The sequence below is a fragment of the Schistocerca gregaria genome, chromosome 1 (assembly GCF_023897955.1).
Source record: "Schistocerca gregaria isolate iqSchGreg1 chromosome 1, iqSchGreg1.2, whole genome shotgun sequence".
Taxonomy (NCBI): domain Eukaryota; kingdom Metazoa; phylum Arthropoda; class Insecta; order Orthoptera; family Acrididae; genus Schistocerca; species Schistocerca gregaria.
In genome coordinates, this window is record NC_064920.1 from 727911276 (window position 1) to 728055454 (window position 144179).

Genomic DNA, 144179 nt, shown 5'->3' on the forward strand with positions numbered 1-144179 from the left:
TTATACGCGATACCTCTTAATTTCATTAAACATATTCATTCATTTCCTAAAGGCTAGAGCTTTACAAATCAACCATTCTGGTTTCTCGTTTGCTGCTCTTTCGACTTCTCCGTAATCTCTGCAAATTGTCCTGGTCTCGATGACCTTAAAGCACTTGATTTCGAGTACCCATTTGGTTCTTTGTCTAATACTTTTTTAACAAAGTGTAGCGTCTAACGATGTGTCTAATCTTCATCTACCTTCTTCCTGTTTCTCTTATTACTCTTCTGTCCACAGATAATTTCCGTAATATTTCTATGTTTATTTTTATTTATGCCGAACTTGTTCTAGTATTTTTTTACAATATCAGTATTTTTTTGCGTAGTCGGGTCTTCTGTTGTTTCCCCAAAACTGAATACTATTCATTTATGAGTTGAGCACATCTTGAAAATCAGTTTCTTAAACGGTATATATGTGTAAAGCATTCATAGATGTCTTCATGTATGGATCGAGCAATACGTATGCGATATGGTACAGAGGTGAACGACATTGTTAAAAGTATCCTAGCAAATTAAAACTGGATCTAGGACCTTTGCCTTTCGCCGGCAGCTCTCAGGTTCGAGTTCCGGTCCCGCTCTCAGTTTTAATCTGCCAGGAGGTTTCAAATCAGCGCACACTCGAGTGCAGAGAGAAAACTCATTCTGAAAACACTTTGTTAGAACTTACGAATGATTCACCGGTGAGATGTTCAATACAGGTGAAAAATTTTGCGGAACCACAGCTAACATCCAGCGTCAATTCATACGCTGTACAACTGTTAAAATAGTCACAATCCCTGTGCTCATAATGTCTGTCTTCAAAACCTGCGAATGGATCTGTGGCTCGTTTCGTCCATTTCCCTTCATGACCACTATTAAATTATGGCTGACACAAGGTCTTGTACAGGTGACACATCTTCCATATATCTTCGGTTCTACTTCGCTGATGTATGTACTGCTGTATAAGCTACGATGGAAAACGCACCTCCATCCGAGTCCTATGTTGCTAGAATTTTCTCTCTAATATGATTGTTATTTATGCTCTAGTTACACCAGCCTCCTTCCGTTTTAGACAACAGCTCCGTACTGGGCACCATACAGCACGAGAGATAATGAATAGCGTTAAATTAAAGTGAACAACATCCAACTGAATACCGCTACTTAGTGTATAAGACCTTGTGTCGCGGGTTTCATAGCTACAAGGGGCAGCGTTTTCCAAATTGCACGTACCTAGCAACGTCAACTTCTTCAGGTTTCTAAAAACTCCCTTACGCAAAGCAGTGTTACATAATTTTCTGTTGTCATTATCTGTGCTAAACTGTAGTGTGTACCTTATTTATTTCAATTTTTCTCAGGGATTTAGACAGTAGTAGCAGCAATAGTAGTAGTTGGTAGCAGTGGTGGCGGAGATGGTAGTGGTGGTATAAAATAGTAGTTTCTTTTTACGAAGATCATATTTTATAATGATCTTAGAAACACCATGTTTGTACAGTTTTGAACAAAATGTGTAATTTGTTTACAAATTAATGAGTAGTTTTACACATATAAACACAAACAGTGAACATTAATGTAATACACAGTCTTACAGATACAAGAAAAATATAAAAAATAATCACAAAGCACATAAACAGTAATAGGAACATTTATATAGAATGGAAATACTATTAGCAATAATATACCGCATTGGAAACTCAGTTTCCCATTCAAATTATACATTCTTATCTCTATATTTTCAGCATTTCTTCTTGTCTTCTTTTCTATCTTCAAGACGTTGGTTTCTAAAGATACTTTAATAAATTAAAATGAAAACAGAAGTATTATGACATATAAATTAAACTATATAATGAATAGTTGATTATTTTGAACCAAATACATATTAATTTTATTTTTGGAAGTTTAATGCCTAGCTTCTATATAGTCTTGAATACTGTATGAAAAGAATAATCGTAAATAATACGTTAGTTGATTTCTGAATAGTGATGTCTTTTACGTTTTTATGCCGTTTCGGAGCTAGTTGTGCGCAAAAAGTGATCAACATCTATCGAAATCTTGTCAGTTAGATGAAGCTGCGTTTGTTGCTCGTGGTAATGATTACTGCATCTTTCATTATAATTATGTCTGTCCTTCTTCAACAAAGCAGCACAATTTATTTTTACTTGCGTGATTGTTCCAAATACGTATATATATATTGAGGGAATACTTAATACATTTAATTATTTCAATTAATTGATACATGGTTGTCATGTTGACAAATTAGCCTGTGCACCTAACTGCTTTTTCTGTAATTTCACCATTCTTTGAATATATGTATTTGCAACACAGTTCATTTCTGAATAGTGATATCTTCTCTTTTTATGCTATTTAGGATGCAATATGACAGATATAGGTATATCAAGCATCAAGCTATCAAGCATTGTTCATAGTGTCTCTACATTTAGAGTTATTAACGTTTTTCATTAGTAATATATTTCCACTTAATTTTAAGCATATTTCATTTGTGTCCTCCCATGGATTTGTAACAGTGGATCACTTTTAATACTGGGTTCTCAATCTTAAGGCAGATGTCTTTTGACCTAGCTGTTTAACTTGCACTGAATTTATTTTGACTTCATTATGTATTTACTAGAGGTTAGTTAAAGATGTTCGGAGTATTGGCGGATATCTGATACGGATCAGGGGTAAGGGCTATAGAAAGGTCGGGAACAGCTGTTGTAAAGACTGAAGGGTCAAACTGAACCTTTTTTTTTTGTTAGATGATTTCTGCAGGGACTGGAAGCTGAACGTGAACGTAAATAAGTACAACATACTATGTATAAATAGGGACTGGGAATCACTGGAAACAGTAACTACCGTAAAATACCTAGGAGTGACCATCTGGGGCAATCTTAAGTGTAATAACCATGTAAAACTAAACGCCAGGCTGAGATTCATTGGAAGAATTGTAAGGAAATGCGATTCACCGGTGAAACTAGTGGCTTACAAGACACATGTTCCACAGATTCGTGAAGAATTCTTCTCACTCCGGGATTATTACAAGGTTAGATGAATAGAGGAGAAAAAATTCAGCGATGTCAAGGGATCGTTCAGTCGGCGCGAGAGCACTACGAAGATGCTCAACAAATATCAATGGCAGACGTTAAAGTGACCGGTTAGGCATCACGGAGAGGTTTTACTGTGGAAATACCAAGAGCGTGCGTCCGAGGAAGATTCGGCCAACATATGACTTCCTCCGATGTGTTGTTGTTGTGATCTTCAGTCCGAAGACTGGTTTGATGCAGCTCTCCACGCTAGTCTTTTCATCTGTGCGTAACTACCGCAACTTACGAGGGACGTTCAGTAAATAATGGAACATTTTTTTCGGCCAATTTCGGTTGAAAAAATGTGGACTGTGTTGTGGAATATAGTGGAATATTCCCGCTTCAGCCCCTATAGTTTCATGAAGTTCCGATGTTGCCTTCGAAGTAGCGTGTATATCGGAAGTGCGTTCCAAGCACAGAGCTGTCACTGAGTTTATTTTGACGCGTAAAGCAGAAAGTCAACGGAGACTTGGCAGTGAAGAAAAGCACGGTGCGCCGTTGCGCGAGGGGTCTTTCATCATCGCAAGGTTACGCAAACCTGTCCGATCTCCCAAGTGTCGGCTGGCCACACATTACTATGACTCCAGCTATGTCGGAACGTGCGGAGACTCTCATTCGAGGTGATCAGTGGATCACAATCAGACACGTCGCTGCTCAACTGGACGTCTCTGCTGGTAGTGCTGACACACTTGTCTACCAGCTGGAGTACTCAAAGGTGTCTGCCCACAGAGTCCCTTGCAGCCTAACATAAGACCATAAAGAGCAACGAAGGACCACCTGAGCGGAATTGCTTACTCGTTACGAGGCTTATCATCACATTTTTTTATCTAACATCGTCATAGGCGTTGAAACATGGGTTCATTTGTAACCTAAAACAAAACGGCAATCCATGGAGTGGCGCCGCACCACCTCTACTTCGAAGATAAAGTTCATAGCCGCACCTTCAGCCGGTAAAGTAATGGCGACGGTCTTCTGGGGCTCTGAAGCGGTCAGGAAATCGAAGAAACGACTTCATCGTGTCCGTCGCAACAAAAACGCAAACGAACTTCTTCTTCTCCATGACGAGCGAGGCCTCACACAAGTCTGGACACCTGGAGGAACTCACAAAACTTCATTCGACTCTTCTTCCTCAGTTTTTACACCTCCCCCTCCCTCCCCCCCCCCACCCTCCATTATCAAACAGTCTACCCTCTGATGCCTCAGTATGCATCCTAACAGTCAATTTCTTGTTTTAGTCAAGCTATGCCATAAATTTCTTGTCTGCGTAATACGATTCACCACTTCCTGCTAATTCATTTATGCATCTAATCTTCAAGAAGGATTCTCTTGTGACATCACATTTCATAATTTTCTGTTCTCTTCTTACCTGAAATCTCTATCGTTCACGTTTCACTTCAGTACAAGGCTATAATCCACACAAATACCGTCACAAAATACTTCCTGACATTTAAATTTATACTCGATGTTAATAGATTTCTGATTTTCAGAAACACTTTTCCTTCTATTGTCAGTTTCCATTTTACACAGTCCCTACTTTATCCATCGTCACTTATTTTGCCGTCCAGACAACAAAACACTTGTACAACTTTTAGTGTATTATCTCTTAAAGTATTCCTTCAACAACTCCTGATTTTTGGCCTACATTCTTCCTACCCCTATTTTTCTCTTTTGATTCTCAGCTGATAACTTCTTTTCGAAGGATTGCCCAGTTTGTTCAACTGCTCTCTCAAGTCCTGTGCCGTTCATGACAAAATTAGAAATCATTGATACCCCTCAAAATCTTTATTTCTTCTCCCCAAACTATTCTTTTCCCACTTCAAATTTGTCGTTGGTTTCCTTTACTGCCTGTTTAATATTGAATCCCATCTATTTACCTCAGTCCTTCCTCGACTATTATGATACTTCCCTGTCACGTCCTTCGAATATTATAACTACAGTCTGTATAAGTTGTAGACACTCTTTCGCTCGCTGTATTTCAACGCTGCTACCTTCACGATTTCAATGAGTGCTTTCTAATCAAGAGTGTTAAAATCTTTCGCGAAATAAACGTAGGTAACTTTCTTCTACGTACTGAGCGAGATGTCGTAGTGGTTAGCACACTGGCCTCGCATTCGGGAGCACGATCGATCAACTACGCATCCGACCACTCAAATTTAGTTTTTCCATATTTCTCTAAATTGCTCGAGGCAAATGCCAACATAGTTCCTTTGAAAGGGGAAGGCCTATTTCCTTCTCCACAATTTCGTAATCCGAGCTTGTGCTGCGTCTGATGACACCGTTGTCGACAGTACTTTAAGCCCTAATCTTCCATCCTTTCTTCAATCTGTCTTCTATGGTAAGTCATAGGGTTAATATAGCCTGCCATATTCGTCTCGCCATGACACTGTAATTCTGTCAGAGACAGCAAAGAACCTGGAAGAGCAGCTGAACGGAATAGGCCGTATCTTGAAACGAGGATATAAGATTAACATCAACAAAAGCAAAACGATGGTAATGGAATGTAGTCGAATTAAATCGGGCTATGCTGAGGGAATTAGATTAGGAAATGACACGCCTAAAGTAGTAAATGGGTTTTGCTATTTGGGGAGCAAAATAACTCATGATAGGCCTACCGTGGTGACCGAGCGGTTCTAGGCGCTTCAGTCTGAAATCGCGCGACCGCTACTGTCGCATGTTCGAATCCTGCCTCGAGCATTGATGTATGTGATGTCCGTAGGTTAGTTAGGTTTAAGTAGTTCTAAGTTCTAGAGGACTGATGACCTCAGATGTTAAGTCCCATAGCGCTCAGAGCCATTTGAACCATTTTTTGAACTCATGATGGTCGAAGTAGAGAGGATATAAAATGTAGACTGGCAATGGGAAGGAAAGAGTGTCTGAAGAAGAGAAATGTGTTAACATCGAGTATAGATTTACGTGTCAGGAAGTCGTTTCTGAAAGTATTTCTATAGAGTATAGCCATGTATGGAAGTGAAACGTGGACGATATATAGTTTGGACAAGAAGAGAATAGAAGCTTTCAAAATGTGGTGCTACAGAAGAATGCTGGAGTTTAGATGGGTAGATGACATAACTAATGAGGTGTTGAATAGAATTAGGGAGAAGAGAAATTTGTGGCAAAACTTGACTAGAAGAAGGGATCGGTTGGTAGGACATGTTCTGAGGCATCAAGGGATCACCAATTTAGCGCTGGAGGGCAGCGTGGAGGGTAAAAACGGTAGAGGGAGACCAAGAGATGAATACAGTAAGCACATTAGACAGGTGTAGGTTGCAGTAGGTACTGGGAAATGAAGAATCTTGCACAGGATAGAGTAGCATGGAAAGCTGCATCAAACCAGCCTATGGACTGAAGACCACAACAACAATTGGTCTCGCGATGAGATCACAACGAGGCATCAAAGTAATTAGAGCTCGTAGGGGGTTTATCGGCAGTCATTCTTCTCACGCGCCAGAGAGGGGGATGGGGCTGTTTTTATCCTCCATACGTACCTTCCGTCAGTATAGAGTAGATGTTAAGACTGTTCGTCAAGAAACTACAATGTACGGTTAACTATGCTGATAACGGCAGTGATACGGGGGCGGCAATGGTGAGAAGTGTTACAAGGCGAGAGCGGGCAGTGGCGGCCTTGCACGCCGGCTCCGCGAGCAGACGACGGTGCTACGCCGCCTCGCCATCCCTCCTGGTGCGGCGGCTGTTTTTAGCCTCGCCAGGAGGCCGGCACGGCACAGGGCCGTACACACCCGCCGCTGCACAGTCTCAGGCAGCGCCCTTGGCCTCGCTTACGTGTCTCCGCCGCCGCTCCCACAATATTACTGCACGCCACCCGTCCGACGTAACAAACCGTGCTCTCTACGGCCCTTCAGTACACTGCGCTAGCTGCTGGCGGCGCGAGACACCCTGCCTTCCTGGCCCCCCTGGCCGATACAGACTCCGCCGACCAGTTACTCAGTAACACGGAGGGCGGCTCCGCATCGCGTAGAATATAGTTATGTTTTACATTATCCCGAGCAATTTTCACAACTGCTCTGTCATGAAGTCTTTCTTTCACGTTATGTATTCTCGACACGGACTTTTTTTTTTTTTTTGGCTGTTACACTACAATATTTGTAAATTAGTACGAAAAAGCCGCGAGTAGAGCTCCTTCTACATCTATAGGAGAGAAATGCCTGAACTGTACCAGCTCTGAGTTTTATTATAACCTAAATTAAGCTGCGGCGGGGACTGATGACCACAAATGTTAAGTCCCATAGTGCTCAGAGCCATTTGAGCCAAGGCCCGAATCCAGTAGTGGTGCGGTCACCTGTTCTCAGCCGTATTTGATAATAATATGCATCTAGCAACATATGCGTCTAACAGCCAGATCCAAAACGTCAACTAACTTGAAAAGTAAGTACACAGGGTAAAATTTTATAAGAAAATTTTATTTTGAACCAGAGATGGTCAACGTAGTATCGATTGTGTACTAGCGTCGCTGCTCAACAGTTATCGTTGGTTCACGGTGTCATGGGTAATGTGTTAGAGTAACTTCAGATGGAGAGATGTAAGGAGGAGTCTCAGGTGTAAAGACGGTTTTATCTGATTGATGCTCGATGTACTATACTTACTCGCTACGGGCAGTAATTATTTTTATTTGCGAGGTGCCATACTGGAAATAATTATGGTAAATAACGTTGTTTTGTTATCAATACAATGCGCATATTCATAAGTGATGATTGAGACAATGTGTAGCACTTACATCCAACGATTTTTTAAACCTGTTTGTTAATGTGCAATCAGTTTATAGTCTGTTAATTGTGAGCATTATCAATTTTCAGAGACTCAAAGTATAAGTTTTAAAGTTAGTGCCATTTTGTTACTTACCACAAATTAATCCTAGTTCCAAGATCCATGTTGTTTTTCATTAACTATTTTGCTCAAGAAATTATTGTCTGTCATATTCGATGTAATTAAAACGTATGCTAAGCAACAGCCTTGCACAATAGCTGTATGCTAACTATACAATTTGAAGTACTAACAGAGAGCAGTGCGAAGAAGGTTACCATTGCGCAGATAAAGGTAAGAAATTTTATTATTTCAGGGGCAGCATTCATTAAGCACAGTGATCTTTATTTTCAAATTGATCAAGTTTTGTTTTGTTACCAGCGCCTACTACAAATCAATAGTATTGCATCCGATTCAGTTATTTTTCACGTAAATTCGTGCAGTTTTGGTTTGGTGTAAAATTATTGACGGTTTACATTCTTGTAGTCAGGAAAGTTCAGCACTGGGCAAAGCGCATAAGCGACGAGATAAAATACACGTTCGCATGCCATTGTCATTCTAACAGATGTGCTGCAGGGTACTGTCAGTTACGTTACTGCAAACGTACATGTTTCAAGCTTTACGAGCTTCTTAGGAGTATAGTTTTCCTGATTACTAAAAAACAGTAATACAGAAATGGTAATATGCTTAATTTTCTTTAATGTTGGTGAATTTGGCCGTGATCTAAGTAATGTTAGTCGCTTACTTCCGGTGTTGAGGGGTCGGGAACGCGATAACTGCAGGGTTAGAGGATGTGAGAATGGGAATGTTTTATTGTTTGTCTTCCAGTACTGACAACTCACGGGCGTGCGTGACTCGTACCAATGAGTTGCTTGGTGTAAATTCTGACACGGAAGTAACAAAGATTCGTAAAAGCGCATAACACAGACGGTCATCTTCAAATGCGGTTCATATTTATAGTAACGAATATTAGATTAAATTAAGGTGTTGTAATACAACATAGCGAGTATAATAAAAAATATATGCAAAGCATTTCCGAAACATTTGTGATCGTGGCTCATAATCCATTTAAATGTAAGTACAATGACTGTTATTATTCAGTTAGTCATCTGCTCACATAGACAACGCAACAACATTACGTCTGGCAATTAGTGTCACAACTTTGGGCCCGCTGAGAATGGCGGCAATATGAAACAGAACAGTCGATACAAAATGTTCGGAATGGTGCCAACTTTTAACGATCAGTTGGCTGTCCGCCAACTTACGGCAGCTTTACTATACAGGGTGGAGAAAAATAGTATCACAAAATTTTAACCCTGGATATCTGATGCCATTAGGAACTAAAATTACTGATGTTGAGTAAATCGACAACGCACCATTTTTAAACTACGGAAACTTGGCGCCACGCTCTCCTATTGGCTGTGGATTGCTCTGTTGCCGTTCGTCGGTTGACGAGCAGCGCTATGGTTGTAGCGGCCAATCAGAGCGAGTGGTGCCAAGTTTCCGTAGTTTAAAAATTGTGCGTTGTCGGCCTACACAACATTAGTAAATTTGGTTCCTTCTGGCATCAGCTATCCAGGGTTAAAATTTCGTAAAACAATTATCTCCACCCTATAGAAAGTGTATATGAGGCTCATAACATTAATTTACCTAGTTACCATTTAATAACAGTATTGGTACATATGTGACTACCGCCCCAAAATCAGTATAGGCTCTTTTGCAAAAACGTTGAGGGCCACTAGCCTAAACGTTAAATTTCAAAATTATTTATGCAAAGCTATATTCAGCTGCAGGATGCGGTCTACATATGCGATTTAAAGAATGAAAACTCTTAGAAATATCAACACACTACACTTAATTTTCTAAACGTTAGCAAGTGGTACAAATTAGAAATCTGGTTTCTTAATTTGTACCAGTGGGTGCGTAAATTGTACCACATTTTAATGTATGTCCCTGATATCAAAGACATGTTTAACAAAATGTTCCATATTTTAGTACTTACGTCACTATTTGCGGTCATTTCAATATAAATTTTTGTCTCCTTTCCCCGCGTTTGCACATTTTGTATGAATCCACATTTTGCCGTTTCATGCGTTTGATCATTTCTTCCGTCCGAGTTTCCTCGCGGCGCCCGCAGTACCACTCTACTGTTTTACCAATGAGTTTCTGTGAGGGTTTCCCCAAAAAGTTTCCAAAACACTTCCTTCTCATCGGTGGAGCCATAGGTCTAGATTTCTTCTCCTTTACCTCAGAGCTTTTTTTATATGGGCTGTTACACAGGTCACAGTGTTCGTGGCTAGGCCCTGAGACGTTGTTTGGATCTTTCATGATTGCCGTCGGATTAGAGGTATTTCTTAGATTAACAATTTAAGATCATTCTGTTCTTTAATGCGCATTTGCTCTAGTAATATGTCACTTGTGGTCTCGTTAATGTACCTTGTTTTTTGTTGATATATGAAGAGAAGAATGAGAGGTGAAAAGAGTGCTTTCGCAATTCATTTAATTCCACTTTTACTGTATTTGTATGGACAGAAAATGAAGCTGAAACTCTAAAACCAATGCTTGTTTGCTTACTGATACTGCCTCGTGTTCATTACAGTTTCAACTTTCAACTCGTATGCTCAACATTTTTAATGTTCACTTTTGCAAAAAAATTTCTCTGTCGCTCCATGAACGTGTGCAATGTAGAAAGAAGTAAGGTATGTTGTTGTACCTTGTGCATACCAACAAAGTAAAAATTACTGAAACCTCAAAGAAACAGAACTGGATAGAGATATACCTCCATGCGGATGCAGAATAAAGTTCTTGTTTTATTATATTGTCAGTGCGTTAGTCTCACTTCAGTTTACACTTCTTCTCACTTTGAAAACTTACTTATGATGCGTCACTCAGTGTGTGGCCCATAATAGCAGTTTATAGAGTAAAAAAACGATATAATTTTTTAAAACAAGTTTCAGCCCAACCATAATTCAGAAACGCAAAAGAAAATATTGCTCCAACGGCTCCAATTACGAATGAAATGTGATTCCTTTAAACTTCAGATTACGACCGGATCGATTAGTACACCCCTAAATGAAGCAAACTGGCATTTTTGATGAAACAACTACGTCTCCACACAATCGAAGCACCAGATGTTCCGGATACGGCAAGGAAAGTCGGTAGATATCACCATCGGTCGAAACGGGGCACGGTCACGTGCGAGATGCGCGAGTGTATCTTGTTGGCCCCGAGCACGTCAGACGCCCAAGGGAAAAGACAGACCGTGGTGTGCACGTCACACCACATAACGGGTGCAAGCAGACGTCTCCGGCGGGAAGCGAGTTACTGTTCCAAAAAAAATGGCTCTGAGCACTATGGGACTCAACTGCTGTGGTCATTAGTCCCCTAGAACTTAGAACTACTTAAACCTAACTAACCTAAGGACATCACACACATCCATGCCCGAGGCAGGATTCGAACCTGCGACCGTAGCAGTCACACGGCGTTACTGTTCCAGACGAGTTTAATAATTCATGACTGCGTGTTCGAATGCTTTCAAGTTATCGATAGAACACGACAGAATTAAGACCGTTGGTGGGTACCTTTTCAAATGAACACTGATTTCCCGTGGGCTCTGCACGTAGACGAGTGTTCGCGAAGTTCGTTAAGCGCTCATGTATCTCGTTGGCCCCGGAGCACATCATGGTTAAGTATTACCGCGGTGAACGGTGAACTAAGGCGGTATAAATGCGGCTACTTAAGCTGGCGGACGTCTGCTTCAAGTTTATGAAGTAATGATAACTCCCTACATTTTTTATCTCCATGAATATACCACACGGTGTCACGTGGTCAGTATCTGATAATAATCATTCTTATATTCCTTTTCTTTTTTCGCGTAAATCGTCTCTATGTCGCATGTGCGTATCTTTTTGAGTGAGAGATGTAATGGCTTCTTATTTGTGCTACAGACCAGCCGGTTTAATTACATACATACTTTTCATTTCTCATTTTCTTTTTTTTAAATAGCTATAGTTTTGCATACAGAGAAGAAGCAGACATGCACTATTGCGCTCTCGGCCATCAGACTGGCAAACTTCAATACTAAATAACTCGGAAATGGCGCAACATATCGAATTTTTTATGATAATTATTTCGCATCACAATCTCCCCTGTAACGAAGCTTTTCAGACTGTTTCTGACCATCCTGTATATAATCTACAATACAGACATTAGACCTTTCAGATCCTCTGGTTACAATTGTGTACATTAACTTATACTCTGTCTTCGCTGCAACATAAGTATTTTTCCCTATGGAAACCTGAGGTACACATTTGTGAATGTTTAACCTTTTCATCATGCGCAAGCGATTCCAATTGTTGGGCATCACTATGAAAATATTAGGAACTCAAAGCTCAATGCTCCAGTGTGCAGCAGCTCGTGACCACCATAATACACTGGCATGGTTGGTTCGCTGTACAGTATTCTAATGTATAACTAAATATTGTCACTGTTATTGTTATATTGCATGATAATTATTGAATGATCATGTTAATATTCGTTACAGTAGAGGATTGTTCATAATTATTTTAATCCTTAAAATGAAGCCATGTGTGTTTTGGAAACGGGTACATATTTCTGCATAAATTTTGAATCACATAAAAAAAATTTATTTCCTCCAGAAAGAATTCAGATCTGAAAAGATTAAGTATGCATATAAAACATACAGATCATACTAAAAGAAGACTACGTAAAATATATAAAATCACAAAATATATCGAAACACAACTACAACCACAACCGTTTTTTTTTTGTTTTTTTTTTAAGCGTGCCGGAATTCGAAGTGGTCATCAGTGAAGGTTGTCAACGGGTACATAAAATATATTCGCAGTTGCGAATATGGACAACCATCATCTGTACAAAGGAATGACAATGAAAATTTGTGCCGAATCTGACGCGCACCTGAATTTCCCCGCTTTAAGATGAAATGGGAGATACGATATTGCGTGAAGAGTTGACAGAGCACTGAAAGACCTGAGTCGAAACAAGGCCCCCGTAGTAGACAACATTCCATTGGAACTACTGACGGCCTTGGGAGAGCCAGTCTTGACAAAACTCTACCATCTGGTGAGCAAGATGTATGAAACAGGCGAAATACCCTCAGACTTCAAGAAGAATATAATAATTCCAATCCCAAAGAAAGCAGGTGTTGGCAGATGTGAAAATTACGGAACTATCAGTTTTATAAGTCACAGCTGCAAAATACTAACACGAATTCTTTACAGACGAATGGAAAAACTAGTAGAAGCCGACCTCGGGGAAGATCAGTTTGGATTCCGTAGAAATTTCTAACACATGAGGCAGTACTTACCCTACGACTTATCTTAGAAGCTAGATTAAGGAAGGGCAAACCTGCGTTTCTAGCATTTGTAGACTTAGAGAAAGCTTTTGACAATGTTGACTGAAATACTCTCTTTCAAATTCTAAAGGTGGCAGGGGTAAAATACAGGGAGCGAAAGGCTATTTACAATTTGTACAGAAACCAGATGGCAGTTTTAAGAGTCGAGGGACATGAAAGGGAAGCAGTAGTTGGGAAGGGAGTGAGACAGGGTTGTAGTCTCTCCCCGATGTTATTTATCTGTATATTGAGCAAGCAGTGAAGGAAACAAAAGAAAAATTCGGAGTAGGTATTAAAATCCATGGAGAAGAAATAAAAACTTTGAGGTTCGCCGATGACATTGTAATTCTGTCAGAGACAGCAAAGGACTTGGAAGAGCAGTTGAACGGAATGGATAGTTCTTGAAAGGAGGATATAAGATGAACATCAACAAAAGCAAAACGAGGATAATGGAATGTAGTCGAATTAAGTCGAGTGATGCTGAGGGAATAAGATTAGGAAATGAGACACTTAAAGTAGTAAAGGAGTTTTGCTGTTTGGGGAGCAAAATAACTGATGATGGTCGAAGTAAAGAGGATATAAAATGTAGACTGGCAATGGCAAGGAAAGCGTTTCTGAAGAAGAGAAATTTGTTAACATCGAATATAGATTTAAGTGTCAGGAAGTCATTTCTGAAAGTATTTGTATGGAGTGTGGCCATGTATGAAAGTGAAACATGGACGATAAACAGTTTGGACAAGAAGAGAACAGAAGCTTTCGAAATGTAGTGCTACAGAAGAATGCTGCAGATTAGTTGGGTAGATCACATAACTAATGAGGAAGTATTGAATAGCACTGGGGAGAAGAGAAGTTTGTGACACAACTTGACCAGAAGAAGGGATCAGTTGGTAGGACATGTTCTGAGGCATCAAGGGATCACCAATTTAGTATTGGAGGGCAGCGTGGAGAGTAAAAATCGTAGAGGGAGACCAAGAGATGAATACACTAAGCAGATTCAGAAGGATGTAGGTTGTAGTAGGTACTGGGCGATGAAGAAAGTTGCACAGGATAGAGTAGCATGGAGAGCTGCATCAAACCAGTCTCAGGACTGAAGACCACAACAACAACAACTCGAATGGTCACCTTCAGCGCTTTGGCTATCCGTGCACGACTGACGGCCATGCCCCATGTTCCATATGTCGTCGTTCGTGCGTCGCAACCTGCACTCGTACATATTATGTAATTCATGCACAGAGGAGGACATTTGAATTGAAAGTCGCTGCCTAGTATCGGCGGGTAAATACGTTGTTGCAGTTCCTTTGTTAAGAAGTACGATGCAATGTTCCTACCGACATGCTGTTTGTTTTGCGATTTGCCTAACAACTTCACAATCGCACTTGGGAGAAGCTATCTTTTCCCATCTATACAACAAGTCTTCATATCTACCATAACTCGTTCATATTTTATTTCTTATGCAAATTTGTTGCACTCTTTAGGGATGGATGTTTAGCACACGGTTTGGTTCTCTCACTGTCGGCGATGTCTCGATGGATCTGCAGATCTTTTTAAGGCCTCTACGAGTGATTTCTCTCGTCGCAGATGGAGAGGAGGTACGTTGCTTACTGCTGGTAACAAGTAATCTGGGATCGCCTTTATTGTGTCTGTTATCAGGCGCATAGTTTGATTTAGTTGGACATCGATGCAACTATATATATAGTTAAAATATGGCTTCCCGGCCATTGACCTTCTGTGCGAACGCACACGCTATGCCCGAACTCGTACGGGACTTGGTAGATTAATCAGCCACGAGTAATGAGTATGATGGGCAAACATCTATTGGGCGCACTGCGAATGTAGTGGTGTGGACATGTTGGGAATGTGGGTCTCACGGGGAGCGTGCAAGGGATAACTCCCTGCAGGCGCACTATCCTCTGTGTCCTCGGTGGTTCGGATGGATGCCGGCACGGTAGCTCAGCGTGCTCGGTCAGAGAGGCGCTAGCCCTCTGTAATAAAAAACTGAGTAAAGGAAACAACGGTCAACTTGAACGGATGTCCTGCGACGTCCGCCCAGACCAAAGGCAACTAACGATACCGAACAAAATGAAAAAGGATAAAAAAGAGATCCCAGGTACTTCCTATTTGCCGGCACGGTAACTCAGCGTGTTCGGTCAGAGGATTAGCTGCCCTCTGCAATAAAAAAAAACTGAGTTAATGGATCAACGACGAACTGAAACGGGTGTTTTGGGACGTTCGTAGATAAAACGAACAAAAAAAAAGAAAAGAAAAAGATGGATAGAGTGTCTGCCATGTAAGCAGGAGATCCCGGGTTCGAGTCCCGGTCGGGACACACATTTTCAACACGTCCCCAATGAAGTACATCAACGCCTGTTTGCAGCTAGGGTGTCCATTTAATTATCATTTCATTTCTAGCAAAGCTGCATGGTCATCTACGGTAACTGTTCTTTCGGGAACAGATACTACCGTCACATATACTTTTTACCCATGTTACGAATATGAGTTCGAAGGTATGCTTTTAATGTGATATTTCTCTCGCAACGTTTACGCTGATTTTGCCATACGCTGATTTTGCCATTCATGACATGTGTACACCTACATTGCGATGTTCCTGTTTCATTCCTTAAGTAATTTGTTTGACAGCTGATGTGTATATTTTACAGCTGACATTTCCTGGCGTTGTTTGCAGCCAATTGACAATGCGTCCTCTTACCTTAGATACAGCTGTGAATATTTTGGTATGCCGTTCAATAATTGTTTTTTTTTTAAATACTGCTCCTGTGGAATGCAATTACTGTCTTATAACCATTCGTTTCAGTATCTTTCACTTGTGTAGATGACCGGTAACGGACGAAACTAGTAATCAAATTTCCCATGTGCTATTTTGGCCAATAAAGGTTTCACGAAAAATCTCAAAGTAAGTACCGAGTTATCTGCTAGCTAACTTGTTGTTATGGTGCAATGGAGGTAATAGCACTGAAGCTAGAACAGTAAAATAACGTGAAGTAGACTGTTCATTCATGAGAATAGTGTTCATGCTGCTAAGTAGAAACTATATCGCGAGCCCCGGGATATTTTATAAACGAAACTTGTGTTACTATAGTAGTTTGTATAATAAACCACGCATTTTAATCCATTTCAGTCCCATCCAGTAATCGTTATTATTTACATTCGCTTTAGTCTGTCTCTATCCTTATGTCATAATTCTGAACTACATCTAGATGTCTCCAAGCAAATAATACGTTCCGATTTTGCGCATTTCCATCTACATTTATTCCTGTTACAACTAACATTTAAACAGATAATCTTCCAACAGCAGGAATTAACAACATGGAATAAAATAAAATCGAAACAAACAAAGGGGGACCACAAATTGGTGCCGGTACTGAAGGCTACATAATTAAATAGTCAGCTGTTTAAGTGCAAAAACGTTAGTAAAATTAAATATATCTAGTGGAACTGCAATTGTATCGCGAAGTAGATATGTTCTCTACCAAATCGAACAGAGGTGTGTTCAAAAATTTTGCCCGCTATAGAGTTTGTTTCCAAAAATTTTGTCCGCTATAGAGTTTATTTCTTTTCAGAATATTCTTAGCGGAACAGGAGTGGCACGAAGGCGTCTGCAATTGAAAATATATATAAGAGGATTTCCTGTTTGAGTACTTGCCTTATGACAAAAAGAAACCTCCGAAAACCTTGGTTGGACAAGCGGAGCTGGCACTACTTTCTCTTTTAAGTAGTATGGCTCTTTTGTCCCAGTCACAGACATCTAAGATTAGAGTTTGAGCGTGTTTGTGTTATGTTTCTCAGTAAGGTGTGCCCATGGTTCGTTAGATATGTGCAAAAGTGGATGTGCGACTGACGGTTGTAAGACAATTAAAAACTGTTTGAGTTTCATTCATCACACAAATGGGCAGGGCAGGCTAGTCTAGAAATCGCCCCATTTTCCTGAACGCCGGCGTCACGAAAATAGTCCAACTAAATATCAGAGATATATTTTTTAATTATGTAAATAAATATTTTTCACGAAGATAAAGTCAAGCTAAGTATCAGAGATATATTTTTAATTATGTACGTAAATATTTTGTCTATTATCTTCTTCTAGCAGAGATTATGGTAGGAAGGAGACAGGTTGTGCGTTGTTATTAACAGCACCTTTCTGATGAAAATTGTATACACATATAATTTATAGTATAATATAAACAGTACAGTCGCAGTTTAATTCTCTCAGGGCATATCTATTAATAAAGTATAAAACAAAACGTTGCACTGTAACGTAATATAAAGTTACCTCAGAAATAATATAGTCATACAAAACGTCGTTATAAAATATGTGATAGATTATGAATAGCGCAGACAGCATAGAATAAACGATACAGTAATTAAATTCAGGTTTTAAGTATATCTTCTCTCTTTCATTCGTTTTGCTTTGCTGTTTGGACCCATGACAAAGTGTTTCTGCTGCCTTCTAAAAATAACGTTGGAACGCTGTGTTGAACGTCATCTTACAATTAGTTAGGGACACAGGTCCATAATCTCGTATCTTCTGTTCTGCTCATCCAATTTCATTAATTTCATGTGATCTTTTCTCATCAACATTGCCTTGCACGATGGATACGCTCAGATTTTTCTCATCCCTTATTAATATCTCATCAAGGAACATAAAATATATTTCCCGAAAGCGGAAGAATAACATTTTACAGTATTCAGTTACCACTGTAGGACACACTAGTTCGTCTCGTGGTCCTAGTACTACGTAGCATCCATGGGTTTTTGTCGTTTATCTTGACGGTCCAATTTAACAGTAATGCAATGATACAGTCGTAATCGATGATATCGTAGGTCAGCATCGGAACACGTGGGGTTCGTCTGTTGCAGATCCCCATGTTCAATAATCTACATCTACATGTCTACATGGATACTCTGCAAATCACATTCTAGTGCCAGGCAGAGGGTTCATCGAACCGCCTTCACAATTCTCTAGTATTCCAATCTAGTATGGCGCGCGGAAACAATGAACACATATCTTTCCGTACGAGCTCTGATTTTCCTTATTTTATGGTGGTGATCGTTCCTCCCTACGTAGGTCGCTGTCAACAAAATATTTTCGCATTCGGAGGAGAAAGTTGGTGATTGGAATTTTGTGAGAAGATTCCGTCCCAACGAAAAACGCCTTTCTTTTAATGATTTCCAGCCCAAATCCTGTATCATTCCTGTGACACTCTCTCTCATATTCGCGATAGTACAAAACGTGCTGCCTTTCTTTGAACTTTTTCGATGTACTCCGTCAGTTCTATCTGGTAAGGATTCCACACCGCGCAGCAGTATTCTAAAAAAGGACGGACAAGCGTAGTGTAAGGAGTCTCCTTAGTAGGTATGTTACATTTTCTAAGTGTCCTACCAATAAAACGCAGTTTCGTTAGCCTTCCCCACAACATTTTCTGTGTGTTCCTTCCAATTTAAATTGTTCATAATGTAATACCTAGGTATTTAGTTGAATTTTCGGCTTTTAGATTAGACTGATATATCGCGTAACCGAGTTCCTTTTAGCACTCATGTGGATGACCTCACACTTTTCGTTATTAGGGTCAACTGCCACTTTTCACACCATTCAGATATCGTTTCTAAATCGTTTTACAGTTTGTTTTGATTTCTGATGACTTTAATAATCGATAAACGACAGCGTCATCTGCAAACAACCGAAGACGGCTGCTCAGATTGCCCCCAAAATCATGTATATACACTCCTGGAAATTGAAATAAGAACACCGTGAATTCATTGTCCCAGGAAGGGGAAACTTTATTGACACATTCCTGGGGTCAGATACATCACATGATCACACTGACAGAACCACAGTCACATAGACACAGGCAACAGACCATGCACAATGTCGGCACTAGTACAGTGTATATCCACCTTTCGCAGCAATGCAGGCTGCTATTCTCCCATGGAGACGATCGTAGAGATGCTGGATGTAGTCCTGTGGAACGGCTTGCACATGCCATTTCCACCTGGCGCCTCAGTTGGACCAGCGTTCGTGCTGGACGTGCACACCGCGTGAGACGACGCTTCATCCAGTCCCAAACATGCTCAATGGGGGACAGATCCGGAGATCTTGCTGGCCAGGGTAGTTGACTTACACCTTCTAGAGCACGTTGGGTGGCACGGGATACATGCTGACGTGCATTGTCCTGTTGGAACAGCAAGTTCCCTTGCCGGTCTACGAATGGTAGAACGATGGGTTCGATGACGCTTTGGATGTACCGTGCACCATTCAGTGTCCACTCGACGATCACCAGAGGTGTACGGCCAGTGTAGGAGATCGCTCCCCACACCATGATCCCAGGTGTTGGCCCTGTGTGCCTCGGTCGTATGCAGTCCTGATTGTGGCGCTCACCTGCACGGCGCCAAACACGCATACAACCATCATTGGCACCAAGGCAGAAGCGACTCTCATCGCTGAAGACGACACGTCTCCATTCGTCCCTCCATTCACGCCTGTCGCGACACCACTGGAGGCGGGCTGCACGATGTTGGGGCGTGAGCGGAAGACGGCCTAACGGTGTGCGGGACCGTAGCCCAGCTTCATGGAGACGGTTGCGAATGGTCCTCGCCGATACCCCAGGAGCAACAGTGTCCCTAATTTGCTGGGAAGTGGCGGTGCGGTCCCCTACGGCACTGCGTAGGATCCTACGGTCTTGGCGTGCATCCGTGCGTCGCTGCGGTCCGGTCCCAGGTCGACGGGCACGTGCACCTTCCGCCGACCACTGGCGACAACATCGATGTACTGTGGAGACCTCACGCCCCACGTGTTGAGCAATTCGGCGGTACGTCCACCCGGCCTCCCGCATGCCCACTATACGCCCTCGCTCAAAGTCCGTCAACTGCACATACGGTTCACGTCCACGCTGTCGCAGCATGCTACCAGTGTTAAATACTGCGATGGAGCTCCGTATGTCACGGCAAACTGGCTGACACTGACGGCGGCGGTGCACAAATGCTGCGCAGCTAGCGCCATTCGACGGCCAACACCGCGGTTCCTGGTGTGTCCGCTGTGCCGTGCGTGTGATCATTGCTTGTACAGCCCTCTCGCAGTGTCCGGAGCAAGTATGGTGGGTCTGACACACCGGTGTCAATGTGTTCTTTTTTCCATTTCCAGGAGTGTAGATAAGGAACAGCAAAGGGCCCATAACACTACCTTGTGGAAGCCAGAAATCACTTTTGTTTTGCTCGATGACATTCCGTCAACTACTACGAACTGTGACCTCTCTGACAGGAAATCACAAACCCAGTCACATAACTGAGACGATATTCCATAAGCACCCAACTTCACTACGAGCCGCTTGTATGGTACAGTGTCAAAAGCCTTCCGGAAACCCAGAAATACGGAATCGATCTGAAGTCCCTTGTCAATAGCACTCAATACTCCATGTGAATAAAGAGCTAGTTGTGTTTCACAGGAACGATGTTTTCTAAGCCCATGTTAACTGTGTGTCAATAGACCGTTTCCTTCCAGGTAATGCATAATGTTCGAACACAATATATGTTTTGAAATCCTGATACATATCGACGTTAACGATATGGGCCTGTAATTTAGTGGATTACTCCTACTACCTTTCTTGAATATTGGTGTGCCCTGTGCAGCTATCCAGTATTTGAGTACGGATCTTTCGTCGAGCGAACGGTTGTATATGATTGTTAAGAATGGAGCTAATACGTCAGCATACTCCAAAAGGAAACTAATTGGTATACAGTCTGGACCAGAAGACTTGCTTTTATTAAGTGATTTATATTGCTTCACTACTCCGAGGAAATTTACTTCTACGTTACTCACGTTGGCAGCTGTTCTCGATTCGAATTCTGGAATATTTACGTAGTCTTCTTTTGTGAATTTCGGCATTTCGGAAGGCTGTGTTTAGTAACTCTGCTTTGGCAGCACTGTCTTCGATAGTATTTCCATTGCTATCGCGCAGAGAAGGCATTGATTGTTTCTTGCCGCTAACATATTTCACATACGACCAGAATCTCTTTGGATTTTCTGCCAGGTTTCGAGACAAAGTTTCATTGTAGAAACTGTTACAGGCATCTCGCACTGAAGTCCGCACTAAACATCGAGCTTCTGTAAGAGATCGCCAATTTTGGGGATTTCGCGTCTGACTAAATTTGGCATGTTTGTTTCGTTGTTTCTGCAACAGTGTTCTAACCCGTTTTGTGTACCAAGGAGGATCAACTCCGTCGTTTGTTAATTTATTTGGTATAAATCTCTCAATTGCTGATGATACAATTTCTCTGAATTTAAGCCACATCTGTCTTCACTTATATTATTAATTTGGAATGAGTGGAGATTGTCTCTTAGGAAGGCGTCAAGTGAATTTTTATCTGCTTTTCTGAATAGGTATATTTTTCGCTTATTTTTCGAGGATTTGAGGATTACAATGTTCAATCTCGCTACGACAACTCTGTGTTCACTAATCCCTGAATCGTTTTTGATGCTCGTTATTAATTCAGGATTATTTGTTGCTAAGTGGTCAAGAGTGTTTTCACAACCGTTTACTATTCGTGTGGGCTCATGAACTAGCTGCTCTAAATAATTTTCAGAGAATGCGTTTAGCACAATTTCGGATGATATTTTATGCGTACCTCCGTAATTAAACATGTATTTTCGCCAGAATATCGAGGATAAATTAGTCACCACCAACTATTATCGTATGAGTCGGGTACGTGTTTGAAATCAAACTCAAGTTTTCTTTGAACCTATCAGCAACTGTATCATCTGAATTGGGAAGTCGGTAAAAGGATCCAATTATTATTTTATTCCGGTTGCAAACAATGGCATCTGTCCATACTATCTCACAGGAAGTATCTACTTCAATTTCGCGACAAGATAAACTACTTCTGACAGCAACAAACACGCCACCGCCAACCGTGTTTAGCCTATCCTTTCGGAACACCGTTAGGTCCTTCGCAAAAATTTCGGCTAAGCTTATATCCGGCTTTAGCCAGCTTTCAGTGCCTATAACGATTTGAGCATCAGTGCTGTCTATTAGCGCTTAGAGCTCTGGTACTTTCCCAACACAGCTACGACAATTTACAACTGTTATACCAATGGTTTCTGTATCTACGTTCTTCCTGTGTTCAGCCTGGTTTAGAGTGGACTGGTTCCATGAAAGGATTATCGCTATATTTTTGTTTGGTCGATTGCTGCTTGCCATCTGGCTAGGATGAACCGACTGACCAGTAGAGAACATGCCAACATCTTAGTTTGAGTCTTGTAGGTAACATTAAAGACCTGATGATGTAAATGCATTAAGAAAATTGTTATTTGATGTAGCGTCTGATTCAAGTTGGATTGTGTATGGTATAACATCAACTATTCCAAGCTCCTTGGTGTATACCATTCGTAGGTGAATCTTATCTACTTTACATGACTGTATTTAGTTTTGTATTATTTGGCGCAATTTCCTATCTTATGGCGTGCATAGCAGATGTCATGGTGTTGCCACCACTAAACCACTGATAGTTCATGGAAACACCGTAAGATTAGTTAAGGATATCATCTGTAGAAACAATGTTAGGATTTATTTATTTTACTGGCAAGAACTACGCGCCAGAGATCATTCTTGCTACTCTGACAGATACATAAATATAATTTAAAGTAAAAATATTAGTTGTAAAGTAAATATTTAACAAATGATATTACATTATGTACAGTATTGCAATACAGCTATCACAAGTACTCTTTAAATATATTGGAACGAAAACAAAATTACGAGCAATCCAGAGGCATAGCGGCTCAGTTTCAAGTTCCAGCAATTTTGGGGAAAGCATTTGAGAGGGCAGCAACTATAGAGGCGGCAATTATGGATTTGCTCGTTCTGGAGTCTGGCCGTTCGGTAGCAATATCTTTAAAGATCACTTTTCTACCTGTAATGCAGTTCAGTCCGGTCCATCCAATGAAGGGTTGCCAGCAGGGACACCACCACAAACTACAAAAACAGTGATAGAAGCGGCGTTAGAAACCTCAATAAGACCAACAACAACAGCGAAGGATTATATGATAGCGGAACAAACACTGGTAGCAGTTACTTCTGTAAAATATCTGGGAGTATGCGTGCGGAACGATTTGAAGTGGAATGACCATATAAAATTAATTGTTGGTAAGACGAGTGCCAGGTTGAGATTCATTGGAAGAGTCCTTAGAAAATGTAGTCCATCAACAAAGGAGATGGCTTACAAAACACTCGTTCGACCTATACTTGAGTATTGCTCATCAGTGTGGGATCCGTTCCTGGTCGGGTTGACAGAGGAGATAGAGAAGATCCAAAGAAGAGCGGCGCGTTTCGTCACAGGGTTATTTGGTAAGCGTGATAGCGTTACGGAGGTTTAGCAAACTCAAGTGGCAGGCTCTGCAAGAGAGGCGGTCTGCATTGCGGTGTAGCTTGCTGTCCAGGTTTCGAGAGGGTGCGTTTCTGGATGAGGTATCGAATATATTGCTTCCCCCTACTTGTACCTCCACAGAAAATCACGAATGTAAAATTAGAGAGATTCGAGAGCGCACTGAGGCTTTCCGGCAGTCGTTCTTCCTGCGAACCATACGCTACTGGAACAGGAAAGGAAGGTAATGACAGTGGAACGTAAAGTGCTCTCCGCCACACACCATTGGGTGGCTTGCGGAGTATAAACGTAGATGTAGGTGTAGACACCGGAAAAAATACTGCTGGACCCTTTCCTTCAGTAGACATTTCACCTATGTCCGAAGCTGCCACGTCACTGAAGTCCATGTCGAGGAAGGGCACACAAAACGTTTTTATATTGACAAGCTGTTCATACAAGGATCAAATAGGATATAACGCTAAACCTCTCGTTAACCTAAAGAGAAAGCTGTCTATAGTGAGTAAAACGAAATAAGTGAGAAGTACCAACACCGTAGACTAGTTTTATGAACTATGTCAAAATCTATCAGTGTAAGACATGACTCAGTCCTTGGCATGTAGGAAACTGGCGCATATACTTTCGGTGGAACTGCAGATAGATTGTATCCCTGTCTTATGGAAAAGAGTTCGAACTGTGTCATAGTTTATCTGTAGTTATATGCTATGGCAATTATTTTCTAATGTAGCCTAAATATCACTTAATTTCATAACTACGTCAGTTTAGAATTGTACTGCATTTGAATGTTGGTCTAATTTAGTTCTTTTTTGTTCAGAATCAACATTTTTCATTCATAGTACGGAAATCATCCACCTTTTGTCCTTGATGGTGTTAAATGTATTACATTGAGTTTCACAATATTTAAACACTGGATTTTCATCATCTCAAGGTGGCACCTTTATCATACGTGCCTGATATCCAGAAGCTCACTATAACATGCCCAAAGAAATCAGAAAAAATTAAGCTCGAGAATTTTTATAGTAGTGTTAGTTATGAAGAAGCTCAAGCATTATAATGATAATAAGCTAAATGCCGGCGGGTAGTACAGAAGGCCCTACAATAATTCCTACATAGCAGTTACCATTCTGAATTTACCATTCAGATTGATATAAGACTACGAAAGCTAACTGGCACATTTGTGTTGATAGTCTTATTTCGCTAATCGAGGAGTCCCAAATTTAAACTTTCTTGCGTTTAGTGAATCCAGTTGATATCACGTCTCCGTGATCATTTTTGTAGCACTCGATTATTAATTTTCAGTCTTCTTTACATCGTGTCATTAATACACCACAAGATTACCGATTTCGGCGTAAGTCATCACCAGACCTGTTAAACAAAACGAAAATCTTATTAGATTATTTCATTTTGTTTAACAGAATCTGATGGCTTCGACCTAAACTGGTGATAATGTGAGTTATTTGTGTCAACGTGCGATATATTATTGAGTCCACCTTTGAGACATCATCACAAACAAAGCTAGTCCTGTATGGTGAGATAGTGAATGCCATGAAGAAACCATCTAACACAAATAAGAAAGGAAACATAAGTTAGAGATAACGCAGCAAAACTGCATGACCTTACGGAAAGTACAAGCGGATACTAAGACGATGTTGAAAAATAAGAAGGCGAGTTCGGACAATTTCAGTTCCGTAACCAAGGACACTGCAATATCAAATGTGTTGACCGAACTGAACAGCTTAAAGAAAACTTCGACATCTCACTATTGCTGCAGACTTCTACAACTTGGCTTACGGAATAGACGCTAGAGAAGCAGACACTTCCCGCAGCTGAACGTCTTTCACGTTCACAGGATAACGGTTCATTACAACAGTCTTCCGCAGCTATTGCCAATCGCAACGGACGAGTCAGAGTCTTCGACATCAGTAGAAATACCGCTCTGCGTTATTCAACATTCACTAAAGCATGCTTTCAAGTCCGCCAGAAGAACAAAACGAAATTTACTACGCATTTTTTTTCAAAATGTGGATTGAAAATAATGATTTTAAACCTCGAAAAGAGGCAGAACCTTTGTACAAACCCAAAGAGATTCGGTGGCATCATAAAATTCTGTAACACTACTACAGAGTCAGAAAAAAAATCCTACATTGTAGAAATGTATCTGGCCCTAAACAGTGCAGGCAGTTAAGTTGCCTTGCCAGTGATGCCCGAGAAAGTACATGGGCAAAAATAGAATACGCCTTTGCGAAACGCTAGTTATTTTTTCTCTCTGTTGACTACTTCTTGCCCTACCCGAAAGATATACAATAGGGCCAGGGTAAGGGATTGCCGCAAGATTTAATTTTGGCGCCCCTCTCGTTAAACATTTCCGCTGCCGATCTATATAGTATACTCTCGTAGAACGTAGAAATTCTGAAATGTCGAGACGATGTTAGTATTCAGGTGGAGACTAGATCTCCAGAAGGCTGCGGAACGCAATCGTCTCTCGCAATGCTCACGCTCAAATTGGCTTACAAAAAATGTGGTCGGCCAGCACTACTTCCCCGTCAAGACAGTTTTGAAATATCCAGGAATTAGCCTGGACGGAACACAGTTGTTTACAAATATGAGGCGGCTGTCTTCGTAGTCAGGGCCATGACGGGGTTTTGGTACACACTGAACGTCCGCACAGATTCAGCACTTAATGGGCTACGGCCATTGATGAATTATGGGTCTAGCAACAGTTACCTTGGAAAAATCAAAAAATATCGATACAAAGAGCTGAGAAAATGTTTGGGCGCAAAGTGTTCCTTCGAAAGAATGCTCTGTTGGAAGAAGCAAATGAGTTTCCAGCTGATCTATGCCTGCCGTACCTCAGTGCCAAATTTCTTTCTAACAGTTGTAGTAGTTGAGAAATATGTGGCGACAGTTTTAATTGATCTTACGTCCCTGAAATCATCTTAGGTGGAAACACTTATGGTTCGATGTTTTAGTGGCTTCTACAAATGAAATTTCCAATAAGATAATTAAAATTATATATATATATATATATATATATATATATATATATATATATCGCAGTAAAAACATAATGAAACAGTTATGGAAATTTTTTGTTGCTTCCTGAACAACCAGATTCGGTAGAAAACGCCTTTTTTCATTTAAATGTCTCATTTATAATTCTCTGGAGTTTTATTGAATTTCTGCATGTTCTTCTGATACCAATATCGTAGCTACAGAGGTCAACCCCTGAGCAGATTATTGCAAAAATAATTACAAAAATGGATCCTTCAGTATCGCCGTGAGGGACAGGAACTGGACTCCAGTTCCTTATTAATTGTATTTTGAACTATCTATCACCTATAAAAAGCAGTATCTCATGAACTTTATCATTGTTTTCGCTCTCCTACCTTCGAAGAAATGTCAGCTACGATATATAACGAGCCCATGTATCATATCCCTGCGTACGCCAGTTAGTCAAGTAATTTTAAGTGAATGACAGAAGAAATTAAAATCAACTATAGAATGCAGCTTTCACTACATTAGTTATGACTGAGGCCATGTGATTCAAAACCGACGACGCAGTCTAAAGGAAAAGTTTGTGTTTAACGTTCAGCCGATATCAGTATTATTTGTGTATATATGCCAATCTCTGTCTTCCTTTATAATTTTTGCCCGCTACAGCACCTGCTAACATGAAAGTTAGTCCCTGATGTCTTAACATATGTCTCATCACGCTGTTCCTCTTAACCCTTTATATATGTTACAAAATTTTTTCTTATATATGTTTCAGATTGCGTGAGCTAAACGATGTCTTATACGTCCAATTATACTATCGAAGAACGTGTTATTGTAAGCTGTCGGCTGCATGAGAACAATAATCAAACAAGAAAGGCAATGGTAGAAGTTCGTGCTGACTTTCGGCCACGGTTTCGATGAGGTCGTCCTCCGCAACAAACATTTTTTTCGATGGGAACATAACCTCTTCTACTCTTGATGTGTGAATAGTAAGGAAAGAGAGGGCTGACTTTCCACGTGAAAAGAAACATGTAGATTCATCGCTGAGTCCGCGGAGAGATCGTCAAAGAACTCGACGCGTGAAAGATCTGCGAAGTGGGTACACCCTGGGCAGTAATGTAAAAGCACCTGAAAGAAGAGTTAGGCCTGCGTCCATTTCGCCCTACATCGGTCCAAGAATTCTCGGATGCTGATAAGAGCCAGAGAATTGGAATATGTGGCACTTATTCAGACGTTCAACACAGAAGTTCTCCATCATGAAATGTGGTCTTTTGGCCCAAGGAAAAACCACACTTTTCTGAAAAGTTGGAAGGTAGTCCTCCGCATGTGATGATACGAGTAGCCTTGCACAGCAGACGCTTGTTTGGGCCGTTCTTTACGACGATGTTGTGAATCACCATTGGTATTTGAATATGTTGCAGAACTGGTGTGTTCCACTCTTGGCGCAGCACAGAATTAAGAGACATAGACGTGTTGGTTTCAACATGATGGAGCACCTGCCTGTTATGGCATCGCAGGACGCGAATACTTAACGAAGCTTCCCCTCGGCGTCGGTTTTGTCAAGGTTCTCCTGCGCTGCCGACACCATTTGCTTGGCCATCACAAAGCTCACACCTCAGCATATGTGGTAATTCGAGAGAGTTCATAAAGGGAATCGTTTTACAGAAACGACAGGTTACCATTGACGACCTGAAAGATATCGAGACAAGCAATGCTCCGAAAAAAGTCTTATAGAACTTGACGGCGTATTATTCTTTGCCCTGAGAATCACGGTGCACTGGCTGATCCTTTGGACGAGTAGTGGTTCACATCTCAAGGAAGCTCTTCTAAAGAATTGTTGTTCATGTTATTTATTTTTGTTGAAGGGTTCATGCTGGTGATTGTAGGGGTAACGGGATTTTGTGGCCTCCATGTAGTTACTATTTTCCGCATATTCCTTTCCTAATTGATTCAGCGGAGAAAATATTAATTTTTTATGCGTCCACTCGATTTTCACTTTTTAAAGGTTCGATTCTCTTCTCGCTCTGCTTGACATTAGCAGCCTTCTTTTGCCGAGTGTTGATCTCTTCGCTAGTCTGCCTCTCCTAGTACGTCCGTCATACGTCGTTTTGCTTTCAAGATTGCAGAATCTCTTCACATCGCTTCCTGTGTGTTCCCGAATTTTTATGTTAAAGTGGTGTTAAATAACATGTCTGTTGCTCTTCAATACTTTTGTCTCTTCTTGGTTTACTCACAATACATGCAAGAGACAGCTTTTTACATTCAGTAGGTCCTGTAATTTTTCTTCAGTTTCACAGAGGATAGTAATGTCATCAGCGAATCTCATCATTGACAGTCTTTCACCCTGAATTTTAATCCCACTTCTGAACTTTTATTTCCCTCGTTTCTTCTTCGATAGACACAGATTGAATAGTAGAGGAGAAAGACTACATCTCTACCTTATGCCCGTTCGATCCGAGAACTTCTGTTCATCTCTATGCTTATAGTTTCCTTGCGGATCTTGTACACATTGTTTATCACCCACCTTTCCCTATAAATATTTTTCTGTGGATTTCAAAAATCTTGCATCAGTTTTACTGTCGTACCCTTTTCCTAGGTCGATAAATTCTATTTGAGTGTCTGAAATTTCCTTTAGTCTTGCTTCCATCATCATCATTGCCTCTCGACTTGTAATAGCTCAGAGTGGAAGGAACCAGTAATGTCCCGTTCTGGAGCTGCCGTGTTATTCGCCTTAAGTGATTTAGAGAAGCTACGCAGAGCAGAAGCTACGCAGAGCCAATCTGGATGACTTGGTCGTACTTTAGTTCCTTTTTCTTCCGCGTCCGGGACCAGAGTTTCAAGCACTGCTGTCCGTCTTTGGATTTACCGAAGCACTGCAGTCACATTAGAAACATATTTTGAAGTTTCTACGAGAGAAATGATGTAGAAAAAGCCTAAATGGAGATTTTGTTATGTAACACCATCAACAATTGTTCCTCTATACAGAAATTACCGTTACCGGTTCGAATCATAACAATTCGTCGTCAAACGGCTTTCATGCTTTCATTAAAACATGTGGTGCATTTTTTTACTGATTAGTTGTACTAAAATATTAAATAATACATAATTATAAGCACGTCACACAGATGGTTGCGTTATAGATTTGCACTGGGATGTGACTCACGTTAAATGCCAATTTGGTGTACTTGTTTTAATGGTCATCTTGGGATTGAAGCCGTTTTTTCCCTGTTTGCTTTAACAATACATATGTTTTTGGATAGGGTCCGCCTAACATGGAAATTAAGCGTTTCCGGACACATGTCCACATAACATATTTTCTTTATTTGTGTGTGAGGAATGTTTCCTGAATGTTTGGTCGTACCTTTTTGTAACACCCTGTATAAGAGTGAATACTGCTACACTTATTATAAAGATGATCTGTGTCAAAGTTCTTATTTTAAATTATATTTGTATATATGGGTAAGACAGTACAGTATTTACATTTAGCATCATGAGAGTTGGAGTAATATATAAATTTGCTACTTGATTTGCAGATATGTGTAGGAATATTATTTGCTTTGGAGGATGGAAAATGATTTTTGGAAATTTTTCAGGAAATGGGTGTTAGCCAACTCAGTTTGTTCATCAGGGATATAGTCTGGGGTGCTGTTTCTCTCTCTGTGTGTGTGTGTGTGTGTGTGTGTGTGTGTGTGTGTGTGTGTGTGTGTGTTTTTCTATTTATTCCAATATATTCATAGTGGCTCCCTTTTCTGCTAGGTGTAAAATTTTTAAGTTCTCAATGTTTCTCACTGAAGGGTTTTCTTCAGCAGTATGGGCTGCAAATACAGATTTGTTCAAGTTGCCAAGCCTTAAAGCATCGATGGGTTCTTTGTATCTAATTTCAAAACTCCTGCCTGTTTGTCCAATGTAGAATTTTGGGCATGCGTCACATTTGGGTCTGTATATTCCTAACTTAGTGTAGGGGCTCTTGGAGCTGTTTACATCATGGATTACGTTTTGTTGTAATTTATTATTTGTAGAAAAGCTGATTGTGATATTTTTCTTTTTAAATACGTTTGCTGTTTGGTATGATATGTATGGGAGGGCAACATACTTAGGTTTGGCCTCTGTGGCACACTGATTTGGTTTGGAGTGGATTGCTGTTAAGTGGATCTGTGGTTTTTGTTTGCGTTTTGTTGTGGAGTTTTTCTGTTATTATGGGTTTATATCCATTATTTTGAGCAACTGTTTTAATTATATTGATTTCATTTTGTTGGTCTGTGTCATTCATTGGTACTTTTTAATTCGATGTACCATGGCTCTGAAATATGCCATCTGTGTGACGTGCTTGTAATTATGTATTATTTATATTTTAGGACAACTAATCAGTAAAAAAATGCACCACATGTTTTAATGAGAGCCTTCTGACGATGAATTGTAATGATTCGAAACCGGTAACGGTACCGTCTGAATAAAGGAACTTAAAATAAATTTATTGTTGGTTTGTCTCACCACCATCAACATTTGTCTTCAAATAACAGCAACGGTCTCCAACCATGTCATCATATGACAAAATTGCATATATACAATTTCCCTCGAAAATATTGATGCACAAATGTCACTTTAAAGAAAGAGAAAGATTCAAATGTGAATAAGGGCAGCAAGTCAATCGCAGAATATATATGTAATGCAGTTATAAGAATCCCTATAAGTGGCAACATAGCGATGACATGCCATTACTAGAAGAGTCATATAGGCCTGGCTATGTCAGAGCTAACGTAGCAATCGACACTCGCATTTACACTGGAGGAACAAAACTGAAGCCGCTTGTAACTAGTGCAGACAGCGAGAATATTCGTCATCGAAGACCTTTAGTGTCCTCTGTTTGAATATACATCTGAAAATATGATAATCTGAACCTATGCCTTCATTGTGTACATATATTTTGCGTTGTTATGGGCACTGTTATTCTTTATTCTATGGACTGTGTGATACAATAGTTCGTGTAACTGCATTTAACGTGTTAATGTATACAATAAATCCTGCATCTCCAATCAGATTCCGCCAGCAAATTACTCTACTGACAAGTTTAGACCCAGACTGCATAATACTACTCAACATTTAAAAAAAGGCAGATGATTGGCTAGCGGAAATTAGCAGCAGCGTGCGGCAATTTGGAACCTCGTAATAGCTAATACAATGGATACTGTAAATATAAATTCACTGTCTCCAATTGAGAAACTGATGGGAACGTCTCAGTTCTCTGTGCGAACGTATGCGGAACACGAACAATCGTGGGAATGCATCAGAGGCGAAATATCGGATGTAACTAAAGTTTGCACAGCTACAGCCAAAAATTATATTCATCCGTCGATATATGTTCATTTGTAAGATACGTCTACAGCTAAAGAAGCGAGGGAGAAGCTAAAGCAAGTTTACGAAGATTCTGGCCTCTTCCGACGAACAGGTTTAATGAAGACAATGCTGACAACCAGACTAGATCATTATTTGTCAGTCGGAGAATACGCGTCAAAGATAATTGCCGAGTCACAAAAAAAAAAAAAAAATGGCTTGAGATTTGAAGTTAAAGAAGAAAGGATTGGATGTATTCTACTTGCAAGTCTACCTGACGAATATAAATCTATGATTATGAGTTTAGAAAATTCAGACTTGCCAATCACAGGAAACGCCATAATAATAAATTATTGCAAGAAATATACGACGACGCCTGTATTAAACCATCGACAAGCGTTGCTGCTCTGAATAATCAAGACAAAGAGTGACGTTACGTTCTGAAAAGGTCCAAGGTGCTATAACTGCAACAAGTACGGGCATCTGGCAAAAAACGGTCGCAGCAAGAGCTTCGGCGAAGGCAGCGAGCTACCAGACGTTCTTTTCAAGCGCAGCTGCATGTAAAGATGCACGGGCACAATGGCAGTCAGCGCACATGTCTAAATATCCGCGTGACGAAAACAATTGTAAAACAGTGATGAGCTCGCAGGTTGTAATAGCAAATAACTTATCCGTAATAGGCATAGGATCTTCATTTGTAGATGTTCTCACCGGCAACAAGAAACGCAAAATTAAAGTAGAGGACACCTTGTATGTGCCTCAGCTAAGCATAAATCTACTGTCTGTTAGTAAAATAGAAAAAGTCATTCGATTATTTAAGAAACAAGGCTGTTGTATTTATGGTTGCTAGCGCGTCACTAGCAAATGATCTAATTTTTGAAGCAAAATAGGGTTACAGTCAAATAGCGCAGACTTGTGGCATAAACGACTAGGTCATATCCATTCTGAAGCTATGTATGCACTTCTCAAAGACTTGGCTAGTGGAATTTCATTTGAGGGAGCAGTTAGTAATCCTTGCATTTGCGTAGAGAGCAATATTTGCGTAGAAAGCAAACAAACGAGACTTCCTTTCTCACGATCTGGCTCAAGAGCCACGGAAATTCTCGAGCTAATTCACTCAGATTTGTTCGGGCCGAAGCAAAAGATATCAATTGGAGCAGCCAAACATTTCCTTACTTTAACTGACGACTATTCCAGAAAAGTATTATTAAATACTCCACAGCTGATTCGTGACTTTAAAAGTCCAGTTAAAAGGAAAACTGGGAAAAGAATGTGCACTCTACATACAGATAATGGCACAGAATATGTAAACGATAAAATTTTTCAGACAAGTATGGTTCCAGCATCAAACTACAGCGACATATACGCCAGAAGGGAATAGCTGAGCGTTATAACTACAATAATAGAAAAGGCGAGATGCCTACATTTGAGTATAGCCTAACTGCTCTTCTTCTTTACATTTGAGTATTCGGCTATCGCTGTGCTCCACTGTATCCAATACATTCCAATTTAGTTAAGAAAAAGACTGCACTAAAGAAGCTTCTGGAAAGCATTTTGATAACTATCTTTTTTTATGAACTTGCTCCTTGCAAAAAAAGAAAATTTAGAAAACTATCAGTACGTGGGTTGAAGCCTGATGAGTATGGCTGGTTGCGGAAGGATTTTATTGTGCAGACTATATTCTTCTAAATTGGCCACTTAATGTTCATTATTATTACAGTGTCTTAAAAACTTAATTTGCGGTCTGGATCGAATAAGTATAGTTATCTAGGCTCAAAAATTTATCTTCAGTCCATGTGAAGATTGCATCGCAAAACCTTCATTGGTTGCTGCGTTGTAGAAGAATATGTTGCTGTGCATGTGACATTGGACTACTCCACGTACACTTCACCCATTGGTTCCTAACTTTTAGCCATGTATTTCTAATACTTCTGTGTGCAGAACGGCACTGAAAATTTCTCATAATATTTAGATGATGTTCAGTCCTTCAATTGTTCGTCTTTAAGCCGTTCGTTCATTGAAGTGTGTTGTTATTGTGTAGACGACTTTCTGTAGCTGCTTTTGTGCGATTCCTGAATTAATTCTTTTTTATATGGAATAATGGAAACCGCAAAGCATCTTATGAAATGAAAAAGGCAAGCTTTCACGTAAACATAGTAATTTGCTGGGGAATGCTAATAATCGTAACCACAAACCAAGATCTTCAATGAGAAAAGTGAAAAGCAATTTCAGTTCTACGGAATCAACAGCAAATAGTGGAAATGTGATTGTAATATAGATATAAGTAATAAGACACCTTCACTGTATGTGTGACATACAAGTGCAGTTACACACTGTTTTATTAGGATTTGGATTTAAATTAATAATCACATGAGAAAAGTGTAGAAGAAAGAGAGCTCATCGAAACAGAGCAATGATTACAGAAAAGAAAATGGTGTACGAGATCAATAGATAAATCGTTTGCGCCATGTAGTGTTCAGGACAAGGTTTGAACATCAGGATATCTTGAGGACAGACGGATCTTACCTATCCATTAAGTGAAACCAGATACAGTTTGATTGTTAACAGACTTTTTGACTGTGCAGTGTCTAAATCAGAAGAATTGGTGTCACAAGCCGCTGCTGAAGAAAAAGCTCTGCTGAAGAGAAATTGCTTTTAGTTATGAAGATTCTGGCTAGCAGGACGGTCACACATCACAACAGGGTGTGTCAGTAGTCATTGAGTTAAAACTGGAAAAGTTCTTGACACAGAGATACTGTTTTTGACTTGTAAATCTGGACAGTGTTGGAAAAATATAAAGAAGAGCCTTAGAATATGCTTGATAGCTGAAGCAACATGAGCTACATGCAGCATTAATTATGCGGGCTCATGTGGCAGCGTGGAAGCATAAGGAATGAAACCCGTTTTATACTGTCTCAAAAAGCATGTTGTAAAATATGCCCAATTCATCGATGATAGTGATGCAAAAAATTTTAAATGTGTTATTGGTTTTTAAATGTGTTATTGTTTTTAAATGTGTTACGACTGAGATAAGTCTTTGATAAAATATGAGTGCGGACAATATTGGAAAGGTTTCAGACAGCCAAGAACGCAGAAGAACTATCAGATGGATAAGAGATTTGGACAAAGGTCATATGACAGAGTGTTAACAGCAATACTAAGCCATTCAATCAGGGCAAATAACACATCTGTTGAAGAGTTGAAAACATGAAACTAGTTATGTGGGCTTGGTTTCTTCACAAAAGTTTTTCAGAAGACAAGCCAATGTATATACTTCGTCCTAAAGAAGGTTGTAGTTGGTGCCCATGCCAAAAAGCACATGAGAAAACACAAAAGCCATCTCTCAGTGGCAGTTATGGAAACAATAACACCAATTTGTCATGCAAATTGTGATCCAAAATTTATAAAAAGATGTATTGGTTAATTCACTCAAAATGTTAATGAGTCATTTCATTCCAGAATTGGGAAGGTATGTTCAAAGACTGGTTTTCTTTTGGAAGAAGAATAATACAAATAGAGACTAACGTTGTTATGATTGCTTTTAGCGATGGAATGGATGGCAGATTAAAAGTTACTGAGACACGAAGAATACATGTGGACCAAATTATTATAAAATGTTTGAAGCACTATGACACCTATATGTGCGTGTGTGGTTCTGTCTTTTTTTTTTTTTCAGATAAGTCCAAAAGAACAGACACTAATTTGATCCAGTAACCGCTATGAATTAAGACACAAATTAACTACAGACATTGGTTGCCGGTAGGCATTGGTTTAGATCAATGGGGAAAGTTGAAAATTTGTGCTGGGCTGAGGTTCTAACCCAGGCTCCTGCTTGTGAAGCAGAAGCGCTGACCACTGCACCATTCAGACATGGCAGTCGTCGCAATTGCGCGGACTACCCCAGCACACTGCTCGTCAGACCCAGATTCTCAACTTACAGCGCACACAACCAATGTAGTGCCCCTGCTCGTTAGTCTCATTACTCACGGCGTCTCGCCGATTCTTGTAAGAGTTCGAAATTGCAGTGCAACTGTACTTAAGGGATCAATGGCTGTCACCGAGATGTTCAAAAGAACGAGGGTGTTGGGTTGTTTTGGGGAAGGAGACCAGGCAGCGAGGTCATCGGTGTCATCTGATAAGGGAAGGACGGGGAAGGAAGTCGGCCGTGCCCTTTCAAAGGAACCTACCCAGCATTTGCCTGGAGCGATTTAGGGAAATCACGGAAAACCTAAATCAGGATGGCCGGACGCGGGATTGAACCGTTGTCGTCCCGAATGCGAGTCCAGTGTGCTAACCACTGCGCCACCTCGCTCGGTAAAAGAACGAGGGCAAGGGGTACTACATCAGTAGTATATGGATAAGCTGAGAATTTGGGTCTGGAGGGAGGCGTGATAGGATAGTCCGTACAACTGGGCTCACCACTGGGTCCAAACAGCCCAGTTGTCGGCGCATCTGCCTAGTAAGCAGCTCAGCCGGGTTCGCATCCCGGTCTGGCACGAATTTGCAACTTCCCCATTCATTTAAATCAGTGCCTTCTGGCAGCCAGTGTCTATAATTCCTTTGCGCCTTAACTCATAATTTAGTTGTCCAGTATTTGAAAATAAGAGCACTCAAAGACTTGCAGCAAACTATAAATACAATTACAAAGCTTTACGAAACTTTCTCTCGTTGACGACTTGCTTCTTTGTCGTTCCGCCTAATCCGAGTTAGGCGAAATGGAAGAATCCAAAACTCCGCATAATAAGGTAGATAAATACTTCTGTACGTGTCAGAAAAAATGAGAAGAATCTCATTTAAGGGTTAATACTGTAAAAGGAAACAATTCTAAAGCGTATTGCACCCTTCGCAAGTGTGAAATCAGCGTAGCACATGTTGGTAATACAGACTGTTAGCAGCACGCCAACATCGAAGGACACATAACCAGAGTTAGGGGAACTAACACATCTAAGATATCCAGCTATTTTCAGTGGGTCAAAATTTGGTTCAAATGGCTCCGAGCACTATGGGACTTAACATCTGAGGTCATCAGTCCCTAGATCTTAGAACTACTTAAACGTAACTAACCCAAGGACTCATACACATCCATGCCCGAGGCAGGATTCAAACCTGCGACCGTAGCAGTCGCGCGGTTCCGGACTGAAGCGCTTAGAACCGCTCGGCCACCGCGGCCGGCTATTTTCAGTGCCTAAGTGATAGTCCCACTAGTGGTGAATCAGACAAAGTTGCAGTGGATGAATTAGCGTTTGTGTATCATACAGTGAAACACGACCTAAGTTATATTAGCATGGACTGTGTAAATAAACTTGCAAAGAACGTATTTATGGATTTGGATGTGGCCAAACAACTATGTTGTGGTAGAACGAAAGCAGAGTCTATTGCAAAAAACGTATTCGCGCCTAGAAGTGTGATTCGTATGTGTACTCAATGATCCAGAGAAGTATAGCACCTTTTTTCTGTGGCTTCAGACGCGTCGAATTTCAAGAACAGGGAAATGTTTCCTGTAGTAATCATGTACTCGGAACCTTGCGTTGGCTTTAGAAATAAACTATTAGATTCGTGGAACAAGTAGATGAGAGTACTAGTGGTATTCACTCTTTGATAGAAAACAGTTTCATACATTAAATATAAATAACATATCGTCTTATAGTGCCGATAATGTTAGTGTCAATTATGGCAAAAATAAATCTGTGATGAAATTGTTGAGTGAGAAAAATGACAGAATATTCAAAGCAAACTGCACAAACCACATTATCCATAATGGCACTAAATATGCTTCTGATGTCTTAGATGTAGATGTAAATGATAGTTGTTAAGATTTATGGACACTTTTCAGTGTTAGCAAAACGCAGCGAAGAATTAAGATGTTTTTTAATTTTGTTGGTACTGATTGGTTTGAAACATTGAGCCATGTGCCTACCAGAGTAGGTGCCTGTCCATCACACCAGCAGTTGATAGACGAATAAAGAACTGGGAGCCAATAATAAAGTATTTTCAAAGCACAAATGAAACACCTAAAGCTTTGAAATTGTATTTTAGTGATGACGATCCAAACGAAATGTTAATTCTCGAAGTGTGTCCTCAATTTTTTTCTTAAATTGGAAACATTATTTTGGAAACCTTAAAATATCGTGAGATTTCAGATTTAACTACAATGGAGTCCTGTAGTGCCACTGAAGTTTTGTCAAAGAAAATTTTGCAATAAAGAATGACTCGATTTTTGGAAGAAATACACACTACATTTTAAATAGATAATAGATCAGAAGATAAGTCAAAATAAGCTTGTTCAATTTTATGATACCTATCATACTTACATTGCAGAAATTGTAAACATTTCTGGCAATGCTACCGTTCAGTCCTTGCTTCCATTGTTCCTAAATAAATCGGTTAATTTTTATGATTCTCAGAACATGCTTACTCATATTCAGGATAACCTGTACAATGAATTTTGTTTTTTGAAAAATATAATAAATACACAAATTGTCACCGATGATAGCACCGTTGAAAAGTGGAATCCATGATGGTTAAGGCAGAGTCAAAGGAATTAAAGCCAAGGAAAAAAAATAAGATTCTTGACTTTTTTCTCAGTATACCGGCATCTAATGCTGACACTGAAAGAATTTTTTCTTTGGTGAACAGCAAATGTTCTGATGATAGGAACCGTTGCCATCTACTTTTAACGAAGGCTGAACTATGAATAAGTGTTAATTTTTGTTACACATGTGATGAATTTGTCCAATTTGTAAAGAATGATCGAAATCCTCAGACTACTACCAAAAGTGTAAACAAATATAGTTTTAAGTAAAAAGAGGTGAGAGGTGGAGATGAATGCAGAAAGAAAAGGAAGTAGATGAACAGGGAGAAGGTGAGGAGGACAAGGACTGAGAGAGGGGTGAGGAGGTGGGCAGAGAGAGGGGAGAAGGAGATGGAATTAGAGGGGGGGAGGAGGTGGACAGATGGGGTAGGAGCAGATGAACATTGGGGAAGAAGCAGATTAACAGAGAGTGGAAATGAAGGAGATGAATAAAGAGATGGAGGGGTGAGTGATGTACAGGGACATTGGGGATGGAGAGAGGGAAGAGGGACGAGAGGTGGATAAATAGAGAGGGAATGGATAGAGAGAGGAGAGACGAGGAGGTGACAGAAAGAGGGGGAAGGAGGAGCCAGAGAGAGGGGCAAGGAGAAGACAGAGAGAGAGGAAAGGGAGCAGATGAACTAATAGAAGATTGGAATAAATAAGTACCTAGGCAGTACTGAGTTTCTCAGTTACAAAGGATATTCGATTTCTTTCTTTTTTTGCCATAGGAGAATAAAATTTTTTGTGAACATACTTGGAACATTTAGCTATAAGAAGGTGTATAAAAGTATTTTCTTTTATTTACAGGTGAGCCAGAATGGACCGTAAAGTAGATGTTAGGTTGTGACAATGGTAGGTGATGGAGTTCCTCTTCAAGACCATGGATGACTCTGCCACATTGATTCACAGGAAGTTGCTCCCTGTTTATGGGGAGGACACAGAGAATCTCAGGTGCATCCAGCGGTTGATGCAGAGGTTTAAAGGCGGTCACTTCTCTCTACTGGACAATCCACGATGCAGTAGACAATGTGAATAAGGAGACCATTGATCAAATCATCCAAAATGACAGATGTGTGACGACACAATAGCTTGCTAAAATGACTTGTTTGTCATTGGGTAGTGTGGTATCACTAGGCTACAGGAAAATCTGTGCACGTTGGGTGCCTAGATTATTGACAAGAAAAATGAAAACAATGAGGAAGAATGTGCGCAAGGTTCTCATGAAGACCTTTACTGAAGAATGGAAACGGTGATTTGATGGCGTCATTGCCCAGGAATCTTAGATCAAAACCCAATCCATGGAGTGGCGTCATCTGGGTTCCCCTCGGAAGAAGAAACCAAGACTTTCACGAACAGCAGGTGGAAAGGTGATAGCCTCCTTTTCCTGGGATCAGTGTGGCGTTATTTCCATGACTGGTTGGAACTTGGGGCTCCACTATTGACCGGGACTGTTACTGTTTGTTACTGGGCAAGCTGCAACGTGCCATCAAGACCTACAGACCACAGCTTCAGGGCCAGCTCATCAGACTACACCATGACAATGCCAAACCCCGAACAGCCCTTATGACGCAGGAGAAAATCAGGGAAATGGTTTGGAAAATTGTTCTCATCCTCCCTACAGCATGGACTTAGCTCCATCGGATTTTTACCTCACTGATCGTCTGAAGGCTCACCTGCGCCGTAAAACATTTGATAGTTAGAAAGACCTTATTTCCTGTGTCAATCGATGGTGTGAAAGTCAATTCCCAGGATTTTACCAAGGTGGATTTACATCATAGAAAGAACGTTGGGCCAGATGCGTCACACCTGATGGAGGCTACACTCAGTAGGCTCAATGTATAGCTAAATGTTCCAAATATATTCACAAAAAATTTCATTCTCCTCCTGCAAAAAATAAAAAAAAATTGAGGCAATGATGCAAAACTTTTTGAATGCCCATTGTAGTTTTCCAAGAAAAGGGCAGAATGTTCCACCAAGGAGGCAAGCAAAGCAAGGAAGAGGCTGAAATTAAGAAATTAAAGCAAGGAAGGAGGAAGAGCAATAAGTATTCAACTGGGTAGCTTTAGTCTGCAGAAGTCATCCTAAGGTACAGTAAAGCATTTTTCAAATGTCAAAGTTGATTTTGCCAGTTTATTATTCACAAAATAGTATTCCTGGTAATTTTTCGCCTAATGCATGAATCATCTTACAATTTTCAGTTCATACTCCACTTACAAACGTATGACTGTCTACAACATACACTAGAATTTCTGGTGAAAATGGAAAACTTTCTAAGTTATGAATTTTTAGTGGATGTAAATATGGCACAAGAAGTGGTTAATGAACTCAGTTTATTATAAAACAATTTCTACAAGGTGTGACTTGATAATTGTAATGATTGTTCAAGCTGTGTATTATAGATATAAAACCCAATAAGTATACATGTAAAATTCTATTTCATATTGAGTTTTCATGGAAACCATGAAAATCAACATTGTTGCAGGGTTAAATTTTAATTATTAATTAAGGCATTTTCAAGCTAGTTATTATCCAAGTATTTGTCTTTCCCATTGTCTGTATGCATATTTCTTCACACAATAAAATGCATAGAATTGTTTTTTACACTTTTCGAGGAGCGAAATTAGAATTTACCCTAACTTAATTGTGTTTACCCTCTTAAATCATTTTATTGCCATCGTGGATTATTACGTCTATACCCGTGGCACCATGTTCTATCAACATATAGCGCATAAAACGGCAGTACACCACCATTCGCTACTAAGTTCTTGGAAGAACAAATGAATATCTTCATTAAAACCTTCAGGGTATGTGACCGTGACATCATTTCGTTATACAGACCAAAATTTCGACTACTTGTGGGTGTGGCCGAAACAACGCTCTACAAACAATGTAACACAGTTAAATGTTCATTAAAATTTTACAGGAGACAATACTTCCGCGAAAACGTATTCTTCAACATATGGAAGTTTCAGTACCATTTAGCCGCTACATAGAGCACCGAATACTACGAGTATCTTATGATAAACTGTTTTTCACCACAAACCACTAATGTGTGCAGATATTTGTGTCTTTCAGTTAATTCTCTGGTTCTCTGCTTATGGTGGCTTGTGGAGCATGTATGTAGATGTAGATTTGGTATCTTTATTTTTGCAGATTGCGTTATGCACAGTGAAACAGAACTCCACCGACAAACTTTCAGTGGTTGTTCAGGGCTGCCTATTGAGTTTTCTAGTAGAAGGCGCCAACGGTATCCTACGGCTCGTTACAGGGTAACTGCATTTCGTTTGGTATCTTGTATCTCTGTACTGCAGTGAAAACAGTTCACACATCTCCTCACCCCTCTCTCAGTCCTTGTCCTCACCTTCTCCCTGTTCATCTACTTCCTTTTCTTTCTGCATTCATCTCCTCCTCTCACCTCTTTTTACTTAAAATCATATTTATTTACACTTCTGGCAGTAGTCTGAAGTTTGCGATCGTTCTTTACAAATTGGACAAATTCGTCACATTTGTAACAAAAATTAACACTTATTCATAGTTCAATCTTCGTTAAATGTAGATGGGAACGGTTCCTATCATCAGAACATTTGCTGTTCACCAAAGAAAAAAATCTTTCAGTGACAGCATTAGATGCCGGTATCCCGAGAAAAAAGCCGAGAATCTTATTTATTTCCTTGGCTTTAATTCCTTTGGCCTCTGCCTAATCATCACGAATCCCACTTTTCAACGGTGCTATCGTCGGCGGCAATTTTTGTATTTATCATATTTTTCACAGAACAAAATTTATTGTACAGATTATCCTCATTTATGTCTACCTGAATATGAGAAAGCATGTTCAGAGAATCATTAAAATTAACCGAATTATTTACGGACAGTGGAACAAGAACTGAATTGTGGCATTGTTAGAAATTTTTACATTTTCTGCAATGTAAGTATGAAAGGTATCATAAAATTAAACAATCTTATTTTGACTTATCTTCTTATTGACAGGATCTAATCTGTTTATAATGTTGTGTGTATTTCTTCCAAAAAACGAGTCATTCTTTATTTGAAAAATTTTCTTTGACAAAACTTCAGTGGCACACAGGACTCCATCATAGTCAAATCTGAAATCTCTAGATATTTTGAGGTTTCCAAAATAATATTTCCAATTTAACTGAAGACACACTTAGAGTATTAACATTTCGTTTGGATCCTCATCACTAAAATACAATTTCAAAGCTTTAGGTGTTTCATTTGTGCTTTGACAATCCTTCTTCTCTATTGGCCTATCAACAGCTGGTGTGAGGGACAGGCACTCACTGTAGTAGGCACATGGCTCAATGTTTCAAACCAATCAGTACCAACAAAATTAAAAAATATCTTAATTCTTCGCTGCGTTTTGCTAACACTGAAAAGTGTCCATAAATCTTAACAACTATCATTTACATCTACATCTAAGACATCAGAAGCATATTTAGTGCCATTATGGATAATGTGGTTTGTGCAGTTTGCTTTGAATATTCTGTTATTTTTCTCCCTCAACAATTTCATCACAGATTTATTTTTGCCATAATTGACACTAACATTATCGGCACTATAAGACGATATGATATTTATATTTAATGTATGAAACTGTTTTCTATCAAAGAGTGAATACCACTAGTACTCTCATCTACTTGTTCCACGAATCTAATAGTTTATTTCTAAAGCCAACGCAAGGTTCCGAGTACATGATTACTACAGGAAACATTTCCCTGTTCTTGAAATTCGACACATCTGAAGCCACAAAAAAAGGTGCTTTACTTCTCTAGATCATTAAGTTCACCTAGGAACCACTTACACTTCTAGGCTCTAATACGTTTTTTGCAATAGACTCTGCTTTCGCTCTACAACAACGTACTTGTTTGGTCACATCAGAATCCATAAATACGTTCTTTGCAAGTTTATTTACATAGTCCATGCTAATATAACTTAGGTCGTGTTTCACTGTATGATACACAAACGCTAATTCATCCACTGCAACTTTGTCTGATTCACCACTAGTGGGACTATCACTTAGGCACTGAAAATAGCCGGCCGCGGTGGCCGAGCGGTTCTAAGCGCTTCAGTCCGGAACCGCGCGACTGCTACGGTCGCAGGTTCGAATCTTGCCTCGGGCATGGATGTGTATGAGTCCTTAGGTTAGTTACGTTTAAGTAGTTCTAAGATCTAGGGACTGATGACCTCAGATGTTAAGTCCCATAGTGCTCGGAGCCATTTGAACCAAATTTTGACCCACTGAAAATAGCTGGATATCTTAGATGTGTTAGTTCCCCTAACTCTGGTTATGTGTCCTTCGATGTTGGCGTGCTGCTAACAGTCTGTATTACCAACATGTGCTACGCTGATTTCACACTTGCGAAGGGTGCAATACGCTTTAGAATTGTTTCCTTTTACAGTATTAACCAGTAAATGAGATTCTTCTCATTTTTTCTGATGCGTACAGGAGTATTTATCTCCCTTATTATGCGGAGTTTTGGATTCTTCCATTTCGCCTAACTCGGATTAGGCGGAACGACAAAGAAACAATATAATCGCAACGTGACTCGCGACACCGTGTTCTACATCTACATCCATACTCCGCAAGCCACCTGACGGTGTGTGGCGGAGGGTACCCTGAGTACCTCTATCGGGAGAGACTGTGGGAGGGGGGTTACAACTTCGACATCTACATCCAGTGGGTCTCTGACAGCAGCATTACATTCCTGCCCACAACTCACCCACATGACGGCTTCACTATGGCTGAATAGCAGAACATAATAAGGGAATCTCAAAGACACTCACTTAATAGTACCAGGTAATGTGGAAAAAGATGGGTCACCAATAAAAAGTCTGACTATTCTTCATTACAAGAATGGAAGGAAGGTGATAGTGATGAATTTGAAACTGACAAAACACCAATGGAATATAAAGAGAAGTCCAGTAGGGGGTCGGGAGAGAGGAAAGCTCCACATTGGATCCAGGAAATGTTCAAACACCTAACTACCCAAATAACTGGCCAGATAGCATCTGAATATAATACATTAGAATCAGAACAAACTGCCTGAATAAAATCAAGGAATATTCAATTAAGAAATTACCTGAACAACATTACCCAAGAAATAGTAACTACTTGTCATGGAAACCATAAGGAGGAAATAACTGCAGATTTAGTAGAAATGCGTGAGAAAATGGATAATTTACTTATTAAGACTAAAACCTCAATGGCTGAGACTATTTGTGTGGTTAAGGAGGAAGTCACTGAGTTAAAGTGCTCTTGAGAGACTGCATACAAAAAAACATGTCTAGTAGATTAAGTCAAGTACAATCTAAACTAACGGAACAAACTTTGAATGCATCTACTTTAATTAAAGGAGATAGTCAGAAGCAGACAGACAGAAATCATACAATTTTTACCCCATATGATCCAGCTGGTGATTACAGTCAGTAATATTTTTGAAATTGTTTCAGTGTGTGCTTCGTAAAGGATGGTCAGACAAATGGAAAATCAGATATTTTATGGTCTACATCTACTACATCTACATCTACACCCATACTCCGCAAGCCACCTGACGGTGTGTGGCGGAGGGTACCCTGAGTACCTCTATCGGTTCTCCCTTCTATTACAGTCTCGTATTGTTCGTGGAAAGAAGGATTATCGGTATGTTTCCGTGTGGGCTCTAATCTCTCTGATTTTATCCTCATGGTCTCTTCGCGAGATATACGTAGGAGGGAGCAGTATACTGCTTGACTCTTCGGTGAAGGTATGTTCTCGAAACTTTAACAAAAGCCCGTACCGAGCTACTGAGCGTCTCTCCTGCAGAGTCTTCCACTGGAGTTTATCTATCATCTCCGTAAAGCTTTCGTGATTACTAAATGATCCTGTAACGAACCACGCTTCTCTCCGTTGGATCTTCTCTATCCCCTCCATCAAACCCACCTGGTACGGATCCCACACTGCTGAGCAGTATTCAAGCAGTGGGCGAACAAGCGTACTTTAACCTACTTCCTTTGTTTTCGGATTGCATTTCCTTATGATTATTCCAATGAATCTGTCTGGCACCCAATTTACCGACGATCAACTTTATATGACCTTTTCATTTTAAATCACTCCTAATGCGTACTCCCAGATAATTTATGGAAGCACCAAACAGCGACAGGTCATCGGTCCCTTAGGGAAGGAAGCCGGCTGTGCCCTTTCAAAGGAACCGTCACAAGATTTGCCTGAAACGACTTAGAGAAATCACAGTAAACCTAGATCAGGATCGCCGTATGCGGGTTTGAACCGTCGTCATGCCGAATGCGAGTCCAGTCTGGTAGTCACTGTGCCATCTCGCTCGGTGACATGTTAAGACAAAATGGTATTATTGATACAAGTCAGTTTGCAGATACATTCTTTGCGAAGTCGATGATGACATGTTGCCACGGAAGCATGTTTACTTTTGATATATGCATGAATTTTACATTAGTCCGTCTCGAATGTCATATGTGTGCGGTTTAGTGTGAGTTTAATTTTGTACTGGGATACGCTTTCCCTGAAGGCCACGGGTTTCGAGTTATTCAGGAAAAATGCATCGATTGCTACTTTTGTACGTTGTTCTTGAGCAGTTCGACAACTACTGCCTCCAGCGAAAACATATCCCAGTACAAAATTTAACTACATTAATTTTTCTACAAAAAAATCTTGTTCAGGGTTTCTCACCTGCAAGTCATCGACTATTATGGATTCTTTGATGCATAAATTATTCCATTGTTCGTATATTCAGTTTTGTGTAGAGGTAAGGCACCGATTGGAAGAGATTTTTACAGTCTACATTTGTGAATGGTTGAAAATACTCTGCGGTCAGCTCACTGTAGACACCAGGAACAGTTTAAGATGAACTAGAAATGATGATAACTGTGTAGAAAAGATCGTATATTTTCCCCGCACTTCTTATGGTTGCTTCCTACAAGGACTTTATTCAGAACGCTCCTCCAGTCTTATTTTGTGATTTATCCCTGTAAATAGGAATAATGATGTTGTTTGTGCAAAATCCACTAGAGCACTGCTTACTCACTTTGTTCGAGATGCACTGGATATTTTCTATAACATACGCAGCAGTTCCATGGCCTTCACGTCAACTCTAGCTCAATCACTAGGTTAGTTATCTGTGGAGCCACCAAACAAATTAGCTTATGCAGCCGACATTCTTTATACAGAGATGTCATCGATGTCTACGAAACCATTTGCAGCCATCCGGAGTGTTTGAAAGGTGCGATATTCCTTGAGTCGACGGGACCTTGCATATACAGATGCTAATGGAGCACGTTTTTTACAGTTTCAACAGGTTTATGACCTGAGAACTTGTAACCTATTCTTTAAACAATAACTTAACAACACAGCGCTTTCAAACTATTTTTATGATATTTTCCCATGTTCTGATGTGAAGACTCTTCCCCCAAAGTTTGTATTATTATTACTGATAAAACCAGTACTGTGCTAATTTTTTAATCCATGTAAACCTACTAAATTGAAGTCTTCCTTAATTTGTCTTGCTTATTCAAAAGTTTGTTTGTTTCACAAATGTTTGTCCTTTATTATTCTTCCTAAATACCTTGGTATATATTTCACTAACCTCCCGCGTTTCCTGTCCTTCAAATCAGAATTTCTGATAAACTACTTTCCAGAGACTTTTTATTTCATGGTTTCGCTCTCCACTTAAATTTTATCATTCTTCCCGTTTCTTCCTTCCTAGCGTTCCCACCGTTCAAGTTCAAATTCCATTCTGTACTTCATCACAATTGTGAAATTTTAAAAAATTCTTCCTGAGCTATACGTAAGTATGTGTTTTTAATAAAGTTTTCATACTGAGCAAACTAACAGCCTATGTTGAGGGTGCTTTGACTTCTATTAAACACTGCCAGTCTGCGCTCATGCTTTGTCCTCACAGCATTGTGCCTTATGTGTAACGCTGTCTCTTTACATTTTATAATTTTGATACAGCAAGTGCATAACGTTGGTTTCAAACCAAATGATCATTTTTTCGATGAATGACTAGTAATTAATATCAGTGTTGACACCTGAGGATTGTCTACGTTTGCCCGAAACTGATAATGTCTAAGTAGAAAAGTGACATACAGCTATTGCGACAAATCATGATTTTTGAAAACATCTTCATCAAACTGATTCTGCATATTAATTGTGAAAAGTAGCACTAAAATTTGATATTGACAATTTTCAGCTATGATTCATAATAAAGCACTATTAAGCTCCATCATAGCAACAGCGACCGAAGCAGTCTGTTTTGGTGAAGCGGGAATAGAATTTCGTAATTGGCACTTACCTCTTGGATAACTAATGCGATTAGTTATTATAGGACGTGCGCGGATAAGCGTGAATTTATTCAAAGTATCGTTAAAAAACAAAAGCAAACAGTTCACTCTATTTACGATGTCGTAATTTAGTCTGCGGTACTCGGTTCTGTATGTAACTATAGCATTAGAGAGTACGCTTACTGAACAGAGAATTTGCTGTATCAGCTCACGGAGGTTGTGTTCTCCTATTTTGTTTTTGCACGTCTTTCGTCTTTCTCCGTAATTTTTCATCTTCACGTAATTCCGGACATCTTACACTGTCTTATGCTCTCGAAGGCTCACTTTAGATGCAAATACCCCGTGAAAGTATCCTAGTCGTTCTTTATTCTTCCTTCCAGTACTAGATTCAAGATCAGAATTGCTTCTTTGGTGAAATATTTTCTGTTATTAGTCTTATACTCTTGCTAAGTGCTGCTGTTACCGCCTGTGTCAATTTCAACCTTTTCTACACTGCTGGCCACTGGAACACCTTCTGTATGAGAGGGCACGTCTTCCAGCGTTTGTTGGAACTCGACTGCAATTTTGTTTGTTTCGCGATGTTGCTACTTGCCTTGGTCCAGATCCAACAATGCTGACGCGAATTGGGAATCGTTGAGTTGAGGAGAGCCGTATTCAACGATGCCAGGTGACCAGCGCTCGAGTGCACTGACATGTCCGCTCAGCTGTGCGAGGCCGTACAGCCACGTCACATACCGTACTCTGAGTAAGAACTGTGCTCGTTTCCAGCAAGGCAAGTATACACACAGACAGTGCGATGACTTCCGGAGCGCCGTGGACTGTCCATTGACGCGGGACACAGGAGTGGCATCGTGTCACGTTTTTAGACCAGTGGAGCCTGACTCCCAGCTCTTCGTGCAGCAACACGATTCACGTACTCGCGTGTGGAGCCTCCGATGAGAACGAACGTTTTCAGATAGCATTTTCCGTCGTCATATGGACCTAGCACCTGGCATGAAGGTACGGGTTTCATTGTTTGCACAACACAATTACCTCCACGGTTGGCAAAGCCAGTAATTTGGACAACAGTCGTTAGAGGTCGTATTAACGACGGTGGCTGTTCCATATCTACGAGGTGTTCGTGACATTATGATTCGACAAGATAACGCAAGAACGCATTTTGCTCGTGCTATCCTGACCTACAGAGGATGTTCGAGTGCTCACCTGGACAGCGCCTTCTCTAGATATCTCACCCACTGAAACCGCCGGTCACAGGTTGCCGAGAGACAGGTATGCCACCACCCGCCAGTCGCTATGGTTGACGAATTCTGGCACAGAGCTGAACCTGCATGATATGGCACACCTTTATCTGACATCATATCTCACTCCGAGTTGTTGCCCAGCTGAATTAGAGCCATTTTAGCTGCCAGAGGTAGTAGCTTTGTGTGTTAATGCCCTCAGATCATAAGAACTGAAAGATATATTATTCCCCCTACAGTGTACGAGGGTGGTTTCATAAGTCTGTTAAATTTTCATGAACGAATGGAACATTTTTGTTGAGGCTTCATGGTTGGTAAGTTTTATTATTCTAAGGACCGCAGCCGGCCGCGGTGGCAGAACCATTATTGGACCCAATTATGCATCATCGTTCGATCAGCCGAAACTTGCGAGAGCTGAAAAAAGGCCGAGGATTGGCACGCAGAAAAGTGGGTAATGCACCAGCCCACACATGAGCGATAACAATGCACAAAGTGCATGAATTTGGCGTAGAACTGGTTGCCCACCCATTCTGTTCACCACATCTAGCCCCGAGTACCTTCTTTTGGTTCCTAACTTGAAAGTTTGGCTTGCTGGGAAGAAATTTTCACCAAACGAGGAAATGATATTGGACTCTACGAGCATTTTTCAGACTTTGGCAGAACAATATTTCTGATGGTATTAAAAAGTCGGATGTCCCTCAAAGGGGACTAAGTCGAGAAGTAAGGTGAGTTATTTAAAACAGACTTTTTTCCCTTGGTTTTTTTTACCAGACTTATCAAATCACCCATGGATATGCCTCGCAAGAACAATTTCGTTGGTTGCTACCTTTCCCGATGTTGCAGTTTCAATGGTGAAGAGTATATCTCATTCAAGCCCACAAGGTTTTTGTTTCGTGGCAAAGGACGCTTGCGTTCAGCCCAATCTTTGCTCGCACATGCGGGTACATATGGGCAACATGGGAAGGTATTTGGGAGACTCCAGCCACGGCAACGTGTCACCGGTCATTTACCGTGCAGTTATCCCGCAGTAACCGGAGCCGCCGATGCTGCCCTCAACACGAGGTGAAGTGTGGGGCTGTGAAAGCGCGGGCCGGGCGCCGCTGGCAGGGCAGGGCGGGCCCTGCGCCCTTTTTAGGCGTCGCTGCGGCTGAGGCGGCGGCGGCGTCGGCGTCGGCGCCGGTGCGCGTGGGCGGCCGGCCGCGTCGCTCTATTCCTGTGCGCGGGGGAGGCGGCGGGCGCCCTCGCACACCCCCTCCCGCGCTCTCCCTTCCTTCCCCCTCCCCTCCCCCGACCTCCCCACCCTCTGCTCCCTGTTCATCTTTGCCTTTCACGGACTTGTTGAGGACCTAGCAGCTATTGTCATTTCGCGCCCACGTTCAACGAGGAATAACTGAAATATCTACATGGAGGTGGCTTGAGCTCAACTGTGTAATCTAGTATTATCTTATATACTTTACATTATATTACACTACTGGCCATTAAAATTGCTAGACCACGAAGATGACGTGCTACAAACGCGAAATTTAACCGACAGGAAGAAGATGCTGGGTATGCAAATGATTAGCTTTGCAGACCATTCACACAAGGTGGCGACACCTACAACGTGCTGACATGAGAAAAGTTTCCAACCGATTTTACATACACAAACTTCACATACACAAACAGCAATTGACCGGCATTACCTGGTGAAACGTTGTTGTCATGCCTCGTGTAAGAAGGGGATATGCTTACCATCTCGTTTCCGGCTTTGATAAAGGTCGGATTGTAGCCTATCACGATTGCTGTTTATCGTATCGCGACACTGCTGCTCGCGTTTGGTCGCGATCCAATGACTGTTAGCAGAATATGGAATTGGTGTGTTCAGGAGGATAATACGGAACGCCGTGCTGGATCCCAACGACCTCGTATCACTAACGGTCGAGATGATAGGCATCTTATCCTCGTAGCTGTAAGGGATCGTGCAGCCACGTCTCGATCTCAGAGTCAACAGATGGGGACGTTTGCAAGACAATAACCATCTGCACAAACAGTTCGACGACGTTTGCAGCAGCATGGACTATCAGCTCGGAGACCATGGCTGGGGTTACCCTTGACGCTGCGATGGTGCACTTAACGACGAACCTGGATGCAAGAATGGCAAAACGTCTTTTTTTTTCGGATGAATCCATGTTCTGTTTACAGCATCATGATGGTCGCATCCGTGTTCGGCGACATCGCGCACATTGGAAGCGTGTATTCGTCATCGCAGTACTGGCGTATCACCCGGCCTGATGGTACGGGGTGCCATTGGTTAAACGTCTCGGTCACCTCTTGTTCGCATTGACAGCACTTTGAACAGTGGACGTTACATTTCAGATGTGTTACGACCCGTGGCTCTACCCTTAATTCGATTCCTTCGAAACCGTACATTTCAGCAGGATAATGCACGACCACATGTTGCAGGTCCTGTACGAGCCTTTCTGGATACAGAAAATGTTCGACTGCTGCCCTGGCCAGCACATTCTCCAGATCTCTCACCAATTGAAAACTTCTGCTCAATGGTGGCCGAGCCACTGGCTCCTCACAATACGCCAGTCACTACTCTTTTCTATCTGTGGTATCGTGTTGAAGCTGCATGGGCAGCTGTACCTGTACACGCCACCCAAGCTCTGTTTGACTCAATGCCCAGGCGTATAAAGGTCTTTATTACGGCCAGAGGTGGTTGTTCTGGTTACTGATTTGTCAGGATCTATTCACCCAAATTGCGTGAAAATGTAATCACATGTTAGTTCTAGTATAATATATTTGTCTAATGAATACCCGTTTATCATCTGCCTTTCTTCTTGGTGTAGCAATTTTAATGGCCAGTAGTGTATATATTTTTCCAGCTACGACGAAATTTTTTCCGCAACTGCATACCTTGTCGACATGCTTCAGTTTAGTAACTTATTCATTATTCCCAACTTACTGTCTGCACAATCGCCTTGTTCGAGAATATGAGGAGAGCAAGTTAGAAAAAATGAACAAGTTATTAATGGAGTGGCTAGGAGCCTGGGATAGCAGTAGTAGAGGTGTAAGTAGGCTGTTTAGGGTTTTACGTTGGTAGCTCTCTGTATGAAAATCACTGACTGTGCTGTGTGCAAGTCTGTGGCTGGTTGGCATTGTTGGAATATTCGCTGGTGTAGTGTTGGGCAGGTGGATGTGAATAGAGCGTAGCGTTGGGCAGTTGGAGGTGAGCCGCCAGCAATGGTGAATGTCGAGAGAGAGATGCCAGAGTTTTGAGAACGGACGATCTGGACGTGTGTCCGCCAGAAAAAGAAAATTTGTAACTATTAAGGTAAATACATTGTTTGTTCTCTATAAAAATCTTTCATTTTCCTAACTATGCCTTTCAGTAGTTAGTGCCTTCAGTAGTTAGAATATTTTATTTAGCTGGCAGCATTGGCGCTCGCAGTATTGCAGTAGTTCGAGTAACGAAGATTTTTGTGAGGTAAGTGATTCAAGAAAGGTGTAGGTTATTGTTAGTCAGGGGCATCTTTTGTGAGGATTATTGAAAATCAGACTGCGTTGCGCAAAAAATAGTGTGTCAGTTTAGTAATGATCAGAATAAGTAAAGAGAGAAATGTCTCAGTACGTTCAGTTTTGCTCAGCTGTTTGAAAAACAAATAACGTAAGAGCTTTATCAGCACAGTCATTTATAATTTTCCAAAGGGGGCGTTTCAAAGGGAAACAAGTGCATGAAATATTTCCTAATGTCAAGGAAAGAATGTTAAAGGGCGATATTTACCCGTCAACAAGTTTTGTTCACTTTACAAGTAGAAGTTGTCCATATTTCACGAACCCTAAAAGGGTAAATAGAAGGGAAAGTGACACCTGTGTAAGTACAATGATTTACCCGTTTTAATGGGTGTTGAGCTCCGTGGATGTGGATTATATTATTTTAAGAAATACAGCAACCAGTGACTTTATGTATTTTTATTTAACGTAATACGCGTTTCGGGCTTTCACCCATCTTTAGTTAGCGTAATAGGTTACGTGCCGGAGTCTTCAGTCAGTACATAATTGCAACATCGACAGCAAATTAAACGCTGCAGCTGCCTTTCTACTCTGTTAGTTGGATGTGACACAAGCACTTTTTTGCTTCTATTTTTCTCGAAAATAAAGTGTTTGTGCCACATCCGTAGGGATGAAAATCGGAATAACAACAACCAGAGTAGAAAGGCAGCTGCAGTGTTCATTTTGCTGTAGATGTTGTAACTATGTACTGACTGAGGTCTCAGATACGCATTACGCTAACTGAAGAGTGTCGAAAGCCCGAAACGTATATTAGCTTAAATAAAAATACACTCCTGGAAATTGAAATAAGAACACCGTGAATTCATTGACCCAGGAAGGGGAAACTTTATTGACACTTTCCTGGGGTCAGATACATCACATGATCACACTGACAGAACCACAGGCACATAGACACAGGCAACAGAGCATGCACAATGTCGGCACTAGTACAGTGTATATCTACCTTTCGCAGCAATGCAGGCTGCTATTCTCCCATGGAGACGATCGTAGAGATGCTGGATGTAGTCCTGTGGAACGGCTTGCTATGCCATTTCCATCTGGCGCCTCAGTTGGACCAGTGTTCGTGCTGGACGTTCAGACCGCGTGAGACGACGCTTCATCCAGTCCCAAACATGCTCAATGGTGGACAGATCCCGAGATGTTGCTGGCCAGGGTAGTTGACTTACACCTTCTAGAGCACGTCGGGTGGCATGGGATACATGCAGACGTGCATTGTCCTGTTGGAACAGCAAGTTCCCTTGCCGATCTAGGAATGGTAGAACGATGGGTTCGATGACGGTTTGGATGTACCGTGCACTATTCAGTGTCCCCTCGACGATCACCAGAGGTGTACGGCCAGTGTAGGAGATGGCTCCCCACACCATGATGCCGGGTGTTGGCCCTGTGTGCCTCGGTTATATGCAGTCCTGATTGTGGCGCTCACCTGCACGGCGCCAAACACGCATACAACCATCATTGGCACCAAGGCAGAAGCGACTCTCATCGCTGAAGACGACACGTCTCCATTCGTCCCTCCATTCACGCCTGTCGCGACACCACTGGAGGCGGGCTGCACGATGTTGGGGCGTGAGCGGAAGACGGCCTAACGGTGTGTGGGACCGTAGCCCAGCTTGATGGAGACGGTTGCGAATGGTCCTCGCCGATACCCCAGGAGCAACAGTGTCCCTAATTTGCTGGGAAGTGGCGGTGCGGTCCCCTACGGCACTGCGTAGGATCCTACGGTCTTGGTGTGCATCCGTGCGTCGCTGTGGTCCGGTCCCAGGTCGACGGGCACGTGCACCTTCCGCCGACCACTGGCGACAACATCGATGTACTGTGGAGACCTCACGCCCCACGTGTTGAGCAATTCGGCGGTACGTCCACCCGGCCTCCCGCATGCCCACTATACGCCCTCGCTCAAAGTCCGTCAACTGCACATACGGTTCACGTCCACGCTGTCGCGACATGCTACCAGTGTTAAAGACTGCGATGGAGCTCCGTATGCCACGGCAAACTGGCTGACACTGACGGCGGCGGTGCACAAATGCTGCGCAGCTAGCGCCATTCGACGGCCAACACCGCGGTTCCTGGTGTGTCCGCTGTGTCGTGCGTGTGATCATTGCTTGTACAGCCCTCTCGCAGTGTCCGGAGCAAGTATGGTGGGTCTGACACACCGGCGTCAATGTGTTCTTTTTTCCATTTCCACGAGTGTACATAGCAAAACGCCTGGTTGCTGTCGTAAGTAGTTGCGGGTACTCTTGAGCACGTTTTCAGCAAGTGTAATCCACTGACAAATATCACAGATGGCGAGAGAGAATTGTTGAGAAATAAGTGTTTATATTATTCTTAGTGACAGATGATTAAACTGAGTATCTGGAAAGGCGTCGCAACGTGAACTGTAATTGCAGTTGGCAAGACAAAATACAGTCCCAAGAAGATACTAGGCTCCACAGCCGGCACAACTGACACGGGATCAAGATGTCCTCGGCTAGGAAAAATCGCATCAACGGTACTTGGAAACAATCTAGACACCGTTCAAGAGGAGCAGCACGAATTAAATATCCAAAATTACAGACCTTGCTGCTATAGTTAAATACACCATTCGAGAGCAACAAAGAACGGCATTGTCTCTATGATTCCTCAGTTTTAATCCATTGCACTATATAAATTGTAGGCAATGAGGAGAACACGGCACTTAAAATATCTCTGTCGTTAATGCAAAGTATAATATAGGTTGTATGTAATAATGCGCAAGAAATGGCGTAATATTCGCAGCACGTATGGATGCGAATAAACGGAGAACCCACACGGGCGTCCAGATTGCTGCTCCACGCGCGTTTTGGAGATAAGTAGGAAACATGAGAATTATGTCAGTTCTGGAAGTAGCCTGTGAGAGTTGCTGGAACCATGTAACCGCGTGAGGGTTCAAAAATAGTTCAAATGGCTCTGAGCACTATAGGACTTAACATCTGAGGTCATCAGTTCCTTAGAACTTAGAATTACTTAAACCTAACCAACCTAAGGATTCATACACATCCATGCCCGAGGCAAGATTCGAACCAGCCACCGTAGCGGTCGCGCGGTTCCAGACTGTAGCGCCTAGAACCGCTCGGCCACAACGGCCGGCCGCGTGAGGGTGCCTCTTGGTGGACGCAACTTGGTGGACCTGACAGTCACTTTATGTATAAGGCAACCATTGTGATACATACACTACTGGCCATTAAAATTTCTACACCACGAAGATGACGTGCTACAGACGCGAAATTTAACCGACAGGAAGAAGATGCTCTGATATGCAAATGATTAGCTTTTCAGAGCATTCACACAAGGCTGGCGCCGGTGGTGACACCTAAAACGTGCTGACATGAGGAAAGCTTCCAACCGATTTCTCATACACAAACAGCAGTTGACCGGCGTTGCCTGGTGAAACGTAGTTGTCATGCCTCGTGTAAGAAGGAGAAAAGCGTACCATCACGTTTCCGATTTTGATAACGGTCGGATTGTAGCCTATCACGATTGCGTTTTAGCATATCGCGACATTGCTGCTCGCTTTGGTCGAGATAAAATGACTTAGCAGAATATGGAATCGGTGGGTTCAGGAGGGTAATACGGAACGACGTGCTGGATCCCAAGGGCCTCGTATCACTAGCAGTAGAGATGACATGCATGTTATCCGCCTGGCTGTAACGGATCGTGCAGCCACGTCTCGATCCCTGAGTCAACAGATGGGGACATTTGCAAGACAACAACCATCTGAACGAACAGTTCGGCGACGTTTGCAGCAGCATGGACTATCAGCTCGGAGATCATGGCTGCAGTTACCATTGACTCTGCATCACAGACAAGAGCGCCTGCGATGGTGTACTCAACGACGAACCTGGGTGCACGAATAGCAAAACGTCATTTTTTCGGGTGACTCCAGCTTCTGTTTACGGCATCATGATGGTCGCATCAGTGTTTGGCGACATCGCGGTGAAAACACATTAGAAGCGTGTATTCGTCATCGCCATACTGGCGTATCATCCGGCGTGATGGTGTGGGGTGCCATTGGTTACACGTCTCGGTCACCTCTTGTTCGCACTGACGGCACTTTGAACAGTGGACGTTACATTTCAGATGTGTTACGACGCGTGGTTCTACCATTCATTCAATCCATCGAAACCCTACATTTATGCAGGATAATGCACGATCGCATGTTGCAGGTCCTGTACGTCCTTTCTGGATACAGAAAATGTTCGACTGCTGCCCTGCCAGCACATGTTCCAGATCTCTCACCAACTGAAAACGTCTGGTCAATGTCGGCCGAGTAACTGTCTCATCACAATACGCCAGTCACTACTCTTGATGATCTGTGGTATTGTGTTGAAGCTGCATGGGCAGCTGTACCTGTACACGCCATCCAAGCTCTGTTTGACTCAATGCCCAGGTTTATCAAGTCCGTTATTACGGCCAGAGTTGGTTGTTTTGGGTACTGATTTCTCAGGATCTATGCACCCAAATTGCGTGAAAATGTAATCACATGTTAGTTCTAGTATAATATATTTGTCCAATGAATACCCGTTTATCATCTGCATTTCTTCTTGGTGTAGCAATTTTAATGGTCAGTAGTGTATCATGCCGATACAAGAAAATGCTGTACAGGGGAAAGTGAACATTATGCAGAAAAGCAGACATATGGCCCATAATGACAGGTAACGCTTCTGGGAACCAGCAGCTTGTGTCAGGGAGACTGACTACTGTCAGTGCAAAAAATTTGGAGCCTGGGTTGATAAAAAGAAAATATAGAAACGTTAAGATGGTGGTTTTAATGATTCAGGTAGGCTACAGTCTCCTCCCACTTCCGTACAACGCTAGAACGTTCATATAACTATGTGGAACTGTCAGAAAAGTACTTTGGGTTGTTGTTCGACACAAGTGACACATTGGCTTGATTGTTATGTTCTCAAAGCTCCAACAAGTGAATTTTTCCTCTTTGGCGTTTTGTAGTAGCTTTCTACTGATAACACTAAGTCGCGTCATACATAACGATTATTTCCAGAACATAATTTCAGCGTTCTGAATTTGAATCAAGTCGCGTTAGGCGTCCATGCGTCATTGTGTTTGTTCGGGAATCATGCTGGGCGGGACAGTCTTGCTCACACTTCTCTCTTCTTCAAAACATTCTGGATAATATCTCTAACGCTTGATTTAGAAATGATACTCCATTGCGATTTGTGACACAACACCGTTGACACACTACGTTGCACGTCTACTGCTTCACACTGCCTTCGCAGGGCTCGCAGCTCGGGGTGAATGTTTCAAACGCTACTATAAGTCTCGTGCCAAGCAACAAATGCATTAAAGAAAAATGCCCGCCTGTAGACAACAGTGTACGAGAATTAACTTCATAAATAAGAAAACTCAAGGCAAAAATAAACAGATAAATGATTTATGAAATGTCTCACTTCTCGTGCAGGAGGTAATTTTCCGACCCCAGCCTCGAATAACTGGATTGAAATGTACTGAACGGAAGTAAAAACGTATCTCTGTTTGAACTGCACGTTATTTCGTATGTCGGTTTTTCTTATTTATTTACTTATTTACATTACAATGTAGCTCATATCAGTGCAATAATAATTATTAAAAAGTCCCGATTGAAACCCATATTTCAGTTCTGCAGATTTGACCAGAACATAGAGCTGTACTTCTTTCAGCTCAAAGTACATATTAATCTAACTTTTTACCACCAGTGATAAAATACGATATTCATAAGAGACAGATGTTTTCAATGGAAACCGATGTTGACAGTCACCATCAGGTATTCTTGAGTTATTTGAAAACTTTATGCACATACTGCAATTTGGATATCCGTAACAAACATTATTTAAACGTGCAGCTTATGAGGAACATATAGATTCACCTGCCAAAGGCTTACATTTACATAGATGAACATACCGAATTAATAATCTATTTAGTTTCGATTTGAGGACGTAACTGTAATTTCGAATGAACGATTCCCCGTTGTAAATGTTTCAGTACACATTCAGTTCAACGCACGTTCGACCAGTTGTCCAGTCCGGAACCGCGCGACTACTACGGCCGCAGGTTCGAATCCTGCCTCGGGCATGGATGTGTGTGATGTCCTTGGGTTAGTTAGGTTTAATTAGTTCTAAGTTCTAGGGGACTGATGGCCACAGATGTTAAGTCCCATAGTGCTCAGAGCCATTTGAACCATTTGACTGTTAATATCAATCGTAAATTGGGAACAGCTGGTCTCACATATATCAGTATATCGACAGTAATAACAAGGCGACATAATTTGCTTGATATATGGACCGTAATAAATGATACGCTCTTTTCCATGACTTATCTGATGTAATCTATAACTGCCATTGTGACTGGAACATGACTAGTGGGTATCGTATCTGCTATCGTTTCTATACAGTTTGTAACTGGTGAAGCGATTGTCAGTTTAGTGCGATCAGCCTGATTTAACCCCCGAAGGCAGACGCTAATAGAAGCCAAACGAACATCAGCTGCCTTTCCTTGCATATTAACAACCTGAGGAGTAGGTGTGCAACACCTGCCTAGTGGTTTCTACAACTGCTAGTCATACGGCTAAACACACATCGCTCATTTCTTCAGAAAAATTGTTCTTCTGTGCGATTCATTGATAAACGCTTTTTTCTCTAAAATTTAAACTTACTTTTCATTATAGCAGTCTCAGTTACAGATATTCAAAATCGGCACATTTAAGGACCATCTTGAGATCTGATTAAACGCGAGTTATAAGACATCAAAAATCCTTAAAAAAAAAGAACATAATTCTCACAATCCATCATTAATCAGATCTGAAAATGATCACGTTTAGTTATCAAGTGTGACCAAGTGTGACCACTTGCAGCTGACATGTTATAAATATTTTAAGAATCTGAACACTTTCGGAATCTATCGCGACGATATGTAATTCCTTATTATTTTTTTCTCTGATGTTCTTATCACATAAGGTCACTACACAGAATACTGGATGCACCTTTCACCATCATTACAATTTCTCGTAGCGCATGGAAGAATCTCGGAGATGTCTCCGTAAAATTTACGTCTCGCTTAGTACAATTTGTCTTACTTTGGTCAACAACGAAATAATTTTGTGTAAAGCTTGTAGGCGGTGCCAGTGGACGGACGGACGCTCTCTCTCTCTCTCTCTCTCTCTCTCTCTCTCTCTCTCTCTGTGTGTGTGTGTGTGTGTGTGTGTGTGTGTGTGTGTGTGTGTGTGTGTTAGTTTATACACTACTGGCCATTAAAATTGCTACACCAAGAAGAAATGCAGATGATAAACGGGTATTCATTGGGCAAATTATTATACTAGAACTGACGTGTGATTACATTTCCACACAATTTGGGTCAATAGATCCTGACAAATCAGTACCCAGAACAACCACCTCTGGCGGTAATAACGGCCTTGATACGCCTGGGCATTGAGTCAAACAGAGCTTGGATGGCGTGTACAGGTACAGCTGCCCATGCAGCTTGAACACGATACCACAATTCATCAAGAGCAGTGACTGACATATTGTGACGAGCCAGTTGCTCGACCACCAATTAACCAGACGTTTTCAATTAGTGAGAGATCTGGAACATGTGCTCGCCAGGGCAGCAGTCGAACATTTTCTGTATCCAGAAAGGCCCGTACAGGACCTGCAACATGCGGTCGTGCATTATCTTGCTGAAATGTAGGGGGATTTTCAGGGATCGAATGAAGGGTAGAGCCACGGGTCGTAACACACGTCCACTGTTCAAAGTGCCGTCAATGCGAACAAGAGGTGACGGAGACGTGTAACCACTGGCACCCCATTCCATCACGCCTTGTTATACGCCAGTATGGCGATGACGAATACACGCTTCCAATGTGCATTCACCGCGATGTCGCCAAACACGGATGCGACCATCATGATGCTGTAAACAGAACCTTGATTCATCCGAAAAAATGACGTGCACCCACGTTCGTCGTTGAGTATACCATCGCAGGCGCTCCTGTCCGTGATGCAGAGTCGAAGGTAACCGCAGCCATGGTCTCCGAACTGATAGTCCATGCTGCTGCAAACGTCGTCGAACTGTTCGTGCAGATGGTTGTTGTCTTGCAAACGTCCCCATCTGTTGACTCAGTGATCGAGACGTGGCTTCACGATCCGTTACAGCCATGCGGATAACATGCCTGTCATCTCGACTGCTAGTGATACGACGCCGTTGGGATTGTGCACGGCTTTCCGTATTACCCTCCTGAACCCACCGATTCCATATTCTGCTAACAGTCATTGGATCTCGACCAACGCGAGCAGCAATGTCGCGATACGATAAACCGCAATCGCGATAGGCTACAATCTGACGTTTATCAAAGTCGGAAACATGATGTTACGTTTTCTCCTCCTTACACGAGGAATCTCAACAACGTTTCACCAGGCAACGCCAGTCAACCGCTGTTTCTGTATGAGAAATCGGTTGGAAAGTTTCCTCACGTTACGTGAAAATGTGGTTGCGATGTCATGGAAGTGTCTAATGTATGATTGTGGGTGCGACTGTTCAAAGAAGGCAGAACGTCATTTGACGACGAACAAAGATAATCTTGACCTCGAACCTGTCGGTCTGACGACATGATCGAGCGAGTGGATAACGTTTTATCGAGAGCCGCGAAATGAGTGCAGGATGTATCACCTCCAAAGTTTTCACTTCCGAAGAGTGTGTGGACACAATCCTGCACGAAGATCTGAAAATGCGAAAAGTGTCGTCCAAGTCCGTACCACGAACGCTGGCGAACGACCATAAGGCTGCGTGCGTGGCATGTTGCCAGACTATATTGATGCGTGATGACGGCACAAATGGGACTTTCTTTTCATCGATTGTGGCAATGCATGAGACGTGGATGCCGTTTTCAAGCGCCAGTCAGCTTAGTGGAAACACATTCTCATACCGACCAAAAGAATTTCGGGGAAGCGCTGAAAAAATGATGATGGCCATGGTCTGGTACAGCTAGGAAATTTGGGAAAGTGTAAGGTTTAATAATTCCGGATGCTTTGCATTGTTCTAGACCTGTCGAACAGAGATTTCTTTGTTCCAAAAGACCTTCTGATAACAACCAAGGCGTACCAAAAAAATAGCGCTCGTCCGTTCATGTCCACTTTCTCAGCACTAATCCAGTCTGAAAGAAAAAGAGCGTAAAGTGATCTTGGAGGGTGAAAGGAGACTGGAGAATGACTGCTTCTTAGTGATCTGCCAAAATACAGCACTCCTAAGTAAGGATGTACTTCCGCTTCGTGAAAACTCCGACATCGTTTTCGAATGAAATGGTTTATCTTTCTTTATGGAAATTTTAAGAATAAATGACATACATGAGTTCTTTTAAGGTCCTCGTTAACAAATGGGATCCCCCCATTTGACAAAATCCTGGCTATGTCCTTGATATGAGCCGTGGAATATGTTCGTATTATTCCTAATCGCTTGCATTGTTCGCTCGTGCCATCAATAGCAGACTTTTTTCCAGCGAGGTCATTGTCCATGCCAGCAGAGTTCTGCCTATTATTGAGCGTATTGATGGACACCGGTTGACGTTCTACCCTCTACACTGCTCAAATACCAAATCTATTACACACGACTGTGTTGCTGTCTGACGTCCGATAAGAGCTAACTAACAAATTTGTAAATACTGTCCGCCTGTTTAGCTGCGCGGTAACGTGCTCGCCTCCCATGCAAGTAGGCCCAGTTTCGATTCCGGAGGAACGGGTTGGAGATTGTCTCCGCTCGTGGACTGGGTGTTGTGTTGTCCTCATCATCATTTCATCCTCATCACCGGCGCACAAGTCGCCCAATGTGGCGTCGAATGAAAATAAGACCTGCACTTGGCAGCCGAACTTCCCCGAATGTGGGCCTCCCAGACAATGATGTCATCCGCTCCTTTCCACTTGTTTCTTCATAAATACTGCATGATATGTGCGTCGACATCTGATGCTATCTACCTCCAACCATATATCAATCCATATCTCGCCGACCTACAACTGTTTTTCGCGGAGCTGGTCAAACATGGTATCGGGCGGGTCATATTAATGTTCTGTCTGATCATTGCAGACTGACGACAGGTTGCAGCAGGCACCGACAGCGCTCTGCCATTATAGAGTCAATATTAAAACTCTGTAACGTCTAACTTTAATATTATTTTACGCATGCTGGCGATATTGTTTCTGTTACTCCCAAATACAAAATCTGAAAATCGGATTACGAACAGACCTCACAAAGCGAGAAGCGAAGTAGAAACTAATAGCTTTTTCCTAATCCACTGAGGACAACATAGTACCCATCTGGATGAATGAAGGAACATTGTACCCATCTGGATGAATGAAGGCGAACTGAACGAATGAGGTAACACCTACTCTGAACTCTGGCTACGGTAGTAACCCAGCGAGATGGCTGAGGCAGCAGTAAGGCACTGGGCTCGTATTCGATAGGGCGTCATCTCAGATTCCCATTCGGACATCCAGGTTTGGTTTTCACGGTTTCCCTGAATCGTTTAGGATGAGTTTCGTGATGATTTTTAGTGAAAACATTCATGTGTTATTTATTGTGTAGTGTAACGGTGGCTATCTCTCATTTCGCCATTACTTTCCAAAAAGTAATTAGTGATTCTTTTTATCATTGTTTAGCGATTTTTATTAAGGTTAAAAACCTCAAAATCCCAATGATGAGCTTATTTCATCAGTATCGGATGAAGAATATCGTGTCATTAAGGTTCAGTGCTTCAATCTGTAGAAACGGAATCCTTATAAGATCGTCTTGGGTATTAATAACCGCTTGGTCCTTTCTTACTATGTCACTATCGGTTTCGTGTCGCTAAAAGCCACATTATCGGGTGCACATCTATATAACAATAAATCCAGAAGGACTAACAACCCTGAGACATACACTGGTATGGTAACGAACCAAATACAGCTGAAGCGGTTATTAATAGCCAATAAGAATACTCATAGCTGTGGTTGCCCATCTACAACGTTGTCTGCTTTAGGATCGCTTTCATGTCCTTCTATCTATCTGTCTGTCTTTCCGATTGTTAAGACCCCCCTTTTCTCTGAAACAACTTGGCGTATCGAGTTCAGATTCATGTCGCATAGAAAGGTCTATGTTTCCGCCTGGCGGTGAAGAATTTTAAGCTTCTAAGTTAACGCAGTCGAAAGATATGGCTGTTTACGTCACATCTTTTTAATATTCGAACACACTCACATCAAAACCTATAGGGTATTTCCTGTTGACCTATAACCATGACATTTGGCAAGAAGCAAGGTTTCACAGTAAAAGTAAAGGGAAAAATCCGAATTTCTTATTTTGTAATTATATCACACGAGAAAAATATTTCCTTTTTCATTTGTTATCCGATTCCAGACTTGAAACTAAAATATTCCCGAAAGTACTGAAGTCATGGGGCCGATATCCTGTCAGTGTCAATGTTGATAACAGGCAAAAATTGTCGGTATCATCGATTGATGAACTGTCTATAAACGAGGGTTGCCCAGAAAGTAATGCACCGCATTTTTTTTCTTCAGCAATTATTTATTGAACATAATGAGAATTACGCACACGAAAGAGTGATGTTCTATCTTCATATCCTATTTTCCCACGTTATCTCCATCCCGTTGTATAGCCTTCCTCCAGTGCGAAACAAGGGCGTGTATGCCCTGTCGGTACCAATTCTTGTCCTGGTGGCGGAGCCAGTATTTCACTGTGTGAACTTCCTCTGGTGCTTGACACAATTTGTTCACTGCAACATGTCGGGTGTGACAGCCTTGTATGGTCTCCCCAACCGCTGTAAATCGCTGACTTCCCCACGAACCGCCTCCTGATGATCTCACCCTCCGTGCCGAGCGACTAACTGTACTACTGTCGACAGCAGATGCTCCATAGACTTTGCACAAGCGTTTGTGAATATCTGCCGCAGTTTCTTCCTCTGCAGTGAGCAATTCAATAATGGCACGCTGCTTGTAACGTACATCGCCTACAGGCGCCATTTTGAAACTGTCCTGCAGCTATGCTATCTGTCGGAAGTGACGGAAACTTGGCACGCTCACTCAAGAGACTTCAAATAATACATACGTTACGTTTCGTATTCATAGTACTGTTTTCGGCTGAGAAAAAAAATGCGGTGTATTACTTTATCATCAACCCTCGTACATAATTTTGAGCCGAAACCTCAGTGCGCGTGTCCTACTCCTGACCAATGTCGCCCCCCCCCCCCCTCCCCCTCAGTGTTCCATCCCTTGATCGGTAAAAAGTGTCTGTTTCACCCACTCTTAAAAACACTTTTTCTCGGGAACGGATACACATATCAAGTTGAAATTCATGCCACACACTAAAATCTATGGTCCCTAGGCGGTGTAAAACATTTAAGCTCATATGTCAATGTAGTCAAAAGATACTGCCACTTATTTCAAATATTTTGATACCTTAAGTATCGATACCGATAACACGCAAAACTCGTCGAAATTCTCGATTCCCGGGATGGAGGAAGTATCCATATAGCCTACATAATTAAGTTTGAAGAGGTGGAAAAGATCAGCCAACCAGTTGCAAAGCAAAGGTTTATTTAGCCCTTGACCTAGGTTTCGATATTTCTAAAAATGTCTTCTTCAGAAGAATTGGCTTTTGTTACATCACATGGTCCACTCCTTCTGAAGAAGATATTTTCATAAGTATCGAAACCTAGGTCAGGGGCTAAATAAACCTTTGCTTTGCAACTGGTTGGCTGATTTTTTCAACCTTTTCGAAAAATTTATATCGTTGCTGATTCGCAGCCATCTTTAAAAATTTTTATAATTAAGTTTGTACGAAGCTCTCGGTGCGTGAATCCTACTCGCAATTTTTTTGGTCGTAATAAATTACTGTCAGCAATTGTCAGTTCTACCATCATCTGTGCAACGTTTTTTCAATGTTTTACTTCATTACAAGACTTAACTTCAGCATAGATAACATTTAAGTGTTTGAGCAGATAGCTACTGCAAAAACAGATGAGAAGACGAAGTTCGCAGCAAAAGATAACAACTGTCATTGCTGAAGCCAAAAATACCCTAGGGTAAACAGTACAGAGGGGCGACGGCTGACGTCTCTTTTACATACTATATAAACGTTGTGTTCAAGGGCACAGTCCTCTCTTTTGATATGTAGCCAACAGACATGTGTAAATGAAAAGTTCCCAGGTACAGAATTTCTTTGAACAGAACACCAATACAAATGGAAATATCATACTTTCAACGAAAACGGTCACCTAGAAATTTGTTGGTTAGACCAACAAAAAAACCAAGAATTTTTTTTATCCAAATGAATCCGTCACTTGCTGCAGAGATTACGCAATTTTTTTGAGTTAGTGTATATTCAAAATGCGTGTTGGACAGCAGCTTGATCCTGGTCCTTTCTAGCATGGCCAGCGGAACACTTTTTCGAATGAGCAAGACTGTCAACACTCAGGTGCCGGTCCCACCACTTTGCTACTCCCCAAAACCTTGTAATCCCCTCCTCCCTCCCAGCATCACCTGCTGGAGTGGCACTGCAAGGAAAGAACGGTTTAACGGCCCGTCGATGACAGATCATTTAGGGACGTAGCACAGGCTCGGATTGGGGAATAGTGCGGAAGGAAATAGGCGGTCTTCAGAGGAACCTTAGCGACATTCACATTATTCGAGTTAGCAAAATCACGGAAATTAAGACTCAGAATGGGATTTGAATCTTACTTTTCTGAATATGTGCCAAAGTCTTACCACTGCATTACTTAGCTCAGCTGCGTTTTTCACATCATCATCATCATCATCATCATCATCATTTAAGACTGATTATGCCTTTCAGCGCTCAGTCTGGAGCATAGTCCCCCTTATAAAATTCTTCCATGATCCCCTATTCAATGATGCTAACATTGGTGCCTCTTCTGATGTTAAACCTATTACTTCAAAATCATTCTTAACCGAATCCAGGTACCTTCTCCTTGGTCTGCCCCGACTCCTCCTACCCTCTACTGCTGAACCCATGAGTCTCATGGGTAGCCTTGCTTCTCCCATGCGTGTAACACGACCCCACCATCTAAGCCTGTTCGCCCTGACTGCTACATCTATAGAGTTCATTCCCAGTGTTTCTTTGATTTCCTCATTGTGGACACCCTTCTGCCATTGTTCCCATCTACTAGTACCTGCAATCATCCTAGCCACTTTCATATCCGTAACCTCAACCTTGTTGATAAGCTAACCTGAATCCACCCAGCTTTCGCTCCCATACAACGAAGTTGGTCGAAAGATTGAACGGTGCACAGATAACTTAGCCTTGGTACTGACTTCCTTCTTGCAGAAGACAGTTGGTCGTAGCTGAGCGCTCAATGCATTAGCTTTGCTACACCTCGCTTCCAGTTCTTTCACTATGTTGCCATCCTGTGAGAATATGCATCCTAAGTACTTGAAACCGTCCACCTGTTCTAACTTTGTTCCTCCTATTTGGCACTCAATCCGTTTATATTTCTTTCCCACTGACATTACTTTCGTTTTGGAGATGCTAATCTTCATACCATAGTCCTTACATTTCTGATCTAGCTCTGAAATATTACTTTGCAAACTTTCAATCGAATCTGCCATCACAACTAAGTCATCCGCATATGCAAAACTGCTTATTTTGTGTTCACATATCTTAATCTCACCCAGCCAGTCTATTGTTTTCAACATATGATCCATAAATAATATGAACAACAGTGGAGACAGGTTGCAGCCTTGTCTTACCCCTGAAACTACTCTGAACCATGAACTCAATATACCATCAACTCTAACTGCTGCCTGACTATCCATGTAAAGACCTTTAATTGCTTGCAAAAGTTTGCCTCCTATTCCATAATCTCGTAGAACAGACAATAACTTCCTCCTAGGAACCCGGTCATATGCCTTTTCTAGATCTATAAAGCATAGATACAATTCCCTGTTCCACTCATAACACTTCTCCATTATTTGCCGTAAGCTAAAGATCTGGTCCTGACAGCCTCCAAGAGGCCTAAACCCACACTGATTTTCATCCAATTTGTCCTCAACTAATACTAGCACTTTCCTTTCAACAATACCTGAGAAGATTTTACCCACAACGCTGATTAAAGAGATACCTCTGTAGTTGTTACAATCTTTTCTGTTTCCATGTTTAAAGATTGGTGTGATTACTGCTTTTGTCCAGTCTGATGGAACCTGTCCCGACTCCCAGGCCATTTCAATTATCCTGTGTAGCCATTTAAGACCTGACATTCCACTGTATTTGATGAGTTCCGACTTAATTTCATCCACCCCAGCTGCTTTATTGCACTGCAATCTATTCAGCATTTTCTCCACTTCCTCAAATGTGATCCTATTTCCATCATCATTCCTATCCCCTTCTACCTCGAAATCTGAAACATTACCGATCGCATTTTCACCTACGTTGAGCAGCTCTTCAAAATATTCCCTCCATCTGCCCAAGGCATTCACAGGCTTCACCAGCAGTTTTCCTGACCTGTCCAAAATACTTGTCATTTCCTTCTTACCTCCCTTTCCAGCAGCTTGACCCAAAGTCTCCAACCTGTTTCCAAAGTCTTCCCAAGATTTCTTCTTGGATGCTGCAATTATCTGTTTAGCTTTGTTGCTTTCTTCAACATAACTTTCTCTGTCTACCTGAGTTCTAGTATGTAGCCATTTTTGATACGCCTCCTTTTTCCTTTTACAGGCTGCCTCGACTGTGTCATTCCACCAAGCTGTTTGCTTCATCCTACCTTTACACACTACTGTTCCAAGACATTCTTTAGCCACTTCTAGTACTGTGTCCCTGTACCTTTTCCATTCCTTGCGTTTTTCACCCCTGGGAAAATGGATAGAGCGGAGAGTGGTTTACTCTCCCTATATCGTTATTTCCAGTAAAACCGTCCTCTCACGGGACGTGAAAACGTGCGTGAATCAGGAGCTGGTGACGTCACAGCATGGAATTCCATGTTCCACTACATTCTGGAGCGTGAAATTAAGAATCTGACGTGTCCGATTTTTTGCCTCGTAGAGAGGAACGTGGCCAGTGAGATGTGACATCGTTTTCCGTACAAGTAGAAGGTAGGGGCCGCCGTATTGTAAGAAGTTAACCATCGTATTTCGTGGGTTTTCTTTCTCATAGAATACGTGGTATGCATACAAGTTTTTTCAAAGCGTCAGAAAATTGGCGACATCTCGAAAATGCGTCGTGTTAGCTACTATTTGTTGTAATAAAATGACAGGAAACTACATCGGTAGTTTGTAACTTGTGTGCCACAAAATATACCGTTTCAAAGCTATGCCACAGTAACTATAAGTCAAAAGCGTGGCTTTTTGGTACAGTTTTCATATTAAATACCAAATAATGACATTTGTAGGCACACGCTTTACACAGCGTATGTCGCACGCGAAAACCTGTTTGCAATGTCGAAGTTACAGCGCAGATGGTAGCGTCGGAAATGTGCTGGAGCGAGATGGTGCGTTTGGGTTTTTCTTCATCTTTTGTTTTCTAAAGGAGTCTTGGTCATTCCTATTCTTTGCAAAAACAGACATAATATCTGCATGTGACGCAGCATGTGAAGGTTGCTGAGTGTGGACGTGTTACTCCTGTAACCGAAATTTGCAGATCTGAAGATAGGTTCTAGAGGAACCGAAACCGGTCATGTGAATAAATATTTTGCAATCAAGACGGATTATAAGTAACATTTCATTCCTCTTCGTTTAATAACAGTATTACCTCAAAATTCGATGTTATTAATTATACATAATTTATGTGCTGTGGTTTTTGTTGCCAAGGCCAACGACTGGACCGGAATGTTTCCCCGGCGGCCAGAAAACTTAAAGTGACTGCCAGTCTATGTCTGAAAGTAAACACAAGTTACACACTCGACGTTTTTGCTTTTATGAAACTTATATCTATATCAGAGCTTACGGATTGTTCGTGTTTGCATCTTGCGGATAAATATATTTTTCAGTTATCGTGAGCAGCTTCGAAAAAATCTTCTCTTCCATTCGAATGAAATTACGAAACGAATCTCGATCTTGGAATCTATGTGATGAAGTGCCTTATCTCAGAGTGTTGGGTTGGCAGTAGCCTTGTGTAGTTCGCGAACGAACTAGTTCGGAAGAGCACTCCCACAGGCGAAATACGCGAACTAGTTCACGGATAACCTCGCTAGTTAGTTCGTCCGTTCTTTTCCGAAGACCGACGGACAATAGCGAGACGGAGCGAGAGCCCGCAGTAGGCTTTAAAAAAATCACGTGCCCCCCCCCCCCCCCCCCCACTGCACTGCAGTGTCTGACATATAACCATAGTGTCAAGAAGTAAAATCGTACACAGCGTTAGGTAAGTACAGTACCTAAAATGTGTAATGTAAAATGACTATCATCACATAACAATGGACTTCTACAATGGGATGATGTGAAGTACGGTAATGCGTATCGGTTGATTATAGGGTCACTATGTTTTGTTTTAGGCTGTTTGTTATGATGTCATCAAAAAGGAAACATAGTTCCTTGTGGACTCATTTTACTGAAGACGCAGATAAAAGAAAATGAAAATGTAACCACAGTTTGCTGTCAGACTTGGTGAGTGGCGATCAGTCTCATGTTTTGCCCACTCTCTAAATCTTGTTGTACAAGAAGCTACTAAAGAAATATCTGACGTTTTGGCGCAAGTTTAGTCCGCAGCTCGTGGTCGTGCGGTAGCGTTCTTGCTTTCCACGCCCGGGTTCCCGGGTTCGATTCCCGACGGGGTCAGGGATTTTCTATGCCTCGTGATGACTGGGTGTAGCGTGCTGTCCTTAGGTTAGTTAGGTTTAAGTAGTTCTAAGTTCTAGGGGACTGATGACCATAGCAGTTAAGTCCCATAGTGCTGAGAGCCATTTGGCGCAAGTTAAAAATATTGCCGAGTTTTTCAGTAGTAGTCAACACGGCCAAAAAAAAAAAACTGATTGCTACACAACAGCAAATGAATCTGCCTGTCCTCCAGCTCAAACAGGACGTCCAGACCCGCTGGAATTCTACTTTTGACATGCTTCAGCGAATAATGAAGGTAAAGGATGCAGTGACTGCTACGTTAGCACTTCTGCGCTCTGACCTAACCATAAAAGAAAGTGACTGGCAAATAATAGGAGTTTTGCCCTTACTTAGTCCATTCTATGAAATTACGTTAGAAATAAGTGCCGAAAGTAATGTGACTTTGTCAAAAGTTATTGTGTTTTATAACCTGCGCAACCGTTTTCATGCCGGCCGCAGTGGTCTCGCGGTTCTAGGCGCGCAGTCAGGAACCGCGCGACTGCTACGGTCGCAGGTTCGAATCCTGCCTCGGGCATGGATGTGTGTGATGTCCTCAGGTTAGTTAGGTTTAAGTAGTTCTAAGTTCTAGGGGCTAATGACCACAGCAGTTGAGTCCCATAGTGCTCAGAGCCATTTGAACCATTTTTTGAACAGTTTTCATCAGAATGCTTCTAACAATAAAAAAAATTGTCGCTGTGCAATCAGTGCTCAAGAAAGGTATGGAAGACCGCTTTAAAGATTTAGAGAATAACATTCTATACGCTGAGTGTACTCTTCTGGACCCCCGATTTAGACAGAGAGGATTTAGAAATCAAAAAGCTTGTGAAGTTGCAATACAACGCCTCAAAAATAAAGTTGGCAGAGTGCAGTTACTTCAGAGGGAGAGTCGAGACATTTTAGTGGCTGATCCTACTGCTAGCGACCCTTGGGCGTCTTGTTCTAGTAGCAGCAGTAATGAAAATAAAAAAGACTCTATATGGAACGAGTATGACCAAGAAATAAGAAAAATCACTAGACCAGATAACCAACTTGCTGCTGGTATTCGCGAAGTCGATGAATACCTCAATTCGATCGAAAAAAAGATCCGCTTGAGTGGTGGCACGAGCGTCGTCAGTTATATGCTCATGTATACGCATATGTGTTAGAGAGATTTTGCATAGTAGCGACATCAGCGCCCTGCGAACGCGTTTTTTCGGCGACGGGACAAATCCTTAACGTACGAAGAAAAATACTGTTATCAACGAACAAAGTTTCTAAATTAATGTTTTTACATAACAATATGTAAATTTTTGTAATATTTCACTTGAAAATTAGAAGATTGATTATTTAAAGAATGATAATACAAAGCATAAAAAGTATGCTTTAGAATACGATCTCACTCAGTGGTCATAGGTATTTTTTCTATGTCTAATTGTTTGGTAACAAATTATAAGTGTTAGTGTTTCTTCTGTTAATGATGAAGGTATTATTGTTTGTGCCATATAGTACTTAACCTGTACCTAAAGCAGAAATATTCTTTGTTAGTTATTTCCAAAACTTTAAAAAAGTCGATTATTTATGAAAGTGTATTTTTATTCACAAAAAAACGCATTTAGCATATTCTGTAAGTAATATTCCTACAATGAACTAATAAATAAATAAATTTTAAAATTAAAATACTACGAGTGCACTGTATGTAAAGTAAAGTAGTTGACTATCCCATTTTGCCCATTTGTGTAAATAACTGGTTTATTTGCCCTTTCGAAGTCTAATTAACTCGACATAAAACTGTAATAATACAGTCATTGGCAACATTGGTCATTATTTAAAAGACTAGCATAACGAATAAAAGAGCGTGTGCAGTGGCGGTAGCAAGGCGAGCGAACTGTCTTTCTGGAAATCGAGATAGGACTAACGAACTAAAAGAGCGACCGCGAACTAAACTGAACGTTCCCAGTCGCGAACTATTATGCGCAGTCAATGCAACAACGAGAATGTGGATATTATACATAGGCGGATTCACACTAGATGCACCTTCAGTATGTTCCATTTAAAACCGGAAATGGGATGGAAGTTCTACTGAGTTGACGAATAACTTCTACTTTTACGTATCTCATATCGTTCTACAGCATTGTGTTGTATTACTCTACCAACAACTCGCTGTTCAAATCATCGATGAGTCCAGAAACTTCTTTGTGATTTTCTCCGCTCTTCTTCGACAATCGCTACCAGAGTTAACGCAGCTGTTCTACGCGTGTCCATTTACGTAAAGAAAGAGTGTGGTTTACGAGCCAAATAAAGCCAACAACGGCCGCTAGAGAGAGCTGAGAGCGCAAACCACGTTAAGCATCTCGTCTCTCTGGTGAGCTCGGGTGACCCGTCCGCGTCCACGTCAACGGTACCTGCCTCGTGCCGTGTGACGACGGCTCAACATTCATGTTTTTCACGTATTTTGAGACCAACTGAGCTTTCGCTTGCACATTTATATCTCCGCTATCACCTCACTTTCATTTGTCATCGAAAGACGAAGAAGAACGGGTAGAAAATTGTACCACACTCTTGGATTAATGTTCACATTGACAAGAAGTCCGACGCCATTGTAAGAATAAGGCTTATGAGGTAGTCCTAACTCGACTAGGTTATTCCATGACAATCAGGCGCGATTCTAGAAGTCGGTCAAGAGGGGGGGCTAATGTGGTGGAGAGGGTTTGGTGGAATGGAATATCGCTTAACAAAAGGAGAGTTGGGATCCTCCACCGACAAATTGGTAAAATTTGGTTTTGCTCAAAGTAGTTTCTGGTAATTGTTTTGGAGTGTATTAATAAATAATAAGACGCCTATTTTTAGTTAAATAATATTTATTGGTTTAGATAGTAAGTTATTTGCTGCTCTTATTCCTTTGTTAACATATATTTGAAATACATTGCAACCTATATCGCTACATAATTGTAGAAAAATAAATGAATCTTTTGGAGTACCGTAATATATTCGCTGATTTCTGAAATCAGCGCCCTCCTCCCTTGCCACCGCCCCTGATGACAATATTTAATAGTCTCACTCCAGTTTTACTAGGTCCAGAGTCGCAATGCAGCAACACAGGGTTTGCCTATTACAATGAAGAAATCATAAGAAAAGCTAAAGAGCATTTTTAGTATTAAGAAAAAGGTGAAAAATAATTACAACAAAAAGAAGAGTTAAAAGTCCAGGTTCGATTCCTAGCCCGGCATGGAATTTGAATCTGCCAGGAAGACATCTTCACTAGAAACTCTACCTACTGAACTACATCCTCTGTTTGCCTGCAACTTCTAGTATCAGAGACAATGAGTTTTTTTAATCTTATAGGATAAGGATTTTTTTTTTCATTCTTCATTCCAGCGTTGCGCCAACGCATTGTAATTGCTGTTGTTTGTGTTTCAGACGGGATACGGCAGAATTTGATAGAGCACTGAAAGACCTAAGTCAAAACAAAGCCCCGGGAGTAAACGACATGCCACCACAACTACTGATAGCCTTGGGAGAGCCAACCATGAGAAAACTCTTCCATCTGGTCTGCAAGATGTATGACGCAGGCTAAATACCCTGACATTTCAAGAAGAATTTAATAATTCCAAAACCAAAGAAAGCAACTGCTGACAGGTGTGAAAATTACCCAACTATCAGTTTAATAAGTCATGGCTGCAAAATGGTAACACGAACTCTTTACAGAAAAATGGAAAAACTGGTAGAAGCCGATCTCAAGGAAGATCGGTCTGGATTTCGGGGAAATGAAGGAACGCACGAGGCAATACTGACCGTAGGACTTACCTCAGAAGACAGGTTAATGAACGGTAAATCTATGTTTATGGCATTTGACTTGGAGAAACCTTTTGACGATATTGACTGAAGTACTTTCTTTGAAATTCTCAATGTCGCAGGGATAGAATACAGGGAGCAAAAGGCTATTTACAACTTGCACAGAAACCAGATGGCAGTTTTAAGAATCGAGGGACATGAAATGGAAGCAGTGGCTGAGAAGGAAGCGAGAGAGAATTGTACCTTTTACCGATGTCCGCTTCAGACCATGACCTACAATTGGAAGAAAGTACTGGATACAATCAGAGGAGCCACAATACTCAATCAGACCAGACATCTGAACATTAAACAACGAATCAGAATAATTAATTGTTCCATTTTATCAAAAGCTATATATATAGGTCAAATATTGCCAGTTTCGAAACCCATTGCCAAACGTATAATGAGTATCATTTGCCGATTTATATGGACAGGGAATATTTTTAGAGTAGCAGTCGATACAGTTACGTTACCTTCCGCTGAAGGTGGCCTAGGTTTAACAGATATATGGCGGAAGACTACGGCGTTATATATAAAGAGGACCCTACAAATTATAGAAAAACATCCACATAGTATTACAGCCAGGCTGTATCGACTCCTACAGCCAGAAAATTTACGTCCACCCATAAATATATGCGGAATTAATTATAAATTGAAATATATTCGCCAGTTCTTTTTAGAGATTAGCTACATGGACAGTATTGTCACGAATCCACAATCAAGGAATTGCAGGAAATTAATGGAACTCTTAACAACGAAAGAACATGTCAACAAAATGGAGTGCAGATATCCCGACAAAGACTGGAAAAGAATTTGGAAAAATATTAGTAATCGTGAACTGTCTTCCGACATTCAGGCAACCTGGTACCGAGTTGTTAATAACGTAGTTTCCACTAACGAAAAGTTGCACTCCATTGGTCTTAGTGACACGATTGTGTGCACCCGATGTGACGCAGTTGACACATTGATCCACCGCTTTCTCTGTGGCGGATACGCCGAAATATGGAGGGGACTCCAACGGCGGGTAGCCTTTATAACCAGAACTGTTAGTACTGAGATCAATGTTGAAAAATTACTCTTCCCCGATGGTGTTTTCTTCCCTGTCCAGAAAACCAATGCTGTGTTGTGGTTGTTTGGCAATTATGTACATTACGTTATATCTGAACACGGCAATGACCGTGTTTTAGAATACGAATTATACGAACGAGCAAAATATTATCAGATATGTACGCACAGGGACCACAAAAAACTTTTGGTAACATGTTACACATTCTGTTTCAGAGACAAGGGATTGGATAAACATCTTAATAGCCCTCGTCTACGAAAAATGTAGTCACAGGCCAAAGTAGGGGATCGCTGTTGAGGGTGAAGTACGGTGGGGACTTCGTGTGCCCCAGGGCCGCTACGGTAGCCGTGAAGGCCTCGGACAGAACCCCGAAACGGCACTGCGGCTTCACACTTACTGCTGGATGAACCCCATATCTCCAGCAACTACTTTCATCTATGATGATTTTCCAGGATCTCGGTAATATCGGAAGGTGGTTTCGTTGCACACAATGCAGTGGAAGCTTCTTGCACGTGTTCCTCAGTTACAATCTTTCTATTTTTGTTTAATTTTTTCAGTATGAAGCAAGAGTGACAATTTATTAATTCCCAAGAAGCCTTAATTTTTCAATTTTCAGTTCTACGGAGGAGAAGCCTCACATGGCGAAGAAGCCAAACATCATTTCATTTCCCTAACTGTCACAGTAAATTTGAAAAAAAATCAGTCGATATAGCATAGAAGCTCGCCGAAGAAGGCATAAAAGGAGAGCGAATGGATGGGCTGTGTGGGGAGAAGGGAGGCCCAAAAAAAAAAAGAAAAAGAAAAAAAAAGTTGCTAGAGCACTTGCCCGCGAAAGGCAAAGGTCCCGAGTTCGAGTCTCGGTCCGGCAAACAGTTTTAATCTGCCAGGAAGTTTCAAAAACTTCGAGGTTTGCCGATGACATTGTAATTCTGTCGGAAATAGCAGAGGACTTGGAAGAGCAATTGAACGGAATGGGCAGTGTCTTGAAAGGAGGATATAATATGAACAACAGCTAAAGCAAAACGAGGATAATAGAATATAGCAGAATTGAATCAGGTAATGTTAAGAAAATTAGATTAGGAAACGAGACACTTAAAGTAGTACATGAGTTTCGCTATTTGGGGAGCAACATAACTGATGACGGCCGAAGTGGACAGGATATAATATGTAGACTGGCTATGGCAAGAAAAGCGTTTCTGAAGAAAAGAAATTTGTTAACATCTAATATAGAATTGAGTATTAGGAAGTCTTTTCTGAAGGTTTCTGGAGTGTAGCCATGTATGGAAGTGAAACGTGGACGATAAACAGTTCATACACGAAGAGAATAGAAGCTTTTGAAATGTGGTGCTACAGAAGAATGCAGAAGACTAGTCGGGTAGATCACGTCACGTAACTAATGGACAGATAATGAACAGAACTGTTGAGACAAGAAATTTGTGGCACAACTTGTCTAAAAGAAGGGATCGGTTGATAGGAAACATTCTGAGGCGTCACAGGATCACCAATTTACTACTGGAGGGGAAGGGGAGGGTTAAAATCGTAGAAGGAGACCAAGAGATGAAGACAATAAGCAGATTCAGAAGGATGTAGGTTGCAGTATTTATTCGGAGATGAAAAGGCTTGCATAGGGTAGAGTAGCATGGAGAGTTGCACGAAACCCGTCTTCAGACCGACGACCAAAACAACAACGGTACTTTTATTCTTACAAAGGAAAAGTCATTCAATTCTAAGTGGTTTAGTGCAGGTGGTTCGAAAGGCGCCGAAGAGGATCCAATTGGAGGTATAAAATGGCCTCGCCGTAGGAAGTGGTTTGTATTCTTAGAGTTCTACGAACATTCTTTCATTCGTGACTGCCAAATATTAGTGGAAGAGAAGATACCCTCTGTTTCAACTTGATCTCGACAGACGAGTCTTGGCTGACATTTCACAAGATCTCACCCACTCGAAGACATTATCGATAACGCTACTGGGATATCGTGGCGAAATTAACTTGACTGAAACTAGCTTGGTATCTTTTTCGTACAATTAGCTCCGTATTTACGAGGAGAATGCGAAGCATGGACGACAACGTCGTAATAAACGGAGGATATGGTCAGATTAGCCAAGGATGGAAGAGAAAATAGGTTCAGTCCTTTTTGATAGATTCAGCTCGATGTTTTCCGTAACTGGTTTTGGGGCAGTTGCGAGTCAGCCGCCGAGCGGGACGGACGTGTGGCGGAGCTGGACGTCTGGCTGTAGTAAACATAGGCTGAGTCGCTGCGTTTGAGGTTAGTGGTGCTGCTAAGCCGCTATTCGTGTTGCACTTGTATTCATGAAGTTCTAGAATGAATAGGTCGAATTATTTGAGGAAAGACACAATCAAGTTTACTTTCGATCGAAATTTCGTTCGACCTAAAGCATTTGAAATTAAAGCATGGTTTATCGAAAAAGTATTGATTAACGGTGATGATGTTGTCGGAGTTTATCTCTCGTTTGTGACAAATGCTGTGTATCTGAAGATGAAAAGTCCAGAATTATGTAGTTCCATTGTGGATCGTTGCGGAGGTAGCGTGAAGTTTAATCATTCTGATGGGAATGTGAGTGACGTTGCTGTTAGTCATGCTGGGTACGGGATTCGTACGATCAGAGTGTTTGAGCTCCCTTTTGAAATTCCGCCCGAAGAACTTAATGTTGCCCTTCGGCCTTATGGCAGAATTATTTCCAATGTGGCAGAAAGGTGGTCTGAAGCTCATATGTTTCCTGTCTTGAACGGCGTAAGGCAAATTAAGATTGAATTACAGAAGCATGTCCCCTCTTATCTTAATATTTGTGGGTATCGTGCTTTGATTATCTATGATGGGCAACCGCGGACTTGCGCTTTATGCAATTCCACGGAACACATTCGTGCAGAATGTTCACGGAGGCGTGTCCCGCAGTTACCGCGTGACGAGATGCCGAGCTCCGGCCCTGTTGTTGGTATGAAGTTGTCATACGCTGCCGCTGCTGACTTCCGCAGCCGAGGCGAGTCGGTGCCGCCTGTGCGCGGGGAGCCTGCTGCCTCGCGGGCGGTTGTCGATGATACTCCGGCTTCAAGCTCTAGATTTGCGGATGGTCTGCCGATCAGCTCCGCGCCCCTCGAATCTATGCCGACGCCAACTTTTTCCAACTCTCCCACTGTGGTTGCTCGTTCTTCCGCGGACTCGGCCGAAGATCCCCAAATACCCGCAACGGAGGTTTCCTTGCGTCGTCAGGATTCCCACCAACGTGAGGATATTGCCACTAGCTTCCGAGGAGTGGACGCTCCAGGCATCCACTCTGCGGGAACTATGAACGAAGATAGCAATCTGGACATTGGTTTCACGTTGGCGCCCACAGAAGACACTTGCGTCAAGGAAACCACAACGAGCGATAGTGTAGAATTGGAGACTGGGTTGCTACCAGTGGGAGCCATGGAAAAAGATGCGCCTCCTTCTGCCGTTGTGGAATGCGATACGCGGACTTTTGTCCGAAAAAAGGAACAGGCGACGTCAGACGTATCATCCGGTACTTCTCCTGACAGGTCGCAAACTTCATCTCCTGCTAGATCGCCGAAGAGATCTTCGAAGAAAGGCAAGAAGAGGAGATTGGCACACAAAGCAGCAGAGAGTTTAGCTCCTGCATTGCGGGAAAAGTTAAAACATTTAAGGGATAATGAACGACTACGAGAACAATGCCCAGTAGCACGAGTTAACGAGTGTACTGAAGCGGAGATGAGTCGTGCCGATGCAGATGATCTTCAACAACAACCTCGCGCACCGCTTGGCGTCGCAGGTTTGCAGACCGGCACTACTATGGATTTAGACCGAACTGTCTCAGGAAAAGGACTTGATTGGGCCGATGCCCAAGAAGATCGCACCGACCACGGAATGGAGATGGACCTGACACATGCTAGTGGCATTTAATTTTTTTTTTTAATGTCTATTTTTCTTTCTGACAGACAGAATGGAATGGTACAGACGTGACTCTGCATGGGGTATACTTCATTAGCCAATTTCTTTTACCTGCACCTATGCCAACGGAACTGACATATAATGTGACCACGATCAATATAAATCGGATTCGCAGTGAAACGAAAGTCGCTTCTTTAAAAGATTTCCTTTACCAGTCGGATACTGATATATCCCTCCTACAGGAATTTAATGTCCACAACTTTTATGTCCCAGGTTTTCAAGAGATTTTAAATATTGCACCGGAAGCCACATGTGGGACTGCGAACCTTGTCAAAGATGGTATTGATGTGAAGGATATCTGTCTGTTAGAAAATGGGAGGGGCATCAGTTGTAAAATTTTTACTACTACTGTTTTAAATGTATATGTCCCCTCTGGTAACAACGCTAGAGATGATAGGGCTAATTTTTTTAAGAACGATATGGTCTATTTACTTAAGGGGAATCCGGCGGAAGCTTTAATCGGTGGTGACTTTAATTGTGTACTTCACAAAAAGGATCAGCGACCAAATTTTAACTTCTCCAGGGAACTGGCGGCTTTGGTGACAAACATGAAGTGGACAGACGTGTGGGAAAGCAAATACCCCACGTTAGTCAAATTTACGTACATCAGTAGTCGCTCGCAAAGCAGAATAGACAGAATATACGTCACAGCAAACCTGGAAAATAAAATCAGTAGTATCGAAGTAATTCCCACTACCTTTTCGGACCATCTCGCAGTGAAATGCAGCATTCGGTTTCAGAAGCAAGGAACGTATTGGGGTCGCTCCTTATGGAAGCTGAATACCCATATGTTGTTCGAGGGTGCCCTATCAAGAACAGTAGCGGAGGTATGGCAGGCTGCTCTACGTATGCGCCATAAATACAGCTCTCGCCTTGCGTGGTGGACATCATGTGCTAAAAAGAAATTGAGATCATCCCTAATAGCTTACGGGAGGGAGCGAGCGATGTGGTCTCGCAATACCGTTGAATTTTACTATACATGCTTAAGGGAACTATCAGCTCAGCAGATGACTAATGAGGTTTTCATTGAAATAAAGAAGATCAAGGCTCACCTCATAAGTCTCAAGCGACAACAGCTGGAGGGTTTAAAAATTAAATCTCGTGTCCCGACAACGGTGGAGGACGAAAACGCATCGCTGTACCACTTACTCGAACATGAAAGAAATAGAAGACGAGCGTTTATTGCTTGTCTTAGAGTGGGCGATAACCGGGTGCTGACGGAACACTCTGACATTTTAAATGCAGTTTATGGATTTTATCGTACGTTATATACTGATACCCGGTATAATCTAGACTGTGCGAACGATTTGCTACGAACTACAGGTATCGACAACGTTATCAATGACGAGGACAATGTGTCCCTTACCACTGCGATCACATGTGAGGAGGTGTTTGATATACTTAAATATTCGCCTACCCGTAAGTCCCCAGGGCCTGATGGCTTGCCTGTAGAGTTTTATTGTAAATTTTGGCCTCTCATCGGTAATCAATTCACAGAAGTGATAAATGAAGTGTTGCAAGGTGTTACTGTTCCACGCGAGTTCAAAGAAAGCGTAACTGTGCTAATACCAAAGGGAAGGAACGCGACAGTTAAAGATCTCAATCAATTGAGACCAATATGTTTGATGAACTCGGATTATAAAATAATTGCACGTGTACTGAAGGAAAGACTGAGACCTCTAATGGAGAAGATCATAGGTGACCACCAAACCTGTCTCTCGGGGCGGAATATTTTTAAAACTGTTTGTGAATATAGGGATGTCTCTGCAATTTTTGCAACGTCATCCTCACCAGGAGGCCTTGCCTTTATCGACTTCTCAAAGGCTTTTGACAGGGTCAACCACTTATTTTTGTTCAGAACGTTGACCTATGTGGGTTTTAGTCAACATTTTGTGCAAGTTTTAATTAACATTGTTGAAGGCATCCAAACACAAGTGTCTGTAAATGGGCATTTCACTCCACCCATTGAAATTCGCAACGGCGTCCCGCAGGGAAGTCCTTTGTCAATGCTCCTGTATGTTGTTGCACTGGAGCCTTTACTAAGGAGACTCGATGTCGATCTTGAGGGCATCACGATATCTGGCGTTAACAACGTCACCAATGCATATGCTGATGACGTTGGAGTGGTTATTCGTAGTAACGAAGATTTAGAGAAATTAACTACGAATATTCAGATCTTTTGTGAAGCTACAGGCGCTAGGGTTAACGAGGTGAAGAGTTCGTTTTTAAATCTTAAAGGTCTTCAAGATGTCCGTTTGGAATGGGCACGCTCCGTCGATCGTCACACCGCTCTGGGTGTCACCTTTTACCGATGTCCGCTTCAGACCATGACCTACAATTGGAAGAAAGTACTGGATACAATCAGAGGAGCCACAATACTCAATCAGACCAGACATCTGAACATTAAACAACGAATCAGAATAATTAATTGTTCCATTTTATCAAAAGCTATATATATAGGTCAAATATTGCCAGTTTCGAAACCCATTGCCAAACGTATAATGAGTATCATTTGCCGATTTATATGGACAGGGAATATTTTTAGAGTAGCAGTCGATACAGTTACGTTACCTTCCGCTGAAGGTGGCCTAGGTTTAACAGATATATGGCGGAAGACTACGGCGTTATATATAAAGAGGACCCTACAAATTATAGAAAAACATCCACATAGTATTACAGCCAGGCTGTATCGACTCCTACAGCCAGAAAATTTACGTCCACCCATAAATATATGCGGAATTAATTATAAATTGAAATATATTCGCCAGTTCTTTTTAGAGATTAGCTACATGGACAGTATTGTCACGAATCCACAATCAAGGAATTGCAGGAAATTAATGGAACTCTTAACAACGAAAGAACATGTCAACAAAATGGAGTGCAGATATCCCGACAAAGACTGGAAAAGAATTTGGAAAAATATTAGTAATCGTGAACTGTCTTCCGACATTCAGGCAACCTGGTACCGAGTTGTTAATAACGTAGTTTCCACTAACGAAAAGTTGCACTCCATTGGTCTTAGTGACACGATTGTGTGCACCCGATGTGACGCAGTTGACACATTGATCCACCGCTTTCTCTGTGGCGGATACGCCGAAATATGGAGGGGACTCCAACGGCGGGTAGCCTTTATAACCAGAACTGTTAGTACTGAGATCAATGTTGAAAAATTACTCTTCCCCGATGGTGTTTTCTTCCCTGTCCAGAAAACCAATGCTGTGTTGTGGTTGTTTGGCAATTATGTACATTACGTTATATCTGAACACGGCAATGACCGTGTTTTAGAATACGAATTATACGAACGAGCAAAATATTATCAGATATGTACGCACAGGGACCACAAAAAAACTTTTGGTAACATGTTACACATTCTGTTTCAGAGACAAGGGATTGGATAAACATCTTAATAGCCCTCGTCTACGAAAAATGTAGTCACAGGCCAAAGTAGGGGATCGCTGTTGAGGGTGAAGTACGGTGGGGACTTCGTGTGCCCCAGGGCCGCTACGGTAGCCGTGAAGGCCTCGGACAGAACCCCGAAACGGCACTGCGGCTTCACACTTACTGCTGGATGAACCCCATATCTCCAGCAACTACTTTCATCTATGATGATTTTCCAGGATCTCGGTAATATCGGAAGGTGGTTTCGTTGCACACAATGCAGTGGAAGCTTCTTGCACGTGTTCCTCAGTTACAATCTTTCTATTTTTGTTTAATTTTTTCAGTATGAAGCAAGAGTGACAATTTATTAATTCCCAAGAAGCCTTAATTTTTCAATTTTCAGTTCTACGGAGGAGAAGCCTCACATGGCGAAGAAGCCAAACATCATTTCATTTCCCTAACTGTCACAGTAAATTTGAAAAAAAATCAGTCGATATAGCATAGAAGCTCGCCGAAGAAGGCATAAAAGGAGAGCGAATGGATGGGCTGTGTGGGGAGAAGGGAGGCCCAAAAAAAAAAAAAGAAAAAAAAAAGTTGCTAGAGCACTTGCCCGCGAAAGGCAAAGGTCCCGAGTTCGAGTCTCGGTCCGGCAAACAGTTTTAATCTGCCAGGAAGTTTCAAAAACTTCGAGGTTTGCCGATGACATTGTAATTCTGTCGGAAATAGCAGAGGACTTGGAAGAGCAATTGAACGGAATGGGCAGTGTCTTGAAAGGAGGATATAATATGAACAACAGCTAAAGCAAAACGAGGATAATAGAATATAGCAGAATTGAATCAGGTAATGTTAAGAAAATTAGATTAGGAAACGAGACACTTAAAGTAGTACATGAGTTTCGCTATTTGGGGAGCAACATAACTGATGACGGCCGAAGTGGACAGGATATAATATGTAGACTGGCTATGGCAAGAAAAGCGTTTCTGAAGAAAAGAAATTTGTTAACATCTAATATAGAATTGAGTATTAGGAAGTCTTTTCTGAAGGTTTCTGGAGTGTAGCCATGTATGGAAGTGAAACGTGGACGATAAACAGTTCATACACGAAGAGAATAGAAGCTTTTGAAATGTGGTGCTACAGAAGAATGCAGAAGACTAGTCGGGTAGATCACGTCACGTAACTAATGGACAGATAATGAACAGAACTGTTGAGACAAGAAATTTGTGGCACAACTTGTCTAAAAGAAGGGATCGGTTGACAGGAAACATTCTGAGGCGTCACAGGATCACCAATTTACTACTGGAGGGGAAGGGGAGGGTTAAAATCGTAGAAGGAGACCAAGAGATGAAGACAATAAGCAGATTCAGAAGGATGTAGGTTGCAGTATTTATTCGGAGATGAAAAGGCTTGCATAGGGTAGAGTAGCACGGAGAGTTGCACGAAACCCGTCTTCAGACCGACGACCAAAACAACAACGGTACTTTTATTCTTACAAAGGAAAAGTCATTCAATTCTAAGTGGTTTAGTGCAGGTGGTTCGAAAGGGGAATGTGTGGACTTTCATGGCTGGCGCCGAAGAGGATCCAATTGGAGGTATAAAATGGCCTCGCCGTAGGAAGTGGTTTGTATTCTTAGAGTTCTACGAACATTCTTTCATTCGTGACTGCCAAATATTAGTGGAAGAGAAGATACCCTCTGTTTCAACTTGATCTCGACAGACGAGTCTTGGCTGACATTTCACAAGATCTCACCCACTCGAAGACATTATCGATAACGCTACTGGGATATCGTGGCGAAATTAACTTGACTGAAACTAGCTTGGTATCTTTTTCGTACAATTAGCTCCGTATTTACGAGGAGAATGCGAAGCATGGACGACAACGTCGTAATAAACGGAGGATATGGTCAGATTAGCCAAGGATGGAAGAGAAAATAGGTTCAGTCCTTTTTGATAGATTCAGCTCGATGTTTTCCGTAACTGGTTTTGGGAAACCGCGGATGACCTAAATCTGAGTGGCATGCGGTTATTTGAATCTTACTCCTTCCAAAAGCCCGTTCAGTGTCTTAACCGCTGCGCTATCTCACTCGCTCTGCGCCTCTGCTAATGTTGTATAAGAACCAACTCATACAGAACTACTGAAAGTAATGTTCGTTCCATCACATGCTTTCAATTTCATTTATTTACCCAGTTAAACATCTGTTAGTTAAGAAACCCACTGCAACCTATCGTTACAACATGCAAACTAACCCCACGAGACTTCATCGCCGGCCGCTGTGACCGAGCAGTTCTAGGCGCTTCAGTCCGGAACCGCGCTGCTGCTACGGTCGCAGGTTCGAATCCTGCCTCTGGCATGGACGTGTGTGATTTCCTTAGGTTTGGTAGGTTTAAGTACTTATAAGTCTAGGGGGCTGTTGACCTCAGATGTTAAGTCCCATAGTGCTCAGAGCCATATGAACAATTTGAGACTTGATCACAGACTTTCATTTGTGAACAAGCACCATTTCTGAGTAACAGCTGCTTACATATTTTACGGTAGAAATCTGTAAGTGAGACAAATAGTGTCATACCAGCATTCTTACACACGTCACCTCTATAATAATGGAATATACCTCAATATTACACGGGACCACATGCGCGCAGCGATTGGTTGTTTTATTGTGATGTAGAAATCTTGCTGGCACCCATTATTACTTGACAACCTGCGACAGCGTCGCGAATAAACCAGTGACCCGTATATGCAATAGGTTTCCTTAAAAAAGGAAACTCATTGTTATTTGTTTATTGAACCTTACAATGTGTGATGGAAACTTATTCCTCTCCAGGTACATCAATCTAGCCACAACATATTGAGCAATAAAGGTTTGTGAACTTTTTCGTTTCACTTAACACTGACGCCAGTCTTTAGAGAGGAACACATTTCTCTCCAATCTGAATCTCTAGTTACTAATATAATGCAAATGTAGATGGACTCCCTACTAGACAACCGCTGTTATGTAATTGTATCTACTAATACTGAGGTCAGCTTTGACCCGTGGCGTAACGATATGGTGCGTGATGCCACACGTACACGAACAGGACAGAACATTGGCGTTATTTATTTTGCTTCTACCCTGATTTTGAAATGTAGGCAATTGTGACAGGCTGACCTGCATTGTAGCCCGAGGTCTAGTTTAGATTCGAAGGCGACAGTTTTATAATAATTACTAAATCTTGTTATGGTGCGTATTTTATGCCTGTGTGTTGTTGTTGTCTTCAGTCCTGAGACTGGTTTGATGCAGCTCTCCATGCTACTCTATCCTGTGCAAGCTTCTTCATCTCCCATTACCTACAGCAACTTACATCCTTCTGAATCTGCTTAGTGTATTCATCTCTTCGTCTCCCTCTACGATTTTTACCCTCCACGCTGACCTCCAATACTAAATTGGAGATCCCTTGATGCCTCAGAACATGTCCTACAAACCGAGCCCTTCTTCTGGTCAAGTTGTGCCACAAACCTCTCTTCTCCCCAATCCTATTCAATACTTCCTCATTAGTTATGTGCTCTACCCATCTAATATTCAGCATTCTTCTGTAGCACCACATTTCGAAAGCTTCTATTCTCTTCTTGTCCAAACTGTTTATCGTCCATGTTTCACTTCCATACATGGCTACACTCCATACAAATACTTTCAGAAATGACTTCCTGACACTTAAATCTATACTCGATGTTAACAAATTTTTCTTCTTCAGAAACGCTTTCCTTGTCATTGCCAGTCTACATTTTATATCCTCTCTACTTCGACCATCATCAGTTATTTTGCTCCCCAAATAGCAAACCTCCTTTACTACTTGAAGGGTCTCACTTCCTAATCTAATTCCCTCAGCATCACCCGACTTAATTCGACTACATTCTATTATTCTCGTTTTGCTTTTGTTGATGTTCATCTTATATCCTCCTTTCAAGACACTGTCCATTCCATTCAACTGCTCTTCCAAGTCCTTTGCTGTCTCTGACAGAATTACAATGTCATCGGCGAACCTCAAAGTTTTTATTTCTTCTCTATGGAATTTAATATCTACTCCGAATTTTCCTTTTGTTTCCTTTACTGCTTGCTCAATATACAGATTGAATAACATCGGGGAGAGGCTGCAACCCTGTCTTACTCCCTTCCCAACCACTGCTTCCCTTTCATGTCCCTTGACTCTTGTAACTGCCATCTGGTTTCTGTACAAATTGTAAATAGCCTTTCGCTCCCTGTATTTTACCCCTGCCACCTTTAGAATTTGAAAGAGAGTATTCCAGTCAACATTGTCAAAAGCTTTCTCTAAGTCTACAAATGCTAGAAACGTAGGTTTGCCTTTCCTTAATCTTTCTTCTAAGATAAGTCGTAAGATCAGTATTGCCTCACGTGTTCCAGTATTTCTACGGAATCCAAACTGATCTTCCCCGAGGTCGGCTTCTACTAGTTTTTCCATTCGTCTGTAAAGAATTCGAGTTAGTATTTTGCAGCTGTGGCTTATTAAACTGATACTTCGGTAATTTTCACATCTGCCAACACCTGCTTCCTTTGGGATTGGAATTATTATATTATTCTTGAAGTCTGAGGGTATTTCGCCTGTTTTCATACATCGTGCTCACCAGATGGTACAGTTTTGTCAGGACTGGCTCTCCCAAGGCCGTCAGTAGTTCCAATGGTTTGTTGTCTACTCCGGGGCCTTGTTTCGACTCAGGTCTTTCAGTGCTCTGTCAAACTCTTGACGTAGTATCGTATCTCCCATTTCATCTTCATCTACATCCTCTTCCATTTCCATAATATTGTCCTGACGTACATCGCCCTTGTATAGACCCTCTATATACTCCTTCCACCTTTCTGCTTTCCCTTCTTTGCTTAGAACTGGGTTTTCATCTGAGCTCTTGATATTCATACGTGTGGTTCTCTTTTCTCCAAAGGTCTCTTTAATTTTCCTGTAGGCAGTATCTATCTTACCCCTAGTGAGATAAGCCTCTACATCCTTATATTTGTCCTCTAGCCATCCCTGTTTAGCCATTTTGCACTTCCTGTCGATCTCATTTTTGAGACGTCTGTATTCCTTTTTGCCTGTTCCATTTCCTGCATTTTTATATTTTCTCCTTTCATCAATTAAATTCAATATTTGTTCTGTTACCCAAGGATTTCTACTAGCCCTCGTCTTTTTACCTAGTTGATCCTCTGCTGCCTTCACTACTTCATCCCTCAAAGATACCCATTCTTCTACTACTGTATTTCTTTCCCCTGTTTCTGTCAATTGTTCCCTTATGCTCTCCCTGAAACTCTGTACAACCTCTGGTTCTTTCAGTTTATCCGGGTCCCAGCCCCTTAAATTCCCACCTTTTGCAGTTTCTTCAGTTTTAATCTACAGTTCATAACCAATAGTTTGTGGTCAGAGTCCACATCTGCCCCTGGAAATGTCATACAATTTAAAACCTGGTTCCTAAATCTCTGTCTTACCATTATATAATCTATCTGATACCTTTTAGTATCTCCAGGGTTCTTCCATGTATACAACCTCATTTCATGACTCTTAAACCAAGTGTTAGCTGTGATTAAGTGGTGCTCTGTGCAAAATTCTACCAGGCGGCTTCCTCTTTCATTTCTTAGCCCCAGTCCATATTCACCTACTACGTTTCCTTTTCTCCCTTTCCCTACTACCGAATTCCAGTCACCCATGACTATTAAATTTTCGTCTCCCTTCACTATCTGAATAATTTCTTTTATTTGATCATACATTTCTTCAATTTCTTTGTCATCTGCAGAGCTAGATGGCATATAAACTTGTACTGCTGTAGTAGGTGTAGGCTTCGTATCTATCTTGGCCACAATAATGTGTTCACTATGCTGTTTGTAGTAGCTTACCCGCATTCCTATTTTCCTATTCATTATTAAACCTACTCCTGCATTACCCCTATTTGATTTTGTGTTTATAACCCTGTAGTAACCTGACCAGAAGTCTTGTTCCTCCTCCCACCGAACTTCACTAATTCCCACTATATCTAACTTTAACCTATTCATTTCCCTTTTTAAATTTTCTAACCTACCTGCCCGATTAAGGGATCTGACATTCCACGCTCCGACCCGTAGAACGCCAGTTTTCTTTCTCCTGATAACGACATCCTCTTGAGTAGTCCCCGCCTGGAGATCCGAATGGGGGACTATTTTACCTCCGGAATATTTTACCCATGAGGACGCCATCATCATTTAATCATACAGTAAAACTGCATGCCCTCGGGAAGAATTACTGCCGTAGTTTCCCCTTGCTATCAGCCGTTCGCAGTACCAGCACAGCAAGGCCGTTTTGGTTATTGTTACAAGGCCGGATCAGTGAATCATCCAGACTGTTGCTCTTGCAACTACTGAAAAGGCTGCTGCCCCTCTTCAGGAACCACACGTTTGTCTGGCCTCTCAACAGATACCCCTCCGTTGTGGTTGTACCTACGGTACGGCTATCTGTATCGCTGAGGCACGCAAGCCTCCCGACCAACGACAAGGTCCATGGTTCATGGGGGGCGGGGGGGGGGGGGGGGGGGGGTTATGCGTATAGGATACCGATGAGCGGTCATGTGTCAAAAAAGGCAGTCGGTAAAGGTAGGTTCAACATTTCCAGTTTACCTTTAAGACCGAGTCGAAGGACTGGTTTTCGGCATTTTCCCTCATTATGACGAATTACAGTTATGTCGATTCCGTTCTCCTCTTGCTCAAATTCACTTTGGGAGATTTAGAATAGCAATAAGAAACGTCGATATCGTGAAAATAGGACTCGCGGGGAGGTTGAATTCGAGCACATGCAGGTGCGGATTGTGATCTTTTACAGCCAAGGGCGACATTCTAGTTAATGAAGTTAGTGTTTGTCAACTTTGAGAACCACGTGGCTTACGTTATGATGCACTGCGGCTTTCGTCTGCAAATGATTAAGAGGAGAAGCGCGGCTGACGCGTGTTTCTGCAGCTGCGACACAGGGCGATGCTCGCAGTGGGGGGCAGCCACGTGGGTGGAGCCGAGCTGAGTGGCGTGTGTCACGCTTGGCGACTTGCCTGTTGTTGCAGAAGCTGAGGTCGTCCCCCCCCCCCCCTCCCATCGCACACGGGGCGCTCTATTACAAAGATGGGTAGCTCCGACATACCTTCTCAAGGAGTCAGCTTTCAATGCAGACGACCACGGCGATGAATCACAGACACTTTCGGATTTAACCCCCCACGCACAGTTAATTGCAGTGAGTAACGAATTTGGGCATAACTGAAAGCAGTCCCGAATCTGTGCAGTACGTACTGTTTCTGCACTTCATAAGAGAGGAGTTTGAAACTAACTGAATGGTACAAGTAGAGATGACATATAGGCTACAGGGGCGCGACGAGAATCTGGGCTTCACCACCAGGTGAGGACGGGAAAAACCGACCAGTTAAAACCGACACCGGTATTTTAGTTCTGAATAACTCGAATTTTTCGGTACTTGTTTGGTTTCGGTTATAGTAAGGAAAGGAAATATCAATTAGACAGACAGCAATGCTAAAATTTTTCGTTTCTAAATAAATCCTATTTAAAAAAGAAGTAATTTTTATATGTAAAATTTATATTGGTTCCAAATAGTGTCTTATCACAGAAAATGGGAAAGGCGATCAGTCCTATCTTGATAACAATGCCGACAGAAACGAGCAATAAAGGCGTTGCTTAAGAATTGGTGCAGCATTGCCGAGACAATAATGTGCCAGTTTCCGCCTGTCGTGGCTAAGGTACGCGAATGCGTGCAGTGTGCACCACCGACCCCGCCTGGTAGTGTCATCGCTGGACATCTGTCGTATTGTAGAATGGCATCGACCCTTGTCTGGAGGTACTTTTACGAAGTGACGTAGCAATGAATGCTTCGTTTGCTTTAAAAGATTAAAGGTAGTAAAAGAAGAAGGAAATTATGGCAATAGCAATAAATTAAAAACATAACAACAGTTCATTCTTAGAATAAAATAAAAATAGAAAGTAGCCCGTCTGCTGCCTGTGTCTACATGATATGACTTTATCTGCTCGTAGCCCTTGAAAATGGACAAATTAACAAGAAAAACAAAAGTTTTTCAACCTCACTTTTCACTATTTAGCACTGACAATTCGTAATGTCGAAATAGTGATATTCCCGATTACATCATGATTTTTGGGCTGAGTTCAAAGAATTAGAATAAACTGAAGAATACTGGTGATTTTTTATAATATTCAACCATGTATCAGTTGTCGAGAAAAGCAACGGACGAAGGACAAACTAAGTTTTCTTTTATTTGCCTATTAAATTTGATATTTTTATTCCGTGTGCCCTGAAACCGAGAGAGTCAACATTTTTCAGTCTTTGTTCAGTTTCTACGTTTATTACAACAAATATTAGGAAAAAAAACCGATACCGGTTATTTCAGAAACTGGCTACTATGTACATTTTTTCAGTGCGGTTAAACCGTCGTGAAAAACAGATATAACCGAAAACCGACTGTTACAGTGATAACCGCCTTAACTACGTCATGAGGATCTCTTCAGAAACATATATTAAACCTTTTATGATAGAGTGACTGTAATAAAGCCAAATTCAATTTAGACAAATTTAAATTTACAGCGACAATACAATTCCTTTTGGAACTTATGAGAAAAGGCAAAAGCGGAAACACAGTTATGTATCGAGCTCGGGTTTTTCTTCGTTTGGATTCATTACAGCGCACGCTGCTGTTGCGCTGAATAAGGAAGGCGGAAATCAAACCGTTCGTTGCACCGTTTCGACTTCATTGTTGCCTTTTTCGAGATATTGTTCTTACGCTGGTTAGAAGGCATCTGGTCACTGTCGGGCAATCGAATTCCCAGTCGCAGTCTTCCTGCGTGATAAACAATCTATAAATAGCTCGTTAATTAAACTTTAATGATATGTGGCATTAGTCAGGAATTACTTTTTAACTAATACAACTCAGTACGTTGTCCTGCTCGGCGAGTATTAATCAGAAACCAAAGTGTCGTCAGGAATGCCCCAGGAAGTGTGATAAAACCGCTTTTGTTACCTATATACGTAAATGATCTGACGGATAGGGTGTGCAACAGTCTGAGATAGTTTGCTGATGACGGTGCACAGTGCGCGAAAGAATCGTCGTTCTATGACAAGAGGATAGGGAAGACTTACAGAATTTGTATTTGGTGTGATGAATTGCAACTTTTTCAAATTGTAGAAATATGTATAGTAATGCAAGTGAAGGATAAAACAACCCCTTAATATTCGAATACTATTGTCGATGCGCTGCTTAACACAGTCGGGTCGTCTAAGAAATCTTTGTAGGTTTCGCAGGTTTTACTCTTCTGCAGATTTCAATCAACTTCTCAGTTATGCACTACTTCGAAATCGAATCAAAATCTGAATATTTGTGCAACTTTTTTCAGACAGTACTTAATTATAGGCATCAACTAGAATTTCGAAATTATTGTTAATATTGTGTGCCAGTGGACGGAAAGTAAACAAGGATGACTACCTCTGCTCTAGAGTCACGGAAAAATCCGGAAGAGGTGTAGTGTATTAAAAAAAAAAAAGGAACAGCAAGGCTCCAAACACACTTCCTGGTACACGCCTGAAGTTATTTTTACATCTGTCAATGACTCTCTCTCCAGGTATACATTCTATGTTGACAGTACTTTCATTAAGACGCGTTGCTGTGACACTAATTTGAAGGCTTGTCAGAAGTCAACAAAGATATGTTACAGAGCAAGCCCATCTTTTGCCACGTTTTTACCAGGCTCCTCATCTGCTGTCATATCTTTAGCAGGCCCCTCACTTGCCGCAGACCTATCTTCACTAACCCCCTCGTCTGCCCACCATTACCTGAGTCTGCATTAACAGAGTCCTCTAATCATGACCCAGCAACTGACTCCCCTAAGGCATCTCAGCCTCAACAAATTTTAGAGGCAATTTCCCCTGTCTCCTGTCATTCTTCTAGTAGATTTGTGTCAGGGCAGAATCGTGGAGAGACGAGTGAAATTTTGACCTCAAATCCATGCAAAAAACAATTCTTCTAGTAGATTTGTGTCAGGGCAGAATCGTGGAGAGACGAGTGAAATTTTGACCTCAAATCCATGCAAAAAAACAACTGGAAGTAAAGGAAGAAGAGCAGGAAGAGAGAAAAAAGCTGCTGAAGCTCTGAAGCTAAGTGGAAACTCAGGGAAGAACAACGTAAATTGGAAGATGAAAAGAGAAAAGAATAAACCTCAAAAAAACCTGTAGGTCTAGCTAGAACCAAATTTTGACCAATAGAAAAATTGGATAGTCTAAAAGAAAGGATAGTCCTACAACAGAAATGGAAAAATCCTGCGAAAATGCCAAGAAAAAACTAAAATTTGACTATGAAAATACTAGAAGCGATGGCATGAGTCACTGCATTATTTGTGACGAAACTTTTGAAGAGGACTGGATCCAGTGTCGACTGTGTAACGGATGGGTCCAAAAAAATTCCGCAGACCCTGAAAGTAGCACTCTGTACTATGAATGCGATGGCTGTTTCTTGAATAAAAAAGTCGTGTTCAAGATGAAGTAAAATTAATTGTTAACTGTGTACCACGGCAGATTTATTATGTTTTTGTCATTTAGTGACTCTTTGTGAACCCAAAAGTTTTAAAATCACTCAGTTCAATAAACAATTACCTTTTGCCATATATTAATACCAATAAATAAGTTTTTGTGAGAAATATTTGCCTATTTTCTGAATTCTCCTCCCTAACAGTAATGGTTGTTTTCTGACTTATGACAGTACATTATGGTGGTTATTGTTTTCATATCAAGCCATTAATGTATTCGAAACTTGAAGAAAAGCTTGTAGTTGTTGTTGTTGTTGTTGTTGTTGTGGTCTTCAGTCCTGAGACTGGTTTGATGCAGCTCTCCATGCTACTCTATCCTGTGCAAGCTCCTTTATCTCCCAGTACCTACTGCAACCTACATCCTTCTGAATCTGCTTAGAGTATTCATCTCTTCGTCTCCCTCTACGATTTTTACCCTCCACGCTGACCTCCAATACTAAATTAGTGACCCCTTGATGCCTCAGAACATGTCCTAGAAACCGATCCCTTCTTCTGGTCAAGTTGTGCCACAAACTTCTCTTCTCCCCAATCCTATTCAGTACTTCCTCATTAGTTATGTGATATACCCATCTAATATTCAGCATTCTTCTGTAGCACCACATTTCGAAAGCTTCTATTCTCTTCTTGTCCAAACTATTTATCGTCCATGTTTCACTTTCATACATGGCTACACTCCATACAAATACTTTCAGAAATGACTTCCTGACACTTAAATCTATATTCGATGTTAACAAATTTTTCTTCTTCAGAAACGCTTTCCTTGCCATTGCCAGTCTACATTTTATATCCTCTCTACTTCAACCATCATCAGTTATTTTGCTCCCCAAATAGCAAAACTCCTTTACTACTTTAAGTGTCTCACTTCCTAATCTAATTCCCTCAGCATCACCCGACTTAATTCGACTACATTCTATTATTCTCGTTTTGCTTTTGTTGATGTTCATCTTATATTCTCCTTTCAAGATGCTATCCATTCCATTCAACTGCTCTTCCAAACCTTTGCTGTCTCTGACAGAATTACAATGTCATCGGCGAACCTCAAAGTTTTTATTTCTTCTCCATGGATTTTAATAACTACTCCGAATTTTTCTTTTGTTTTCTTTACAGCTTGCTCAACATACAGGCTGAATAACATCGGGGAGGGGCTACAACCCTGTCTTACTCCCTTCCCAACCACTGCTTCCCTTTCATGTCCCTTGACTCTTGTAACTGCCATCTGGTTTCTGTGCAAATTGTAAATAGCCTTTCGCTCCCTGTATTTTACCTCTGACACCTTCAGAATTTGGAAGAGAGTATTCCAGTCAACATTGTCAAAAGCTTTCTCTAAGTCTACATATGCTAGAAACGTACGTTTGCCTTTACTTAATCTTTCTTCTAAGATACGTCGTAAGGTCAGTATTGCACACGTGTTCCAGTATTTCTACGGAATCCCAACTGATCTTCCCCGAGATCGGCTTCTACTAGTTTTTCCATTCGTCTGTAAAGAATTCGAGTTAGTATTTTGCAGCTGTGGCTTATTGAACTGATAGTTCGATAATTTTCACATCTGTCAACACTTGCTTTCTTTGGAGTTGGAATTATTATATTCTTCTTGAAGTCTGAGGGTATTTCGCCTGTTTCATACATCGTGCTCACCAGATGGTAGAGTTTTGTCATGACTGGCTCTCCCAAGACCGTCAGTAGTTCCAATGGCATGTTGTCTACTCCGGGGGCCTTGTTTCGACTCAGGTCTTTCAGTGCTCTGTCAAACTCTTCACGCAGTGTCGTATCTCCCATTTCATCTTCATCTGCATCCTCTTCCATTTCCATAATGTTGTCCTCAAGTACATCGCCCTTGTATAGACCCTCTATATACTCCTTCCACCTTTCTGCTTTCCCTTCTTTGCTTAGAATTGGGTTTCCATCTGAGCTCTTGATATTCATACGTGTGGTTCTCTTTTCTCCAAAGGTCTCTTCAATTTTCCTGTAGGCAGTATCTATCCTAGTGAGATAAGCCTCTACATCCTTACATTTGTCCTCGAGCCATGCCTGCTTAGCCATTTTGCACTTCCTGTCGATCTCATTTTTGAGACGTCTGTATTCCTTTTTGCCTGCTCCATTTCCTGCATTTTTATATTTTCTCCTTTCATCAATTAAATTCAATATTTGTTCTGTTACCCAAGGATTTCTACTAGCCCTCTTCTTTTTACCTAGTTGATCCTCTGCTACCTTCACTACTTCATCCCTCAAAGCTACCCATTCTTCTACTACTGTATTTCTTTCCCCTGTTTCTGTCAATTGTTCCCTTATGCTCTCCCTGAAACTCTGTACAACCTCTGGTTCTTTCAGTTTATCCAGGTCCCATCTCCTTAAATTCCCACCTTTTTGCAGTTTCTTCAATTTTAATCTACAGTTCATAACCAATAGACTGTGGTCAGAGTTCACATCTGCCTCTGCAAATGCCTTACAGTTTAAAACCTGGTTCCTAAATCTCTGTCTTACCATTATATAATCTATCTGATACCTTTTAGTATCTCCTTCTTTCATGATTCTTAAACCAAGTGTTAGCTATAATTAAGTTGTGCTCTGTTCCAAATTCTACCAGGCGGCTTCCTCTTTCATTTCTTAGCCCCAGTCCATATTCACCTACTACGTTTCCTTTTCTCCCTTTTCCTAGTACCGAATTCCAGTCACCCATGACTATTAAATTTTCGTCTCCCTTCACTATCTGAATAATTTCTTTTATTTCATCATACATTTCTTCAATTTCTTTGTCATCTGCAGAGCTAGTTGGAATATAAACTTGTACTACTGTAGTAGGTGTGGCCTTCGTATCTATATTGGCCACAACAATGCGTTCACTATGCTGTTTGTAGTAGCTTACCCGCATTCCTATTGTCCTATTCATTATTAAACCTACTCCTGCATTACCCCTATTTGATTTTGTGTTTATAACCCTCTAGTCACCTGACCAGAAGTCTTGTTCTTCCTGCCACCGAACTTCACTAATTCCCACTATATCTAACTTTTACCTATCCATTTCCCTTTTTAAGTTTTCTAACCTACCTGCCCGATTAAGTGATCTGACATTCCATGTTCCGATCCGTAGAACGCCAGTTTTCTTTCTCCTGATAACGACATCCTCTTGAGTAGTCCCCGCCCGGAGATCCGAATGGGGGACTATTTTACCTCCGGAATATTTTACCCAAGAGGACGCCATCATCACTTAATCATACAGTAAAGCTGCATGCCCTCGGGAAAAATTACTGCCGTAGTTTCCCCTTGCTTTCAGCCGTTCGCAGTACCAGCACAGCAAGGCCGTTTTGATTATTGTTACAAGGCCAGATCAGTCAATCATCCAGATTGTTGCTCTTGCAACTAATGGAAAGGCTGCTGCCCCTCTTCAGGAACCACACGTTTGTCTGGCCTCTCAACAGATACCCCTCCGTTGTGGTTGCACCTACGGTACGGCTATCTGTATCGCTGAGGCACGCAAGCCTCCCCACCAACGGCAAGGTCCACGGTTCATGGGGGGGAAGAAAAGCTTAACCGTCCGATACTACCCGACCTTCCTCTAAATGTTTTCACTGTCTGCGACGCTGATTCACAAATTTCCCAAAGTAATGCTATTTCCATAGTTTATAAATAACCATTACTGAGGAACCGGTTGGCGGTTAGAAAACTCTTCTACTAAGAGAGATAAAAGAAGTGGACGGTAAGTAAAAAAGGTTGACTACCTCTGATTTTGATTCACTGGAAGAATTGGAAGGAGTTGTAATTTATTCACAAGGAAAGTATCTTCCAAAACATTCGCTCGAAAGATATTTCATTGTTCGCCAATCTGGGATCTTTACCAAGGTTAGGTTTACAGAAGAAACAGAGAAAGCTATGCGACTTTGATATATTCGTGTAACAGTGTTAGTGGAATGTCCAGCAAAATCCAATAAAGAAGCTGGAATCGGTAAGGTTATGTCTCAAAAATTCTGTACGCCTGTAATAGTAAATGTCTTTAGACTTGTGAAGGAGTATATTATTGCCTTCTGCATACACTTCGTTAGCGATTATGACAGAAAAAATACTCTGCTACTCTTTTTACCATTATTAACTGGCAGTGCTCGCCTATCGCAACAACTAAATTTTGTGTTGGTTTATACCCAGAATGTGAAAATGAGTAGCATTACTAGATCTGCTTATCGCGAGCAGCCACTTTAAACGGTTGGGCCCTCTAGCACATCACCAGGACTGAGGCAAACGTTAAAAGCATTTATATTTTTTCCGCGCAAACATCCGAAAGCACGACCAAGAAAACGAATATGACGTAGGATGTGGGCTACTGTCCCGTAGGAACGTAGTTCAAATCAACTAAATTACCCAAAATCATATTAATAGAGTCATTTGAGTGAAATACAATGACAGTAAATACCTGGTTCCATACATCTCGTTCCAGTGAACTTAATGCAATTGTTCACGCTGTTAACTTCTCTATAAATTCTTCAAATGACGTCGTTTTCTGCGTTTGGCTGTAACAGTTTCTATAGCGCTATTGCGATTTCGGCTTATGTGCCATTGTTGAGCATCTGCAAAGATATAATACAAGTATTAAAATAAGCATAATAGGAGAACAGCAGTTCATATAACAAATCTGCAAGCTGTCAACTTTCACATTCCTACAAGATTCGTTGTCATATTAAGGCATGAAATCGCTTACAGCCAAAAGCGGAAAATGGCGTCCTTCAAAGTGTTTAACATTGTGCATTTCCGGTAATTGCCTATCGTCTGTAGTCACAGGTCTATACTATACGCTACATTTAGTATCGACTTGTGAGTGGAAAAGATAAGTAGTCACAGGAAAACAAAATATAACTGAAGAAGAAATAAATAAAGCCCACTGAAGATACCACAAGAGTGGTGTTCAACTTTAACCAACACAAAATGTTCTTCCACAAAGTTACATAATGTTAAACATTGTTTTCTGGAAGCAGGGAGCAAAACTTAAAAACCGAACGTGGTCGTTTACCCTAGATTCGCAGACTACGTAGTCAGACGTAGACATGATGCCATTTACTCAAAGACGCGTGTGAACTTGAGGATGGTTCAAGAAGTAACCACAACAGTGTGAAACCGTTCAAAATGGTTCAAATGGCTCTGAGCACTATGGGACTTAACATCTATGGTCATCAGTCCCCTAGAACTTATAACTACTTAAACCTAACTACCCTAAGGACATCACACACATCCATGCCCGAGGCAGGATTCGAACCTGTGAAACCGTGCGTGTAGTCAATGGTTAAGAGCGTTTAATCAAAATGGCGGTTCTGACGCAAAAAACTTTTTAATACTGGATAAGTGAAGGTTCTCTTCATGTGTCAGAACTGTGTGTATTCGACAGAAATCTAGGGTTTTCTTAATGCTGATAATAATTTGAATCTTAATTCATATATAGCTCCAAGCTGAAATTGGACTAAGAAAGTTATAACCGATCGTATTCTGTTCATTTTTTTTTTTTCAGTATTACAACAAGCCCCGACTAACAGGCTTAATGCGGAACCGAGACTCCGCGGATAACCAAACAACACAGATAATCCAAAATACACTCGTTTTTACCGAAAACTGCTGTTTACTGCATTTACAAAACATGCTACATTTCACATTTGAAAACATGCTACATTACTTACAAAATAACACTTAAGACATACTGTATGTTGTACCATTTGCTTTCAGTTCACTTTCGGAAAAACCATCGTCCTCTTCATTCTGTTTCAGTTTGTCACTCACTTTTTCCTGACTACAGTTCAAATATTTCGGAGAATCAAAACATCGGTAGGTCCTGTGCAACAGTCGAAAGAATTTTGTCATGAATACTCTGATAACAGACGAATGCTTTCCAGTACCTCGGCGAGCTTGATAACATTCGTTCGTCTTGTCTTCGCTCTTTTCCTATCCGAACATCCTTTGCTCATTATATCCGCGTCACGTAGCTCCTCAAATCCCAGGACATAGGCATAGCTTTTTAATCACTCACGAATGTTATGATCATCTATGTTTACACAGCCAGAAATGTGTATTATAAACGAAGATATTCGTTTTAATTATAACGTTATATTACTGCTTCTTTTTTTTATCTTTGAAAAATCGCCGACCTATAAACACATAATCCTCATACGTATAACTGGGAGCTTGCTGGATTTGCTTTTCTTATTTATTTACCGAATGAATGAAGACTTCCTGGAATGAATAAATTTTATCTGCTTGTGGCTTTAGTACTGAACGTAGGGAATAATACAAAATCCCCTGATATTTTCATCACCTAAATTAACAGGCAAACGTAACGCGAAGGCTGCTAAAATCTGGTATTTAAGAAGATCATAATATTTGATTTCTATTGAAATACATTTTAGAATTCATACAAAGAAATGAAGGAATGCTGCACCTCGGATTCGACAAGTATGGGTGAGGAAATCGGTCATCTAAAGAACCATTCCCTTAATCCGCCTTAGGTTATTTAGAGAAACCACGGAAAAGATATGAAAGGCCAAAAAGACGCAGTTTTGAAAACTTCTCCTTCCGAAAGCGATTATTGTCTTGCTCTTAACCAATACAACACCTGACATAAAAAAGGACGAATATTGAGACGGAAGCTCTTACGGAAGTAATCATTAGCAACATTTCAGACGCCGTTATGTTCCGTTATTGTGATTATCGAATTAAGAATTCCCCTCTGAAGCCTAGACGGAGGCAGAGAGATTTGTGTGCGCCACTTTCATGTTTATTAGACTTGCAAGACCCTACCAACAAAATTTTCTTTCCTTTACGGTATATCTGAAATATTAAATGTATGGCCCAGAGAATCCACATGTGTCAGTAAGAACTCGTAAGATTTTATGTAAAAGGAAGGCGCAGACTTCACTTTTTTCTGCGGCTAGAAAGGAGATGCCTTGCTGTTTCGCATCGTCTTCTATACTTCAGCTTTCGCCATGTACCGGTAAGCATCTATCCTGTTACGGTAGGTCTTAAGAACTATGAGTATATTTACTTGTATTTAAATTGATACTTTTCAGATTTATTTACTTAACCACCCAGACACATCGTATTGTACTAATTTGTTGTAATTATCAGCTTTGGCCGTGCGGTTCTAGGCGCTTCAGTCTGGAACCGCGTGACCGCTCTGGTCGCGGTTATGTTTAATTAGTTCTAAGTTCTAGATGACTGATGACCTCAGAAGTTAAGTCACATAGTGCTCAGAGCCATTTGAACCATTATCAGCTTTGTTTGCAGCCGTTCGAGAAAGAAATGTTTAAGTGCTGACATAAAGCCCGTCCGTCATTGGGGTGATCCAAATACTGATTAGCAATTTATCAGATCTTTTATCGTGCACCATTCAGTCTAAATAAAGTCCCTCAGAAACCAAGTCCGATACTCAAACTGTGCAGCATAACGTGATTGAGCGATTGTTGGTAGTAGTTTATCTTGTAGATAAGTTGAAATTGATAGTTCCTGCGAATTACTATGGGTAGAGGCTATACTCAACAGCCGTAGCAAAATAATAATTGGCTCCTACACCGACCTCCCGACTCATATAATAGCTGAACGGCTGAAACAAAACTTGAATATCATTACAGATAAGTAGCCAACTCATATAATTATAACTGGTGGAGAATTCAATCTAATCTCGATTTGTTAGCGAAAATACATGTTCAAAGCCGGTGGTAGACAGACAACATCTTCCGAAATTATACTAAATGTTTTCTCTGATAATTACTTTCAACATTTAGTTCATGAGTCCACACGAATTGTAAATGGTTTCGAAAACAAACTTGACCTCTTAAGCCACAAATAATCCTGATCTAATAGAGAGCGTCATGATGGATACAGGGATTAGTTAACACAAGGTCGTTGCTGCGAGGCTCAAAACCATATCAACCAAAACCACTAAAAATAAATGCAAAATATCTCTATTTAAAACAGCAGATAAAAATTCGCTTGATGTCTTCCTAAGAGTGAGTCTCCATTCCTTCCAAGCTAAGTGTAAGTGTAGACCAGATATGCCTCAAATTCAAAGATACAGTATATACAGCAATAGGTAGATTCATACCGCATAAGTTTATAAGAGACCGGACTGATCCACCATGATACACAAAACACGTCAGCACACCGTTTTAGTAACAACGAAACAAGCATACCAAATTCTGAAGAATGCAAAGTCCCCAAGACTGGCTAAGTTTCACGGAAGCTCGAAATTTAGTGCGGACGTCAATGGGAGATGCTTTTAATAGATTCCACAATGAAACATTGTCTCAAAATATGGTAGTAAACCCAAAGAGATTCTGGTCGCATGTAAAGTGCACCAGTGGAAAAAAAAAAAACAGTCAAAACCGCCAGTGCGCGATAGCGATGGAAATGTTACCGATGATGGTGCCACTAAAGCGTAGTTACTAAATACAATTTTCCGTAATTCCTTCACGAAAGAAGAAGAAGTAAATATTCCAGAATTCGAAACCAGAACAGCTGTTAGCATGAGTGACATAAAAGTAGATCTCTTAGGTGTTGCGAAACAATTCAAATCACTAAAGGCCAGTCTTCTGGTCCAGATGGTATACAAATCAGGTTCCTTTCAGAATATGCAGGCACAATAGCGCCTTTCTTAGCAATCATATACAACCGCTCACTTGACGAAAGGTTTGTTCCTAAAGACTAGAAAGTAGCACAGGTCACACCAATCTTCAAGAAAGGAAATAGGAGTAACCCATTGAATTACAGATCCATATCACTTACCTCAATTTGCAGTAGGATTTTGGAGCTTGTATTGTACTCGAACATTATGAATCACCTTGAAGAAAATGACTTATTGATACATAACCAATACGGATTCAGAAAATATAGTTCTTGTGCAACACAGCTAGCTCTTTATTCCCATGAAGTAATGAGTGCTGTCGACAAGGGATCTCAGATCGATTCCATATTCCTAGATTTCCAGAAGGCTTTTGATACCGTTCCTCACAAGCGACTATTAATCAAATTGCGTGTATATGGAGTATCGTCTCAGTTGTGTAACTGGATTCATGATTTCCTCTCATAGAGGTCACAGTTCGTAGTGATAGACGGTAAATCATCTAGCAGAACAGAAGGGATATCTGGCGTTCCGCAAGGTAGTGTCATAGGCCATCTGCTGTTCCTGATTTACGTAAATGATCTAGGTGATGATTTGAGCAGCCCCCTTAGATTGTTCGCAGATGACGCTGTAATTTACCGCCTAGTAAAATCATCAGATGGTCAATTCCAATTACAAAATGATCTAGAGAGAATTTCTGTATGGTGCGAAAAGTGGCAATTGGCACTAAACAAAGAAAAGTGCAAGGTCATCCACATGGGTTGTAAAAGAAATCTGACAAATTTTGGGTATACGCACAAGTCTAAGGGCTGTCAGTTCGACTGAATACCTAGGAATTAGAATTACGAGCAACTTAAATTGGAAAGTCCACACATAATATTGTGGGGAAGGCGAAAAAAGACTGCGCCTTGTTGGCAGAACACTTATAAGACGCGACAAACCCACTAAAGAGACAGCCTACATTACACTTGTCCGTCCTCTGCTGGAATATTGCTGCGCGGTGTGGGATCCTCATCGGGTGGGATTGACGGAGGATATCGAAAAAGTGCAAAGAAGGGCAGCTCGTTTCATGTTATCGCGCAATGGGGGTGAGAGTGTCACTGATATGATACGCGAGTTGGGGTGGCAGTCACTGAAACAAAGGCGGTTTTCTTTGCGGCGAGATCTATTTACGAAATTTCAATCACCAACTTTCTCTTCCGAATGCGAAAATATTTTGTTGACTCCCACCTATGTGGGAGAAATGATCATCAAACTAAAATAAGAGAAATCAGAGCTCGAACGGAAAGATTTAGGTGTTCCTTTCTCCCACGCGCCATTCGCGAGTGGAATCGTAGAGAAGCAGTATGAAAATGGTAGAGAAGCAGTATGCCAGGCACTTAAGTGTGAACTGCAAAGTAACCATGTAGATGTAGATGTTATGCACTCGACTTTCCAAAATTACGACGGGCCATGTCTGAAGTCAAGGCTCGGACATGGGGGAGGGGCAAACCGAAGTATCTGGCCCAGACGATAATTACAGGGGGCGCCAGATTTATATTCTTGAAGAAAAAAACCTTGTTTCACAGAAGGCCTAGCATCCGGCGCACGTTGGCCTATCGATTGTTCATATGATTTTGAAACGAATTCTTGTTGGTTTTTGAACATTTTTAACACATTCTTAAGTTGATATCTGAACGAATCATAAGTTGATTTTTGAATGAGTGCATAATGTAAGTGATGTCTCTGCCAGGGAATCCTCGTCGCATCTAGAAATGTAAAACTTCCCCGCAGACTAATGGGGACGGTGCTATAACAGCTGCGCTGAATAAACCCGGACCGGTGAATGACAATCGCTGTTTGCTTATGTGATTGATTGGATCTGCGAATGATAAGCATTGTTATAATTATTAGCGAAATCCATAGATTCAGACTACCAGAGTGGAAATACATGAAATAAAAGGTATAAAAGATTATATATTATCTTCTCGGTGTATCCAATAAAATGAAGTTTTGACAGAAAATTTTGCCAGATCGCTGCACTACTAGGAGCCAATTATACACTCGCCAGTTAACAGCCGCTCAAGTTCCATTCTCGGAATACCGCGGGAAACGCATTTACGAACACATAGTAACACCTAACCGGAGAATAAAAGCGTGGAAACTAAACCGTTTTGACAGCGGCAGTAATAGTTACAGAATTAGCGATGACAAGAATGTCTGTTAGAACGAGGAAGGGGAAGAAACGGGGATATCACACAAATGAGATGGAAGAGTGTGACAATTCCAAACTTATATAAAAATTTCGTACTGCTACTATGCTTCAATCTCATGCTTGAGAATGTGAAGCGTATGAATGAAATATGAAACTTTTTCCTAACACAAAACTTTTTATTTGTAGTAGACCTAATAGGCATTTGATACTGGTACTTCGTGAATTATTTTCTGTCGTCTTGTGTAAATGAGGTAGATAAAAATGACCCAACTGCTGCAATATTGGACTGAAGAAATGCGTTCTCTCTTGCTTGTCTCTTGCTTTTACTACTTTTGTGGTGCCTGTATTTAATTTTATGTCGCACAAAAGAGAAAGTTATTAGCTAATAGCAATAAAGAGTGCAGATTTTTTGAAGAGTTCTTATTCTCCCGGTCACAAATAATCCCATCCAGTATTAATTGTGAGTAGGACTAGGACATCATAGGACATTTTAATTTCCACTGTCCTGAACGTAGCGTTGATGGCTTTCATTACAAAATTTACACTTTTGAATTCCACAGAGCGAAACACGGTGACGTGCGACAGAAAAATGCTTTGTGAAAAGACGTGGCACTGCACTTTGGCACACTTAAGGCTAAATAACATGTCTGACACTTCCTCGAACATATGTGTTTTATACCAAACTCTTCAGAAAGACGTGCGCTACAAAATGAAAGCATTTTTGAAAAATATTTTTTGACGTCCTATCTCGAACGCTCGAGGGAGAGGGGAGGGCGCCATATCAAGTTTTTCCCCTGATTCGAAAATATCGTAGATCCGGGGCTGCTGTAGCCCTGCGTTTTTCTTCAACGCCAGTCTGGAGTAATAGAAAATAACAACAGAAACACTGCTCGGCTAATTCCAGTCAACTTCCTGTTGGAAAGTGGTAGATAATTGCGACTATGTACAGGCAAGATAGCTGTTACAGCTCACACTAGCGAGCTCACCTGCATTTTTGTTGAAAAACAATAATATGTGTTGCATAAAAAGTGTAATTGTTTCCTGTACTAATTGCGTGTATTTCTTTTCATGATCGACGAACTGTTGAAGTGGTGCACTAAGTCGTTCTGGATAAGGGTGACGCAGTGAGTTAGTACTCCCGGAAAAATAATAAAAATAAAGGAGGCGTGGAACAACAGCCCTTGTGGATCGCTCCAGGCAAATGCCGGGATGGTTCCTTTAAAAGGGTACGGTCGATTTCCTTCCCCATCGATGACACAAACCGAGCTTATGCTCCGTCGTTAACGACCTCGATGTAGATGGGACGGTAAACCCAGTCTTTCGTCCTTTTCTTTTTACACTCGCATGTGAAACTTTTTGTGTGACATATGAACTTTTAGTGTCTATACAATAGGCAAAAACAGAAAATATATGAATAAAAATGCCAGTATAGCCCCTGTAAGTTATTTCTGGCAGCTACTAGCCTCTTAACTTGCCCACGTTCTTGTCGTGTGTCTACGAACGACTAGGTGTGAAGAAATAAATGGTGGACAGATTGTAGCGTTGACATTCCTGCAACCTGCAGTTATAGCTTTGTTTTCTAAGAACAGAATGCGGCCACGTCCGCATAGCTGTGTGATTCACGGCGCTTCCAAACCTGTCAGCTCACATGACGAACCATCTGCAAATAGCTAGCACCCGACTCACAGGGGTGCAGGCAGCTACCTCCTTGTGCTCCCAGCGGAGGTCTTATACTGTACTTCTTTCGAAAAGGTGGCGAAACCTCTTTCATTACCTTTATTACAGAGATGTTCACAATTCATCTTACTAACTACTAGGACGTGCAGAGGATGATAGGCAGATGATGTAGATGATCTAAATGCAACTCCGTGGTTGGAGACCTACTATTCGTGTGTTGGGAGAACAAATATATCGAACAGAGTGCAATCTCCTTCGTTACCGGGTGAAAAAGCGATAAAGAATCTTTGTAAGTATGGCAGATATTACAGTTGTCTTCTTTTTCCTTCTCCTCCTTCCGCGTAAACTGTCTGCCTGTTCCGTTTCAAAGCGTTCTTTCCATAGAATTCATGCAGGCTCAATGGCATTACGTTCTTAAAAAAGTCTTTGTTGAAAAACTTCTTTCGTCTGCCTGAAAGATCCATTCGTTCGAAGTGTTCTGCCCAATTACGTTTACTGGCTTCTGTTTATCTTCCCAGTTAATGATACCTTTTGCCGTTTGTGATGTAGCGGATATCTCTAGAGATACGTCCTATGAAATCTCATCCGTGCCGCTTCAATTTTTTCATCTTCAGCGTTCTCTTCCATATATGAGAAGCCTGACTTTTTTCTGAGGTATTCTGCAGACCTACACTAATCAGCTATAACATTATGACCACCGACCTCCTATCGATATAAACCCATCCAGGCGTTGGTAGCGTCACCTGGCGAGGAATGAATGCTAGTCAGACACAAGTACTGTGCATGTAGTATCAGTGAGCTACTGTCAATGTGTGAACAGGAAAGGCGCACGACCTATCTGAGTTTGACAGAGGGTAGATTGTGATGCCTCGGAGGCTAGGCTCGAGCATTTCGGAAACTGCACAACTTGTCGGGTGTTCGAGGAGTGCTGTGGTGGCTTTAGGCTGAGCGGACTGGTAAAACGGGACAGGCAGCGAAACGTGGCGGAACTAACATGAAACTTTAATGCTGGGCAGCGTAAAAGTGTGTCTGAACACTTGGCCTGAACGACGGGTCTCTGCAACTGATGACCCGTGCATGTGCCAATGTTAACACTACAACATTGGCAGTTACGACTGAAAAGGGCAAGTGACCATCGGCAGTGGACACTGGTGCAGTGGCGGAGCATTGCATGGTCTGATGAATCCCGCTACCTTCTTCATGCCGATAGCACGGCGCGAATCTGTCGTTTACCAGGGGAACGGCTCCTTGACACATGTACTGCTGGATGAAGACAAGGTGGCTGCGGCTCCAGTATGCTCTGGGTATCATTCACATGGACAGCCATGGGTCCAGTGGAGCTTGTACAAGGCACCATGGTGGCCAAGAAGTATCATACACTGATTGTGGACTACGTACACCTCTTCATGATCATGAAGTGTCCCGAAAGTAGTGGCATTTTTCAATAAGATAATGCGCCATGTCGCAGCGCTGGGAGTGTGATAGTGGTTCAAGGACCACAATGGCGAGTTCTAATTGATGTGCTGACCCCACAACTTAGGTGACTTGTGTGGGCAGATGTGATGCCAACTCCCTCCAGGGACCTACCAAGTTCTCATTGCTTCCATGCCATGACGCGTCGCCACTTTTATCTCTGCCAAAGTTGGACATACTAGCTACTATGTAGGGGGTCATTATCATTATGTTCTGGCTAACCAGTTTATATTGACATCTACACTCTGAAAACCACTGTGAAGTGTACAGCAGAGGCCCACTCCGTTCAGGTAAGGAGTGTGGAAATAGTGATTGTAAATATCTCTGTGCTGCTATAAATAGTCTTGTCTTTGTGATACCTATGGAATTGGGGTCATAATATATGCCTAGATCCATTACTTAAGGTTGGTTCTAAATATTCCTAAGTAGGGTTTCATGAGGTATAATGGACAAACAAAAAGTTTCCATTCGAAGGCCGTACAGTCCAGAATCAGGATGGCAGTCAGGCAAAATTGCCATAAGCGCTGAGGCAATCAACTCTTCGATGCACCAAGTTGAAGATATTAGGGCTTTATCCTATCTCATTCCTGCAAGGAATGTGGGAATAGTGATTTTAAATGTCTCTGTGTCCTGCTGCATGAAGATGTTTGTAACTACCTGCTGCACATCCTCTTCCAACAGAAACTCTCGATCCTGCATGGGCTTTTTTGGGTCCAAACTCATGATAATCACATGGGGAGAGATCAGGATTATAGGGCATGTACTTGAGTGTTGCTGTATGGGGACATACATTATCATGAGGCAGCAGCACCATTTGTAGCAGTTTTCTCCTATGTTTCACTTTAATTGCATGTCGTAATTTCTCCAGTGTTGCACAAAACCATTCGTCAATGATTGAGACACCCAGTTGATGTTGTCCACAATGAAAGAGGCTGGCCTTTCAGGCTGACTGGCATCTTGTGTAGAGCCAGCAAGGAATTTTGTGCACCATTCCACAACTGTGGTTTTTGACACACATGTTACCCTATACACATTCTTCATTCTCTGAAGGATATCTACTGGTGTTCATCCTTCGGCAGCCAAGAAAAAAATAACAACATGTTGGTCCTTTTTGGATGCTTTTGGTAATAACATCGCCATATTTCACATTCCCAAATTTGCTGCACACATGTCAGAAAGAGACAAATACCACACTGATCCCTTGCCTACACATCAATGCTTACGTACCCACATCAGACTCACACTACGTTGAATATATGCTGCAGCAATACTCTCAAATGGAAATGTATTGATTGACCCTTACAGTTTGAGTTAATCTTCAACTTTGTCAGTTTGGTGTAATTTGGGTTTTGCATAAGTGATGTTATCGGAATCTATACAGGTTGAGATGAAGAAGATCATTCTGTTTGAGATAACTCATTACATTTGTGCTCAAAATATGGTCCGATACATCAGGTAAAACTTGTCTAATTTATAATCAAGACCTTCTTCTTCATCATAAGAAATAAACAGAGAACAGAATACCCCACAGCCCTGGAGGTGACGTACGACTGACTTTTCTCTCAATGTGTTGGTGTTCTGTCCAGGGCAGTTTCAATTATTCATTAATCTCAAGGGTAAAATATACTGCCTGACAAAGAAGAGAAGCATCCTTAAGATATGGTCAGATGTCAATGCTACATCATACCATTGGTGGGTATGTAAATGATGACAGTAGTGGTTTTCTGTGACAAATAGAGTAGCCACCAGAGTGCATTAGAGTTGTTCATGCTTAGTGTTGTTACATGGTCTAGTAGCATATACTGTATATAAGGGGTGTGAACAGCATCAGACATTTATTTATCACGTTGAAGGGAACAAAGTTTCTGCAACTTATGTGAAACAGCGTTATCAGCACCTGACAGAGTTTGGAAGGGGTCTCATTGTGGTTCTCCATTTGGCTGGTTTGTCTAATTGTATAATACTCAAATTTGTGGGACATTTGGATGAGATGCTGGACTGCATGGGAACATGAGGACAGGCATCCAGAAGGCAAGTATACTCGTCATCAATGTTTTGATCGACCAAGTTTGACCACTGCAATGGAGGATCACTATACTGTACTCCAAGCAAGTTTTAACCTCTTCCTGTCTGCCTGCTATCAGAGAACAAGTAATGGACTCCCTGCAACATTCTGTGTAATCCCACTCCATCGGTCAGAGATAAGCAATGAACTGACTAGGGCATTACCATCGCATACATAAGCTACAAATAGCGGCATTTGGAGTGATGCCCTGATTGGGAAACATGGCCCTGATGGACAGGGTCACACTGTGTTCAACAATTAATTGTGGCTCCCCACTACCCTGGATAACTATTGTCAAGTACGATGATAACTTGGGAGAGATCTATTTCTTTCAGTGTCTTGGAGAGGCAAAGCCATGTTATTCCTGGTGTCAAGGTGTGAGGAGCCATCAGGTACAACTCTAGGTCATGGATGGTAGTGATTGTGGGAACACTGGTGGTATAATGGTATGTCACAAGTATTCTTCATCCTCACATACTCATAGACCTATGCCACATGTCTCTATGAACTGTCTGGGTGTTGCTGAGGCACTCTCATAGCCAGCAAGATCTACAGGTCCGTCCCCAATATAAAGTGTGTGGGACCAGATCAGACATGAACTCTGTTCCACTGCCAGTATCCAGGATATCAAGGAGCAGTTACAGCAGTTATAAGCCAGCCTGCTTTATGAGAGGATACAATGGCTTTATGGTGCTCTTTCCAGCCATATCAGTACATGCATACAGGGGGTGCAATGTCATGCTGATATGTGGCATCATACTGACAAAGTTTTTTGTAAATTTGACTCAAGACTGTAATGACTGAAATAACATTACAAACCCCTTCAACCTGTGAAGTTCTGCTTCGTTTTCTCATGCTCTTCTGGGCAGTTCACTTTTTTTGGTCAAGACGTGTAGTAAGTCTGGGCTGTCCGTGGAGGTATTACAGTTGCAACTAGCTAACTAACATGGTAACAATACCCATTTATAATGCCTTTGGAACATAATTTGGATGTGAAAGGAGGGATACAAAGTATGTAATATGAGTCATGACTGCAGCATGTTTCATTTGTATGTTGTCACTACACTAAGTAGTTGGCTATGCAGCCAGCAGATGCAGGGGACTGCAACATTGTTTAGCATGTTCACTTCTGCAGCAATGAAATGTAGGTGGGTCATTCTGAAATCAATGTCTCCCATATTTTGTGTTGACCTCGAGTGCCCAAACCAGATTATGTTAGTAAAGTACTAATTGTCCATGTGTTCCAAATTGACATTGACAATGATGTGCATATATAAAAGAAACGTATAATGGAAATCCTTACTGCTGAATGAATTGTACCAGTTGAACCCCACTGATGTAAGCCAAAGGCATATGGAGACAATACAGCAAACATGGGTAATGTAAAGCATTCCGGCAATGGTGAAACAGATGTGAACAGCACGTTGCACCTAGCCTGACCCTGCTCAGCTGCCATCTCTCATAATGAAAAGTGTTATGATGAAATCATCCATAATTACTGGCAGATTATACTGAAAGAATTGTGTGCACAGCTAAATGTCAGCTATAATGCCATACAGAGCATGTTATGCGAAGTGTGTGCGAAGTTGTCCCACATACTTACACCAGACCAACAAAATCATTGAATGCAAATTTTTTGGTGTCAGCTGGATCAATACAAGGCTGAAGGTGGTAATTATCTGAACACCATCACCACCAGATATGAAACATTGTGTCACCATACAAGCAGGAATTCAAAAGACAATCAATGCAATGATGGCATGTGTATTCTCAAAAAAAGAAGTTCAAGAGACAGCAATCTGCAAAATAATGTGCACAATCTTGTGGGATAGGTGAGGTTTGGTTCTTGTCACTATTTTGGAGCCTGAAACAACTGTCAGTACAGGACATTATAAGATGACACTTACTAGGCTGAAAGTTTGTTTCCAGGCAGATCAGAGATGAAGACAAATTTCCACTTGAAAAAGGATAATACCAGGCTGCACAACAGTTCTTTCCATTCTGGAACTCACTGCTAAATTATATTTCTGATTTAGCACTTTCAGGATTTCCTTTCTTTTGATCTGTAGAAGATGAACTACATATCGAATATTTTGGGGACTTGTGTCAGATGCTGTCATCAAAGTTGTAAGACAGTGGCTATGTTTAGCTACTTTCATTTTCCACTGGTGCGGCATTTTGGATATTGTTCATGTGCTAAACTGTGTAACTGATGGTGATGAATATGTGAAAAAATGACAGCATGTTGCTGAAATATTGCTCTGTTTACCCATGTTGTTGTACTTTCTGAATCTGTTGTCATTACCAGGAAAGAAAATGGCAGGCAGTAGTTTTAGGGTTACTCTGCTGTTATTTTCAGACATTTAAACCTTTATCTGCACAACGGCCTCTTGTACAAACATGTGTGTTTTATTCCTTAGGTCACAAGGAGTATTTTCAGAATGCAATATTATATTGTACATAAATGATATAAAGCTTCAATGTGATGGTCTATAGCCGTTTGACTTACAGGGCTAGTAATTCTAACTATATTGAAAATATTAATTTTATGTATGTAAATTGAATTTTTTAAATATATTTAAATTTTATAGTTAATTGTTTAACATTGCAGGAGCAGGCCAATCAGTGTGGTTAACCACTAGGCTATTGTGTTACCACATGAACAGCTGCTTATACATCCCTCATAGTCTATGCGTAAATCTTTAGAGCACGTTTTATCTTTTCCTATGGCCCACTCAGCCAAAATATTCTAGGGATGTGAAAGGGGCACCAACCTAATTCTACTCAAATAGTTTTATTTTATCTACTTTCTGTTAATGGAATCAATGGCCTTTTGGGCATCAACAGACATCTTTCGAATTTAGTAATCTGTGGCAAATGATTGACTTCAAATAAAATATTTGTCAGAACATGATGTGCCTTTCATAAAACCACTTTGATATTCACCTAAATTACTTTTTAATGTTGTTTCTACTCTGTTTAGTACAATCTTGGAGAATATGTTATGTGCAACCATCTGCAAAGAAATTTATCTATAGTTGTTAACATTTTGTTCATTGCCTTTCTTATGTAGTGGATGTATCAAGGCCACCTTCCACTCTCCTGGAAATTTTTCTGTTTTCCAGGTTTTCTTAAAAATTAATTTTAGCTCATTTTTTGTATTGGTAGAGACCATTTCAAAATATCAAATGTTCTGCTGTAATAGAGTCTTCTGGACTAGATTTTGATAACTTCTTCAACTTTTTTGGTAGATAAGGATTAATCTTCTTCTAGGTTTTCATTAGGGCCTCAGTATTCAAGCTTATAGACTGGTTCTGGACTACTGACAATGTGATCAAAATATTTTGGAAGTTTTTTGAAATTTTCACTGTTTTGTAAGTCATATCAGTAAGGTTTGTCCCATGCCTTTCTGTTGCTATATTCGAAGTAGATCTGCCTAAAACATTAAATCTCACTTTCTACTGGAAAGGAATTTCTTTAGCAGATCATCTACAGAAAACATTTTCATATAAAATTTCCTCTTATACTCGTGTTTTTTATGACCCTTTATCCCATAGCTTTTTGACTTGCAAGGGTAGTCATCATAACTAAATTGTGTATTTTAGTTATATGTATCTAAATTGAACTTTTGAAATACATTATATTTCATAATTCATAGCTTAACATTTCAAGGAACAAAATAAAATGAAAAAAAGTCTACTAACAGTGGAAATCAAAACCAAGTCAATGAACTGCCAGTCAATGAGCCAGATCACTCGGCCAGGGCACTGTAACGACAATGGTTTCTGATAAATCCCTCACACTGTATGCTTGCACAATAAGATATATTCAGTTTCAAATAGAATACTGATCTGGTGCAGTGAGTAATGTAGCACTTGTAATGCCGGAAGGGATGATATCACACCAGAACGTGCTCAGTCAAAGACAGATAGCTGTGTGCCGTCTCTGAGTTTATCATAGCATGGCTGATGATCATTTCAGCACCTGAAACTGGTTTCTAGTTATCATAAAGAGAGTGCGACAAAGCATGTTTTCATCCATTTCATTTGCATACCGGCATGCATTCAGAAAGAAATGTCATATTTTAAGTATAATTTCCAGCTCGCATTCAAAGAGAAATAGCATAATTTTAGTGTGATATTTACAGTGCACTGTAGCACATTAGCATCTGATAACTGGCCACCACTGTGACTCCTTCGAGAGTGATGTACTGCCACAGCAGTCAACGTGTGTGTGCTATGCTTTGAGTGTGAATGATTGCTACAGCAATTCAGCACACCCATGATACATTTGACTACTGTAGTAGCTTTGAGGCATATGCTTATTTATCATTTATCAGTGGGGGAAAATAATTATATTTGATTGCGGCACTTCTGATGGACTTACACCGTGCTTTGTTGTTTGCTTTAAACTCAACAGGTGGTGTTTCAAAGTACAATTCAGAATGTCATTGTCAGTTTGATGTCAGTGCTTTCAGTGGGCCAATGCCACACTTTGTAGTTTGTTATAAACCTAACAATTATGTTTCATTGTACACCCTATTTTTGTCAAATTTAATTTTTCACACTTTGCTTTGAGAGTGTGTTGTTATTATAGACAGCAGTAAATACAGAAAATAACTATTTCTACCATTTCCAATACTTCCCCCAAGCCAAGGTTGGCAAAAAAAGCTGAAAAATCACTGGTGCATCAGAAGTATACAGCACGCAGTGCAGGCTGAGCAGTGACACTGCAGTGCCCTCAGCACAGTTACCAAGTCTCACACACACAGCAGTCAAAGGGTTAATTATGAGCAGCCTTAGTGCTAATGCTAACTGTTTCACAAAAGTCACACAGTGTTGCTTTTTTTCTATTGATGCTTAAATGGATGTGAATGCCAATCTTACTATAGGCACAGAAGAGAATCACCACTTTCACTCTAGAATTTCTGCCTTTAATTTCTCGAAAGATATAATATATGGAACAGATTATTATTGTCAGCCACAAACATCATTAAAGAACTGATGCACAGTATTGATGTATAAGTTGTTAAAATATCAGCTGGTACAGTACCTAATACACTCAAGATCAGTTATAACACAGAGAGTAAACAGTTGCCACAGTGGCTTGTCGCAGAACTGCAATGTCATCATACCTTGTTGTTGCTTTTCACGTTTCAACATACCAATGGTGGACTGTAAGTACCTCAATATGCACAAAACTGCCACTGCCAAGATCAGTTCCTGAGACCTCAAAAAATGGCTCTTAGCACTATGGGACTTAACATCTGAGGTCATCAGTCCCCTAGACTTAGAACTGCTTAAACCTAGATAACCTAAGGACATCACACACATCCATGTCCGAGGCAGGATTCGAACCTGTGACTATTGTAGCAGTGCGGTTGCAGACTGAAGCACCTAGAACCACTTGGCCGCAGCGACTGGCAGGGTTTTTTTGATGACCGGTATGTCTGTAACACTGGATAAAACACCCCACAGTGGAACAAATCACTCATCATTTCAGTGCTGATGAACAGCCACACGATCCAGAACCACCTATTCACAATGGGGTGTAGGCATCTCTGCCTCCACCCATGTGCCCATGGGGACAGGACACAGATTTTAGGATTGTGTAGAATTGGTTCCATATGGTTATGTGACCTTAAACCATGGCAGTGAAGTGGTGTATATGAGCCAGCTGGTTGTATGAAATCAGTGGAGTCAGATGGCTCGATGTGGAGACATGAGTACACCATGAATGAAGTTGCTCATTTTTTGGTTATCAATGTCGACTGTTCGGCATGTCTACAAGGAATGGTGTATGACTTGCAGCCTTGTAACACAACATAAAGACAGTTGCTGTAAAAGTGATTGTAACAGACAGAAACTAGAAAGTGTAATTTTGAAACCAGGGGCTCCTTCATTGGACACCCCATATTTATTTATCAGGTTCTGTGGGATCATGTGAACGACAGCTATGTGGACATGGAATGAGTCAGTATATTACAGAGGAAAGTTCCAAACTGTTTCGAGGAACTCCTGTACTGAATAGAAGGAGTGTGTCACAAGGAAACCTTTCAACTTGGATTTAAATACTTTGGGTCTCTCTCTCTCTCTGTCTCTCTCTCTCTCTCTCTCTTTTCTTTTTAGATCTGCTGGAAGTTGAGTGAAAATGAAACCTGCTGAGTTGTGCACACCTTTATCTACCATGCTAATGGAAGTGTCATTCAACTATATATGGTTGGTAAAATTGAACTTTCACTACTTGAGTCAGCGTAGACAGAAAACTGTTTACCATATGGGTAACCAACTTTATAGTAATGATGTTCAGACTTTGCACTGGAGGATTTGCGTTATTAGTGGTGTTAGTGCCGTGACTTGCAGGTAGAGCAATGTAGGGTTGAAACACAAGCATCAGTATGCATAACAATTTGCAGACAGTCAACATGGGTCTGGATCAAGGTTTTTATATGTGTGGTATCTCTCCTTTCAGATCTATATGGCTGTGGGATCAAGAATATTGTCTGTTTTTTGTTTATATGACTGAAAAAAAAACAGGCATTATCCTTAATCCCACAGCTGAGCAAATAGCTGATGAAATGAAATTAGTTCTGATATCAACCGCAATGTGATGACAAATGAAAATTTGTGTTGGAATGGGTCTCAAAGCCAGATTTCCCACTTTGCATGCATCTACATCTACATGGTTACTCTGCAATTCACACTTAAGTGCCTGGCAGAGGGTTCATCGAACCATTTTCATACAACTTCTCTACCATTCCATTCTCAAATGGCGTGTGGAAAAAAGGAACACCTAAATCTTTCTGTTCAAGCTCTGATTTATCTTATTTTATTGTGATGATCATTTCTCCCTACGTAAGTGGGAGTCAACAAAATATTTTTGCATTCGGAAGAGAAAGTTGTTGATTGAAATTTCGTAAATAGATGTCACCACAAAGAAAACCGCCTTTGTTTCAGTGACTGCCAATCCATCACAAGTATCATATCAGTGACACTCTCACCCCTATAGCGCGATAACAAGAAACAAGCTGTTCTTCTTTGGACTTTTTCGATGTCCTCCATTAATCCTACCTAGTAAGGACCCCTCACTGTGCAGCAATATTCCAGCAGGGGACGGACAAGTGTAATGAAGGTTGTCTCTTTAGTGAGTTTATCGCATCTTATAAGTGTTCTTCCAACAAAGTGCAGTCTTTGTTTCACCTTCCCCAGAATACTATCTATGTCGTCTTTCCAGTATAAGTTGCTCATAATTGTAATTCCTAGGTACTTAGTCGAATTGACAGCCCTTAGATTTGTGCGATTTGTCGTATATCCAAAATTTATCGTATTTCTTTTAGTTACCATGTGGATGACCTCGCACTTTTCTTTGTTTAGTGCAAATTGCCACATTTTGCACCATACAGAAATTCTCTCTAGATCATTTTGCACGTGGGATTGATCGTCTGATGATTTTACTAAATGGTAAATTACAGTGTCATCTACAAACAATCTAAGGGGGCTGCTCAGATTATCACCTAGATCATTTACGTAAATCAGGAACAGCAGATGGCCTATGACACTACCTTGCAGAACGCCAGATATCACTTCTGTTCTATTCGATGATTTACCATCTATCACTACGACCTGTGACCTCTCTGAGAGGAAATCATGAATCCAGTCACACAACTGAGCCGATACTCCCCATGCACGTAACTTGATTAATAGTCGCTTGTGAGGAATGGTATCAAAAGCCTTCTGGAAATCTAGGAACATGGAATCGATCTGAGATCTCTTGTTGACAGCACTCATTACTTCATGGGAAAAAAGTGCTAGCTGTGTTGCAAGAGAATGATATTTTCTGAATCTGTGTTGGTTATGTATCAATAAGTCATTTTCTTCAAGGTGATTCATAATGTTCGAGTACAGTATATGCTCCAAGTCCTACTGTAAATTGAGGTCAGTGATATGGGTCTGTAATTCAATGGGTTACTCCTATTTCCTTTCTTGAATATTGCTGTGACCTGTGCTACTTTCCAGTCTTTAGGAACAAACCTTTCGTAAAGTGAGCGGTTGTATGTGATTGCTAAGAAAGGCGCAATTGTGTCGGCATATTCTGAAAGGAACCTGATTGGTATACCATCTGGACCGGAAGACTTGCCTTTCTTAAGCGATTTGAGTTGTTTCGCAACACCTAAGATATCTACTTTTATGTCACTCATGCTAACAGATGTTCTGGTTTCGAATTCTGGAATATTTACTTCTTCTTCTTTCGTGGAGGAATTATGGAAAATTGTATTTAGTAACTCTGCTTTAGTGGCACCGTCATCGGTAACATTTCCATCGCTATCGCGCAGTGACGGTTTTGACTGCTTTTTGCCACTGGTGTACTTTACATACAACCAGAATCTCTTTGGGTTTTCTACCATATTTTGAGACAACGTTCCATTGTGGGAACTATTAAAAGCATCTCACATTGACATCCACACTAAATTTCGAGCTTCCGTGAAACTTAGCCAGTCTTGGAAAATTTGCATTCTTCTCAATTTGGCATGCTTTTTTTGTTGCTTCTGCAACAGTGTTCTGACGTGTTTTGTGTACCATGGTGGATAAGTCCGACCTCTTATTAACATATGCAGTATGAATCTATCTATTACTGTCGATACTGTATCTTTGAATTTGAGGCATATCTGGTCTACACTTACACTTAGCTTGGAAGGAATGGAGACTTACTCTTAGGAAGGCATCAAGCAAATTTTTTACTGCTGTTTTCCTGAGAGTTTGACACATATATTTTCTACATTCTTGTTTTCAAAATCTATTAAAATCTTGTTAACAATTTCCAGAACAGCTGCAGTTTTTTACCTGGACAAAAACCATACTGATTGTTGTTACAGAGGTCAAGCTTATCACAGTAAGTGCATTAATTGAATGCGCATGAGAGGTTCAAATATTTTTGAGATTATTGGCACAACAGAAACTGGTTGGCACTTCTGTGGGAGTTGCTTATCATCCTTTTTGAATATGGGGATGTTTTGAGTTTTTGAATGAATCTGGAAAAACTCCACACTTTAAACATTTATGGAGCTTAGTGGCTAACTTATCAAGTGAATTCACACAATGGAAACTCCATGTAGGAATTTCAACATTGTAGGTTAAGACAGATTGCTACTTACCATAAAGAGGACAAGTTAAGTCTCAGACAGGTACAATTAAAATACACTTACCCATTAATTTTCGACCACAGCCTTCGAAGAGAAACAGACACTATTCATTCACACAACCAAGTGCACCTAATGCATACATGACTGCCAATTCTGACACCTTGGGCCTGGCCTGAGAGAGAGAGAGAGAGAGAGAGAGAGAGAGAGAGAGAGAGAGAGAGAGAGAGAGAAAGAGATATTTTGAAAGATGTGTATAAAAATGGACAGTTAATGGCAGGAACCCACATTTGATGTGTACTATAATGAAAATGTGTGAATTTGATATTTTCTTCTCATAGATTTAAACTCTGTTTACAGACTCGATATGGATATGAAAATTCATGGTATTAAAAAACTGAATATTCCATGAGGTGTATTAAGTATCTCTAAAAAATAAAATCACTCCATTTTCATGCACAATTTTTTTTCAATAAAATAATTTTAAATGTAAATAACACTATCCCTGTAGAATAATAGGGAAAATGCTGTTGGTGCTTATAAATAAAAAGGAAGGATAGAAGCTTAGAGCTTCATTCACTAATGATGAGGTCATTAGAGATAGAACACAAGCTGGGATTGGGGGAAGGAAATTCTTTTTCAAAGAACCAATCCACCTCTTACCTGAAGCAGCATAGGGAAACAACAGAAAACCTAAATCATGATGGTTAGATGGCAATTTGAACCATTGGTCTGGGTGGCTGGTAATTGATTCTACAAGGTGTTGAGTTGATCCTTTTCTGCAGCTTGAGAAGGGCTGTATTTGGAATCAACACAGAAAAGATAGAGGACTCTGTTTCAGCAATGTTCTGCAAGGTTCCTGCCTGCCTCAACTATAGTACTGTGACAAAAAGCACTACCATACTAACAAAATAGCATAGCATCCTGCAAACACCATGACAATCATACCAATCTTAGATAGTCAGCACTTACTAAAGCCACAGTACCCCCCCCCCCCCCCCTTCCCCACACACACTTCCACCCTCCCCATTCTCAGTAGAACCATAGACAATCATTTCCAGATACAAAAGAGAATTCTGTGCAGGATAAAAAGTCTGAACCCCAGATTCCAGAAGGGGGCAGCAGGTGACTGCACTTGCTCCCTAGCCATCACCAACAGCACCTTCCCCTCCATTCCCTGTCGACACCCATGGTTGACCGCCATTCTTACAATGGTTTATTTTCCAGAACAATCACTCCCAGTTTCGCCAAGAAATTAACAGTTTAGGCTATCGCCAGTCATCTGAAGATTCCAGGATGGAACCAGCTGTTCACTATGAAGCACTTTGAGAAAACTATTGAATCACAATCTGAAGATGACCAGTGTTGGACAAAACTGGTCATTTCTTGCCAAAGATGGTAATTTCTTGTTGCAATGGCATGTAATTATGATGGAAAATAAACTATTTTAAAAAAGTATTTCAAAAATTGCATCCAAAATGATATAATTTCCAGGTGGTCACTTTTCAGCAAAGCACGAAAGTAAATTTGTGTGTTCTTACTTCACTGCTCGCCTTGGTGTAAACAGGTCAGAGCATATGTTTCCACAGCTCTATTTCTATGTCATTTTAACCTCTTTCTCCTGTGTGTTTAGTGTGAAATGGAGTGATCAAATGAAATTTTTTTTATATTTATCGAATATAAGACGTGTGTTCAGAATTTACAGTCAGAGCAGTAACTAAGAGCTGCTCACCTCTCACATCTGCTGTGGCATTTGGTAAACTGCAACAATACAAGCTGCCCAGACAGAAGCCCAGTGATTTGACTACACATATTTTGGGGCAGGTATGGGTGTGGCACAGTTACATGTGTTGAGAGCTGGCTGTGAGCCTATCAGCTTGATATGGTTGAAGCAGTGATATGAGACTTCCCATGTTGTCACAAGGACTTACCACAGTCCGGTGGGCCTCTGACTGACCAGGAAGAAACACTGTATTTCCTCTCCTACTCATCAGAGTGATTCACTTTTAACTGTTCACCGCCAGCAGTCCTGTGGCCAGAGGACCAGTGATCTCAGCGGCTATACAACCGGGAGAGGCAGTGGGAGGGGTGTTACAACTTCGACATCTGCATCCAGTGGGTCTCTGACAGCAGCATTACATTCCTGCCCACAGCTCACCCTCATGACGGCTTCACTATGGCTGAATAGCAGAACATAATAAGGGAATCTCAAAGACACTCATTTAATAGTACCAGGTAATGTGGAAAAAGAAGATGGGTCAGCAATAAAAAGTCTGACTATTCATCATTACAAGAATGGAAGGAAGGTGGTAGTGATGAATTTGAAACTGACAAAACACCAAAGGAATATAAAGAGAAGTCCAGAAGGGGGCGGGAGACAAGAAAGCTCCACATTGGATTCAGGAAATGTTCAAACACCTAACTACCCAAATAACTGTCCAGATAGCATCTGAATATAATACATTAGAATCAGAACTAACTGCCTGAATAAAATCAAGGAATATTCAATTAAGAAATTACCTGAACAACATTACCCAAGAAATAGTAACTACTTGTCATGGAAACCATATGGAGGAAATAACTGCAGATTTAGTAGTAATGCATGAGAAAATGGATAATTTACTTATTAAGACTAAAACCTCAATGGCTGAGACTATTTGTGTGGTTAAGGAGGAAGTCATTGAGTTAAAGTGCTCTTGAGAGACTGCATACAGAAAAAACATATCTAGTAGATTAAGTCAAGTAAAATCTAAACTAATGGAACAAATTTTGAATGCATCTACTGTAATTAAAGGAGATAGACAGAAGCAGACAGACAGAAATCACACAATTTTTACCCCATATGATCCAGCTGGTGATTACAGTCAGTAATATTTTTGAAATTGTTTCAGTGTGTGCTTCGTAAAGGATGGTCAGACAAATGGAAAATCAGATTTGTTGTGGTCTACATCTAAATCCATACTCCGCAAGCCACCTGACCGTGTGTGGCGGAGGGTACCCTGAGTACCTCTATCGGTTCTCCCTTCTATTCCAGTCTCGTATTGTTAGTGGAAAGAAGGATTGTCGGTATGCTTCGGTGTGGGCTCTAATCTCTCTGATTTTATCCTCATGGTCTCTTCGCGAGATATACGTAGGAGGGAGCAATACACTGCTTGACTCTTCGGCGAAGATATGTTCTCGAAACTTTAACAAAAGCCCGTACCGAGCTACTGAGCGTCTCTCCTGCAGAGTCTTCCACTGGAGTTTATCTATCATCTTCGTAACGCTTTCGCAATTACTAAATGATCCTGTAACGAAGCGCGCTGCTCTCCGTTGGATCTTCTCTATCTCTTCTATCAACCCTATCTGGCACGGATCCCACACTGCTGAGCAGTATTCAAGTAGTGGGCGAACAAGTGTACTGTAACCTACTTCCTTTGTTTTCAGATTGCATTTCCTTAGGATTCTTCCAATGAATCTCAGTCTGGCATCTGCTTTACCGACGATCAACTTTATATGATCATTCCATTTTAAATCACTCCTAATGCGTCCTATGACGCTCCCCTGTGGCACACCTGAAATCACTCTTACTTCGGAAGACTTCTCTCCATTGAGAATGACATGCTGCGTTCTGTTATCTAGGAACTCCTCAATCCAATCACACAATTGGTCTGATAGTACATATGCTCTTACTTTGTTCATTAAAGGACTGTGGGGAACTGTATTGAACGCCTTGCAGAAGTCAAGAAACACGGCATCTACCTGTGAACCCGTGTCTATGGCCCTCTGAGTCTCGTGGACACATAGTGCAAGGTGGGTTTCACACGACCGTCTTTTTCGAAACCCATGCTGATTCCTACAGACTAGATTTCTAGTCCCCAGAAAAGTCATTATACTCGAACAAAATACATGTTCCAATATTCTACAACTGATCGACGTTAGAGATATAGGTCTATAGTTCTGCACATCTGTTCGACGTCCCTTCTTGAAAATGGGGATGACCTTTGCGCTTTTCCAATCCTTTGGAACGCTTCACTCTTCTAGTGACCTACGGTACACCGCTGCAAGGATGGGGCAAGTTCCTTCCCGTACTCTGTGTAAAATCGAACTGGTATCCTATCAGGTCCAGCGGCCTTTCCTCTTTTGAGCAATTTTGTTTCTCTATCCCTCTGTTGTCTATTTCGATATCTACCAATTTGTCATCTGTGCGACAATCTAGAGAAGGAACTAAAGTGCAGTCTTCCTCTGTGAAACAGCTTTGGAAAAAGACATTTAGTATTTCGGCCTTTAGTCTGTCATCCTCTGTTTCAGTACCATTTTGGTCACAGAGTGTCTGGACATTTTGTTTTGATCCACCTACCGCTTTGACATAAGACCAAAATGTCTTAGGATTTTCTGCCAAGTCAATACATAGAACTTTACTTTCAAATTCATTGAATGCCTCTCGCATAGCCCTCCTCACACTACATTTTGCTTAGGTAATTTTTGTTTGTCTGCAAAGCTTTGGTTGTGTTTATGTTTGCTGTCAAGTTCCCTTTGCTTCTGTGGCAGTTTTCTAACTCGGTTGTTGTACACGGTGGCTCTTTTCCATCTCTTACGATCTTGCCTGGCACATACTCATCTAAAGCATATTGTACGATGGTTTTGAACTTTGTCCACTGATCCTCAACACTATCTGTACTTGAGACAAAACTTTTGTGTTGAGCTGTCAGGTACTCTGTAATCTGCTTTTTGTCACTTTTGCTAAACAGAAAACTCTTCCTACCTTTTTTCATATTTCTATTTACGGCTGGAATCATCGATGCAGTAACCACTTTATGATCGCTGATTCCCTGTTCTGCATTAACTGTTTCAAATAGTTCGGGTCTGTTTGTCACCAGAAGGTCTAATATGTTATCGCCACGAGTTGGTTTTCTGTTTAACTGCTCAAGGTAGTTTTCAGATAAAGCACTTAAAAAAATTTCACTGGATTCTTTGTCCCTGCCACCCGTTATGAACGTTTGAGTCTCCCAGTCTATATCCGGCTAATTAAAATCTCCACCCAAAACTATAACACGGTGGGAAAATCTACTCGAAATATTTTCCAAATTATTCCTCAGGTGCTCAGCCACAACAGCTGCTGAGCCCGGGGGCCTATAGAGACATCCAATTACCATGTCTGAGCCTGCTTTAATCATGACCTTCACCCAAATCATTTCACATTTCGGATCTCCGTCTATTTCCTTCGATACTATTGCACTTCTTATCGCTATAAACACGCCTCCCCCTTCACTGTCCAGCCTGTCTCTGCGGTATACATTCCAATCTGAGTTTAAGATTTCATTACTGTTTACGTCTGGTTTCAGCCAACTTTCTGTTCCCAGTACTATATGGGCATTGTGACTGTTTATTAATGAGAGCAGTTCTGGGACCTTTCTATAGACGCTCCTGCAGTTTACTATTAGCACATTAATATTGTTATTCTCTGTTGCATTTTGCCTACTCCTACCTTGCCGCGTCTCAAGAGGCATCTTGTCGGGCCTAGGGAAGGAATTCTCTAACCTAAAAAACCCCATGTGCACTCCACACGTATTCTGCTACCCTTGTAGCTGCTTCCGGCGTGTAGTGCACGCCTGACCTATTCAGGGGGACCCTACATTTCTCCATCCGATAGCGGTGGTCGAGAAATTTGCACCCCAGCTCTCCACAGAATTGTCTGAGCCTCTGGTTTAAGCCTTCCACTCGGCTCCAAACCAGAGGACCACGATCGGTTCTGGGAACGATACTAAAAACAGTCAGCTCTGATTCCACGCCGCGAGCGAGGCTTTCCGCCTTCACCAATTCTGTCAACTGCCTGTACGAACTGAGGATGACCTCTGAACCCAGACGGCAGGAGTCATTGGTGCCGACATGAGCAACAATTTGCAGTCGGGTGCATCCAGTGCTCTCTATCGCCGCCAGTAGGGCCTCCTCCACATCTCGGATGAGACCCCCCCGGCAAGCAGACAGAGTGAACACTGGCCTTCTTCGCCGACCTTTCCGCTATTTCCCTAAGGGGCTCCATCACCTGCCTAACGTTGGAGCTCCCAATAACTAATAAACCCCTCCCCCCGTGTGCCTGCTCGGACCTTGCTGAAGGAGCAGCCACATGTCCACTCACAGGCAGAGTGGGCGATGCCACACGGCCAGCTTCCACATTTACCCTCCGCCTCATGCGCAGCGAATGCTGCTGAAACCGCCACTACCCTTGGGGAGAGGGTGGCCCAACTGCGCCCGGTACCCGCGAAGATGTCTCGACAGCAGGGACAGTGGGTGAAGCATGTAACACCTGAAGTGTATCTTGCGACGCACCAGACTCCCCACTGCCGCTACACTCCGAGGCTGCAGCCTGAAGACGGCTGACCGCGGCCATCAACATGCTCAGTTGTTCGCGAAGAGTGGACAGCTCCTCCTGTGTCTGTACACAGCAGTCACACATCCTATCCATCCTAAGGAATCAATTTACTGAAGAGACTTAATCAACTTTTAACTAGACTGCTAATTCACTAAAGGCGGCTGATTATTGACTAAACTGTGATTGCTAACCACTTATTGTAGAAAACAATGAAAATAGCACTACCTGTCTCTGACCTGTATTGAAAACAAACACTAGCACTACTGGCACTATGGTTGACTAAAGGGACTCTCTCAAAACAAACACGAAATCTATGGAACACTATTAGTAGCACTCGACACATAAAGCTTCCTTTTTTAAAAAAAAAAAACAAAAAACAACCACACGGAAGAAGAAGTGACAAGTAAGAAAAATACAGTTAATACTTAAATTAAGGTAGCTCGCTGAACAGCAGACATGAAGCAGACGGCGGTTAGGATTACACTGACACTACTGGCACCTAAAACGTATTATAAAACATTTGACGAATTCCAATCCACTTTCAAAAACTGGCATTGGTCAGAGGAAGCTCAGAATAGTTAAATTTGGATATCTTGCGTACTAGTAAATATACTAAAATGTATGGTGGTTGCAGACCCTACTTTGAAAAATAATTGAATCAGAACAAGTATTTGAATGAGCCTATGTGGCCTAGATTACTTAGATCACTTACATGTAACAAAGATTATTTCACAAAAATTATGGGGACAGAGGCTTAAAGTGCATCTGTGTGCTTGTATTACCTACAATTAGGATATCACTACCCTATTAGAGGCCAGGCCACCTATGAAAGCAGCCATGTCAAGCACCAACTCCGCTGAAATAATTGTACAACTTTTTACATTGGTTTGAGTACCAATCAGCTGCCCATAAGGACAAATGACTACTACCAAATTGTGGCCAATAGCAAAGTAGACCACCCTGTTTATGCAGCTGAAGATAACATGCCCGATTTCAATGGCTGCTTCACAATCAGGACTATCTGGATCCTCCCATCCACCACCAGCTTTTCTGAACGGGAGTTATCCTTACACCACATTCTTCTATTCTCTACTTCCAAAATCATCCCAGCCTAAACTACAGTAACCCACTGCCCCACATCTTCCACCCAACAGTTTCTGCCTCCTCTGGCCTGTCACCTGCTCCCAATTCATATTCCCTCACACTCATTGTGCACCGATCTCTGCCAGTGCATCCCCTGGTCTTTTCCTCTTCTCTGCTTCTCTCCTTTTTCTAGAACACTGAAATTACAGATACAAGAGAACCATTTGTACAAATGTTTAAGTGAACTGGAGTCAGCTTCAGTAAAGAGATGGTGCATATTATTATTTGAGCTCATTACATTATGTTACGATTTATCAATGTGCATTTAGAAATTTTTACATTGTTCAGATAAGATACGTTCAAGTTTGGTGACTAAGTAGCTGGTGCATGGGGAGAAAGTGGTCCTAATAGGCAGATAAGAAGTATTTACAGGAGAGGATGAACCATTTAGAATGTGCAGAAGTTACAGAAGCAATATATGACCCTCTAATCAAATTAACGGCATCAGCACTAGGTAAAATACATCATCAATAGAATCTATGGATTATTGCAGACTACACTGTGCCCATACGTGGTTAGACAGACCAGTTGTCTATAAGGAGAAGTAGATGATTGAATGTCACCAGATGATACACCTTTTCGTATGTGCAATGGTTGGCCTGGACGTGAAGGGATGATCGAGCTACGCAATACTTGCATTCCAGCAAGAGATGCAAATTTTGAACACTTTTGGAAATGTGATTTATTGTAAACATATATGTTACAAAATTATTGTCCTCACTGTAACCAAGAAAAGCTGTTCTTACTTTGTGTTTCTGTTCTTTTGACACTTCTTTTCTATTTACATACATTATTTACAGAATGCAAGAAGCTCCACACACTAATGTCGCGCATGTGAACCAGAAGGTACGCCAATGTGAATACATGACCTGGTTTGGGATGATCAGGTGAGACCCAACAATAAGCTCAACCACTACAGGTGCAGTGAGGTACATCATTCAGTGATGTCACATGTTCCAACACTTCTTACCTATTTTCAGGTAATTCCCGGAATTTGTGATGCCATGAGTCTCATATTGACTTACTCATATCGGCTTAAGAACATCGCTTTGTAAACATGAATAAGAATCACCCAGTATACTGTTCATGTATGAAGGTCATCTGTACTTTGTGATCACTGCCTTCTTAGTCAAGAGAATCTTGATGGAGTCTGTGCAGAATATGGTGGCCAATGTGACGGGACAAATTTTCATCCAAAGCTCTGGATGTCTTCATTTGTTTCTTCGGAAGGGTATGATGACATCATTTGCCTGTTTTCAGCCGGTCAGTGGCACGCTGCGATAACAGAATCAAAGTGCACGCCATGCAATCTTTCTCAAATGGTTTTACAGAAAATATTCGGAAGAAAGAAAATCATTTTTGCATTACGTATAGTTTTATATGTCAGCTTTATGATGACATGCATATCATTTCATTAATGGTCGTAGTTATTGTGATATTTGCACTTAAGAAAGACACTGCATGAAATTCGAACAAGGTTGCAATGAAAAATAGTGGTCACTGTGATTTTGCATTTGATGCATGTTACATAATATGTTGCCGAGTGTGAAATTTAGCTAATATACTGAAATTTTCTTTAGACTTAGGAGGACGTCTATACCTGTTACCAATCTCGAGAAAATTGATCTGATGTAGCAAACTCATTTGCGATTGTGCATGCCAGTGGTTAAGTCAGAATGAAATATCCACAGCATTCCTCATATTTCATAAATGGTTTGAGATATCGAAATGAAATTTTGGCAAATGATAGCATGCAAAGAGGAAGTATTTTGCCTTATAGTTATGGAAAACTTCATTACCTACTGCGTTATTCCACTAACTACCGACATTTTCGATGAAAGAATGGAATTTCCTGCATAAGCGCCATTGATAGCTTATGACATGAGAAATGCTGTGGATTTTGGAACAACACAAGTGAAACACCACAGGACATGCTTTTTCATAAGCTATTGACCTTACTTTTCCTCACTTAATGAAATTAATAAACTAGCATTTCAAAATTCTCTCACAGCAGTGTCTGTACAACATGTTAGTGTGGTGACATTGTGTAAACGCTGCTGTGTCTTGAAAAAAAAAAAAAAAAAAAATCAATTTTACAGGGCAACAAGCTACATGTAGGTTTTACTCAAAATTTGCCACTCGTGACGATTACTAATGGTTAACAAGCAAGACGAAAATAAATCGCTGCTTTTGTTGCATTTTCAGTGGAATTTTTTCAGATACTAACCACACTACAGGTGACAGTAAATCTTTTTCAGTGGTCCCCATGCAAGTGCGGGCATGGAGGGATTCCACTTAACATTTACAACAAATGTGAGCATAAGCTTCAGATTAGATTGGCACTTCCCCTCCAGCGCATGCCCGCAACCCCCACCACTACTGTTCTCTCCAAGTGTGACATGCCGACTAAAGAAGACAGCATGAGGAATAGATTTGATACATAGAAAGGAAAGTAGTACACCAAGTCTGGGCAAAAAATGTTTTAGCAATATGTATCTGGTAACTGTTTAGCAGCATGAGTTCTAAAACACCACACAATTGAAAGTCTCACATAAATATCAGCCTTAATGTTAACAACAGAGAACTAGCCACACAAGCTACAATTCTTACTCTCTGGAAATTAGAAAAATAATTGAATTTAATTGGAACAATGGTGAAAGAGCTTGTACAAGATAATTTTTAAGATATTTAAATCATGTGATATTTGGGCAAATGGTGAGACAGGTGGCTGTTACTGAATAATTGTGAAAAAATAAGGAGCCCCGAGGGGAAGGGGGGATACGTTTAAGGTACTGACTGAAAAGTGAACTGGGATTGCTTTTAAATGAGATTAGTTAAGTGAACCAATAAATAGATTTAAGAGGAAAATATTCAAAGATAAAGCAAGACAACAAATAACTATGCCAATCATGGATACTTGTGTGAGCTACAGAGGTTGATGGCGTCTTTGTAGGAGATGTTTCTTACGACAGACAGATGGAAGAAAGATTAGAATAACGTCCCATTAACAGCACAGTAATTAAAGACAGAGGAAAAGCTTGGATTACAAAAGGATGGAAAAGGAAATCTGCAATGCCCTATTCAAAGGAACCATCCCAGAATTTGTGTGCTGATTTATGGAAATTACAGAAAACCTAAATCTGGCAGGTGGGATGGGTATTTTAACCCTCATACTCTCAAATGCGAGTCTAGTGTGCTAATCATTATGATGGTCTCAAAAGAAGGAGGTGCTCTGAAGAGTGAAAAAGTTGTGTTTTGAGTACACAAACTCTGAAAGGAGTGAATGCAGAATGAGTCTGTGAATGAGATAGGCTCATAGAGAATAGCAGAAAGCCCTCCTACATTTTATTCTTCATTAAATATATTAACCTTGACTCACTTAACCAGAGGATAGGGATACACAGGAAAACAACACATGGAAATTTTGTATCACAGCAAAGTGCTGAATGCTGAGGGGGAGGAGGCACGCAGAGTTCGCATAAGATGAAGTAGAATCACATCACACATTTTTGTTGTAGTAGTAGTAGTAGTAGTAGTAGTAGTAGTAGTAGTAATAACAACACAATCCCTCCCAATGCTTAATAATAATATAATCCCTGTCAATGATCATTTGATTACCACTTACCTAATAGGCTTTCTATCTATTAGAGACAATGATGTCAATTTTAGGTTTCTTCTAGAAACTTTTCCACCATAGAACCTGATTTGTACAAATCACTCATTCCAAATCATTACTATCTATTGTGCAAAATGATCCATGGAACATGAAACTAACTAACTAATCAATCTTACAACATACATACTATTTGAAAAATTGTAATTGCAACTTATGCCTCAAAGATGAATTAACCAGTTTCATGTGTGTCACAGCATAGCAAAACAGGCAAGAAGCTCTGGGAAGAGAAGTTTAACACCACATTTCAGGTTTCTCTGTCAAGTGAATATTGGTTTAGCACTACTCACTGATAATGGACACAAAAATATAAGGGTCAGTGCAAATTGCTAGTAAATCAATAATGTATTTTAATATGCTTCCATGCTATTAATGTAAAACAGTCTTTTGGTACAGTGAAGGTTTTTGAACCCATTCAAAAATAAAATTCTTGCAAAGAAAACAAGACACCACTATCACCCAATTTCAACAGGATAATATGCTGTATGCCCTGAAAAATTGAACTATTGTTACTATTTGGAAGGCAACTTCACCTACTTCTTTGGACATTCAAAGCACAGTTTAGAAAAGAGTGTTCAATTATATCATAGCTATATTACAAATATTCTACATTTAAAAAAACCCAGATCTATTGTTCTGTTGGCAAATCTGATTTTTCTATCTCTGGCTGTTTGGATGCAGATTTTCCTGAAGACCTATAATACTCATTGTTTTAATAATTTCAACGAGGTCTTATTGAAGTTCTCATGTGTAAGACCACCAGACATAGGACATTATATTAATAAAATATTTATGGTTTTTATGGAGATGCTACCACTTGTGTTGCAAGCAGACAATGATAACATAAACAGTGAAGGTTATATTGGGATTGGTGATTCATATGCAAACACTTTAATGTAAAATATCACTTTATTGTCTCTGCAGGAGACATTTAACAGTTTCAACTGTTTATGACAAACAGTTGCTTTACAGCAATAGTAGTAAAAGAATAATCTAAAAATATATTGCATCACACAATTAGTTATACAGAATATGCATAAATGGAAAACAACAGATACAGAGCATCTCTGTACGTACAGAAATACATTTCTTTAAAGCTTAAATAATAAACCCTTGAATGAACATCCAAAAACCTCTGAGGTAAGATAGTCTGTCAATTTGAAGTCATAAAATCCCTTGTCACAATGCTAAAAGAATGTGCACTTCAGACGCAGTTTTTTTGTTTTGTTTTTCGTAATTGTATTTTGGTGTAAAGCTCCAGTTAGCTTGATCCATTTGAGTTTTCATTTAATATTTTATTGTTAAGGAAAACCCTATCAAGACACACTGCTGTTTCGGACAAATGTGTCCTATGGAAAGGATAAAAGCCCAGCAAGACATCTTGCAATAATGTGTTCTCAGAACAAATTAAAATCTAATTTGTACAACGAATAAATAGAATACATTCTTCTGAAATGCACTGTAACAACAAATGTTTTTGCAACTTTTTTATATTCAAACAAAATAATTAACATAGATAATTCATTTAGTATATAACTCTGTTTATGCCAATTAGAATAAATGTGCCTCTCATGGAAGAGTATTATTTTAACTGTCACTAAAGGGTTTCAGTCACAAAATTAAAATATAAATATCTTGCTTACAATGATACTTTGTACCCATGTCATAGAATTCTTTGAGCCTCATTTCTGAGCTCTACATACACAGTATGGTACACCAGGCACAAGCTATTTGTACTGAGGAGTTTAAGCACTCCACAGCTCATTTAAAAAGAAACTGGAATTTTGGCTTATTCTGTATAGTAATTATTCAATGGAATGAGGTTTCATAGTACTTTATACGTACATGAAAACAAACCACAATGTAATCACATTATAATTTGTGGCTCAGGCACTGAGCTTGCAATGGACTTGTGAGGCAATACTTGCCCACCATTTACATACAGTTCATCCTTCACTATTACATCTTCACCAAGAACTGTAGTATTCTCCATTCTTACCTGAAATCATAAAAAAACACTTAACAATTTCACAAAGTATGGGGCCATGTAAGTGATTTGTGCTTGCCTCTCTCCTACTCCCCACACACACTCCAACACTTACACGCAGAGAGCGGGGAGAGGGGCAACTGTTCAACACCAATACAATGTGATACATGGATAACCTTTCTCATATCATTTTTTAACTTTTAAAATGCGAAAATACTTCTCACAATATGAAACGAAAATATAATAAATTGGTATTATGAGCTTGAATGAGACACACTGCTGTTTTACCATTGATTGTGTCCGTCCTAAGAATAGTTATAATACTTGTTCATTCGGCAGTACAATACAACATTTCAGTCATCAGGTGTCATAAATTTCCTGTTTCCAATAAAATGATAAGCAGTTCATAGCACATTAACTCATTTAGTTTTGGTAGCTTGAAATTACTGTTTGATCGTTTCACTAGTAGCAAAAATTTCATTACATCTTAAAAATTGTTCTATGGGTTAGCACATATTTAAAGTACTGCCTTCCCACTCTCAACACACAGTGAACACAAGCAGAGTGTCTATAGGGTTTATTTATGCAAATCACATCTAGCACTAATAATATTCTCAATTAGATAAATTGGAAGGACTTTTGTCTATCTTAGGTTAAAGAGTACTAATATGTAATTTTCAATTTAAATCTGTGTATCTGGGACTGCCACTACCTTAAAAAGATTAAGAAATTTTGTCAGGCACCTTCAAACAGCTATAGAGAGGAAATCCACAACCACATGTTTTGGATGACAATTTGACAGCCCCCTGCACACGCAATCTATGAACAGCCTACAATACATTCTGTACTATCCAAGTTGAGTGCTATTCAAATAATGCTGCACAACATAATCTGGGTCTCTACTAGTCCAGTGTACATGTAAACAGAACATCTCACTCAATGGGGAAGACCTATGTGTGCAGTCGCTTTGTTTCTGGCTAAAGTCTAGATCAGGGCCAGCAGCAGTACCTACCTACTTCTTATAGGTCGGCAATGCATAAATTCGCATAGCCAATAGGACAATTCTTTGACATAGTGCCGAGATTGAAACCACTGTCAGTTTATTAGTGAGTTTTGAAAGAGATATTTTGTTTTTAAGGCAGCAAGTACTATAAAGTGGACTGATTTAAGTGAATACTGTAGGAAAAGACAGATTGCCACTACTTACCATAAAGAAGACAAGCAAAGTTGCAGACAGGCCAATTAAAATACACTTATATAAAGCTTTTGGTCACAGCCTTCATCAGGAAAAAAAAAAGAAAGAAAAACCTGCCAAATCCAGCATCTCGGGCCAGAATGCAACTATCATGTGGAATGAAAGCAGCAATCTGGAGGGGGCAGCAAGGGAATAGTGGTGCACGGGTGGGGAGAGAGACTAACCGTTTCCAGTGGAGTGTGCAGGGACTAGACTGCCCCAACAGGTACAGCATCAGAAGGTTGTGCAACAGGGAGGTGGTAGGGGAAAAAAAAGAAGGGGAACTAGGGACAACGAGCAGATGTGGTTGGCAGAGGGCAAATAAACAGGGTGGGAGATCAGAATGGGGAGGAGAGGATAGGATGGCAGGGGGGGGGGGGGGGGTGGAAACTGTTGCGTGGAGGGAGTGGGCATGGTATGTTGCCATATGCCAGGATAATTACAAGAGTGGAGAATGTGTTGAACGAATAAGTCCCATCTGAGAAGATCAGAATAGTTGATGGTGGAGGAAAGGATCCAGATGGCTCGGGTAGTGAAGCAGCCATTGAAATTGGCAAGGGATTGGGAATGGCACAGGGTTGCACCAAGACGATGTGGAGGTTGGGTGGCTGATGGAAAACCACTTTAGGAGGGGTGGAAGTACCTCAGATAGGTAACCAAAGCCCTGGCGAAGGATGTGGTTCAGTTGTTCCAGTCCAGGGTGGTACTGGATGATGAAGGAGCTGGATGTGGTGGGAGGACTGGGGGTGTGACAGGAAATGGCATAGGAGATCGGTTTGTGGATTAAGTCTAGGGGATCGTGCCTGTCCGTGAAGGCCTTAGCGAGATGCTCATCATACTGAGCAAGAGAATTTTTGGCCCTGATGACGTCATCCATTGGTGCATGTCTCCTGGATTAATTGCAGAGACACAAAAATGTACCAAATGTGGTGATTAAAACTACTACATAATTGCTCTGTGTAAGCACACTGACTAAGTGGATTAATGTTTTTTAGTTAAATCATGGGAGAAGGTAGGTGGATCAATGTTTATTAATAACAGTCGCACATTCGATATATTAATAAACACTGATCCACCGACCTCCTCCCTTGAATTAATTAAAAAACTCAGTGTGCTCACGCAGATTAATTGCATAGCAATATAGACAGAGAAATATTTAACTGCTTTTTCAAAAACACTGTATCACAGGTTGTGATGCTGTCCTTGGTTTGCAGATACTAGCACAGTTTAAATAGCTGTTATTCAAACAAGGAGCAATTAAATTTATAATCCTCATTTACAGCAGTGTTTCGCCCTTTCTTCTGAATGTATTACTTCAAAACAAACAGCTGACACACCTTCCGTTGTTTCCATTATACCTCACAACAAGTGCTGACAACATTCAGTATGCACATCTGCCTGACTGTCCTAAATGTGTAATCACAGTACTCATTTGTCAGTTTAAAAATGTGGAATAACTGTTTAAGCATAACAACTCAAAATTATGCAAAAAGTTTATTTTATACATTATCACAAATCCCATTCAACATTAACATCTAGTATATTAAACACCCACCACAATATTCAGTCAAAATGCCCAGTACCAGTTGGATAACTTACGAATTGATAGTTATACTTACCCACTGACCAACAACGCTGCGCCACCCAACGATGCAACCATCCAGCCACGAATGAGATCGAACTGTTGCACCACGAAGAATAGTTGACCGTTTTACACAGACGCCATCCTCCAACACAACTCCAGGTCCTATGGTTACATTGGGACCTATGCGGCAGCCCTCACCTATTCGAGCACTTGGATCCACTAAGACATTACCTACAGCACCTGGTCCAGAGTAGAGTCGTGTGGGCTCCTTCTGCCGCAAAGAAGTCAAGTAGAGGCACATTCCTTAACAAGAAAAATAAAATGAGTTCAATTTTATGAACTCAGTTACACACATGTGGAGAAATGTAAATATGGAAGGGGTGAAGGAGGGAGGGAGGGGAGCAGTTGATGTGGATGAGGTAAGAAGGGTAGGTGTGCATTCTCTCTCTTCTATCACCAAACCAGGAAAATGTCCTAGAACGATCATAAATATACAATGGTAGATACAATGTGAGCTATGTAGCAGGATCCTTCGTCGATAAATTGCAATTTCTTAGAAATCTTCCACTATTTTTTGGTCTTTCACATGTCCATCCAACCAATTTATGTAGTTGTTTCATTTTCATGTTTTCTATAAAGATACACTTAGATAATAGTAACCATGAGGACTAACAATAAGGAACTTCCTGGAAGATTTAAAGTATTTGCTGAACAGGGACTCAAAGCAGGACCCTAGCTTTCAAGGGCAATGCACTTACCAACTCTGTTACCCACCTCAAGAGCTTTAATTCAGCTGATGTCTTTCCCGTAGCTCATTTACTATGAGCATTGTCCAGAAAAGGCAAGGTTTCAGGTTAGAGACAGGTCCAACACAGTCGTGATGTGTCAGAAAGTTTCAAAATAGCCCAGACTCTGCTGCAGATGAAAGATTCACTCTAGGAATATTTGAGACTTCTTGTGTATTTATGCGCATTTCATTACATGATAATAGGAACCAGATAGTCTCCGCAGTAAATGTTGAACAGCCTCAGTAGGATACAGAGGAATTTTTGAAACGAGCTATGGGGTTTGACCTGTGACACCGGAAACATGTGACAGCTACCCCCATCCCAGCAGGCTATGCTATAAACATTGTCAGTACAAAAATTTCAAAGGCTCTCAACAATTACAAGTTCTTTTTGTATTATAAGAAGGCGGAAGTATGCACATTTTTAAATCGTAGTACATTTATCAATGCAGTTAATCAAGTTCACAGTATGTGTGAAAACAGCTGCATGGAGGAAGCAGAGAGATAAGCATACACTTCCTTTCAAAGGACATCATTGTTGACTTTGAAATTCACTTTAATTGCAAACATTCTGTCACTTCAGTTATATGAACTGGACCCCCATATGCAAAAAGAAAGTTGTTGAATATTTCTATTAGTATTATTGCTTCCCTTTTAATGTTACCAAAAAAGACCCTTTATGAGTAGCACTAATACTTTCAGTTTCTATAATTTTTAAATTGTCCTCCCAAAAATGATTGAATCCTTCACTTTACCCCCTGTCTCATATGTTCAAATTCTTCCTTTTCCTAATATATCCACCTCTCTGACTCACTCTACCAATTCAAACAAACCTTTATCTTTCAATAATGAACTGTTGCCCGTGGAGTGTGTACCAAACCAACAGTTAACTCACTGTTATATTAGTTCCCACATGCAAACAAAAACGGGGTGGATGGTAACTCGAAATGACTTAATTAGTTAACTCAGTTTCTAAAATATGGTAAAATGACACAAGAAATATGGCAGAAATTATTTATTTATAAGCCAGTAATATAGCTGAATCGAAAAATAAGTTTGAAAACACAGCCACAACAATAAGGACCACTGCATCACAGTGACTTACCTGTAAGAAAGTCTTTAGGTTGACCAACATCCATCCAAAATCCTTGTAGCTCCATTGCATACAACTGGCCTTCTTTTGCCATGTCAGGAAAAACTTCTTTCTCTATGCTTGTTGGGCGTAACTGAATACGCCTCAGGACTGATGGATTTAATATATACATCCCAGCATTGATTTTATTCGATACAAATTCTTGAGGTTTTTCTATAAAACTGTCGATTCGGCCTTGTTCACCATAGACTACAACACCATACTTGGATGGTTCCTCTACCTTTGTTACAATTATGGTACCTTCTTTACCATGATTTTTATGAAACATTACCAGGTCTTTAAACGGAAAATCACATATAATGTCAGAGTTTAGGACAAAAAATGGTTCATTGCTAGTAGTTAGAATGTCTTTGGCCAGTGCAAGTGGCCCAGCAGTACCCAATGGTTCAGTTTCATGGGAAAATACTAGGCTTACACCTAATTTTTTCGCTTCTTCACTCAGTTCCTGTTCCATCTGTTCAGCGCGGTACGATACCGCCAAGACGATTTCCGACACTCCAGCTTCGACTAAGGCTTCTATCTGATGCAAAAGCATAGGTTTGTTGGCGAACTCCACTAATGGTTTGGGGCGACTTAAAGTAAGAGGCCTTAGTCGCGTCCCATAGCCTCCAACCAATATCAGGGCTTTCATGTCGTCTATGTTACTTTCCTTCGCGGGCATTTCAGGCAAAGCTAATCCTGCAATTAAAGTAAATTCTTTTTACGAACACCATGTATTCAAAAGAACTCTCATTTTGTTGAAAGTTTTAGGTGAAATTATTGTATTTATTCATCACAACAAATAAGATATACTTACTGTTTTCTCGTAAACAAGCGCTCGTTGACAACTGCACCGCCTTATCTCGCTCTCGGTGCGCCACGTATTCATTGCGGATTTGTACTGACGTCGGTATTTCTTAGCAAACATTTTACTTGACACGTGTAAATAATAAGTCACAAAAGAGCTGTCTTAGCAACTTTTGTAAAAGTTATCACACTGCCAGCACAGCACTTATCTCAACTCGACATACGCTCCTTTGCGTCGTACACACCCCAAAAAACAACATTGACAGCTAAATTCCGAGAAACACCAATAACACAGCACTTAAAACAAACCAAAGAATTTCACAATGTGACAATGCCATGAAGATGTCAATGCGGCTGGTAAACTATCTGTGACAGAGGAGTTCATTCTGTTTACTTCATCAGTGTTAAGATATTATAATTATTCGACGTCTGTATATTATGGGGTAAAATCTAGGTTGGAAATTTTTCTAAATGCTCACCTCATCAACTATATAAGCTGATATGAATTGGCTGTGAGTAAGGTCGATTAAATGTCAGTTAACAGTGGTCGTGACATTACGGTAAGTCAATTCGCCACTGCCGAACGGCGAAAGTGATCTTACGACCTACCATTTGCGATACAAAAAGTTGGAGTATTGTATCAAAATTGGGGAAATAAAAACGACAGACTTTATTGATGTACAAAGCAAACTCATTAACATGGGTTCGTCAATAATTTTGTGTGGTGAAGTTTTGAGAAGTGGAACAACTTTCAAAACAATCTAGAGAAAGTATATACAAAGAAACACATCAAAAATATTTTAAGGGAATAAATACAGCCTGCTTATACATTAACTTTAGGTTTTTATTCCTTACATAAGTAATAACATAAACAATTGTATCTTTGTCCTTCATTACAGATGTCTTCTCACTTAAAATGATAATTAATTAAATTTTCATTATCAAATGATGTTTTCATTTATGTACAGTGTGAGTGTCAGTTCTGTCCTCTTACTGTAAAGCCTAAATAGTTCATCGCTTTCAGGTATCTGACCTCGCTTGTTAAAGAACACTCAATGAAAAAAAGAAACAAAATCCACTACTACAAATTTAGTGAGTTCGGCGAAAAAAGGCTGACATCTGATTTTAGCAGATGACGACAGTGTCAAAACTTTCTTGCTAGAAACCTTGACTGACATGACGTGGTGTGACCTACCGTTGACGACAGCCTGTGTGAGCGCTGCTATTTTAACTGCATCGTGGAATGTTTCGATGTTACATGCATCACATGACGTCCAATGTGAGTTGGCCTTCATACTGATCATCAATGGAAACTAGTGTCTTGCCACTGACGTGCAACAACGGCCCCAGACCTGCAAAGTGAACCGAGCTTTGAGCAGGACATACGAATTTGTGACTTTTTTGTGACGCACAAAACCTTTTTAGCCGAGCACTGCACTGTATTGTCATTGAAAGAACAAGTAAACACATTGAAAGGAAGTGAATTTGCAAAAGAAATGTGTTTTACTTACTTTATTAATAAATCACTTCAAAATTGTGATGTGCAAAGTCTGTTCTTCTTGTATGTCATTAACATTTAAGCTGCTATGTATCATTTTTACTATTGTAATTATGAGTGTAGCAGAACATTCAATTTTTAAGAAACAGAAAAAACATAGCACTTTTTGTCAGAGAGCTAGGCTTAATTTAACTTCTTGATAAGAAGTAACTTCCTTCTCTTGAACCAGATTTCTTACTATCTTTATACACTGGATAAACAACTGATGCGCAGCTGAAAGGTTTTGTTAATAATGTTGTTGTTGTTGTGGTCTTCAGTCCTACCAACCGATCCCTTCTTCTAGTCAAGTTGTGCCACAAACTCCTCCCCAATTCTACTCAATACCTCCTCATTAGTTATGTGATCTACCCATCTAATCTTCAGCATTCTTCTGTAGCACCACATTTCGAAAACTTCTATTCTCTTCTTGTACAAACTATTTATCATCCATGTTTCACTTCCATACATGGCTACACTCCATACAAATACTTTCAGAAACGACTTCCTAACACTTAAATCAATACTCGATGTTAACAAATTTCTCTTCTTCAGAAACGCTTTCCTTGCCATTACCACTCTAAATTTTATATCCTCTCTACGTCGAACATCATCAGTTATGTTGCTCCCCAAATGGCAAAACTACTTTACTACTTTAAGTGTCTCATTTCCTAATCTAATTCCCTCAGCATCACCTTCCACATTCTGCTTTCCCTTCTTTGATTAGAATTGGGTTTCTATCTGAACTCTTGATATTCATACAAATGTTTCTCTTTTCTCCAAAGGTCTCTTTAACTTTCCTGTAGGCAGTATCTATCTTACCCCTGGTGGACAAGCCTCTACATCCTTACATTTGTCCTCTAGCCATCCCTGCTTAGCCATTTTGCACTTCCTGTCGATCTCATTTTTGAGATGTTTGTATTCCTTTTTGCCTGCTTAACTTACTGCATTTTTTTTATTTTTTCCTTTCATCAATTAAAGTCAGTATCTCTTCTGTTACCCAAGTATTTCTACTAGCCCTCGTCTTTTTACCTATGTGAACCTCTGCTGCTGTTAATGATAACAAACTTTATTCATAAGTATGTAATCTCACCTGCTTAAAGTTGTAGTCCATCCTTCAGAACTTGTAAAGGGTCCTGCACACATTCAATATTTAGTGAAAGTACCAGTTTGTCAAAACTTCATTATACTGAACTGATCTCACACCATTAATAATACTGACACAAATAGTCAGCTGACAACACGATTTTACAAAGCTAAGATGTTGAACACCCAAAAGAAATCATGCGCTGAGGATATCGCTATAGTTTGCAAGCAATATATGACAGCAAAAAAGAGGAAACATATCTGATATGGTTGAAGAAAAAAAAAGAAAGAGCAACTGGCCATATGCTATCTTACTGACAATCACAACCATGCACCCAAAAGATTTTTTTTCCCAGTAATTCCTGCACAACACTGGTACAACAAGTTATTAATGTTGAAATCAGATAAAAGAGAAGAGCAAGATACAGTAATGAGAGAGACAATCGCTGTAAATTAGAGATTAGGAGCAATTTTGATATTTCTGGTGATATGTTTGTCATTCGATTGCTCAAAGTGTAATTTCGTAATATCAACAAACACAGTTACTAAAATTCTATGGAAACCTGTGAAATAATTAGTTTGTAATATTCACAGACCTCTTACCAGTCATTGCAGATTTATGTCTATTTTTCGAAATGGAAGCGTTTTTCCAAACTGTTGCATAAATCACCAACCTATACAATACTAAAGTAAGCAGTGTCATAGAGAATCATCCACTGACCATCGTAAAATGATATATACAATGAACCCTCACATGGGTCTACTAAAATTGTTTTATATTAAAAGACCAGATGACAAATTGAATCTGAGGTCTGATATGAACAAAAGCAAATTGAAAACAAACAGTGAAACAGTGCACAATAACGCCATGTAGCTGATGTGTGGAGCTCTGTCAACATCTGAATGGAGAACATTGTCAAACTATCAATATTTGACCTCACACATTCAATATGTATTGACAATATTGTGAAATTTTGAAGACATTACTGCTCATCAATATTTCTAATATAGACAGTATGTCAATAACATCCTCAGACAGTCAGTACATCGACAGTTTGACAATATTATTGAATGGGTAAGGGCCACTTAAAGTGGGACTGTCATTTTCAGTTTTGTTAGTTATCAATGTGAACATCAGAGAGAGAGAGAGAGAGAGAGAGAGGGGGGGGGGAGAGGGAGAGAGAGAGAGAGAGAGAGAGAGAGAGAGAGAGAGAGAGAGAGAGAGAGAGAGAGAGAGAGAGAGAGAGAGAGAGAGAGAGACAGAGGGAGGGAGAGAGAGAGAGAGAGAGAGAGAGAAAACAAGTTATGTTACTGTTAAACAATATTTGATCTTGTTGTGAGACTGTCTTTGCCTCTCCACAGTCTGATACATTCTTAGTTGAAGTAAGGTAGGTGATGGATGTATTCAGTAGTGCTGTGTTGACTTGTTATTGTATCTGTTAGATGTAGAAGGATTTATTGTATAGGGCAGCAAGTATAAATATTATGTATATACTGGAAGGTGAAAAGAATAAACATTTTGAACAACGTATTTTTCTGAAGAGAAGAAGTTTGAGGTAAGACTGCAGCACTATGCAGCTAGTTTGTCAGCTAGTTAACTTAGTTCACTCACTGAAAGCTGAGAGAAAGACCATCCTACTTCCCTGAATCATATGTCAACATATCAGCTGGTGAAGCTGTTTGATTTTTGTAAAAATCAATATATCCTTTTTTAAATCATTGTTCACTGTGTTAAGATCAGTGTTATGTGTAAAGATCACACATAGTTTTAGTGTGACTTTTTGAATACATACTTCATTCTAAACTCTTTGTCTTGGTATATCATTTCATAGGAATAGTTCATTTCGCCATCCCACTGTTCAAAGAAGGTTTATCATTACACATTACTACATTGCACCATGTGGTATGCGATAGTTTGAATATTGTTTGGAAATTTTATTTAAATGTAAATGTGTAGTAGCCATTGCCTGCTTGCTGTTCGCTGTTGTGCTTTTGAGAAATCTGTAACAGTGTTGCCAAGACATGAGGTAGTGGAAATTTTGATTGTTTTACTCAAGTTGCACATTTAATACTTAATATTCCAAGTTGCATTCAGAACAGTTACAGCTCAGTTCAAATTAGGTTCTGTTTAGTTATTGGGTAGCATACGAGTTTGAGTTGGATAACAGTTTGTGTGTACATACTTTTGATAATATGTAGAGTTTTTACAGAGTGGGAGGTAAATTTGGGTTAAATTTCAGATAGAAACATATAGCGAGGAACTTATATTTTATGAGGTGTATTCAAAAAGAAACTGAACTTCTGAAATTGCGCGCCAACCAGTAGAGAGAGCGCGCTGTGTCTACTGAGTGCACAGGTTTAGACAACAAACTACCATTTGTCTCATGTTGCTCGGACAATTAGCAAACGAACCATAACCACTGAAGTAAGCATGTACAGCCTGCTCGTCGGATTAGTGAAATGAAGGAGCTTGAAGAACAATGTGTATGTGAAATTCTGCTATAAATTTGGAAAAAGTCCACAGAGACATTTCAAATGCTTAACGAAGCATACGGGGAGGACTGTATGAGCCGCATGCAGTGCTATGAGTGGTTTAAACGTTTTCAACAGGGAGAATGTGATGATTTCACGTCTGGACTTCCTTCCACATCGACAGATGTTGGCTATGTGGATACCGTCTGTGCTGTTATTCGCGGAAATCGTCGTTTAACTATTCGGGAAGTTACTGAGGAGGTGGATATCAGCATAGGATCATGCCATCAAATTTTGAGCAAAAAACTTGAGATGTGTCGTGTCAGTGCAAAATTCGTACTGCGCTTGTTGACTGAAGATCAGAAACAGAACCATGTTGAAACGTGTGAGGAACTGCTTGCAGCTGTTAATGACAATGAAAACTTTCTGAAGAAAATCAGAACAGGCAATGAGACGTGGGTGTATGGCTACAATCCTGAAACAAAGATTGAGTCGTCATAGTGGGTGGGCATAAAAAGCATGCTTGAGTTGGTCAAAGATCAAGCTGATGTTGGCTATATTGTTTGACTACAAAGGCATTATCCATCAAGAATTTGTGCCACTTAGATAGTAAACAAGGAAGTCTACTATAGAATCCTAGTGTGTGTGAGGGACGATGTGCACAGGAAGATGCCTGAATAGTGGGTAAACGAGAGTTGGATGTTGCATCATGACAAAGCGCCAGATCACATGTCACTCTTGTCTGCAGCTATCTAGCAAAACACTACATTCCTGTTGTGCCCCACCCACCGTATTCTTCAGACATAGCCCCAACAGACTTTTTCCTGTTTCGCAAACTGAGAAACACGCTGAAAGGATATTGTTTCCAACCCATATAGGACATACAGGACAATGCGAAGAGAAACTTGCGCGCCATCCCACAAAATGTGTTCCAGGAGGCGTTCCAAAACTGGAAGAAGCGATGGGAACAGTGTATTGCCAGTAGAGGGGAGTATTTTGAAGGGGACAGTGCTTAAAATGTTGTACAAGAAGCAATAAAGCTGATACAGCTGTTTCTTTTTGAACACACCTCGTATGTCAACCTTTCCTGCGAAGATAGTTCATTGGTTGTTTTGGTAATATGAATTCAGATAGTGTTGAATTTCTTGAAAGCAAAGAATACCGGTGCGCTAATTTTACTGATATTGTGCTTCTTTTCTCGCCAATTCATTCAAAATTTTGTATTAAATTTGTGAAATTTTATGTCGCCTGACGATTATCAATTACTTTATTATGTGAACAGTTGGCATAACATTATAGGTTATGTGTGAATTTAGTTCTATTTTAGGGATTTGTGTGCATAATAGTACATTTTTTGTTTGTTTGCTAATTGGAAACTTTTGTTTTTCCAAGGTATGGAATTTCGTCATTTTTGGCACAACAGAAAACAATATGAAAGTCCATCATAGCCCAAGACAACAGAGGATGTTACTGTTGCGGCATAACATCAAGTGCCGACATGTCGGCCTGCAACATAACAGGTAAGAAGGCTGTGAGACGATGTCAGCCAATAGTACGCTGACTATGACCTCATCACAACAGGAGGTGTCCCTATATGAAGAGAATAAGCCCCACTCCAGCTAGCCTTGGCCGGTCTAGATGATGAGCTGTGACTTGTGACCTTTGTTGCTTGCTTGCAGGGAAATTGTATATATCGAAGGACATTGATTATTCGCATGTCACCAATTGTTTGTGACATCTCTTGTAAAAAGGCAAAGTTAAGTATTGTCAATTCAGTTTACTGTAGTAAACTCAATTAATAAGATTTGCCTGTATTTTGTCTAGCTATTAGAGAAAATAGCTTCCTAGGCACCCTAAATTAGATGAGTGGGCAGGACATCACATTGGCGACGAGTTATACGAAGAACCCAGTGGCTGGCGGCTATGGAATTTTCGTTTGTGTTTTGCTGGCGCCTTAATTCTCTCTTGTGTTTACTTTGCAGGGGTGTTTACTTACTTTAACAGTCTCTTATCGTGTTTTCAGGTGGGCATTG

The 144179-nt window shown here is 40.9% G+C and overlaps 1 protein-coding gene and 1 long non-coding RNA gene across 2 annotated transcripts; both read right to left on the reverse strand.

The window, feature by feature from the left end:
- Nucleotides 1-22981: 22981 nt before the first annotated feature.
- On the reverse strand, nucleotides 22982-120173 carry LOC126266855 (uncharacterized). The gene is made up of 3 exons (XR_007548938.1): nucleotides 120087-120173; nucleotides 97625-97778; nucleotides 22982-23206 (listed from the first exon to the last, which is right to left on the reverse strand). It is a non-coding gene; the product is annotated as an uncharacterized LOC126266855 (long non-coding RNA).
- A 10239-nt stretch (nucleotides 120174-130412) lies between these two features.
- On the reverse strand, nucleotides 130413-137644 carry LOC126266858 (mannose-1-phosphate guanyltransferase beta). Its single transcript, XM_049971477.1, has 4 exons — nucleotides 137065-137644; nucleotides 136221-136946; nucleotides 134363-134631; nucleotides 130413-131521 (listed from the first exon to the last, which is right to left on the reverse strand). Exons 2-4 carry the CDS (start codon nucleotides 136927-136929, stop codon nucleotides 131390-131392), a joined length of 1110 nt encoding a protein of 369 aa, XP_049827434.1. The 5' UTR covers nucleotides 136930-136946; nucleotides 137065-137644; the 3' UTR covers nucleotides 130413-131389.
- Between the last annotated feature and the right edge of the window lie 6535 nt (nucleotides 137645-144179).

Bases quoted from the DNA above. Each gene is read 5' to 3' on its own strand.
- LOC126266858 (XM_049971477.1), bottom strand. From the start codon at position 136,929: ATGCCCGCGAAGGAAAGTAACATAGACGACATGAAAGCCCTGATATTG. The intron at 134,632-136,220 runs GTAAGTCACTGT...TTTCTTGTTAAG, and splicing joins ACCTAAAGACTTTCTTACAG to GAATGTGCCTCTACTTGACT. The intron at 131,522-134,362 runs GTAAGTATAACT...TTATGATTTCAG, and splicing joins GCAGCGTTGTTGGTCAGTGG to GTAAGAATGGAGAATACTAC.